Genomic DNA, 144,179 nt, shown 5'->3' with positions numbered 1-144,179 from the left:
AGTTCCCATTAGACGGACCGATTGCTCTTTGTCTCCTTGTGAAAAAAACACATTTCATGTAAAATGGAGTATTGCCTCATTTTCCTTCACCCTTCCCAGAGATTGGATTGAGTTGGTTCAGTTTTCATTAGCTCCGTTCACACCACAAATGAATGTGACAGATCTGATTTTGAATCTCTGAAAAGCAAAAATGGCTGATTAAACTGAGATTCACAACCCAACATTTCATAATGGCAAAATTATAACCCAATATATAATTTCTGGATTTATATATTATAATTCCCCTAATTTATATAAATTAAATATAATATAAATTATTATTTATAATAGTACATTACGTACATTACCCCCCTCCCCTCCCCTCCCCTCCCCTCCCCTCCGTTATGAAAATGAGTCTTTTCATTTGTTTTTGAGGATGTTGTAAATCCATTCGGGCAGTCGCTCACTGACACTGTGCGTAAGTAAGCCTTTTAGGTGTGATTATGTAAATTGCGTCTCCGATTGTAGATTACACACTGATATGTTATTGCTCTCAAAGCATCTAACGAGAAAGAAATCCTATCTGGAATTTCTCTGAATCTCATTAATGCTTAAGCAAACTTTTATCGGGTCCTTCATCAAGACTCAGATACTTGCTAATGCGTTACATTAATTAGAGATACATTTCATTAGTTTATATGGATTGCTTGCAGAGAGCAGATAATGCAGAAGGACACGGGGTGTGTGCTGGATCAACAAGGGAAGCTTGCTCAAACTAAGGAGGTCTGAAATACCTGGAGAAAGCAATCCGTTGGCATTTCCATCAATCTCGACTGGCTCATGTCTGCCATCTTCATGTCAAGTCCATTTCACTATATGTCAAAAAAAGTTTTGTCAATGGTCAAAAATCTACAGTTACATAATAAGATATTTGTAATTTACATTTTGCTTGCAATAATAATAAGTATAATTTTTTAGTGCTTTCAAATTGATTAATCGTGTCTAACATAAAAGTTTGTTTATACACACACACACACACACAAACAAACACTTTTGTTAGATGCGATTAATCGTGATTAATCGATTTGACAGCACTAATTGTTACTGTTATTATTAATGCCATCATCATCATCAACAACAACAACAACAACATGTTTGTTTGTCTGTATGTGTTAATATTTATTATGTATGTATATTAATAATATTAATATTAAGTATTATTCAGCAAGTTAGCTTTGAGGTCATCACTATGACCTCACTCCGAAATTTTAGGTTTTAAGTAAATCAATAATTTACAAATAACATTTATTTCTATATGCTTTATACAATACAGATAGTTTCAAAGCAGCTTCACGGACATAAACAGGAACATTGGTGTTGCAAAATTAATCAATTATGAAATTATGTATTATTGTAGTCATGCTACAAAAAGGGGAAAATAAACTTTGATGACTTTATTGATGACATGGGGGATATTTTAGTCCAATCAAATGCCACCGAGTAGCAAATAATATTTCATGACTGCAAGCCCTTTGATATGTTCAATAGAAAATGCATCTGGAAACACACAAAACTGCACTATTCATTTCAAGGGGCCGTAAATGCCTGTGTGGACCTCTAGTCACCAGCAGACTTAATTTACTCTTAAGATTTCTTTGGTCAACCATCTTCACCAAAAACACTGTGCTGGTTTATCAGCATTCATTTGTTTGAACTTGCCTGGATCAGTAGAAATTCAAGGTGCTCTTTTCATCAGAGTACCAGATTTATATAAAGGGTAACTCTAAAAAAATACACACAAGCCACACAGGAGCCTTATCCCACCGTTCTTAACATATGCTCCTTCCTTTTCAATGCAAACCAATTATCTCTTTCACAATTGACTTGCATTTGACACGTGCTTTGACAACAGGTTTGTAGTGGCAAGGTTATTTTCAAAGCAAATTTCAAAGCACTAACACACGGCATCCAAAAGACAGATGGCCGTACGGTTGCCCGTGTGCTCACATTAACAGGGGAAAAGGCTTTGGCTCTTCACAGTTCTTCAAAGAGTCCCATGTCACATTTTGTCAAACAGACATTAGTTGGGCTTTGTAAACAGAGAGCACAAGGGCGACTCGCTCCCTCCTGGAATAGCAAAGCGCGGGCAGAGCCGGAAACGGGGCAAGTGCTCTTGTGCTTAGCCATCACAGATATAACAGTTAACCCTCAGTGCAAATACTGTACCTGTGTCTGACTCAATGTCCTCTTCCTGTCTCATTTATCTTTCCTCATATCAAGCTTTCCTCATCTGCTTTTCAAAGAGCCTCAAGAGGAACCCATAACCCCTCTGGGACCCGCTATTCATTGCTGTCCTCTGTAGAGGACTGTTTTGTTGTTCTGGACAGAAATACCAAATGTTTTTAAAAATATAAGTTCATAGAAAGAGGAACAGTACTATAGGCGTTAGGGATGAGGTACAAATGCATTTGATATTCTAAAGTATTCTAGCACCTGGAATCAATATTTGTAGTTTGTTTGTACCGTTTTTTAACCATTGATATTTGGGCCAAAAGAATAAAGTAAAACATTGCAATATATATATATATTGCAGTATAGTATAAATATATAATAAAAATATATATTTGTAGTATAAATATATATACTATATATATTTAGAATAACTATACATTAAACAAATAACAATAATTGAAAAAATCAGAGATTTAAAAGCTTAAAACCAAATTTCTTTGTGGGGACATTTGGGCTCCACAAAGTAGGGTTTACAAACAAACATACACACACACACACACACACACACACACACACACACACACACACACACACACACACACACACACACACACACACTAATTTTAAGATAATTCTGCCTATCAAAAACAGTCACTGAAACGCCTCGGTTACGACTGTAACCTCGGTTCCCTGAAGAGGGAACGAGCGTTGCGTCGAGAATGACGCTATGGGGAACGCTTTGCGTGATGACGTCTTGAAGCACATGTAAAATCAGTCCAATGGTGTAGCGGGACGTCAGAGGCGGGTGACGTCACGTACCAGGAAGCTATAAAAGCCGGCCCGAAACAGAAAACGAAAGCTTCGTAAAAGTCTGAAGTCGAGCTGACAGGCATGAAGGAGATATGGCAAGGCGACGCAACGCTCGTTCCCTCTTCAGGGAACCGAGGTTACAGTCGTAACCGAGGCGTTCCCTTTCAAGGGAACTCCCGTTGCGTCGAGAATGACGCTATGGGGAACGTCTATACCAACGCCTCCATAGCTACGAATGTCTGTCCTGTGTGTAATCTAATAGAGCAGCACTAGGATGACAAAACATGAGACCCTGGAGCAGAGTCTAGATCCAAAGAGTAAAACCTGACGAAAGTGTGCGGTGAGGACCAGCCTGCCGCATCACAGACATCCTGTAGTGAAACTCCTGAAATAAGGGCCTTAGAGGCCGCCATACTCCTTGTAGAGTGCGACCGGACAGCCAAAGGAGAAGGCTGCCCAGCCGCCTCATAAGCAAGTGAGATAGCCTCGACCACCCACTTGCTCATTCTTTGCTTAGACACCGGCCCTCCCTTGTTAGGGGAGCCAAAGCAAACAAACAACTGATCACTTCTGCGCCACAGGGCAGCTCTGTGGACGTAGGCGTCTAACGCCCGAACTGGGCAAAGCAAATTATTAGCCTCCTGGTCCGCATTCTGGAAGGGAGGAAGACAGAAGGCCTGCAGAATAATAGGTCTGGCCACATTAGTGGGGACCTTGGGGACATAACCCGGTCTGGGATGGAGAAAAGCTTTCACCATACCCGGAGCAAACTCTAAGCAGGACGGAGCAACCGACAATGCTTGAATATCCCCAATTCTCTTAAGAGAAGAAATGGCAAGAAGGAAAATAGCTTTCAAAGTCAGAAACTTTTCCGAAACCTCCTCAATGGGCTCAAAGGGGGCCAGGGACAGGCCTTGTAGAGCAATGGACAAGTCCCATGGCGGCACCCTAGAGCGGACTGCAGGCCTCAGCCTCCAAGTGCCACGAAGGAAACGAGATACCAGAGGGTCCTTCCCCACAGACATTCCACCCAAAGGAATGTGGTAAGCACCTATGGCCGCCACATAGACCTTTAAAGTGGACGGGGTCAGACCTGCAGTGAACCGGTCCTGCAGGAACTCCAGCACTGTACCAATTGGGCAGTGGACTGGGTCCAACCGACGGTCACTACACCAAGAAGTGAATACTCTCCACTTCAGGGCATAAAGTTTCCTCGTGGAGGGAGCTCTGGACTGTAGAATGGTCTCAACAACCTCAGTTGAGAGACCTGACTCTATGAGCTGGGCCCCCTCAGAGGCCAAGCCCACAGGTTCCACAGTTCTGGGCGGGGGTGAAATATTGAGCCCCCTGCCTGGGACAGAAGGTCTCTCCTGACGGGTAACTCCAGAGGATGCCCGTCGAGGAGGGAGACCAGATCGGGAAACCATACTCTGCCCGGCCAACGCGGGGCTATTAGAAGCAGGCAAACCCGGTCCCTGCGAACTCTCTCCAGAACTCCCGGGAGCAGAGCAACTGGGGGAAAGGCGTACAGACGTAGCCTCGGCCACGTCTGAACCATAGCATCCAGTCCCAGAGGAGCTGGATGCGTGAGGGAGAACCAAAGTGGACAGTGAGACGTCTCTCGAGACGCAAACAAATCCACTTGTGCTTGGCCGTACTCCCTCCATATCAGCTCCACCACCTCGGGGTGGAGCCTCCATTCCCCGGGCCTCGGCCCCTGCCTCGACAGAGTGTCTGCTCCTATATTCTGAACCCCGGGGATGTAGGCTGCTCTGAGTGACAGCAACTTCCCCTGGGACCACAAGAGGATATGGCGTGCCAGATTTGATAATGGGCGCGAGCGCAAACCCCCTTGGTGGTTGATGTAGGCGACTACCGACGTGTTGTCCGTATGCACTAACACATGGTGTCCCCTGAGATCTGTGATAAAGCTCCTCAGAGCCCGGAAGACGGCTAACATCTCTAGGCGATTGATATGCCAGGAACGATGATGGTCTTCCCACAGACCTTGAGATGAGCGACCCTCCAGGATCGCTCCCCAACCCGTGAGGGAAGCATCCGTCGTTAGCAGTCCAAAAGGTATCACGTTGGAAGCTGCTGCCATGAGACCCAACAGTCTCTGGAACTGTTTGACAGTGAGTAGCTGGCCTAGCTTTACACTTTTCACAGCTGCAAGGATGGACTCTATACGTGGCGGTGACAGGCGCGCCTGCATCGACACTGAGTCCCAAACCACGCCTAGGAAAGTGGTTCTCTGGAGTGGAGAAAGCACACTCTTCTTGGCGTTCAGCCGTAACCCCAGCTCTTTCATGTGGGCGAGAACAACATCTCGATGTTGAACCGCCAACTGATGCGACTGAGCTAAAATCAACCAATCGTCGATGTAGTTCATGATGCGAATCCCCTGAAGGCGCAGAGGCGCCAGAGCTGCATCCATACATTTCGTGAAAGTGCGGGGTGATAAAGCTAGGCCGAATGGAAGAACACGATATTGGTATGCTTTGCCCCCGAAAGCAAACCTCAGGAACTTCCAATGACACGGACGGATGGAAATATGGAAATATGCGTCCTTGAGATCTATCGTGACAAACCAGTCCTCGGACCTGATCTGTGGCACGATCTGTCTCAATGTCAACATTTTGAACTTGAGCTGCATGACTGACTCGTTCAGAACTCGAAGATCCAAAATGGGACGCAATCCCCCGTCCTTTTTTGGAACTATGAAGTACCGGCTGTAAAACCCGGTTTCCCTGTCGGAGGGAGGTACATATTCTATGGCCCCTTTCTCTAACAGAGTGTTTACTTCCTGTTCCATAACCAGAACCTGCTCGGGGCCCACCACTGTGGGTAGGACCCCCATAAACCGAGGTGGGCGTTTCTTGAATTGTATCTGATACCCTTTTTCTACGGTCTGCAGGACCCAACGAGAAACATTTGACAGTAGCTTCCACGCTGTCAAAGATTCTACTAGAGGTACCAGCCTCTCGAGACTGGTTTCTGGATTTTGTTGTTGTTGAGCAGTCAATTCGACGCCCTGTAACGGCGCACCGGCAGGGAGCGACCGAACAGACTGCTCTAACACCCTCCTCGGAGGGGGCGGGCATCCCGAGGCCACTACGTTTCCGGGTGGTCCTTGAGATATGTGCTCGCCGGAGACCGCTGCGCCCTGTAACACCGATGGCGGCAGGGTTGGCAGAACGGTCCCCTGAGGGTACCGAAGAGAGACGGGCACCGTAAAAAGAGGTGTTAACCGCTCTGCTTCGGGGGGGACTACCCTCATTAATCCTGAGCCCTCGGACGTCAGGATTTCTTCCCAGCAGCCTTCTTGGCGGTAATAACGGTCCGCAGATCCGTTCTACCCCTCGAAGACTGCTGGGTTTGAGCGCGCCCTCCGTGTCCCCGAGATTTTTGTGGGGGAGCACGGGAGGACACGCTCTGCTTCTGAGTGGCACGATGCTCAGCACCCTTTTTAGAGGAGTGAGGCTGCTCCCGCTCAGCAGCCTCATAGAAAGAACGGCGGGGAAGAAGCTTTTGAAGAACAGATGCTTGTTTAGCGGCTTCTTGTGATTTTGCAACCGCAATATTTACTGCATCCCCAAATAACCCGGCAGTGGAAACCGGAGCGTCTAACAGAACATGCTTTTCTTTGTCCTTAATATCGCTCAGGTTGAGCCACAGATGCCTCTCAGTAGCCACCAGGGCTGCCATAGACCGCCCGATAGATTTAGCGGTCTCCTTGGTGGCTCTGAGAGAAACATCCGTGGCTCTGCGCAGTTCAGCCACAGTGTCGGGACCGATTCCCCCGCCCTCCTCTAAATCCCCCAATAATTCTGCCTGATAGGCTTGTAAAATAGACATCGTATGCAGACACGCTGCAGCTTGACCAGCGGCTGCATACGATTTATTAATCAGGGAAGATGTCAACTTTACTGGCTTTGAGGGAAGTGTAGGAGCCTTCAGGGAAGATGCCGTTGCTGGAGAGAGATAGCCCGCGAGCGTCTCTTCCACCTTCGGCATCTCCCCATAACCATGCTCTTTATATTGTGAAATAGTGGAATATAGAGAGGTGTGTGGTGTGTAAACTCTGTAAGAGACTGGTCTCCCCCACGATCTCGACACCTCGGTGTGGAGATCGGGGAAAAACGGCAGGCTCCTACGCTGGGGCTGAGCACGAGATGGCAGGAAGCGTTCGTCGAGTTTGCTTTTTGAACGAACGTCCTGCCTATCCTCTGGCCACTCAATAGACAATCTGTCAACTGCTCTCGTGATCACATCGAGCAGTTCTTCAAAAGCATGAGACTGAGGTGGCGAATCCTCAGACTCAGCATCAATACTTACAACATCCAACTCCTCAGAGCTGGATAGTTGCAGTATTGGTGCCTCTATCGGGGGGGAAGAAACCGCAGCGCGTGCTTCCACACCCTGATGAGAGGCACTGGATCTGTCAGTAAGAGGCTGAGATAAGGCAGAGCCCGTCTCAACATCCACTGACAGATCCATTTGCGAACCCCAGGTCTGAGATCGCCGCCGAGCCTCAGCCGCGGCGGGACCCGAGCCCTGGGGAACGTGGTCGGGATTGAACCGAGCCAACCGGGATCGGAGCGTCCGCAATGGAAGCGCACAGCAATGCACACAGTCACCACCCTCGAGTGCTGACTGGGCATGCTCCTCTCCCAAACAAACAACACAAAGAGTGTGTGTGTCACCTCCCGTTAAATAACGCGGGCAGGGATGGACACACACTCGATACTGCTGCTTGCTCGCCATATCTGAATAAATATATATATATATAGACAGACAACACCAAATAACAAGGACAGATTTCAACACAGAGCGCGACTGAAGACTCAGAAAGCTTTCGTTTTCTGTTTCGGGCCGGCTTTTATAGCTTCCTGGTACGTGACGTCACCCGCCTCTGACGTCCCGCTACACCATTGGACTGATTTTACATGTGCTTCAAGACGTCATCACGCAAAGCGTTCCCCATAGCGTCATTCTCGACGCAACGGGAGTTCCCTTGAAAGGGAATCACATGTACACTCTCAAACATAAAGGTCTTTTATTATCATTGATGGTTCCATGAAGAACCTTTAACATTCATTGAACCTTTCCATTCCACAAAAGGTTCTTTTGAATTTTTAAATGTTCTTTACAATAAAAAAACAAAAATAGTTCTTCTATTGCATCACAGTTTTTTTTCTGAATTGCTAAAATACTAAATCCCATTCTCTGAACCAAATTCTCAATAGCCTGAACCAATTTGTTGAATAAATCACTCTTTCTGTAAAGCATTATACAAGTCTAGGTTGTTAAGACTATATTTGCAAATCTCAAACACTCTTTTTGCAAAACTCTAAACACATTCTCACTCACCAAAACACATTTTGCAGTGTGATGCACTTATGTTTCAAAACCGCTAAACACAGGCTAAAATTAAACACATCTACAGCACAGTTGTCATCATTACACTCAAAATTGTTCACACTTATCTCTAATGATGTGACCAAACCAACTGTACATTCACGAGTCCATTTGCCCATATAATCTTTAAGCTAATAAGGTTAAGCGTACAGTATTTGGCTTGCTGTCCGCAGTGTGGAAGCAGCTTCAGTTCGAGCTTATACACCCCCCAGTGGGACTACTAATGCTTGGATGATGAGTAAGGTGCCTAAATGAAGTTGGTGGAGTTGAGGAGGTGGAGGGATGCCAAAACAGCTGATGCCGGAGCAAGGCTCTGGTGGGTAACTGAAAGATTAGATGGGTTCACTCCTCCCGAAATTACGTTTGTGAACTTCACTAACACAAGTCAGTTCAGAGAGCCAAAATTGACTCAAAATGTTGCACTGAATGTTGATACCAACAATGGATGGAAACAATATAGTAAGAGGGAGAGGAGGAAGAGTATGTGTAAGAGGTGGTGAACAAGGAGGATGAGAAAGAGTAAAAGTGTGGAGAATGTTGTCAAGGATCCGGCACACCAGAGGGGTTTTCCCTTTGCCAAAGTCCTCAGACTGGACCCAAGAAGAAGACATGATGCTGAGGCAGAATGAATCTCTTGTTGAGATTTTGCAGTTGCACAACTCTTTTGAGTGACTGTAACATGCTTTACATGCTTTCTTTTTGGCTTTTGCAGTTGGGTTACTGTATTTTCATATTACAGTTTTTTTCAACTGCTTACACACATTTTCAAAACGTTGCCTCTTTTTTTCAAAACTTTACACACAAATCCAAGAACTGCACACACAAAATGCAAAACGCCTCACATCTCTTGCAAAATGAAGCACTGCATTCAAAATATCACAAACACATCTCAAAAGCAAACATTTGTCTTACATTGCAAACACCTTTGCCATGATATTATATTTTGGATATATCAGTTATTCAAAACCTAAAGCTCTTTTTTCATGAGCTTAATGTACATTTTTGAACAAGATTGAAAGTAATTGGCAGAGAGATGTTGAAAAATTGACGGTAAACACGAAAGCAAGATTGAAACCAAACTATTACTTTTTTTTACGGTAAGCATTTGTGGTTGTGAATTACAATATTACACAGTCCGAAAAACCTATAACTCGACCTTTGGCCTATTTACAGGTTAATATTATAGGCTACCTGACATGTTTAATAAAACTAGCCTGAAAGCAAAAATAGATTTTTGAAGGAAAAACACATTTACCTGCAGTGTCCTGAACAAATGAAAGTAGATGTGCATCAGGGAGAGCTGTGGTCACGATTCACTGTTTGGGTTTGGAAGTGAATGAGAGCGAATAAATAATGACAGATTTTTTTATTTATTTTGGGGTGAAAAAATTCCTTTAAACAAGCTTAAAACGGGTGAAATTGCTGATCCTTGATATGGAGGCTCTGAAGGCCTCCTCATACCTTTTTCAGCCAGGAAAATATTAAAATGTCACAGCTTTATTTCATTTTCGTGACTCTTGGCATGCTTAACAGAGGAGCCATGACACAGCTCTCTCCAGTCGATGGGGTTAGTGAGTGTTTTTATTTTATTTTATGCTATACTCTGCAATCTGATTTAGGACTCAGGGAAGGTCACAGAGCATCAGTGGATATCTCCAGATAAGAGCCACAATGGAGGAAAGTTAGCATAATAAAGTGAGTGACTGCTGCCCGCATTGCCAAGGACACCTCGTATCTGCACCTGCGAGACGCGCTCCACGTAGACCTTCATTAAGATTAATGCAATGCAAGGTTCTCAAATGAATGCGACAGACGAGAGAGATAAAGAGACAGATTCTCCGTCAAGTATCCAGAATACACTTCTTTAAAATAGATTTGACCCCTTTCTCTAAGAGCACCGCTTTGACCATGAAGTGTGTGTAATAAGATATAATCCTCAATATTATGAAGGTACTCGGCTATTAAACTGGAGCATTATTTCATTGTGCATGACACATCCTTGACCTGAAGGGCTGCTTGTCTTTGTGGAGGAATAAGAATGAAACATTTTTTATTTGTAGGTTAATCTCTCTTGAGCTTCAGTTTAATGCACAGCGCAGCAGTAAAATCACATCCATAATCTTCATAACAAACTAATATACACAAACTATTCCAGAAAGAAGATCATGAAGCTATTTTATAACAATAATGGTAATATACGATGTGAAATATGTTTAAGCCTTAGAAGAATTACTTTCTTAATGAACATTTCTGGTTTTATTGGCTAGCAATGTGTACATTACACAAACAGTAACATTTGCTCAAATGCACAAAAAAAATAATAAAAAAAATAATAATAATTGGTTTCACAAATAATTACTACGGAATATAAGATGGGAGGGGAAAAAATATTACTTGCAAAAACTAGCAAAAATCAAAACGTTTCTCAGGGGAATGCAAAACATTTGCAAGACAACGCAAAAGCATTGAAATATTTTTTTTTTTTCCTTAAATCTCATATCCCCCCCCCCCCCCCCCCCCACTGCCATGTCCCTCTAGAGGCACCGTAAGTAACACATTGAATTAAACATGACATTTTAAAGTAGAAAGTAATATGTACTAGAATAATCATTGCTTTATTTACAACTTTTTCAACTTTTTTACAGCGTATAGCGCAATTTGGAGCAGAATCTGTTTTTCTGACTAACTGTTGACGAGGAAACCTGTTTGAAAATAATGATTTGTTTTGCAATTCTCTTAGTAGCTCTGAAAGTTCTTCTTTTTTTATTATTCCTCTTCATGCCATTTACTGAAATCCTTTCTTGTTCCTCAGCCCTGGTATAAAGAACTTTCTTTGCTTTCGTCTGTCACTACATTTCTTTTATAGCGCTCATGCAATTACATTTCAAAGATGCTTTGTGTGTGAATGAGAAGATGACTTTGAGCGGGCAACTAAACAGACGCATTTGCATTTGTTAAAACGAATGCTATAGACTCTGCCATTTGTTCCGTGAAAAGCTGTTTTTGAAACCTTTCTCCATTAGGCCCATCTTCTTTTTAATACTTGCCTTTTTTGATGGGAGAAAGAAAATCAATCCATCTTGAAGAACGTGAAGTAGTTTGTTTACTAGAGCAAATCTACTGACGCATGAAGCATTTTTCTTGCTTTAAAGGATGAGTAATTTTGTGTGTCGTACAATATCACACCGGTTACAAGGTCTTGATGGAACAAAACTCAACTTCAGAAAAAAACTTGAGCATGAAAAAAAATCAAAACCTCTTACAGTTTTTTCTAATTGCTAACACACTAAAATTACATGCACAGCACAATTATTTAAACTGACACACAGAGAGCAAAACCTCTTCTCAAGTGTCCAAAAGTCTAAACACATTTTCTGCTTTACACACATTTTGCAATTCAAAATGGCACTTTTTAAACGCACTGAACACGGTTCTCTGCATAAGACACAGCAATCTGACATAAAGTCACGTTTGCCATTTCAAAACACTGCCATTCAAAATGACACTACATGAGCTGATTGGCCGATACATGTGTGACCTGACCAAACACCTTTTACTGCACTGTAAAAAAAAATCCGTAGTTTTTACGGAAAAAAACTGGCAGCTGGGGTTACCAGAACAATTCCGTAAAATATACAACAAAACAGTAATTGCTTTTACCGAATAACATGTACATTTTACAGTTTAAACCAGCATATAACACACTGGAGTTCTGTTATATTTACTGGTTTAAACTGTAAAATGTACGTGCTATTCTGAACAACATGTCAATTTTACAGTATAATCCAGTAAATATAACAGTAAATTTCAGTAATATGATATAAAGTTAATTTACCATCCTATTGAAGTATTAATATCTGTTTTGTACACTGATAACCACCAATCACAGCAGTGATGAGAGTCACATGATCAATCAAAGCTCATCACAAGCAGTTCTTCCACAAGAAAGTTAATACTAATATATATAGAAGCTGCACAGTGTCATTCACACAAACATTAAACACCATCATGGTAACACATGAAATTTTAAAAATGCAATAAACATTAATTTAACAACATTAAATGTAACATAAACCCCTAATGTACATAACTGATTAGAAAAAACGAAGAAAACTATGAAGAAACAAACATAGTTATTTCAACAAAAATAGATCAAATGTGAAGTGTCACAGGGAATTGTGGGAATGTCAATTTACGGTATTTCACTGTAAATTATACAATGAGTTGTTTTTTCACTTTCAAAAACTGTAAATTTAACGGTATGTTACAGTAAAATTACATTAAATGTACCGTTAGATCTATCACAGTTATTTACCGTATATAGTACAGAAACTTTCTGTTAACCAATTAACAGTTTTTCACTGTAGCATTTTTACAGTCTTTTACCGTTAAAATTACGATCATTTTTTACAGTGTGTTTACTTAGTTTACTGTTTTTTTGTGAGTATATTTTTGTTCAGTCCAATGTAAATACATGTTGCACTGACTTGTTTGGTAAAAAAAAAAAAAAAAAAAAAAAATTTGTTTCAACAGCATGTGTGTGTGTGTATCTGCAAATATTTCTGTACATGTGAACAATCTGAAGAATTTTCTACAAATTTAACTATTTTAGTATTATGGCAAAGCATACTAAAGATGGGAGTGCTTTTCATTATGCCCAACAGTAGTTGGTTAGACAGAAATCTGGTAATATGAATGAAGTGTGCGCCATTTCGTGCAAAAAAAAAAAAGAAGAAAGTTTGGTTGCAGTGCTTCATTTTGCAGGATATATTAGGTATTTTGCAGTTTGGGTGTGTGGTTTTCTGAATTGTGTGAAGTTTTTTGATAAAACCAGCCTAGTTTGCAAAATTGTGTGTTAGCAATTGGAAAAACCTGTAATCATATCTTATTTTCCATTTCTATCCATTTTGATACATTGTCCTCTTTCCGCCTACACTGAACTTTTATTTTCCGCCTCAACACTGAGACTTCTTCTACTTCAGTTTGTATTTATGCATATGTATTTATTAAAAGCGATTCCTACTGTACATTGAATTCAACTACAATTTGTTTTTCAATTCATGCATGGCTCCCCTGAATCGAATTGTTGACTACATATAATTAATTTATGTATATATATATCATTAATTTGTGGAAAGACATACAAAATCAAAAAGGATGTTAATTGGTAACACTTTACTTAAAGCCCTTATGTATAATGCATTATAAAGGGATTCATAATGTACATTATAATGCATTATAATGTTTGCATATTTTACATCTGAAATTGGTTGTAATGTGTTTTAATCAATTACTTTCCAAAGGTGTAACAATGTATAGAATAGAAGAGAAAAGAATTATAATGTATTATAAATGTTGTTACGATAATCATGAGATCTTAAAATGGAAGGTGCATCAAAAGGCATAATTAATATATATATATATATTATATTATAATATATTATATATATATATATGATGTCTGGCCTACAATTGATATCTTCAGCCTTTATTCAAAAATGATTAAGAATTTGTTCAAGATTTTGTATGCATATAGCATAGTTACTCTGAGTCAATTGTTTTATTTGTGATTATAACACAATCAAACAAGCCATGTGTGGACATAATTTTTGGCATAATTTTCTTGCTGTCATACAAAGAAATTATGCAAAATGGCAAAAACAAGAGAGAACCAATGACATATTAATAACTGATTATGTTGTAGTCAATGTATGCTTTTTCCTGTGCATCATATTATTTATATATATATATATATATATATATATATATATATATATATATATATATATATATATATATATATATATTAAAAGTTGCTTCATTTAATTTTCTTTTTTTATTCTTTACCAGTTGAGACTCTTCCACTAACTAACCCTGGCTCTGAAAAGTGTCCTGACATTGACTCGGACAGAACGAGGAGCCTTTGAAAGAGGACAAGGGCCTGTTCAGGCGAGTTTAAAAATAAACCTGATGTCAGTAGGACTGGTGCCATTCTGTAGGTCCACACCCTGTCTGTCTGTTGCCCTGCAGAGTGATCAGAGAGGTGGCACAGCATTCTCACTCAGTCTTTTTTCCCTTCAGCATCCCTGGGGAAATCAGTGCCTTTCAGAGCCGCCCTGCCTGGAGTCCCGTCCCTGCGACTGGCTGTGACAGGACCTCGTATACCGAACCATGAGGCAGCAGAGAAAGTGGGGAAGAGGCAGCTGCCTTCCACTGCGGTACACCACCTAAAAAACAGTGCACCACCCAGCGCTGATCCAAGCCATCAGTCAATCTGTAGATGCGCACTGGGCTCTGAACCCATCAGACTCCGGCTGCTGCATCCTAAATCACTCCGAACAGCGCCGTGAGATAAAGTGGTTCAACCAAGAATGAAAAATCAGTCATTGTTTACTCATGTCATTTAAAAACACATATGATGTTCTAAATTTTGTGAAACCATTCAATAATTTTGTGGAACCATTAATTTTTTTAAAATAAATTAATACTATTCAACAATGATGCATTAAATTGATCAAAAGCGACATTAAAGACATTTATAATATCACAAAATATTTATATTTCAATTAAAAGCTGTTCTTTTGAATTTTATATTTATCTAATAATAAAGTATTAAGCAAAAATATTACGCAGCACGACTGTTTTCAACATTGATAGTTATACTGTAAGGAAAGTTGAGAAGCGAATCATCATATTAGAATGATTTCTGAAGGATCATGTGACACTGAAGACTGGAGTAATGATGCTGAAAATTCAGCTTTGATCACAGGAATAAAATACAATATAAATGATATTCAAATTCAAAAATTGTAACAATATTTCACAATGTTACTGCTTTTATACTGTATTTTTGATTAAATAAATGCAGGCTTGGTGAGCAGAAGAGACTTCTGTCTGAACCCCAAACTCTCCACACCTGTCAAGTTCCAAAAAGGCCAAAAAGCACCATAAATGTAATTCACTTGATAAGATTCATGCACTGTATTCCAATCATATCTTTTAGGTGATAAACAGAACAAAATTGAAGTCATGCATCTTCTCACGGTTTTCATCCTTTCAGATGTATACATCCTTCCATGACTGGAAGACTGGAAATATTGTGCACAAGTCACATGACCTAAATATATGAAAAGTGTTTTTGTCACATTGAGCTTTTCACTTTCATTATATGGAAAAGATATCGAAAATCTGTTGTGTTCCGCTGAAGAAAGAACGCCATACAGGTTTGGAACAACATGAAGGTGAGTAAATGACTAAATCAATAGTTACCAAGTTACATTTTGCAAATTAACCTGGAAATGTTTTTTTTTTTTTTGTGTGTGTGGAATATGTACATACAAACTTACGTCACACACACCTGTATTCCAAAACATCTCTGTTTTCGCTGCCAAAGCAGCACTTGCCCCATCTGCCTGGCACATATGTGGTACTGACGCAAACCCACAGCCAGGAGGAACCAGTTAAAGAAATATCCAGCAGCCGTTCAGCCATCTTACATCCAGTGTCCTTGATTTATTCTTAGAAATTGTCCTTGTGACTTTGACATGTTCATGATAACATTACACATTCGCCACACATCCCCAGAGTAAACGTGTCACAAGTGCAATCTGATTAGATGAATAGCATCAATACGGCCTAATTGTTCGAATTGCAATTCGAGAATCAGACGATATCTGACACCATATAGAAGACTGTGTGTGCAAGAGAGAATCAACTTCACACAGCATCTAATTCATCTCACTGCAACAGAGCTCGGAAACAAGTTAGCCTGCAAATTAGATCTGCTGCATTCATATCTCGTAATATCTTGTAATATGCATAATATAGACTCAAATAGCTTTCGCCTCACAATTACATGATAGGAAGTGTCTGCCACAAGTGCATAGTGGAAAGTCTCTCATCTTCATTTATATCATTTGGGCTTTCCAATTTAATTTTTTTTATATAATTACCTTGACTGATTGTTCAAAAAAGGGAGAATGTTTCAAAGCACTGAATGAAACTACTTTTTATTGCATTTATGGCAGATGTAGTCAATGAAGCTGAAAAGCCAGTAAAGCATCTTGTGAAAAAAGCTGGTCTCCATTAAATCTCAGAACTCAGAGGAAAACAGCTGAGGCTTAATTTGGATGTGATGAGAACAACAGAATTTATGCAGGAAAAATGACGTTTTGATCATACATTAACAAGTTAAAGGAATAGTTCACCCATAAAATGAATATTTGGTCATTTTTTTACTTACTCTCATGCTGTTCCTGTCACATTTAGGTTGTTTCTTCTTCTTCTTCTTCTTCTTCTTAAATTCTTCTTGAATTTTATTGGCGGTTGACAAACAACATAATGGTGTATTTCCGCCACCAACTGGTATGGAGTGTGGATCAAGACGACTAAACCCCCCCCCCCCCCCCCCCCCTTTTTTTTTTTTCTTTTTCTTTATATTCTCTCCCACAAATTAGATTCCTCAAGAAACTGAAGAATAAAAATATAACACTCATTTCTCGAGTTATTTTGCAGAATATACTTTGGTATAAATTGCATTTTTATTTTTTTTAAATTGTGAATTAACAACCTTCTTTCATTCTCATATTTCCGACAATGCATTAAAACATGTTCTACTGTTTCCTCTTGCCCACAATAATCACATCTTCCCGTATCATGTTTACCCATTTTATAAAGTGTACTATTTAATCTTGTGTGTCCAAATCTCACCCTTGATATTACTATTTCTTCTCTCCTGTTTTTCCCTGTAATTCTCATCTCTCCCACTTTCCTTTGAATTCTATAGAACCACCGACCTTTTTTCTCCTTATCCCACTGTTTTTGCCACCTGTCCTTTAGCCTCTTCTTGATAATACTCTTAATTTCATTCTTACTTAAATTAACAATTAAATTAATGTCATTGTTTTTAACTGCTTCTTTTGCTTCTTTATCGGCAATTTCATTTCCTTGGACACCAACATGTGCAGGCACCCACAAAAATACTACTGTAATCCCCATCATTTGAATTCTGTATATTGTTTGCATTATCTCCATTAAAATATCTGGTCTACTTTCTGAATGACTGTATTGTAAACTAGCCAACGATGAACAGGAGTCTGAACAAATAACTGATTTCATAGGTCTTATTTCTTCTATCCACTGTATTGCTAATAATAATGCAACCATTTCCCCTGTATAAACAGATAGCTCATCACTGATCCTTTTCCTTATTGATAAATGAAACTCTGGAACAGTAAATGCTACTCCTATCTTGTTGTCTGAACTCTTTGATGCATCTGTGTATACCTGAACATAACTGTAGTACTCATTAATATATGTCTGTACATTATATGAATTACATTCCTTACCCTTGTTTCTCTGTTCTAACAATGTAAAATCAACTATAGCATCTGGAAGTACCCAAGGTTTTATTACTGGTAATGGAACAGTAGGACTAACATTTAATTGATTAAGTTTTTGGGTAAGTTCTGTTGCTTTCTGTATCACAGTCCATCCAAAACTTTTAGTTTTCCTCCTCTCTTTTTCCCAACATGGCTTTAACGTGTCTAGTGTTGGATGCTCTTGACTATGTTCTTCTTCTTCTTCTTCTTCTTTTGTGGATTTAATGGCGGGTTGCAAACCAACTGGAAAGCTGCATACTGCCACCTACTGTGCTGGAGTGTGACGAAGATGTAACGCAAGGAAGATTTTCTTTTTTTCAGGTCACTATTTCTCCAGAACGTCATTTAAGCTGAAATTGTTGTACTATATTCTAATCCTGTCTTTAAAATATTGTATAAGGTGAATTCTGTAACACCCAAGACTTGCATCTCTCTTATAAGATCAATTCTTTCCTGTTCATATATATATATAGTTGTGTTTGACCATGACATGAAGTGTTGCATTAAGATTAGTGTGACTTATTCTTAATCTTGTAAATACAATACATTCCATCCTATTCACATTATGACTATAGTTTTACCTCGTTTTATGTTACTTTGTATTCTATAGAAAGGTCTTCCTTTCTTACATGCTGTCACAGTTATGTTCAGTTTGTCTTAGTTATCATGGATTTTTAGTTTGTTTTCATTCCCATCATGTGTTTCTTTGTTTGATTTTCCCGCCACTCCTTTGTTTCCATGGTCACTGTTATTAGTTCATTCTGTTCAGGTATCTTGTTTGAGTCACTATAAGTTCTTCTCTCACAGTCCTTCATTGTTTGGTCTACGTTACATTTAGTGTGTGTTGCCCTGCCTGTCTGAGTATTATTTGTCGTACCATAATTTAACTTCGTATTGGAACTTTATTCCTCATCTTCGTCTGTCTTCCTGCAACCCACACATGCGTCCCAGTTTTTCTGCCATTTACTCCCACAAGCTTGTTGAAATAAAGACTTTCCTTCTGCCCTGCTTAAAGGGATTCTTCACCGATTAGCATTAAGCTTTGTATCAGTAGAAACCCGTAGTGTGTAGACCGTGCTTCCCTCCCTCATGTCCCCCTGAGACGAGAGATTTCTGTATTGTGTGTCTGGAAAAAAACCTCAGATGACGCAAAAATCGTCATTTAGTGTCATCAGAGGCTTTTTTGTCCAGAGGCGAGAGACTCCAGCCAGTAGGAGGAGCTCGTCCCGCATGTGTTCAACCCGCCCATAGGGGGATCTCACGATAAAACGCCGTCTTTTCAGTTTCGAGTCACTAGTAGCCTAGCTGTATCATTTTTTCCGACACTGCTTTCTGTAACCGGTAGGCGTGGCTTGGGAGTGTCCTCGTAGGGCAGCGAAGCAAGTGCATTCTGGGAGTTGTTGTCTTTCATCCACGTGAGATGGCTTTTCTGGCTTTTCTCAGTCTAGAAGGCACCAACTTCTAAAATATTTTCACATTTAAATACACATTCATCTTTCCAGCGGTGAAATATCCCTTTAAGGTGACTGCTATGTTAATATGATCCATTTCGAGTAGTTTTCTTTTGTCTTTTATTTAGAAATTTTGTTTCTAGTTTCTTGTCATTTGACTTCCTTGCCCTCATGTGATCATGTCTTGTGCTTCCCTAGGCTGCGTTCAGCCCCGACAAAAAGTTGCAAAAGCGTTGAACACCCTGTTCTGATGATGCAAGAGTTGCAACTATGGCAGCGGAGTTGGCCATTCTTTGTGTTCTTTTTTGAAGAATTTTCGGAGTCTGATTAAATTCAGTATAAAATTTAATACTGCAAAATACGCTCGATGTTACAGTCACTGCCCTTGCCGTCCAGAATAAAAGAGAACATCCCAACTGAGTGAAGGGATTTGTGGAAACTGTTGTTCCTAATTATTGTGATCCAACATCCTCACATTTCAGGATGAAAAGACAAACATTTCAGATGAAGGATAATCCACTTCTCACCTCCAAGACTGTGTTATGATCTATATCACCTTATTATTTTTATTGTGAGTATTAGGCTTATCATTATTGCTGATCACTGTTGACATGCGATATTTTTACAATAAAACTCTTACGACAAACATGTCTTCTAATATCTTCAGTTGTTGCGTATACCACGCTGCAGCGGACACATTTGTAAACGACTTTACTTGGACCCATTGTGCAAGCTGTCTCTTTAATACCGCATGGTTTATATACATGTTGCTGCTGATTGGCTGACATTTTTGACACACCCACCAAGAGAAAACGTATCTCAAACCCCGTTTCACACGTTTCCAGGAAACATGTAGTTCAACCTAGAAACCGTATAAACGTTGCACACCGGTTTGAGCTTGAATGTGCCCCTAGTCTCATGTGTCATGTTCTGATTGGTTCCCTTGTTTCATGTGTCAAGTTCTCATTGGTTCTTGGTTCATCCATTCTGTTTCATCATTGGTTCATTGTGTTCAGGTGTTTCTTGTTGGTCATTAGTCCTTGTGTGTTCATTGTCTTTTGTCTAGCTTTGTTGGTGTAAGCTGCCTTTTGTCGAGTCAAGGTTTTGTTTTTTGTTTACTTTGGATTATCTTCAATAAAACTGCTTTCAGTTGAATTGTTACAGATCCAAACCATATGCTTGCATTTTTTCTGTGAAACATAAAAGAATAAATTCTGAATTCTGAGTTCCAAAAACAACACTAAAATGCAAAAAGAGCATAAAATGAATTTAAATGACCCCTTTTAAGTATAAGTTTGTGCAAGGAACATCCCAAATTAAGTTTATTAATTCAAAATCCACAAAACCTTTGAAATCTCTTTAACAATTTACAATAAGGCATAATTTGTTGACATTAGTTAATGCATAGCAACATATTTTTAAAGCATTTATTAATTGTTGTTAATGTAAGTTAATAAAATATCTAATTGTTCAGTGTTTTTCTTTTTTCTTTTTCATGTTCATAGTGCATTAAGAAATGTTAACCAATACGTCTTTGGATTTAAAAAATAAAAATAAATTAGTAAATGACTACCATTGACTAATATTAATAAATGCTTTATTGCTCATTGCTAATGATATCTAATAGGCAGATAACTAATGCTAACAAATGAAACCTTATTGTAAACTACAACCATAAACTTTCTCTTTATGTTCCATGGAAAAACAGTATACAGTTTTGGAACATCATGAGTAAACGGTGGCAATTTGTATTCTCGCTGGAACTGTGTTCTAGAATGTATAGTTCAAAGGGCTCAAATATCCCTGAATGTTCTTTCTGTCAAACTCTTGCATGTAGCATCGCTTTTAAACACAGTTATGAGGCAAATTTACAAACAAACTGACTTCTGAACGGGCGCACTGTGCCGTAATGAAAGAAAGGCCTCATTTTGTAAAACTGTGATGTGGTTTCGGAGCCATCGGGGGCAAAACCTAAGCCGTGTTAAAAGCCTTGACTACTGTATCAGCTCCATTTGGCTTGTGATCATCTCTGCCGATACCGGAGCATAACAGACAGTGTGGAACTCAGATGAAAGTGTCAGGATTTCAAACGGTAGCTTTCATAGAGAATAATCAATCTTAATGTTTTGCATGGTGCTGTGGGTATAAACCAAGTAATGATAAACATCGCACCAATTATTTAAGGTGATATCTATGACATCAGTCGGCATTTTATGGGAAGATGTAAGCAACATAAGATAAGAATGTTCCATTACAATCAGTAAAAAATTGTATGAGTTGTGCGAGAGAAATTCAAACGGCATGCATAATGCAAGTAGGAAGATGAGGGGGAAATCATATACTGAATAAATTCAGAAACAACAAAGCTTTGATTTTTCCCTGTTCTGTGTCACATAAAGTGCCAAAAGAACAATGAAAACCAAACAAAACAAGAAGTGTTTTCTTGTATGCATGCCACTCTGGTCATGTCATTTTTCATTGCAAAATAAATATATACCTGATTATTGCTTTTTTTTTTTTTCATTGTATGAATTTTTTGAGAAAAAAATACGATCTTTTAAAAATGTATTTGATAGAAGTCTCTTATGTTCTGCAAGGCTGCATTTATAAAAAATACATTAAAAACGATAATATTGTGAAATATCAAAACAACTGTTTTCTATTTGAAAATATTTTAAAGCGTAATTTATTCCTGTGATCAAAGCTGAATTTTCAGCATCATTACTCCAGTCTTCAGTGTCAAATTATATAGATACATTATTAAATATATTAAGATATAAATTATATATGTATATTTTCACTGTAAAACAAAGTCTGTAAAAATAGGGTAAAATGTACTGTGTAAATATGAAGGAATTTTTCGTATCGTTTTTATTTATTTATTATTATTATTTTTTACAGGTGTTTTACCTGTAGTTTGAATTATGCATGTCATTAAGGGTTAACGGAAATGTCCGTACAATTACTGGATAATGTTATTTTTTACAGTGAGTCTCAGTTAATAACTTGCTACATTTAGCACTGAACTATATTATCTTTTTTTCTTCTTTTTTTTTTTTAGCTTGGCTGTTGCTTAAAGTCTTATATCCGTCACTAGTTTGACGAATATGAGTTTCAAAGCAGCTTCCCCATCACTTCTGTACATGAGTTTCATCAGTCGGGCTTCTAGTCAAAGTTTTATCTGAGTTTCAAGGTCTTAAGCTGAACATTTCTCCTCATACATCACTCTCACATTAAAAAGGATTCACTGTGGCACGGCGGTCATGTTTTCGCAGAGATACAGGCTCTTGAATTAGTCTCTGTCTTCTCATGAGATGGAGGAGGATAACCAGGACATTCTAGAAATACTGTGACAAACACCCCTTGAATTTTGTGATCTCAAACTGTCCCCACCACAAAGTGTTGGTACACTCTTAAAAATACAGGTTTCAAATGATGCCAGAAGAACCATGTTTGGATCTTTCAGTGAATAGCTCTCAAAAGAACGTTTTTTTTTTCTTAGTGCGAAGAACATTTAATAAAATCTGAAGAACCTCTTTTCCATGAATGAAAAGGTTCCATTGATGTTAAAGGTTTTTCATGGATCCATCAAATGCCCTTTATTTTTGAGAGTGTAGAGGAAAGAAACTCTTTGTTCGATTCTAACAATGTACTTGTTTGTCCAAACGGCTGAGAAACATGATGAAGCAATTTCTGCTGCGCCAGGACCTTCTGTCCGCTCTTCCTCAAAACTAGGTCCTGTGAATAAAGCAGAGGTAAATTGAAATCTAATAGTCAACAGGGACAGGGCTGTTACTCCCTATATAGTACATAAGATATTTGTTAGCATGCTGCTGTAAAGGGCTTGAACATCTTTACTAGACGGGCTCTTTTCTCTCCGGTCCTCTCGGCTCACGGCTGCTTTGCACCATTGACGACTCTTTCCCAGAGGAATAAAACTTAATGGGCGAAGAATTCGAGAATTCTCAGAAGTCTCAGGGCGAGAGCCTAAATGTCAAATTGAGCGAGTACAAGCGTCTATGATTGAAGGTGATCAAACTGACAGCACAAAGCCAGAGGTTTTGATGGATGCACACGCTATAATGAAGTGTAAAAGATGAAACGCCGTATTGAATGTGGAGGAATACATAACCATTCATCACCGACATGCCGTTTGTGCTTTTAACTTTACCGGAGCGTACTTCTGCTTCCTTAATGTTCAGGATTGGTGCATTTTAAACTGGCTGCATTCATTTGCTATGGGTATTTTTCCTCTGTTTCTTAATGGAATGACTGAATGCATGAAAATGAATATTTAAAATGGATGGAGGAGGATAACCAGGTCATTCTGGAAATACAGGTTTCAAATAGGGGTTTTCACAGTGATGCCATCTAGCATCTTGATGCCAAGGATGCGATCCAGTGTTACAAACAGCTAGATGTTGCGCAACACACCACTTTAACTTCTTTTCTATCATTGCTAACATTCAACTGGCGTGATTCATCATCAGATTCATTGTTTTAAAACGGAAAAACTATTTTTATGACCCTATAATCTACACAAATGAACGCACATGCTCATAGCTATGCAAGCTCAATTTAAATGAGTCAGAACTCATTCACACAATTTGTAATGCAACAATTACACGTTGCAGTAATGTAGCATGAATTTCTGTCTTCTTCTACCATCCATTTTCTCTTTCAGGTCAAATATTGTCATGCCGGAGAGATAGTTTGAAGAGAATCTTGCAGAGGAATTTTAGAGCTGCTTGAAACAGACTACAATTGCACAAATATTTGAAGAAAATAGTATTGTGCACTGCCACAGTAACAAAATAATGGGCTTTCAAAGGGATATTTGCATAATAACATCTGGTTGAACTTTCTATGGCTTCTTAAAAACATGGAGTTGGACGGCGAAAAAAACAACAAGATGTTCAACAGTGCAAAAACACATAAACAGCCACCATATCTTACGTTTATAAGAGCATGTTATGCATAGTACTAGATCAAAATCCTCAAAATAGAGAAAATAAGAGACGGACAGGCATATTAAAAAAAACAAATTTACGCTTTATAACTGTTGAATAGACAAAATGAAATATATTGACCTCATTGCTAAGATACAGGAAAACACAGTCAAATGCTTAAAATAATCATCACAATCTTGGCATCAGAACTGAAACGGGTCATTCCGCTCTACAGACACAAGTATTGCATTGAAGGGGTCGGGATAATGTAAAATGTAAAAGTATATACTAGTTATCTTCTTTTTTTTCTCACATAAATACTGGTATAAAAACATTTGGTTGGAAAATCACTGTAATCATTATTAGAGGACAGGTGTTTGACGCACCGTGCCACTTGACAGATGCTTCGAACATATGTTGCAATTATGTAAAATCGCAAAGGAAAGTAAAATTTTTTGAAACCAATGTTCTTTTCAAACAACAGGCTAATATTCAAACACAGCCATCTTCTCTTTCTTTTTCCGTTCGCACTTTCAGTTCATGCACTCGCACTAACACACACACGCACACGCACACACACACACGCACACACACACACACACACACACACACACACACACACACACACACACACACACACACACACACACACACACACACACACAGAATGCATGTTCACTTCCTCCTGGATTAAAGATAAGGCTCCTCTTCCTGGTAACAAGATTGTGTTTCTGTAGAAGCAAAGACATCCTTGTTTTAATTTACATATGTACAAGACAAGTAGTCCAGTCTGGGAAGAGCTTCCTCCCACTTTACAGCGTCTCTAGGTCACTCCAATGGTCTTTATTTGTACAGTTTCAGCTGGAATGTGAGTTGTGGCAAAACAGAAAGAAAAGGAATCCATTTCCATGTCATTTAATGGATCGTCCAGACAATGTCCAAAGGCGGTGTTACATGGAACAAAGGGGCAAGATGATGATGGTTAACAGTTTATGGTACTAACGTAGTACACTGTAGCATACATCCACTTTCTTAATGGGTACGTAAAGGATGCGACCAATAGGCTTCAACAACAAAAACAAGTTGTTTTAATTGTTAATTTCCACGTGTCCTCGATTTCCATTCCGTTAATCTGTAAAATGCTTTTTACAAAAGAAAAAAAAAAGTTATTTCATGACATCACCCTCCAGGAAGTGACATCGTTTTGTAGGGAAACAACATCCTGCCTGATAAACTTTTAAAAGACAATTTCAAAAAGTATCATCGTCATGTAAACTTTCTTGCCATGGTAAAAATAATAATCATTTTACATTTACTGTAAGTTTTCATGTCCCCTAAACCGCGTTGTTTTACTTGTTAATTGTCCCGTGTCCACGACTTTCCATTCTGTTAGTTATTGGTAAAATGCTTTTTACAAATGAAAAAAAAAGTTGCTTAATGAAATATTTAAAAAATATCATTCTCATGTACAATGTCTTGGTATTGTTATATCAATTATGTTTTAAGTGCCTGATCTTGACTTGATAGTCTTCAAGACCATTTTATTGAAATAAATTAAACTACCACAAAGCCTGGTGTTAACATCCTATAAGTGAAAGGAAACTCAATGTGAACACCTCACAGATTGTGTCAGACATTTTCCACAGTCGGTGTAAAACAGCACTGATAAATGATGTCACAGCTGTCAGTGATTTTCAGAGTGAAATCAGCATGGCATGATGGAGTCTTTCATCATAATACCAAACCATCAAGACTCGTTTGAAAGATTTACAATAGAGAAGCCGTCAGTGAGGGTCATATTATCATTTACAATTCAAATTCGCCAGCTCACCTTGAGGAATTCAATTTGGGGAAATTTTATATAAAGCAATTATCGCTGACTTCATGGGGCAGGAGTCCTTCTGAAAGGCCTTATTAGAAAGAGATAAAAGAGATTTTTTTTTTTTTTTTTTAGCTCAGAAATTCCTTTGCTTGCTGCTGCTCGGGTTTCTTGAATCCATGACGGCGTTTTACTTTTAATTACTTCGGGTAACATTTAGTTACCAATGTTTGCTTTTTCAAAGTATGCATGCTCTTGAGTCAGTAAAGGCCTTGATGTTTAATTCTCGCTAGAGACGTTTCGCATGATGCTTTTGAAACATTTAGAGGGCCGAGCTCACAAAAAGCCTAAAGCATCCGGATAAAATGCTCCCCCACCCCCCTAAAAAAACATCCTGTTAGATTATTCCAAACACATCGATCGTACAGTACAATGATGATCCTTGCGAATGACAAACCAGAGTGCGTTTTAACCCACTTCACGACACAGACAGAGTCGATCCTGTCCTCTCCTGTGAGTCTGTAGTCCATCACACTGGCCCATATATCTCTACATCAGTCTCGTGGTGGGTTCATGTTAAGGGTAGAGCGTAGGCCCTCCGGGGACATCCAGGCGACAGGGACGAGTCCATCTCCGACTCACTGCGGGAGGGTGCGGATATCTGACAGAGGGGCTGCAGGCACGGAAGGAAGGAGGCCAGCGGACGGGACGGCGCAGCGTTCTCGTGCCCCCAGCCCCTCCAGGGCCTGGGACGGGGGCTCAAAGCCCCTGTTCATGTGCAGGGGCTGGTGAGCCTGGCAGTAGTCCACGATGGGCTGCTCATACCTGTAGAACGCCAATGTGCCCATCTGTTGAGGGGCCTGAGAGACAGAACAGACAAAGAGGAACATGGTTAGAATTAATGCTGTGTTTCATATATGAGAGAGAGAACAGCTCTAGGATCAATGATGCCGGCTGTATCTCGTATATGGTGTTGCAAAAATTACTATTAATTTAATCAGGCATTCAATTTCAGTCATTATAGATTTCATGAATAATTTATTTGTAAAAAAAAATAAAAAAAAAAAATAAATTATATATATATATATATAAATAATAATAATTTTATATATATATATATATATATATATATATATATATATATATATATATATATATATATATATACATATATACAACAATATATTTATACATAAATACAATTAGAAAAAACTATTTTTACCCAATAATAATAATAACAACGTAATAATTCAATCATTGTAATTTTCATGAGTAATTAATTTGTTTTATAAATCTAAAAAAATAACATTAATAAAAGTAATAAATATATATGTAATATATATGAATATTATATTTATTATTTATGTGTACAGTACAGTGTACAGTATAGTACACATACATAATAAATATAAAATTAAATTTGGATCCTGGCCGTTTTGTGACGTATTCATGTAAAAACACTTTTATATCTTGAAAGAATGTAAATAGACAGGGGAAAAATAGGATATGGATCTGTGCCTTAGTGTAAATGCAGCCTTAAATTGTGGCAGTGTCCAACCGAGTGCAGCGTGCACGGATAAAACCCATCTAAAGTGTGTGAAATGTATTTTCAGTGGACTGCAAATGAGTTCCCCTCTCTCGTAAGAGGCCCATGAGCTCTGCAATCAACCCCATAAATACATTCTCCATTTGCAGCAACAGGCCAATCAAAAGTTTAACACACAGCAAATGCAATGAGATTGGCAAGCCGGCCACCCGCTCACTCACTACAACGGAGCCAATACAACGAGCATTCGCAAATAACAAGAAATGCATCTGACAGGTGGGGAATGCTAATATTGTTAGATATGGCATAAAGATCAGAAGATCACACTGAAAGTGAAAAGAGTGTGCGGCCGTTTCAGTAATTAACAACACATTCAGATTCAGATTTTTCCCTCCAACAACCTTCACAAAAGAAAGCCTAATTACTCCTTTGAGTCTAATTTGGTTGTAATTTGTACCTTTGGAATGCAAAATGTGCTAACATCGTTTAGAGTTCATCATTAGGGTAACCAGGGCTCATAAATGAACCTTTTTATCACTTGTGCAAGAGGTATTGTAACATGTCAAACATGCTTTTTATCAGATGACAGTGATTCTGCAATAGAAACACTGAATGGAAATGATATGCCTACTACAGTGCAGAAGTAAAAATGTACACTCATTACCTTAAAGGGACAGTGCACCCATAATGAACATTTGTGGAAAACAAAATAATTGTTTTGCAAAACGCACCTTAACCTGCCCATATGACTTGTGTGGTATATTCAAAATAATACACAGTATGATAGCTAGACAGATGGATGGATGGACGGACAGACAGACAGACAGATAGATGTCCCTTCCCTGAGTATGTGTGTGTGTGTTGTTGCTGGGAAATCGAGGATAGCTGGCCGTACTGACATTTAAAGCATGGAAAACATGGCACAGACAGGGTTTAGCACACACAGATGCACAGATCTTCATAAGCGGCATCTGAACATGCCATCGGTTGGCCGGCTGCTCTGTAGACCTGATTTATATGCAGTCCCGGGCTCTAGAGAGAAAGCACTTACATACCACTGCTTTTATTCTCTTAAATGGAGGGCTTGACTCCATTAAGTGGAGATCACTTATTACATTACAGCCATTTTGCTGATACGGCGCGTTTGGCTTCCGCCATCCCAACCTCTGCCTCACTGCTGCTTTGAATTGTATATAATTATGTGCTAATTAAGTAATATTAGCTCCTGACTGTTTTAAAGGAAGCAGACCCCAGCAATAATGTGTGAGATAAGCAGGTAAGTTTGCGTACAACGAACTGCACAGGTTAATGCTTAGCTTCTTAGCTTATTAAAGGAACATAAATGCAACCTGCAACGTAATGATTGGTGAGAAATGTTCTAATGGCGACGCCACTAATGTGGACAGGGAGCGATATAATGGTATTGTCAATTACACTTTTTAATTGCATCACAAGAACAAGTTCCTCTGAGCGATGAAGAAAGATAAAGGAGCATCGTTTGATCGCTAAGAGAACTTAAACGCAATCTGCGATTGATTAGCGGCGCATTCACCATCTGTGAACTCTCTAAACCGATTGCGTTAAACTCGTGGACGCTAACGCCATGCAAACTGAGAGAAGAGACGAATTGTCCAGAGATTATGGTGCATGTTCCATCAGCCCACAATTGGATTGTGCTGCATTACCCAACAGAAGACAGATCGATTTACAACGAATGCTTGTCAGATTAAATACGGCCCCTCCCTCTCAGCCGCAATGACGGCGACTGAGATATGTTTATGAAATTCACTTTAGGAAGTGGCCAAAGGACTGTGTGTGTCCGTAATGGCAGTCCATTTGTGTGTTTGTTTCCATTTGCCATCCTGCTTCATACAGCACATTACGGCATTTGTAGGTACACTGGCACCAAAAAGTGTTCAGACACTTAAAAGAAATGTCAGTGCATTAGTGTGAGGGAAGACAGACATTGTGGATGCGTTGTCAGTTCTTTTTTAAATAAATCATATTTGCATAAAATATTAAAATGGGGGCATAAAGTGCCTATGGAATATGGTGCTCCAGTGGAAGGGCATGTGGTATCCATGTGGTTCAGCTTCCCTCGAGCATGAGCACACTTATCGAGAAAACATTTCACATGAAGATATTTAAGTTTTAAAAGATTAGTTTTAAAGCCACACTTTGAAACCGTTTTGATCAAGGATTCAGTCTCTCTAAACCCTCCTTTCCGAGAGCCTACTCTGCTCTGATTGGTCACATGGCCCAGTCTGTTGTGATTGGTCTACTCTGTTCTGATTGGTCACATGGCCCAGTCTGTTGTGATTGGTCTACTCTGCTCTGATTGGTCACATGGCCCAGTCTGTTGTGATTGGTCTACTCTGCTCTGATTGGTCACATGGCCCAGTCTGTTGTGATTGGTCGACCGCTTACAGCACATGCCAGAAAGGAAACGGGCATTACCAAAACTGAATTTCAACTACGGAGGTTTCCTCAGCACTTGAGTAACGATGGCATCAGTTTTACCGTATCAATTTGAGCACGAGTCCTCATGCTTTGGAAGTGCATGCAAAATGGATTTGCTTTGGCAGCGAAGAAAACAGCATCTTCTCGACATTTTGACAACACGAACCAAACTCTCAACTACAGTGTTTGAGGGCAGGTCAAAGTAGACATTGTTTGTAATGAAGACCATAGGCTGGCATTCTGCTAATTAAATATACAAATCTAAAGGTTTGTGCAGGAAGTAAGACTGGAAATAGTTCAGAATCGATTCTTTCTTTTGGGAGACAATAACTTAATTTATCTGCACTTTGATCTTTGAAACTTTGTAGACCTTTTAGATTTACAAATAGCTATATTGAACACACAAAAAAGGTAATATCTGAATAAGGGCACTTTAAATCAGCTTGTGGTTTGGTGATTTTTAGTGGATGTATGAAGACAGTTCCTCAAGAGGAACCACAGGTAGAAAAATCACATTGACTATCAAAATGTTTCACTAACCTCAAACAAATACAAGTAACACAATACTTTTCTTACTTTATTTTTTATTTATTTTTTTAAACCCTGAAAACACCTCAATAGTTGTGGGTAGGTGTGTAAGGCCACAGTGAATTCAATGAAACATTCAAATTCAACCACACATTATTAAAATTAAAGCAGAATTACTTATATATACTTTTTTTTTTTTTTGTCATTTATATATAAGTTTATATTTAAATATAAACTATAAACTATAAATGTATATATTGTTTGATGTTTTGTCTATTTTTTGCATATAATGCAATAACATTCATTCGTTTTTACAGTGGGACTTGCGTGTTCAAATACCTTTCGGGGTCACTGTAAACCCTAAATGAAGAAAACAATTATGCAAATTTGCTGAGTTGGGGGTCCACATAAAAGGCCTTCAGAACCACTTCAAGGCTCAGTTTGCCTAATTATATAGCTGGAAATAAAGAAGTGAAAATGTTGTCTTAGAAGCATTTAAATGAGAGCGTATGGCTCTTTTGTGTTGAACAAATTCAACACGTTTACAATCGCATTGAGAGATTACAGGTCTACTTCAAGCGGGATTTCAAGTGCATATAATCTCTTGTTAATTTCCTTGTTTTGCATGTCTTTTTACACGCTTCAACTGCGTCTGCATTCTAGCTATTTAACAAAAGTGTTTTTTAGTATTGTCCCTAGCTTGCTTTGGCATGCATTTTGAAGGCTGCCCTGTTCATAGGCATCTAAATCACATCGCATTGTTTACATAGGTGCGGATTTGTAAGATCCACAAGGTTGGATTAATCTTCATGCAGAGGAGTCTTCATCGCACAGCTGCGTTTCACCGCATTCATCTGGGAACAAGGACTTAGAGTTAGTGATCGACCTTTGCCGGATATAAACCCCATTAGTACAGCCTTGTCAATCTATTTCTCTGTTTAATGGACTGCTAGAGCGATCATTCAGTTTGCAACTATGTAATCAATTATACATAAATGCAAATGGGATTAATATTTAACCGTTCCCTTTCCTTTTTATACCAACGTACAACAAGTGTAAAGGCAACATAGGGGACAACTGCTAAAGAAAAAAGATGGATATGCATAAAACAGCATTTCTGATCACATTCCCAATGAAGTGTTTGACTATGGTGTTGTTTCCTTCACAAACACCCTTCCACCCCTGTTTCTTTTGAGAACAGGATTAAAGATGCTTGGGAGTGATGAATATTTTAAAAATAAAAGGCTTTTTGGCTTCGCACGCCTGTTGTCCATCCCGGTTTAATCACAAATATTGGGAGCTTTTGCTTTTGGCTGCTGCGGTCAGAGCTTTTAAAGACGTGACTCATAGCGGGTTGCGTCTGGGCTCTTGCCAGCGTTCTGTGTTAAGAGCTAAGTGCAGTTGATGCACAGGATTGAGTCTTAGAAACTCCTCTTCTACACAATACAAAGCTTTGGAGTGCATCCACTACGCATCCACTACGCTTGAGAGGTGAACACACAACAAATATTGGCTATGTTTGGATGAATCCTTTTGCTTACTACTAGAAGTGGGCGATATGACCATAATCTTATATCATTTATATTTGACTGGCAGATCATCAACATGCTGCTACATTTCTCTCCGATACAGAGACACGTTTATGACATACAACTTTGTATACAATATACAAAATGTATTTACAATATGTTCAATGTCATAAGAATACTAAAAAGAACAATGAGCTGAAGACTAAAATAAATAAATTAAAAAAAGATAGAGAAAAAGAACATGAGGGAAAGACATTAAGCTATACATCAGTTACATTGTACACATTTTGTCATGTTATGTTAAAATAAGTTTCAGAAGAAATGTTAGAATGCAGCTAGGGTCCAAATATGAGACGGCAAGTTTTAAAGTTGAGACACTCACACACAGATATAACGCATATTTTAAAAACTTTGTTGTATAAAATGTATATTTGCAACAGTTATGTTAACAGCAATAATACTATATTTCTGGTAAGAACAGCTATTCAGCTGATGGACACGCGCTGCGTTGTCACGGGAACATCCCAGGTGAAAATAATGAGGAAATTACGTTGTCTTTCGTTGCTCCCTTCATCAACATGCCACGGTAGCCAAGGGAATATTTCTAATTTTTGTTACGTTTAAGTAGTAAAATATCTAAAACTAAACAAAATAAAACTAAAAACTAAAACTTTGTAAAAACTATATAGACATATTTCACCATAAATGAGGTAAATGTTTGTACAATCTGAATCAGGGTAATTATCATTAACTAAAACTATTTAAAAAAAAAAAAACTGTTTAGGTTGAAATAAAATAAATGTAAAAAAAAGTTAAAAACTTAAACTGGCAATAAACGGAAATAAGTTTAAGTTGAAGCACTTAAATAATTAACTGGAAATTAAGAAAAACTAAAATTTACTAAAACTACAACTGAAATAAAATAGCGATACTGAAGAAACACACACACACACACACACACACACACACACACACACACACACACACACACACACACACACACACACACACACACACACACAAGTGAAATTCAAAATATTTATAAAACTAAAATAAAACTAATCTGAATAGCTTTTTGAGTGTCAGATTAAATCAATAGAATGTATTACTTTTTTTTTTTAAAATATATTCAATAGCATGGTTTCTTTTCCAGATAATCTGCATATATGGATGTGGAATTAAGCCGTCGAAAAAACAAAATTAATCGAATATATGTGAGTCTTTTTGAGCTACTGTAAAAAAACAAAACAAAACAAAAACACGGTGGAATGGCATCAATTTCTCATTCACATCTACTAGAATACTGTATGTAAGTCACACCTGTTATAATAAAATAACTGTGTGAATGTAGCCATAGTCATTTTTTCCATTTACAAAAAGTTTTACAAATACAGAAATGAATAGTATGTGCCACACCAATTGAAATTCAAATCCACTCCGCTTAATCTGCATGAGGTGATTCCCACCTCCATGTTGAAATCACATGACCAGCTGGAAATTGCTCATATTATGCTGGAAATATCAAGCACTTTTAAGAAAGAATAAACTCATAGTGGGTGACTATTATGCCTGTGAATCTGGTATTTCCATTTTCAAATACCAATAACTGAATGTTTTTGCTTTTGTGTAATGCCACACACACAGAAGAAGTCAAAAAGGCACATTCATGATTGTTAAGCAGATTTTGAATGGTTTAATTGCGTCTCATAAAAATGAACTGATTTATTCAAAGATTTTCAGTAATTACCTTCTCTCTCTGACCCTGCCCTTATTATGCTGCCATGTTTAACTTTTCAGCATTGCAAATGATAAATGTTGAAGCTCTGTGCCTACAGTGTGCTAAAATATCATGCCAACTCTCTAATTATCTTACTTTGACTGATCACTCAGTAAAATAACAAACATTCCCATTAGCAAACACCACTTAAATTAGCAGGCAGTATAGTTTTTGCAAAGAAAAACTTGTAGTAGAAAGAAAGAGTATTTATTATGGAAATAATATACTGTAAAGGTGCACTATGTAATTTTTTTGCTGTTCAAAATTATCTAAATTTAAATAATGGGTCAATACATCATCAATCCTTCTTCCAAAACGTGGTTTTGTCTTACCCTGATTCACTATGGTAAGCCTATTATAAGTGTTTATATTTTAGACCTGATGGATGGTTTTCGCGGGAAATTCCACACATGCATCCCTCGCCTGTGCCTTGTCATATCCGTGAATAGAGAATACATTGACATGTTAGCTGTCACAATGAGTGAGAAAGGTTGACAGCTGCTAAATCTCCAACCTCCAGAGAATCATCCGTTTAAACAAACGGCGAACAGAGGAGAGTCTGATGGAGAAAGAGAACGAGACAGAGCTCGTAATAAAACAAGAAGCAACATTGGCTTGGCTTTTCTGTGAGGGTGAGAACTGAGTGATTTGAAATGTAAATGTGACGTGGAGATGTTTTTATTACTCAACAGGAGAATAATGAATTTTATTGAACACATAAAATGCCATATGTAGCTCTCTAACAGAGTTTGAGACATTGTAAAGCGTTATTGCGTCATTTATGGTTGTTGTAGCACTGTGCTGGAATTTATTTTCAAGGAAGTATAGGGTCTACTAATGGGTAAAGTTACAGTAACGTCTTCAGCTAATAATAAACTGATTTATATCTGTAGGATAATCTCTCTCTCTTTATATTTGTTATGATAAGGAACCATATTCATCCGCACAGTCACGCAGAGCCGAAGCACCACCAAAACAATGTTCTTCCACAAAATGCATGCAGTTTTGTTTTTTAACCGCTAGAGGGATACATGTTATAGTGTAACTTTAATATTATATTATTTGCAAGTATAGTTTTTTTTTTTTTTTTTAAATACATACTTTTAAGATTTGAAGTACACTACAAGTGCACATTCAGTATACTTCTTTTCCTCAAGGGGAACAGTATGCAATTTTGTCATTCTCAACCCAGCCTGTTCTCGTTTAATTTCCACCGTGGAATATTTGATATTTCTAAGCAGATGTCCATGTTTCTGCTGACGTTCCCTTTCAGATAACGCCAGCTTCACCCTGAAAGCACCTTCATTCATTCAGCGTGCTCGTCTCCACAGCGTCAGAAGGCAGTGTCTGAGATTAGTATGCCACGCTGCATGCTGGGACACATGATGGCCAGTGATTCTAATAGCAGGCTGTCCAAGTTTCTTCGCTGCGGCAGCGGACAGGCCCTACACAGAGCGACCGCACACTGAATGATCCCACAGACTAAAGGACAGGCCAGGAACGCCACAGCACTCCGTTAATATGCAGCGTAGTGGCCGTGGTTGTCACAGGAGAGCCCGGCACACGCAAGCTGTCTCGGATTACTTTCTGCCTTTTTAGCCCGTCCTTTATACCGACGTCTTTTTCCTTTAGCGTCTCTCTTAATCACTTAGGCTTATGTTCGCTGTCTCTCTTTCTATCTTCACCTGGGAAAAGCGTTTCGCTGTGACCCCTGATGCAGCGCAGAGGGACACGATCTGAATGAGCAGTTTGATAAGCAATCTAAACCTAATAGCTTAGAAACTGGAATTAATTGTGTTGCACAATGACATTAAAGTGTTGATCGCCTGTGGTCTCTCGGGTCCACATGCAAATTTTTCTTTCCCAGTACTGACACATGGGCAAATCTTATTTTATTATTCTTATTAGTAGTAATAATTAATAATAATTTGTTACATTTATATAGCGCTTTTCTGGGTACTCAAAGTGCTTTACATATGGAAGAGGGAAATCTCCTCAACCACCACCAATGCAGTAGTAGTATTATATTTAGTATTCTTGTTTCCACTAAAAATATGCAATCCCATAAAAAGATATATATATATATATTTTTCAGAATACAACTTATTTTTAGAGAATATACCAGTCATGAGTTTGGTATCCTTACAATTTTTATTTTTTTGATGTCTTCAGTGTCACATGATGCTTCAGAAATCATTCTAGTATGTTGTGCTGTTTATATTTTTGTGGAAACCATGATACAGATTATTAGAATGAATTCTGAAGTATCATGTGACACTGAAGACTGGAGTAATGATGCTGAAAATTCAGCTTTGCATCACAAGAATAGATTATATTTTCAAATATTTTCAAATAGAAAACAGTTATTTTTTAATTCTGATCATATTTGACAATAATACTGTTTTTACTGTATTTTTGATCAAATAAATGCAGCCACGGTGAACACGAGAAACATTATAAACATTAAAAAAATCGTAATATTTCTGTAAACTTTTGAGCAAAAGTGTATCTTAAACCAGAATGATACTGAATTTACATTTATTCTCCCTCATGTTCCAAACCCGTATGATTATTTCTTCCATGGAATACACAAGGAGGATGTACTGGAATCTCTTTTGCATACGATTACAGTAAATGAGGGCAAAAAAGACTCAAAAGCATCATAATAGTATCACAAAAATAGTCCATTTGACCATGTGCACTATATTCTAAGTCTTCTGAATCCAAACGATAGCTTTGTGTGGGGTATTTTTGTCGGGATATACTTTCATGGTGCTTTTGCACCCTCTTTCAAGCATGAAAGCCTTTTTCAAAACAATTCAATTTTACGAACAATGGGGCTAGAAAAACATTAAAAAAAATTGATCTGAAAACAAGACTTATTATATTACACGTTTTTTCTTCGCACGCTTTACAGTGAGGTCCCATTAGTTAATGTGGGTTAATGCGTTAACCAACAATGAGCAATATTTATTACAGTAATTATTAACATTTACAGATAACATTGTTAGTTTATGTTAGCTTGGGTTCATAATGCTAACAAATACAACTTTTGATTTGAATAATGTAGTAAATGTTGAAATTAACATGGAACCTTATTGTAAAGTGTTACCAATTTATCTTGTTATAAGGACGTTTAGATATCTTTTAGTGGAAAATCTTTTTTTTTTTTTCCCCAGCTTAACTCTTGACCTACACTTGTCCTGTCTCAAACAGAGCGTTCTGTTCTTGTCTTGAGCAAGATAGCATGTGATATCGCTATCGCCCATGTGCGTTTGTTACAGATGAGCAAAAATGAGTGTACAGATACATGAACCCTCCACTGGCCTCATAGTGGGACTGTATATATGATAGGTGATATATCCATATACCAACATTAATGTAAGGTTTTTGTATATGTTAATATTAAAATATTTTATAAAATGCACACTCTTAGAAGAAAAGGTTCTATATAGAATCTTAAAGGGTTCTGTATAATCCTTTTAGTTCTATATAGACCCCACTGAAGTGTAACCATTTATAATCAGTGTTGGGGAAAGTTACTTTTAAAAGTAATGCGTTACAAAATTGTGTTACTCCCTAACTAACTTTTAGTTAGTAGTTAGTAACTAACTTTTTATGTAAAGTTATACATTATGTTACTATTTGGGTTACTTTCTCTCTCACCTGGGCTGGGCTTGCTTGTTTTTATTTTGGTTTAAAAAAAAAATAAATAAATAAATAAATAAATAAATAAATAAATAAATAAATAAATAAATAAATAAATAAATAAAAAGTTCTATTTCTGGCAAATGTATGGCCCTTTCACCAAAAAGTGAAATAAAAAAGCCTAAGGCTGAAGGAAATGCAAATTCACGCCTGTACAGTAGAGGGCGCCACTCAAACAAACCTTTCAGCTGCGCTGCTGTTCTGGGGTGCGTTTCCTGAACAATGACGTAACTCGCTGCTTAACTACCATAGTACGTTGCAACGTTGAAGAAATCAACTAGCTAGTCACGACTGTTTCCCGAAACCATATTGTCGCAAAGTGGTCGTTCAACCACGTTGGTTAATGATGTCACACAGGTGTTGGAGTAATAACTACTTTTAACGAATCTGTTTGAGATCGAATTAATGCTATAGATGTTTAGCTATAAATTACAGACATGGCATCTGAGGACTCTTTCTAATTTTTCTCAGTTATTTTGCTCTATTTCCAGATTCAATCATAGACTCGTTCATGTTCGCACATGCGCACTCTTCAAAAACGGTGCTTTAAATCTCTTGACAAACTAAAAGACGTAAATGACATTTGTATGTATTCTAAATAAAAGATAAAGATTGCACTGAATGTCAGCTTGCTTATTTTGCTCAAGACAAGGATTTCTTGAGTCCACATGTCATGCAAACTAGAAACTCTGCTTCTAACCACAGGTCGAGAGCTGTCGTTCCAACTACACAACTCTGCGATGCTGTTTGCGAATGTTCCTTAGAACTATGTTTTCGGGTTGAACTGTGATGACAACGACGGAACTTGCGACCAAAGTTGGCTAACGATGCTTTTGGGAAACACACCCCTGGATCGCAGAAGAATTGGACCCAGGAGAAGAAAGTTCAACCCTTTTACTTCAGCAATAAAAAAGAATCACAAATGTGATTAGTATGGTTAAATTGGATCATCAAAGGTCAGCAGCAAATACATTGGTTAATAAAGTGAGATTAAATACATAAAGTTGTGTAAAATGTTACGCACAATGTCTACCTTGCTATTTTTCTTACAAAAAAAGGCATTGAGTGACCATGGCTGTCAAGTTCAAACAAAAAAGCAAAATAGTGAAGAATAGACCCATTGAAAGTCTTGACCTCCACTTAAATTCTCCAGTCGTACGCAAGCAGTGTGAACATGCATTAAAATATCTCATTTTGTGTTCAACAGAACACAGCAAGTCACAGGTTTGGGACGGCTCAAGATGAAAAGATGATGACAGAAAACCATCGCTTTGAAACGACTCTGCAGTCGCTGCATCAGCGTTCCCACCATGTTTAAATATTCAAGCAGTGAATGAGCAAGTCTGTGAAACTAAACAAAGAAGTGCCCACATTTGCCAAAGCCCCGGAGAGAGCATGTCATGTATACGCAAGGCATGCCAGCAGAATGAAAATGCAGGTCTGAAAGCTGTTTGTTGCTTTATTTTTTTCTGACATTCTCCTTATTTTGCTCCTTATATTAATCAGGCAGATGGTTCAATTTCTCTAAGTGGCTTCTTGTTATTTCCTAAGTAGATAGAGAGAAATATATTCCAATATATCAGAAATCCCAGAAGAATACACAAGAGATTGCAAGCACTTCTGAAAAACATTTTTATTTGTTCTTGCGACATGCATCACTGTACCTGCAGATTGTTATGAAGTTTAATAGCCAAGATGCAGGAGGCAGTGAGTGGACATTTTGATATTTTTTGTTGTTTCTTTTTCCCCTCTTCATTTTCTGTTTCTTTTTTGTTGTTCTCCAATAATAATAATAATATTAATAATTCATTACATTTATATAGCGCTTTTCTCAGCACTCAAAGTGCTTTACATGGAAGGGGGAATCTCCTCAAACACCACCAATGTGCAGCATCCACCTGGATGATGCGACGGCAGCCATATTGCGCCAGAACGCCCACCACACCCCAGCTTACTGGTGGAGAGGAGACAGTGATGAAGCCAATCAGTATAGGCAGTATAGCCACTAGGCAAATTTGGGGTTACACCCCTACTCTTTTGAAAGACATCCTGGGATTTTTAATGGCCACAGAGAGTCAGGACCTCGGTTTAACGTCTCATCCGTAGGACGGTGCACTTTGACATTACAGTGTCCCCATCACTTTACTGGGGCGTTAGGACCCACACAGACCACAGGGTGAGCGCCCCCTGCTGGCCTCACTAACGCCTCTTCCAGCAGAAACCTAGTTTTCCCAGGAGTCTCCATCCAGGTACTGACAGACTCAACCCTGCTTAGTCCTGATAGGAAAATTCATGTCCTGCAGTAAACTGATATTTCTTATGTTCTGTGCTGTCTGCTTTGGATTTATCAATATCCATCACCTCATGTTGTGCAAAGGCTATTGAAAAGTTCTTAGTAATTCAGATAATTTGAGTCTTTTGTGTTGCTTGTGGCACTATATGCATATTACATTTTGATTACAATAACCCGGTTTTACAGTACATCTAAAAATATGCTGTTTATTTAGTTGCATTTGCTAAGCGTCACTCTTACTGGTCATATTAAACAGATTTCTAAAGGTAAGTAAACTTTGTATGTAGTACATGATGTAACTAGTCCCACACATTTTGTGCTACAAGAATGCCTCAAAATATACAGTTTGTTAAAAAGAGTTGTGCTGTTATTTTATATAACATAAGATTTTATTTTCACCTGATGTATGATAAAACTGTGAAAAAATCATATCCATTTCAAGACTTACAGAGATATGGAAGCTTGTTTTTGCCACAGAATAAAATATTTTAAAAGATAATTGCGGCTTTTTATCTCACAATTCCGAGTTTACATATCGCAATTCTGACTTTATTTCTCAGAATTGTAAGTTAAACTCGCAATTGCTAAGTTGTAAAGTCAGATTCTCACAAAAGTTTATATCTCACAATTTTATATTTTAAAACTCGCAATTGCAAGTTTATATCACACAATTCTGACTTTTTCTCGCAATTGCGAGTCAGAAAAGTCAGAATTGTGAGATATAAACTCACAACAGAGAGAAAAAAACTTGCAAATGAAAAAGTTGCAATTACCTTATTTATTTTTTATTCTGTGGCAGAAACAAGCTTTCATACAGAGACTTTAAATTCATCATAGACAATGTAATGAAGAAACGCGCACACACACACACACACACACACACACACACACACACACACACACACACACACACACACACACACACACACACACACACACACACACACACACACACACACACACACACACACACACACACACACACACACGTCTGGATTATGTATTGTGGATTATATAATCAGATTCCAAAAATTAAGTAGGCATACTTAATGCACTTCATGTTGTTGATCACTAACAATGGAATATATTTTCTTTCTCTTTGTATCTTTATATCAATATGGTATAAGATTAATCAATGTGATAAACAAGTTTGGTAAAATGTAATCTAAAAGTAATCAAAAAGTAGTCTAATTATATAACCTTAAATATGTAATGTAATGGATTACATTAATAACTATTTTTTGTCAAGTACGGAATCAGTAACCAACTATATAATTTGTAAGTAATAGCACTGGCACGCCAGACAGTGCACAGGATTTACTATACGAGCGCAGTGCTGACCATTAAACAGAAGCAGCGACGGCTCCCTTGTTACTAGGCAATAACATGAGATAATGAGAAGATAAATAACCTATACCTAAAATGCAAACCAGGCTGCTACTGTGTGGCCTCATTTATATGATGAATATAAACACCATGCCCTTAGGGTCACTGATTATTAGAGGAACAGCAATCGATCGTAAAGCATTGAATGATGAAACTTAATATCTGTCAAGATCTGAACATGAATGCAAAAGAAAGGACTAGTTATCATTATAGAAAATGCATATGCATGTAGCCTGTACTAATCACATAATATTAATATATAGGTATTTTACAATAGTAAGTGATTCAATATTAATATTAATTCAATGAATTGATCAAAATATTTAATTGTGATTCTTCCCATTTTTTTTGTATTGATTTTTTTTTCTACCCACAAATTGAGTACCATTTTTAATGGAAGAAACCAAACTTATTTTGGTCTGATTCATGCAAAAGTGCTCTTTACTCGTCTCGCATGCAAAAAAACAAAAACAAACAAACAAACAAACATATTCTTTACATCTAAAACAACATAAAAAAATACATTAAATGATTTAACTTTAGTTGAAAGTATATTCCTCAAAGTCACTGTTAAAATGAACTAACACTGCATTAATAACAGCTGTTAACCTTGTCCGCCTTCATTTAAAACAAGTTCCTGAACGTCCCAGCATGGTATCAGAGTATCACACATATAACAACCATTTGATGGCAGCTGACAGTTAACAACGTTCTGACAAGCCTTCAGCCTCTGGCAAAATCACATTTAAAAATCATTTAAATCTATTATTCAACACAGCTCGATACGGTCTCTTCCTATACTGAAAGCCCTTTAGTAAGCTTTTCTTCTTATTCGTCACAAGATTATAAGAAACATCTGATATGCGTTTCTTGTCTCTCTGGTCTTAGATTGCATCGGTTTGAATGTGATGAATGTCAGACTCTATAAACTCTAAAACATGTTCCAGATAACATCATCCATTGACTGTTAACCGCAATGAATACTGTCTTAAATTGCGCGGTTTATGAATCCTCTTCACCTTGCGGTGCAGAAAACTGGCCTTTAGGAAATGAATGGAGGTAAACAACTGCGTGGAAGGATGCAGTCCTGCATTATTGCTGCTTTTTTAATTCACAATTTGATTTGGAAATGTCAAAGTAGCTTTAATCCATCAGATGGGCAGGTCTAACTCACTTTAATGCCGTTCATCCCATTTACAGCTCACCAATGTCCCCAAAGCTCAGCCCTGCTTGACCTGCTGTTTCCACTGGCACAGGCTGTCATCGTCATATACCTTCAAATCAAATAATCCATTTCAAATGGAGCCAAATGCTCATCTAGCCTAAATCTGTGCAGTCAATAAGGGAAATACTCCACATTAACCTGGATAAATATAGGCACCATAGTCACATTCAGTTTAGTTCATGGACTTTCAGTGTGTTTTCATCTGTCACATGTTTCTTGTTCAGTTTTCCGCCACTCTTTCGTCTCCTTGGTTACCATTCATGTCCGTCAGCTGTGTTTAGTAATTATCCTGGTTGTGTTCACTACTTAAGTTGTTCCTTCTCCTGCACTCCTTGTTCTGGTCACTGTAATATCTACATCGTGTTAAAGTGCGTTTCCCTGTCTGTTACCTGATTCTGAGTGTTGCTATTAAAGTGTTTGGATTTCATCTTCTGAGCCTGTTCCTGACTAACACCTCACTGTTACAACCAGGATTAAACTCATATATTAAACTGGATTTCCCTTTTTAATTAGAGAACAATATTATCTCCATCCATCCGCCTATCTACAGTATGTATCTATCTATGTATCTGTCTGTCTATCTATGTATCTCTATGTACAGTGTCTGTCTATGTATCTGTCTGTCTCTGTATGTATCTGTCTATCTATGTATCTCTATGTCTCTGTCTGTCTATCTATGTATCTCTATGTATCTGTCTGTCTCTCTATGTATCTTTCTGTCTGTCTATCTATCTATGTATTTGTCTGTCTATCGATGTATCTGTCTGTCTATGTATTTGTCTGTCTATCTATGTATCTGTCTGCCTATCTATAATATACTGAAGAAACATTTCTTATTATCAATGTTGAAAACAGTTTATGCTGTTTAATACTTTCGCAGAGACAATTTTTTTTAAAAAAGAAAGAAAATTAGAAGTATTAAATAAATTGAGGATTTATTGTTAAAATAAACTTTTGCTCAGTTAATTCATCCTTGTTGAATATATAACTGAGCAAAAGTGACAGTAATAACGACATTTATAATGTTAACAACAAAGCAAGTTTTTGTTGATCAAAGAATCCTGAAAATTATCAGATTTTCCTCAGAAATATTAAGAAGGACAACTATTTTCAACATTGATAATAATAATAACCATTGTTGATAACTGAGCAGCAAATTAAAATGATTTCGGAAGGATCATGTGACACTGAAGACTGAAAATTATAAAGAGGCCGAAGATGCTAAAAATCACATCACAGGAATAAATGACATTCTAAAATATATTTACATAGAAAACAGTTCATTTAAATTGTAACTATATTTTTGATCAAATGAATGCAGCCTTGGTGAGCATAATAGACTTCTTTCAAAAACATTAATTATTTTGTCCATGCAGCCTACATTCAAATTCACTTCTGCTTTCTACCTTAATTCAAATTCAGGAATTGGAATTTAAAAAGCCATTCTCAATTCAATTTTGAATGGTGCACAACCCTGACACGGACACACACTTCAGTGTTTACGGCATGCACAAGGACACACACACCGCCGCGCAGCCCAACACAAATGACACCGACAAACGCTGACTGGCAAGATGCAGCCATTTCATAAATCTACAGAGATGCCTCTTTAGCGAATGGTAATTAAAATAGCCTCAATCCACAAATCCCTGATAAATATTTCATTAAGCCGCTCTTGGTGACTGTTATTGTTATGGCGCAACTATATTTCAAAGGCTCTCTCGGTGAAATCATTCCGAATGTTGGGTGGGCTAGAGGGGAATTAACTTTTGGGCGAATCGAGGGTGGGCGGCTGTGATTTATTCTGCGCTGGACAGGGGGAAAAATTCAGTGCGACCTCTTACAAAATAATGAATGCGTACACAGACCCCGGCACTACATTACTGACGGCCTAAAACCAATGAACAGAGCACAGACCTTTATATTTAAAAAGCACTTGTGCATTATTTATTAAACATCTTGCCTTTAGCCTGAATCATGTGGAGGGCCTGACAGATGCAAGAACTTTTTAACTGCATAAAACATGACACAATATGATATAATCCAGATTGTCCAGAGCACAACAATTTCCTAAAAGAGGTTCTTGTGGATCTCAAACTCCTCATATTGCTCAGCACTAAGAATGTACTTTTGTAATCCATAAAAACTCTATTGCCCACTCACCACATTTTGCATATACATTAATGTTTTATGCATACTTAACAAAACAATGCGATGATTTGTGCTCTGGTCTTGACATTTAAAGCAATTCTGGTTAAATGAAAGCCTCCATGGCCTTTACAATATGCTTTATATTCTCATGCAACAGACCCTTTTCTGTTTAAATAAAAGATTTATGATTTCTAATTACTACATTTCTGTGATATTCTGGTCCCTAGATATGACTAACTGAAAGTATAAGTCTATGGGACTTTTTGGGGTCTGTTTTATTGTCTGCCAAGCGAAAACCAAGTTCAGTTGGGCCCTAGTGCACCTCTCTGCATGATTTGAGGTATTATTCAAGGTCAGAGCAAACATGGCGTGGGAAGTTCAACAGGGGTTAGTTGAAAACTGCATTAGCACCTCAGTTACATCTGCAGTTCTTGCAACATTATAGAACTGAAAAAATGAATTACCCAGTGAGAAAAGTGTTTATGTCATTGTTGGGCTTCTCAAGCACATATACCACAAAACAAACTCCCAATATAATGTTTAGTTCTTTGTTTCTTTTTCCATGTTCTTTGTTGCTTTTCACATTCAGTCGGATGCTTTGATGCTTTTTCTCCATGGAGACCAACATGTGAACGCTTTCTGGCATGTTTCGGCTGGAAACTGCATCTGTAGATAAACCGCTTCCTATCGCAGTCAAAAACTAATGCATAAATGAAGATTTCGCAAGCGTTGTATGTCAACACGCCACAACAGATTATGATGGATACAAATTTTCTGACAACTGCAAATTTCCGGTTTCTGATGTTAATCACAGACAGAGAATGAAAAAGTCTTTTCACTTTCCACTACAGTGGCTCAACCATAAGTTTATCAAGCGACGAGAATACTTTTTGTGCGTACAACCCAGAAGCGCTGCGCTGTTACACTACGTGAACTCACTCAGAGAAACACAGAAGAAAATGAATTGTTGAATAAAGTCGTTATTTTTGTTTGTTTTTGCACACAAAAAGTATTCTCGTCGCTTGATAAACTTAAGGTTGAGTCACTGTAGTCACTTGGACTATTTTAAACATTGTCTAACTTTCTGGACCGGCAAGTTTCAATTACATAGAAGCCTATGGAGGAGTGAGCCAGCTCTCAGATTTAATACTGTACAAAATATCTTAATTTGTGCTCTGAAGATGAACGAAAGTCTTATGGGGTTGGAACAACATGAGGGTGAGTAATTACTGACAGAATTCTCATTTTTGGGTGAACTAACCCTTTAAGCCAAAAGGAGGCCCTAAAGACCCAATGAAATTACTTTCTTAACAAATGTGTATGTGTGCAAGTATATATCCTTGTATACAGATGATCACACAGCCAAAAGCCACAAAACTTAAATTTTAATTTCAGGGGATCTTTAAGATATCAAGAATAATCTGACTAAAGTATAGACTATAATTTACTATCCATATTTACTGTCCAACAGACATGTTTCCTGCAAAAAGAGCATGTGTTTCCTCATCAGTTCTAATATAAGGTCGGATTACACCAGCTGGGAAATCTTCCATTGGCCCAACTTTCTATAATCTTTGCCCATTTCTATACTTTGGAAGGATAAAAAAACAATTTTTATACATGCGTGTGACAGTCAAACAAATGTAATTTAATGTCACATGGACTGTGTATATCAATAAATAGTTATTTATGTTCATAGAAATACATACGTATATAACCATACACATTTGCTTGTTATTGATCCAGTGATTTAAATAATGCAGAAGTGAAAAGTTCTTCATCTCATTTGATTATTTTAACCAACAGACACTTAACTCTTTCCCCGCCAGTGTTTTTAAAGAAATAATTTGCCAACCACCGCCAGCATTTTTGATCATTTTCACAAAACGTTCATGGCCGAGAGAATATTTTGTTGTATGCATATCTGAACATGCAAAATATTAAAAGAAATAACAGAGCATCTGCTTTTTAAAAAAAACATCCATATTTACTATAGTTTAATGCATTCTTTTTTTATGGGTAAGTTTCATAAAAAAAGCTAGATTTGAGCAAAAAATTTGAAAATAGTGTTTTTGTCAAAGACTACGCCTGGATCATATTCATCAAAACACAGATGGAGTAGATCGAGTCCATCGACACCCCCCAAAGCTTCACAGTCCTGTAGCTCGTCCTGGGTCGACATTTCATTCAGTAACATTTTAGGCAGTTTTGATTTAAAAGCTGTTTAATGTTGATGATCGCCTTTTTCTACATGCATGCATCTGCTTAGATATGACATCGCTTGTTTCTGCTTCTTCTTCACATGTCTTTTGTAACATTATTGTTTGTCTTTTTTGTACATTCTAAAATGTAACATTCAAAAATCAATAGTTGACTCGACGCTTGAAGCTGCAGTAAACTAGCTGATGCACATATTAATATGGCAAACAACTGAATTCTGCTTCACATTATGAATGACACCCTCATCTGAAGCTTCATTGTTTGAAGCCATTACTAGCAGCCTTGTGGAAGGCTTTTCTCTTCAACCTCTCGCCTCTTCAACTTAACATACTAGTTATGGTGATTCACTCAGGACGGTTATAAACACAGTGTTCAATCACACAGAAGGCTTATTTAAGGGTTTGAAATGCCATTGTTGACTGATTAGTCTCCTTGCGCTGACGTCGTACCATTTATTCTGATTTTTTTTATTCCGTTCTAAACCTCCAGCACTAAAGCTCGAAACCTTCTCTGCATTTCAATTAGACAGCACGAGGAAGAAAAACCTCGTCTCGTCGGACAAGGCCAATGAATAACACTCAGCATTCAGGGAACTGGAGTAGCTGTCCGTCATGTCTGCTTTATCTTTGAAGGGCCCTTGTGAAGCAAATCGATAAATCTCGAAACCAATTTTGCAGGGATAATAATGTTGTACTCGAGCGCGCCTCATTTTCCACAAACACACATTATCCTTTTCAGGTAACTCTTTCATGGCAGGCTCGAATTCCTTTGCATGTGAGTCCAAAAAAGTTGCCGTTTGAAGTTTCTGACATGATCAAAACAAAGTTCTTGGCACCAGTAAAGAACACAAACCCCAGGCGAGCAGAAAACACACGCAGAGCTCGCTGCGTTCACATTTCCGCCAGGAGTTCAGCACAGACGGGACGAGTGCAACTCAGTAACTCAGAACGAGGCGTCCTGGGTGAACTCGAGAGCTAACATCAAATTAATACAAACGGCTAAAAACAGCAACAGTGACAACCTTTGACTCTGCTTAAACGCTGTTAAAGTGCTGATGCATGTGAAGGCGGCTGATTGCGGGAAAAGACTAGCATAAGGAGACACAGCGGGAAGCATCGGATCTCCCCAGACTCAATAAGCCGCTCAAGGGTAATGGGGATATCTCTCTGACACCATTATTTGCACTCAGGCTGCAGATTTCAGTGTCTAGTCCAACTTCTCCAGGCCTCCAATGCTGTTAATAATGACAATAATAATAGCATGCATAACATGCAGACTGTCTGCTTAGACTGGATTACAGAACTTTAGTGAATATAAAGTGTGTGTGTGTGTGTGTGTGTGTGTACATATTAAAGAGAGATATGACAGAAAACTACATTTGTTGTTAGATTAGGAAAATAATGGATTACAAAAAACAAAAAAACAAAAAAAAGCTAAATGACATCATTGTGGGTATGCCCACTGATTAATCATGGAAACTAAATTAACTAGAAAGAAAGTTTGCTTTAAATGACTGTATTTTCTAGAAGTGCATAAGAGCCAAATGTGGTCATAGTGGAAGAAACAGGCAATTAAGTGAAGCATTTGTGTGAGTGGTCCCAGTGAGCTAATTGCAGGTTATGTTAAAATGCTCAACATTAGTATACTACATTTCGTCTGCACAAAGTTTAGAAAGCTAACGGAAATGACATTATCTTAATTTGATTCACTTACTGTAAATACTACGGTGCAAATTGTGTTGTGTTTGATGCTTTTAGCTTTCAGACTCTACGCTAAGCACACAATTATCATCTTGGATTTATAAATGGTTCATTCTTATGCAGTTCATTTGAATGTTGAAAGCCAATGCAAAGCAAAAACAGTCAAATAGAGGTAGTACACGTATAAGAAAAGGTTCTATATGGAACCTTGAATGGGTTCCGTCAGGCGTTTCATATGTAGAACCTTTTAGGTGCTCCCGTCATTTTATGGATTTAGTTTTAATTAATTAATTGTGTTTTAAGTTTGAATTTTATTAAAACTTTATGAATTAAGCAGCTTGTAAACATTATCACTAGAAAAAATTTAAATACCCGTTAAACATGAAAGTGTTATGCAATCATTTTAGACATTTCTCCTTACATTGAACCTTTTTGCCATAAAGCATTCTTTAAAATCGAGTCAAGAATCCTAGAGTTCTATGCAGAACCCAATTGAACCTTATTTTTCTAAGAGTGTCCTATTTCTCACCATTATTGTGCACATATTCTACACTTATTATATATTGCAATTTAGTTTTACAATTACAATTTGCGTCCTCTATTATGACGCCGTTTTTGCTAATGTACCTTTAAGACTACTGTATGCAAATGATTTTATGGTTTGCCACAGCGCCATCATTTCTCCCACTGTGAAATCCAAATACTTTAGGCAAACAGAGGCCGTTCCATTTCCAATGCATTAGCAATTAGCTTTAGCAATTCAAAATGCAACCCTAATGCCACATAATCATCTTCCTCGTGAGTCGCTCCGACCAGAAGGCACAGAAATCCAGCCAACAGAATCCCCATTCATGTCAAAGGAACATTGATAATGCAATAGGCCCAGTTCCATCTGAAAGAGCACTGCCTGTCACTATATCAGATTCATGCATAAAATGAAAAGGAAAAAGACATACCTCCAACATCAAAGCTTACAAAGGTGCAGCAGAGGAGTGCAAGGCATACATTTCTCCAATACCTTTCATCCCTGGATTTCTTTTTTATTACCCACCTTTTTTTAAATAGTATAAGGACAAATATATTTACTTGTTCTTCTGGTACGACACTTGGTTTTGAAGTGCTTTCAGCTGGGCAACACTTTAGAAATGAGGGGGGAAAAGTGTTTCCGCCTTTTCCTTGCTAAATGCTCGATCGCTGCTTTACTGATAAGACGTGGCTTCCTTTGAAAAGGGCATATTGAATCCTGTTAAACAGCCCTTTAGAGATATGGTGATTATAGTACTTTAAAATGATGGCCTGGGTTAAAATGCTGCTTTACATGTGTAACTCAGCACAGTGACGCTTTACAAACACGGTTTTCACAAAACCCATTTAATGTCTGTAGTGTCACTAGAGCAGACTTACCGCCATCATTGTGGACAGTCTGGTGTCTTTTCGTTACGTCCCAGACATCTGCTTTTCACAACACTTGGAGGGATCCATTCAGAAGAGCTCGCAATCTCTGATCTAGCTTAGATAATCGAGCCCATTGTCCACGAACACAATGAACAGAGATCGTCTGTATAGCTGTACTTCTTGAGAGCTTTGCAGGACATACAGTATTTTAAAGTGTCTTCTGTCCTTCACGCTTATACCTGTCTGCAAAATACCAGAGGTGACAGCTGACTGTTTTGACGTCAAACCGACTGACACGATAATTTCTTTGCATTTGTTGTGGGAAAGAAAAACATTAAGATTTTGTGTGTGTGAGTAGCCTACTGAAGTTTACAGAAACTTTCGCCCTCAAACTAACTTTAAAACCCATGAAATCAAATAGTTTTGAGTTTATTAGTCCATGTCTGCTAGCTCTAAGATCATCAGCATTTCTGCAAGCAACAAAATGCTAATATTTGATTAAAATGGTGTAAAAAAACAAAACAGTAATATTATTACAAATACAGTTTTATATATTTTGTAAATGTAATTTATTAGCTGGGTTTTCAGCATCATTACTCCAGTCTTCAGTGTCACATGATTTACTCAATTTACTCATCATATCCTTAATAATTTCACAGCAAATCTCCTCTGCCACCGCCACAGCTTTCTCCCACAGTGAATCATCAGTGGTGGAAAGAGTACTGAAAAAACATACTCAAGTAAAAGTACCATTACATTCCATAAAATGTAGTGTGAGTAGAGTAAAAAGTACTTGTCCATAAAAATTCTTGAGTAAGAGTAAAAAAGTGGCTAATTTAAAATGAGTAGTGAGTCGCTACTGAGCTGCGGATTCTACCCCCTCTATCCTGACGCTCAAACAGTAGAGCGTTGGCGCTTGCAACGCCAAGGTCATGGGTTCGATTCCCAGGGAAAGCAAGACCTGATAAGAATTTAAAATGTGTATCTTGAAAATGCAATGTAAGTCGCTTTGGATAAAAGGGAAACTTTTACAAAAGAAACAAACACACAAACAAATGCATGTCTCTTTGTAGTCTCGGCGAAGCTGTTTTATCAGCAGCATCCACACACACACAAAAAAAAACAAAAGTTGAACATGAAAAATGTTTTTGCGCAAGCGCACTTGCCAAATGAAGACGGATTGTATGAAATGGATCAATAAAAAAAGGTTGTTTATTAACGAGCTGTAGTCACGCACTGACAGAAATGCAGTTCAAGTTAACGCCATGGTTCATGAGGTGCACTGTATGAATCTGGCTGCATGTAGAGCCGAAGACGCGGCAGTGCACAGATCGCGACGCACGTCTCTCTGTATGTGATTGTGAAGTAAATGGGAGCGGGAATTCACCGCATTATGAACTCGTCACTTGAGGGAGTTAACGCTGTACGCAAGCCCTCCGACCTCACACCAAATGTCAGGCCCTGTAGATAGGCCAGCCTATATAAATATCATAGAAGAAATGTGAAATGTTAAACCTTAGCATATTAGAGGAAGATGCTGATATCTCGACTGAATTGATGCTTGAAGAATGCACTTCCACAGCAGTCACGACTAACAGCAGGTATAGGCGCTTAAAGGGGTGGTTGATTATGATTTCACTTTTTTAACTTTAGTTAGTGTGTAATGTTGCTGTTTGAGCATAAACAACATCTGCAAAGTTACAATGCTCAAAGTTCAAAGCAAAGGGAGATATTTTCTTTTAAAGAAATTGCTTTTTAAGGATTACAGCAAATGGCTGGTAGGGACTACACAACATTCCTCCCGGGTTAGTGACATCACTAACCCTAAAATGTACATAAACCCCGCCCCCGGGAACGCGATTTATAGATTATCATGACAGAATATGCTAATCAATGATTAGAAGATAGTTAACTACATAAATCAGCTACATAAATTTAAACATAAAGAAAAGGATTTTGAAATTTTCAGGACACAAGCTGTTGTAGCTCCGCCCCCCCCGTGCTGGGAGCAGCTGCTCATTTGCATTTAAAGGGACAGACAATAAAAATGGTGCATTTTTGCTCACCCTTAAAAAGTGACAATTTTAACATGCTATATAAAAATATCTGTGGGGTATTTTGAGCTAAAAATTCACATACACACTCTGGGGACATCAGAGAATATTTTACATCTTGTGAAAAGAGCATTATACCATCCTTATTTTCTATGCATAATTTGATTTGATGACAGTCACGAGACCTATTACTCGATCCAATCATGTTGATGGGTAAAAATAAAAGTAAAACAAGCATGTAATGAGTAACGACCACAAACGGAAGGAAAATAGTGGAGAAAAGTACCGTAATGAGTAACGACCACAAACGGAAGGAAAATAGTGGAGAAAAGTACCGATACATTACCGGTATCAGTACCGATACACACAAGTAAAAGTAAAATCAAAAAAGTACAATTTCTGAAAAAAATGACTTAATTACAGTAACGTGAGTATTTGTAATTCGTTACTTCACACCCCGTGTATCATATTAAAGTGCTGGAATATGGCATCACAGTTATACAGTGTGCTGAAATCAACCGGTTATGCTTCAAAACACAAACATTCTGCTTACATCTACAGAAGCACACGTAGGAGAAACACATGTAGGAGGCTTGGATGCGAGCGCTTTCTGAGCTGTGCTTTGAAGATACACACAGAATCACCTCATGCTCCTAGTTTAAGTGCTTCTGTGTTTTTGAGCTGTCAAAAAATGTGTTCACAGGACATTTGATGCCGACAGCCTCTGCATAAATGGTTTTACCAGAACACACCAACACATTTACATGCATAAATAGACTTAAAAAAGTTTATGAGCTCTATATTGTTAGTTTGATATGATTTGATTTTGATTATTTTTCAGTTAACTTCAATACTGTTTTAAGTCACACTGCATCAAAACTGACTCTATTTCTGTGACCCCAAAGAATGTAAAAACTCACTAGAGATGCTTTTTAAACAGTACTGAATGAAGATCATGCATGACTGCTTTTCACTTACTGTCCAAAACATAAACTCAGTCAAGTGTGTTCAAACCTTTGACTGTGCAGTGCAAATCTTTCAATACAGATCAGTCTCAAAGACAAGCCTTGTAGTCACTTTTAACTGTTGGTTAACAGCTGAAAGTAAACTTTTTTAAAGAAAAAACATACCGTTCAAAAGTTTCAAAAGTTTTTTTTTTAAAATGGGTTTCATGATTTGAAAGTTCAATGAACAGCATTTATCTGAAATATTATTATTTTGTCACATACATGTCTTTGCTGTCACTTTTGATATTTGAATCGATTTAATGTGATATTGTTTAACAAGAATTTAAAAAAATTCTTTTCTTAAATCTTACATACCTCAAATGTTAGATTCCACAAAAAAATATGAAGCAGCACAACTGTTTTCAACATTGATAATTATAATAAATGTTTCTTGAGCAGCAAATCAGCATATTGTAATGATTTCTGAAGGATCATGTGACATGAGGAATGATGCTGAAAATTCAGCTTTGCATCACAGAAATAAAATCAATTTTAATATATATTCAAACAGAAAACAGTTATTTGAAATTGAATTAACATCTCACAATATTACTGTACTATCGATCAAATAAATGCAGCCTTGGTTAGCCTTGGCATAAAAGACTTTAGAAATCTTAGACACCAAACTTGTCATCAATTAAAATATAAGTATATAATTAAAAATATAAAAAAAAGAATAATAAAAAAAGAATAAATAAATATATATATATAATTATGATAAAATGTACGATAATAGTGGGCTATACCAAGATAAGGTGAGTACTGAAGTATCGGGCCAGTCATGTGATCACAACCTGGCAGCCAGCAAGTATTTTGTAAAAAAACATTTTTTATTTATTTTTATCTGTGCTCGGTTAATCAAACAGAACATTCAAAACACCCACATGGGGAATTTGTATGATTTATATCGTGCAAGAGATCCGGCAGTCAATAACCTGGTCACACTTACATCTCTCAGTCATAGAGTCATGGAGGATCTAAACAAGCTTCAGGCTTTCTGCTGCGAACCTAAGCCTGAGTCAATATCAATACCTCTCTAATATTGAAGTGTTTTTATGAAATTCCTCTCACAGTTCACCAGCTGGAAATGAATTGTGCGGCGGGCTGCGATCGGCACAGGGCTCAAGGAGGAATTGCAGGTCTCTCATCCTGTCTAAGGCCTGTTTGGATGGGTTCCTCTCCTCTGAAATAGTGCTCCCTGAACCAGAACGCAGGTCCAAAATTGAACTCTGAACATTTCCAATAACCCCTGCCATATTTAATCAGTCTATAGCGACCTGACACCACCTGAGGAGTAATGGTCTTTCCCTCGCTTGAAATCCAGTGCTTATTCTCCTCTGGGAAGACGTGGTAAATGAGTAATCTAAATGTTGTTGACTTTGTTTGTGCTGGGAGCTTGTCAGACCGGTGGATGGAAGTGTAATAAAGATAACTGATAACAGGCCACATCGTCATCAACACCAAGCCAAATCAGTTGTACATACAGTTTTAGTCCCAGTCAAAATTTTGTACAAATCATTTAATCTTGACTTTCCCCCCACATTTCAGACTAATAGTAAAGACTTCAAAACTATAAATAAATGAATGAATGAATGAATGAATGAATGAATGAATGAATGAATGAATGAATGAATGAATGAATGAATGAATGAATGAATGAATGAATGAATGAATGAATTGAATGAATGAATGAATGAATGAATGAATGAATAAATGAATGAATGATGTAGTGACCCCAAAGAATGTAAAAACTGAATTGGGATGCTTTTTAAACAGTACTGAATGAAGATCATGCAAGACTGCTTTTCACTTACTGTCCAAAACATAAATTCAGTCAAGTGTGTTCAGTCCAGTGCAGATCAGTCTCAAAAGACAAGTCAGTCACCTTTAACTGTTGGTCAACAGCTGAAATTACACTTTTTAAAGTGTATTTAAAGTTTAATGTTTTTTATTTTATTTTTTAAGAAGTCTATTCTGCTCTCCAGGGCGGCATTTATTTGATAAAAAGTACAGTAAAACAATTTTAAATAAGTGTTTTCTATTTGAATATATTAAAAATTGTAATTTATTCCAGAATTACAAAGCTGAATTTTCAGCATCATTACTCCAGTCTTCAGTGTCACATGATCCTTCAGAAATTATTCTAATATGCTGATTTGCTGCTCAAGAACCATGTCTTATTATTAATGCTTAATATTTTTGTGGAAACTGTGATTTTTAAGGATTCTTTGATGAATAGAAAGTTCAACAGAACAGCATTTATTTGAAACATTACAAAGTCACTTTTTTACTGTCACTTTTGATCAATTTAATGCAGCCTTGCTGAATTAAAGTACCAATTTCTTAAAAAATAAAATAAAATAAAAAACGTACTGATTCCAAACCTTTAAAGGTTTTATGTATGTATGATGGATAAAAGTCAGTACAGTGACATTCTCTAAAAGAATGTGCAATATCATTATATAATAATGCATTTTAATATTCCCACAACCGCATTGGAAAATATTTTTTAGCAATAAATGTTCACATTTCTTCTTCTGATTTACAAACATCCAAGAAGTCTAAATTTAAACATCGGTAGCCAATCTTCATTATACAATCTTTCAAATCTTTCACATCACAGGGCCATTTAAATCAGAAAATGATGATCTATTTATAGTGAGTTGAGAACAATGCAGGTTTATTCATCTATGGATTGAGAGACAGAGAGAAATCAACCGAGATTTCAAGAGTGATTGGTGTGTAATTGAATGGTTGTTCTGGAAATTTCCTGTGCTGGCTCCATCATAGCTGAGATTTCATTGTAATGCATGGCTAACTCCTGCCATAGCGGGACCTAATCAGAATTAATTCAAACATGGTGGCCTGCAGAAATGAAAGCTGCTAGAAACCATCACCATTCCACTTTCAAACAGAAGAGACAGCTGTCGAGAAAAAAAACACAAAAAAAACACTGCGCTCTTTCACATTAATATAGATGCTTCCTTGGCAAAAACTGCGGCCCGTTTTGAAAAGAGTGCTAACATGTTCAGATTTCTGAACTTACATTATGGCAGACATTGTGTGGGTTGCATTAATGACAGATAAAGTGTCACACATGTCACATAACCATCTGTCCAATTCATTCCACGACTCAAAGTGCACCGATGACCAGCTAATCTTGAACTGCCATCTGTATATATTAACACGTTTATGTTCAGAGCGTACTATTACTAGCATACTGCAAACAATATGCATTACTTTTAGTGACAATAAAACAAATTTAACCCCAAATTCTCATACCATATAAAGGACCTTTTATTTTTTAGATCAATTGACTCTCAGTAGATTCTGGTTTCTGTTTTTCAACATAATACAAAGGACAGTCCAACACATGCTACCATGAAGTATAAATATGTCAAGATTTAACTACATTATTATTATTATTTGCATTATAGCAATGTGAAATTAACAGGTTTCATGAGATTCACCCACATTCTGTATACAGATAAATAACTAAATAAATAACTAAATAAATAACTAAATAAATAAATAAATAAATAAATAGATAGATAGATAGATAGATAAATAAATAAATAAATAAATAAATAAATAAATAAATAAAACAGAATGTAAAAGGACAATAGTATTCTCAAATTATTATCATTTACATTACAAAAATTACACAGATCAATAAAGAAATATATTACTATTGCAAAAATGCTACTGTACTGTAAACTAATATCTAAATAAAATATAAAAAATAAAATGAGTATTTAATATTAATAATAAAAAATGTAGTTTTAAGAACAACAGTAAAATTACAATACTAATAGTTATGGCTTTCTTCATTTCTTTGCTTTCAAATGTTAAATCAGAGCTTTTAGTTGTGGCATAAAAATGTTCTTTTACTAGTGATAAAACATGTGATTTCTTATCTTAAGGTGTATGTGAGACCTAAGTTTGAGCTCTGAGTATTAAAATGATTCCCTGCTGATGTATCATTTTACCATATTCCTATATTTTACTAAGGACGGTCCCAGACGCATCCACTGGGTAGAGTCCTGAAGGTCCAATGGCCTTAGAATCATACCTGAAGTTTACTACAACACAGTAACCTATAGAGGAAGCAATTAACACACACACACACACACACACACACACACACATGCACAAATATACAGTGTGTACTGTATCTTCCCTCCTTCCCAAACCCAAATCAATGGTTCTAATCCATCTCTGTGTGTGTGTGTGTGTGTGTGTGTGTGTGTGTGTGTGTGTGTGTGTGTGTGTGTGTGTGTGTGTGTGTGGATGCGTGGGTGGTTCGTCCAGTCGTGTCGTGTAGGAAATCATCCCAGCAGGCAAAGCCAACCCGCGTGCCAGTTCGGGAGTCGCTCCGTCTTGGCTCCTGCATGTCAATATCACCCCCCCCCCCCCACCTCCCACCCCCCACCCCCTCCTTACATGGCACAGTTTCCATGGTGATGACAGCAGAGTGAAGACCGTATATCTAAATCTATGGCAATAACTCTCATAGAAATTAGTGCTGGGCGAAGGTGAAGGATTGAAGAGGAAGAGGAAAGAGGAGGGGGTTCCTGAACCGCTGCCAGCCTCTCTTGCTTCCTGCTTGGCTGCATTAATGGAGTGCCTTGTGCGCTCTGAGGAGGCTTATGGAAGCTTATATCCTAATGTATTTATCCTTCATGCAAACCGCAATATTTACGCAGGATTTTCACGCCAGGATCCCACTCCAAGCCTGCTTTAGCCACTGTGCTCAGCTATTTTTAAGAGCTGATCCTCTGCATTCCCGCCTTCCTGTCCGATAACAACAGCAGGGCCACCAAACAAAGTTCAAAATTCTGTAGTCTTCAACGGGAAACAGCATTCACAACCCCAACCCATTCACTTCTGTGTGATGCACAGCAAGAGACATTAAGACAATATTCAAGAAATTCAAGAATGACCTCAGAACATGAAGAGAATGAAGTCATAATGTTGCGAGAATTTAAATTGCAATGTTGCAAGAATAGAGATAATTCGAATAAAGTCGGAACATTACAATATTATTGTAGTAATATTTTGAGAACAAAGTACAAATTATGAAGGAAAAGTGACATCAAGTAATAATGTTATTGGAATTAAACTGTGAGAAATAACATCAAATAAATATTGAAAAAAATATATATATAATAAAAATTATAATATTTATTTTATAAAGGCCAACTTCAATTGACTGATGATAACTTGATTATGATTTTAAACGTATCATATTCCAACTTTAATATAAAAAAACTGACTTTCATCATTTTGATTTTATTCTTAAAATGTTACAACTTTATTCTATGTATGGATTATTATGAGATTATTTTCACTTTATTGAAAATGTACACTTTATTTAACTTAAAAATATATATCATACAAGTGAAGCTAAATATTTAACTAGGGAAAAAACTGTAAAATGGAAAATAATCAGGAATTAATTGGATGATGATAGAAAATGATGTCTTTCAATGTCAGAACATTTTGATGAATGATTATAATGAATAATATTAAAAATAACAGGTAACACTTTATTTTAAGGTGACGTAGTACACATTACTACATGTATTTACCATAGTGATAACAGTAAATTATACATAATTACAACACAATAACAAAACCTAAACCAAACTCTAACCCTAACCGTAACTCTATAATAAGTACATGTAGTTAATTAGTATTCCCCAGTACCTATTTGAGAAAGTACAATACGTTACTTTAAAATAAAGTGTAACCGAATAATATAAAAATTATGAATAGACACACCGACTGCCATATTTCCTCCTGTTTGAAAGCTGAAGCCTGAATTCTTGGTCTTATAGTGAATGGCTCAATTGAGCCATTCACTATAAGACCAAGAATTCAGGCTTCAGCTTTCAAACAGGAGGAAATATGGCAGTCGGTGTGACGCACACATGGGCAAATGTTCTCAAAAGGGCACAAAAAGGTTGCGTGACAAAGCCGAGGCCATGTGAAATTTGCACCAAGCTGACGCAAATAAGAAGACAACTGAAGCGTCAATAAAATGCCTTATCTGCACCCTGAAGGAGGCCAGCTGCAAGTTAACCCAGCTGTTCATGCTTAATAATGAGCGGACGATATCGAGCTGCGACTATCTATCGGGTCTATTCTACTTCACAAGCTAGCGTATGGTGAAATCCATACTGAAGAGTTTCTACAGTGGAGCATCATGCAGCTGTTTCTGGTGGACGGACACCAGAACCCCCTTCATAATATTGATGTGGCCGAAAACAGGAGCAGACAGGAGATGAAGCAGCCAGATGTCCTTGTGTTATGATATTACCTCCGAAGAACGGGCCGCTGGAGTGGATTGCGATATGAGAGTAGGACGGGCCGTGTGATATGGATGGATGGATGGGCTGCTGTGGGATTACTGTGAACCAAAGGCCTGTGTGTGCACAACACTGGGAGAATGACAGACCAATTGAGTGCCTTCTCAAAACACTCATACAGACAAATGGCCGCATTACGTCACCGGCACATTAGATAATTATGACCTATGCGACATGGCAAATGAGTCATGCTACCATTACATCCACCTACAAACAACATGCATGGAAAGCAGCATCTGACAAGCTATCAAGAAAACAATTGCATTTTTTTTCTTTCTTGGCATCACTTAATGGATGCCTTTGAAAGAGCCATGGAGAACATCCATTTATACCTTCACATTTAAGACAACACAGTGAAGCATCTACAAACACAACCCGTTCACTGCATATAGTGCCCGCAAAAAGTATTATACTGTAAAATGCCTGAAATGCCGTTGCATATCATAATAACGCTTTTGAGTTCTAAAAGCAGCTGTTTTCGGACCAAAATACATTTTGCATGCATTTCTTTTTGCTTAAAAAGTGTATAACTGACTTGTTTTCAATAGACTGTCTGTTGCCTTTGATATAAACATCATGCTTTAAAATGAGGAGGAGGAAATAAGATAACTTACCAATAAGATAAACATAATCCAAGAGGTTTGCTTCCCAGGCAAATGTATGTACTGTAGTTCTAAGGATGTTTGGATTTATTTTTACTGTATACAATGTAATTGAAAATCTTATTCAGTTATTATTAAAATTCTAAATCAATTAGTTTTCAAACATGCTGTAAAAAACACCCTATTTGCTAGTACTGATGTGAGTGAACAAATGTTATCTGTGTGTGTGTGTGTGTGTGTGTGTGTGTGTGTGTGTGTGTGTGTAATGTGTGCCCTTGTTTATATTACATTGTGGGGACCAAATGTCCCCATAAGAATAGTAAAACCTGAGATCACCTACATTGTGGGGACCAGCCAGCGGTCCCCACTTTTCAAAAGGCTTATAAATCACACAGGATGAGTTATTTTGAGAAAGTAAAAATGCAGAATGTTTCCTGTGATGGGTAGGTTTAGGGGCAGGGTTAGTGTAAGGGGACAGAATATACAGTTTGTACGGTATAAAAACCATTACGTCTATGGAGAGTCCCCACAAAGATAGTGAACCAGACATGTGTGTGTGTGTGTGTGTGTGTGTAAAAATGGAAAGTTTTTATGAAGAAAAGGCAGGAACATTATGATAATTTGGAGTTTCTAAGAATACACAGCTGGAGATAAGAAATGGGTTCTTTTACTTGTGGTTGGAATGGTTATTTTATAATAACTGCTATTATTTAATGTTCTTTCAACCCTCAACGCTTCATGCAGAGCTGATCAAACTACAGCATTATTGATTTGACTTTATAGAGACCACCCATGTATGCAACAAAGTACTTAGTTTCAGCAACACTGTCTGCATAATTTCCTGCAGATAAGAGATTTTTCTTGTTCTTTTAAAATAAAAGAGTTTGAGGTGATATGTAGTCTAGAGATAGAGCATCAATTTAAACTATATATACAGTATATATACATATATATATATATATATATATATATATATGAACACCCTAGCAACCGCCTAGAAACGCCATAGCAACCACCCAAAATACCATAGCAACTGCCTAGCAACACCATAGCAACCACCCAGAACACCCTAGCAACTGCCTAGCAATGCCCTGGCAAACTATAGAAACAATATATATATATATATATATTTGCTTAATTTACAAGTATTTTCAAGGTGAGGTGAGACTGAAAACGCACTAAGCGCTTGGCCACGGTTCTGACATTTAAAGCAATCCGAGGGACGCAAGAAACTCCCAAAACGTTACACCATCTGCCAATACCTGCTATTGTGACCTATGCGTACTGTGTGCTTCAGTGTCAGACCTGGCCTGTGTGAGGCAGTGGTGTGTGTACGATGAGCTCACAGGTGTGTTTGGTCCGTGAGCATCCTTCAGGCTGTGCTTAGATCGCTGCAGAGCAACGCCGACAGGCAAAACACCAGCTGTGAGGATGACCAGATGTGTGTCATACGTGCACTCGTATCATGAGACCAGCGCACATGCTTCACATGATTAACACACAACCAACAGTCAAACCGTTCATCTGATGTTCAACAGTGATTCAATGCATATTTCTAAAAGACATTTTTATGGAAATCATCAGTTTTTTCAATGCTTGAAAATGGCCACATTTTGCTTTTTTATAGCATTTAACTTTTCCTTGAAGGTCACTTATACTGTTTTTGTTTGTTTTGTTCCAAGATCAGTCTTAATTTAGTTTAATGACCATTTTCCACATCTCTGTTTTTGTGTAAATGATCTCTGATCTTCTATCTTCTGCATACTGGTGTAGTTCTAAACAATGAATTGATGTTTATTTTCAAGAAATGTCTAGGACTATATATGACCTCAAACTCTTTTATTTCAAAACAACAACAAGAAAAATAAAATATCTGCCGGAAATTATGCAGACAGTGTTACATGCAGAAACCAGTTACAAAGTACTTTCTTGCAGACATGGGTGGTTTCTATAAAGTTCATCTCCTCTCAAGAGCTGTTTGTGTCGAGTCGAATCAATAATGCTGTAGTTTGATCAGCTCTGCATGAAGCGTTGAGGGTTGAAAGAACATTAAATAAAAAGCAGTTATTCAAAAATAACCATTCCAACCACAAGAAAGAAAATCAATAATGTATCTCAGCTGTGTTTTCTAAGAAATTCCATATTATCATAACACAAATGTTTCCGTGTTTTTCTTTTTATAAAAAACATTCAATTTCCACTTTTGCAAAAACATAATTTTTTTTTTTTTTTTGTAATAGCAAACAGGAATATTATTACAACATATTTTTGGGCCATTTAGAAAAATTATTGACTTTATTTTTAATTAAATTGAATGTATCATCATTATCATCAGGATATTTTTAATCATGGCACCTTCATACAATATAAAATTGTTAAATAAATAAATATCATACGCGTCCAGTTAAACAAGCTGACTACGATGCCATAATGGAACATTAAAATAATGTGCCATCTCTGACATATCATTTCGCCAACAGTGCAACTTTTGGTTAATTAACCTTTCCCTTTAATTAATTGATAATATTCATATCAGTGACACACATGCAAATCATTAACGTTGATAAATGTCTCAAGTGACATGGAAAAGCTTAACCAAGACATACACAATCCCGCACCCTTGATCAATGTTCAGCTCATTCGATGCATCTTCCTTCCTCTAATCTAAGACATGGCCTCAGTTCAGTCTAATTTAGATGAAGTAGCGGGACGGATATTCTGTCAGGCCTTCACTGCGGGACAATGATAGGTGTGGTGGTCATCAACGGGCTCATAAAAGAGTCATAAATGATCTCAGACGGCACGGCCCACTGTACAAAACACACCGTACTTGTTCGCTTTACTTGTCAATCATATTGACCCATCCCACAGTCACAGAGAGTTCGCTAACCACGGCCTTTCGTGAGCCCAATTTTTCTTTTGGCCACAGATGCCGTACAGTCTTCTGAGAGGTTCTCGACGCAGGGGGAAGAAGAGACCCGAATCAGATTCATTAACCTCAGCGGTTTGATGCCCGAATCTGTCACTCCCACTGTGACAGACACCTGGCTATCTTTCCACCCAGACTGACAGTCCCATCGTGCAGATATGATCCACGAAAGGTCAACACAAGTGTAGAAAACTCTGCCAGTGTGTATGACACATCCTTCTGGACAGACACACTGTATCTGTGTGTTTCTCTGTCTCTCTGCCTGCTGTCAACACGAATGCAGCAATGCGTCAGTCTGACTTATAGGCTTCTAAATAAACACACGCCAATACAGGTAAAATGGCTTTGGCAAGTACATGAAATGCTCCTTTGGGTAACACTTTATTTTTCAGCGTCCTTGTTACACGTTACATGTAATTACTATAGTAATTATTATAAATTGCGCATAATTAAGCCAGACGTGCATGGTGGGATTGCTGTCGTACGAGCGCGCAGGCGTTTCTCTTGGGAGAAATCGCGTGGAAATTGCTCGTGCTCATTTGGTCGCAGCTTGCATTGTGTGAGAGGAATTACGAGCAGAGCCGAGTATGTGACGAGCTCCTCCCGACCTCATGATCATTTTTAAACATGCTTAAAGAATTCTTGATTTTGACCATAGGCTGTCCCCTATTGACAAATCATGCGCGACCACGTCACATAGTCTAGATCTATGAATATTATTATAGCCCAGTGGCTGCAACCCTTGTGTACACACACACACACGCACGCACGCACACACGCACGCATGCACACACACACTCGTTCTTGTACATCTATCTTTATGAGGACATTCATTGACACAATGCAATCTCTAGCCGCTTACCCTAACCCATCACAACTAAGTGCCTAACCCGACCCCTGACCCTAAACCGACCCTTAACCTCATTATAACCTTATCCCTAAAACCAAGTCTTGACCCTCAAACAGGCCTTTAAAGGCTCTCAGAAAGTGAGGACCGGCCAAAATGTCCTCACTTTACTCTCTTTGTCCTCACTTCAATGGTCTAAAACTCAAACTGATCCTCACAAAGATAGTTGTACAAGTACACACACACACACACACACACACACAGACACAGACACAGACACAGACAGACGCACACGCACACGCACACGCACACGCACACGCACACGCACACGCACACACACACACACAGACACAGACAGACGCACACGCACACGCACACGCACACACACACACACACACACCATTCTAATATGCTGATTTTGCCTTTCTTATTATTATCAACGTTGAAAACAGTACTACTGATTCATATTTTTGTTTATTATTATTTTTTTGTTTTGTTTATTTTTGTTTTTTCAAGATTCTTTGATGAATAGAAAGTGCAAAAGAACAACATTTATTTGAAATAAAAAAGTTTTCGCAGCATAATAAATGTCTCTCCTGTCACTTTTGATCAATGTGTCATAAAAGTATTAATTTCTTTAAAAAATAATACAATGAAATCTTACTCTTTTTTTTTTCCAAATAATAAAAAGTACAGTTATCATGCCAGTAAGAAGTGTTGGTGGCCAGTAAATGTTCTGCGTTCACCCATCATCGGCAAGTGTGCCAAAACGTAAATTTTTGACCCTGATTATAAACCAATTCACTGCAAAACAACTTTCATGTACAGTTCAAATATCATGTCTAAAATTGTGAATAGAACATCAACTAAAACATAGAGCTAAAACAATCTTTTGATTAATTAATAACTCTAAATGTTTCCATGCTTCATCAATTATAAATCAATGTATTATTAGTTTTTGTCGAGCATGTACATAGTAGCTCAACCCATATTCATACATTTTTAAAGATTCTGTGTTACAGCCAAGTGCAAATGGCTTGGTTTGGGTTAGATCTTATTTTCTGCTGAACACAAAGTCAAATAGTTCTCTTTACGCTTCTCTTTGGCTTATTTCTCTTCAAAGACGATTTCACTTTGTGACGCCCTGCAACAATGATGTTCATATGGCTTCTCAATTTCTCATTTTCTGCTCCTGTCCATGGAGAATTACTCCAACTATTCAAACCAATTTATAGGAGCTCAACTTGCATTTATTCGCAAACTAGTTTCACAAAGATGAAATGAACACAAATGATCTCCTTTGACCTTATTTCCCCCCAAAAACCCTCTTTGGAATATTAATTAAAAACACTATAATAGACCATTCCATCTAGGAAAAAAGAAAAAAAAACACTGCTGATGTAGGTCATTAGAAAACGTCTTGATAAATATGAATTATGCGAAGATTAATGTTTTTTTCATCCTGCTTTCTCAGCGAGGGTTGTGTGGCGATAGAGCATTAATTGCAGTAGAAGCAGAAAAATTATACACTATTATTTTCATAATCACTGAAGGTTTTCTGCTAAAAAGAGCAGCTGATAAATGTAAAACAAAGCTGTTACAACAATAGAGTCTAAATAAGCTCTGACAAAATAAATTATTCCAAAGATGGAAGGCCAAAGATTAATTTAAATACGTGCACGTGTGTAGAAAGTCAATTAGATATCGAAAATAGTCTGGAGAATTAATACTCCACGTGATATTTAACTTGAGCAAATGTAAATGTCTTGGGTTGTGAATACGACTTTGGTTGCAGATAAAGAGTTGATATTAATGCATCCAACTCAGATAAACAGCATTTCATTATTCTAGCCAGTGACCTTAAAAGCACTAACTTCTCATCTTGTACATCAGAGCGTGATTACCGGCACTTCAAACACGAGCTGAAACTCCATTACGGGTGCCAGACAACATCGAGCGTCTACATCACAGTCCGACACATGAACAGAAGGGGAGTCGAGAGTGACAAGATGCCAGATCACTTTCAATTAATAATTTGCTTGGACAGCCGAGCGGTGCGTTCTCCGCGGAGTTCAAACCGCGGCTGACACTGCACAGATAGCAGGGGGGGACAAGGCCACATATCAAAATATATCAAGGGAGAACAGCAGGAGATAATTGGCAGGGGGCCGCGGTTAAATTGACAGCTTCTTTAAGACTCAGATTAGGCTTTGCCTCAGTCGTAGCGGCGTACCGGAGAGACAAGAGACAACTGTTTTATCGCACACGGAGGATGATCTGAGGGGTGTTTTGTCAAAGAGGAGCAAAATAACGGCACAACTTCTGGTTAAAATGCAGATAGAGGAAGGAGAGAAAAAGGCAGAAAGTCTGTTGTTGACCTGGAGTGGCAGTGCTGTGATATCAGCGGCACTCGCGGACCTTGTGGGGTCTGAGTTCCTGCGGTTCTGGGAGAGCGAGGGTTGACATTTTCAGCCGGGTTAATTTCTGAGAGTGCGCTGCGGGAGCCAGGGTCAATCAACACTTCTGTTATGGCCTGGAGAGTGATGAACATTTCACAAAACAGACTATTCTGGTTTTCAGCAAGATGGTCTCTTATTAGTAGTGTGTTACAAAACTATCGCTCATACTAAAAGTTAGTGATGTGAACTGCATAGCAACATGCTAACCTCTGGTAAGATGCAATAAAATGCGATGCAATGCAATAAAATGCAATAAAATAATAAAATAAAATAAAATAAAATAAACAGTCCTATCCATGTAGTAATAATATAATAAAAAATATAAAATTAAATAAAATGCAATGCAATGCAAGAAAATAATAAAAAAATGTAATAAAATGATAAAACATACAGTTTTATGCATGTCATATATAATAATAAATAAATAAAAAAAAAAAAAATAAAAAAAAAAAAAAACAAAAAAAAAAAAAAAACCTATCCATGTCATGGTTATCATATAGCAAATCTGAAACCAAAACTAAAATTATGCAATGCAATGCAATAAAGTGCAATACAATGCAACAAAAATAAAATAAAATAAATTAAATGAACAAACAAACGAAATAACTAAATAAAATACAAACTTATGCAATAACTGACTTAAAATAATCAGCACAAACAAATAATCATTTAAGTAGTCATCTAGCACTCTTCACATGGTGGTTTTGTCTGACCTGAGTCTGAGGGCCCGGGGCACATGCGCTCACTGTCCCGTTCATTGAAAATGGACCTTAGGACGCCCATGAGATGATTGTCACTTTCTTATGATCTGGCTGAAAACCTTTTTTAAATTATGCCACTTTATATGCCAATTTTCTCTCTGGGTCATAACCTTCATTAATAGAATACAATTGAGCAAACTGTCTGCAACAATGAATAGGATCATGCAATATATGAAAAAAAAAAAAAACTGTCAGCTGTGATTTCATTTCAATACAAACCTCATTGTACCCTTTCAATCTGTTGTACGCTTTTGTTTTCAAACTCAACCGGTTGACTGAATGCCAGGAAGACCTTTCTTTCTGACAGGAGCTCTACGGTATTAAGCCATGTTTTTTTAATTAAATGAGCCGGTCACACAGGACACAGTCTTGCATTTAAAAACAGCTAGACCGACTGCAAGAGAACAGAACGCTGTGGTCTCAAGACATGTTTTTAAAAGTTTAACTACTTTTAGCTCTTTAAAAAGCCCTGCTCATGGCACGATACACTATGTAGCAGCAAAATGTGGCATGCAACCAAACAAGTTGCACATATACACAGACTATTAAAATAGTGCATACTGAATGCAAGAACATGTCCTGTTTGAACAGCTGCTAATTTGTATATTTTATACACGACAGATCAAAAGTTTGGGGTTGGTAAGATTTTTTTAATGTTTCCCATTCGCAGTAAAACAGTAATGTGAAATATTATTGCAGTTTGTGTATCAGTGATATGATCCTTCAGAAATCATTCTTATATGATTTGCTGCTCAAGAAACATTTCTTAATATTATTGGTTAGTTCATGTTAGTTTTTGCATTAACTAATGAACAATATATTCTTACAGCATTTTTTACCCTTCGTTTATGTTAAATGTTCATGTTCATGTTAGTTCACGGTGCATTGACTAATGTTAACCGATACAACTTTTGATCTTAATTATTAGTAAAGGTCATAAATTAACATTAACTAAGACCAATAAAGGCTTTAGAAGTATCGTTCACTGTTAGTTAATGCTAATGTTAACAAATTAAACCTTATTGTAAAGAGTTGCTGAAAACAGCTAATTTATTTTTGTTGAAACCATGATACATTTGGAATCATGATACATGATAATGGAAATCTTTTGTAACATTATAAATGTCATTACGGTCACTTTTAATGAATTTAATGCAACCTTGCTGAATAAAAGTATTAATTTCTTACTGACCCCAAACTTTTAATTGGTAGTGTGCACCGTTTTTTTGCATTTGATTTGACCTCTGGTGACCCCCAAGAAGCGCATATACAGTTTTATTTCAATATTTCAAATATGACTGCAGAAAAAAAGAAAAAAAAAAGTCTTGACTGTTGAGCTTATATTGCGCTTTGGAAATGTTTGGCATTAATGCTGCAGCAAGATTTGCTCTCTACCTCATATTTTCATATGCCATGCTGTTGTTTCCCTGTACCCCGGGCTAAAGCTGCAGACCTCTGCCGTACCTGATGTGAATTTCTTATTCCACCAAAAGCCTTATAAACATTGAATGTTTTCAACCACTAGTGGAAAAAAAAGAAAAGATGTTTACTGAAATGGACTGCACTGAGAAGCGTAACACAGCACAGACCTACGGTGCTTTTTCCAGCACTGAGGCCGTAGCACACTGAGAGGTGAAGCATCCATTTTACTGATGGGGGATTTTATAATACACACTGACCTTCATATCATCGGAGGGCCGCATGGCTGGAGTAATGGATTAGAGTGGGATATGTCACTCTGCCCTTCAGTTCAGTTGTGTCACACTATCACTCATACTTTGCTTTCTTGCACTGATGCAATCGCTTAAAACATGCAGTTGAATTGTGCATTTAAACATATGATTTACAATGCTAACAGTTGCTTATGCTAATACATTTTCGTTGCAACCTAAACTACATTTTCATCAGACTTATAATGTTCAAACGTATCCCTTGACTGCTTCAAAGGAGTATATCGCACACAAATTAAAGTTTTGTCATCATTTACATACTCTCATGTTCTTCTAACACTGTTTTCTTTTGTTTAACATAAAATTAATAGTTTCTGAGCTCTCATGTAGATTATAAATGAAAAAAATAAATAAAATACTTCAATGTGGGACTTCTCATTGGGCTAAACATGCAATTGAGTTGTGCATTTAAAAGTATTATGTACAATGCCAACAGTTCCTTATAAATGATTTCAGTCGCTTTGATGATATCTTCAAATATTCAGTAGCTACTTTTGTCCTAAAAAAGAAAGATTTTAATGAAAAGCTGTCGTCGGAAAATCCTGAATATGAAAGCAGATCCGACTTTTTAGCCATTATATAGTTTAGCCTTTATATTAGTAACTCATTAGACATTAAAATGCATGTTTAAGATGGCACAAAAAGATTATTTTAATTGTAGCAATGACATCTAAGACAATCTGAAAAAGTATTTTATGTTCCTTCCTCATTTTCCCAACTGTTTGTAAGTCCATTTTCATGATAAGAAATGTAAAAATATAAAAAGGGCCCATTTGAACAGTAGAATCACTGTAAAACCCAATGATGCACACCAAGCTGCTGTTCCGAGGCTACGTCTGCACAATTTGCAACTCTAATTAAAATAATTTCAAAATGTATTTCACTGTTGGGAGTTGGGAGAATGGACAATGCTAGTTACTGGAACATTACCTCTCAGGATACATTTTCCTCCTACGGACACCATCTTGGAGTTGTATTCTGAGACGTTCGAATACAAAACATGCATGGTTACATCATGAAACGCTCAAAATCCACCTACTCAAGAACACACACCCATCCACCTCCTCACTTCAGCAGGGATTCGCCCAGGGCCAAGCGTCTACAAAGAGGCGTAATCAGTTAAGTTAGTGCACCGTTGTGAACGCTGCAGCACATCTGACTTGACAGCGCTCGCGACCGGTCATAAATCAAACCGTTCTTTAGCCCAAAGCTCAAGTGGCTCTGGTGAAGATTCTGCATGTGTACATCAACCTGCATTAGAGGTGAAGCATTCAGAGTGCGATACCCCAGAGAACCTCTGCTGGAACTTCTCATTGTGTTTTGGGAGTTAAAAGCTGCTGCTTCTCGTTGCCTTGAGCCTGGTGCCACATCCAGACATACAACCCTCGAGCACTGCAATGATATACAGGGATTGAGACTGACAAATCCAACAGTTCACGAGATGTTTTACAGCCGTGAATGTTTTACAGCCACTATTAATATTCTACATAACTTAAAGGGATAGTTCACCCCAAAATTTTAATTCTGTCATTAATTACTCACCCTAATGCCGTTACAAACCCGTAGGTCTTTTGTTTATCTTCAGAACACAAATGAAGATATTTCTGATGAAATCTGAGCACTTTCTGTCCCTCCATAGACAGCTATGCAACTACCAATTTGACGCTTTAAAAAGTTCATAAAGAGATCGTAAAACTAATCCATATGAATTGAACTGTTTAGTCTAAATTTTCTGAAGAGACTTGCTTTATATGATGAACAGATTGAATTTAGGCTTTTAATTCACATATAAACATTGATCCACGAACATAAACAGAAGCTCAACCGAACCTGCTTGACGTATGAGAACAAACTTCGTGCAGAAGATCAAACGTGTTGCGAAACACGAGAATGAAGCTCATTGGTTCTTGCTGAAGCTCAAACGTGCTGCGTAACACGAGAATGAACCTCATTGGTCCTTGCTGAAGCTCAAACGTGCTGCGAAACACGAGAATGAACCTCATTGGTTCTTGCAGAAGATCAAACGTGCTGAGTAACACGAGAATGAACCTCATTGGTTCTTGCTGAAGCTCAAACGTGATGCGTAACATGAGAATAAACCTCACTGGTCCTTGCAGAAGCTCAAACGTGATGCGTAACACGAGAATGAACCTCATTGGTTCTTGCAGAAGCTCAAACGTGCTGCGTAACACGAGAATGAACCTCATTGGTTCCTGCGGAAGCTCAAACGTGCTGCGTAACACGAGAATGAACCTCACTGGTTCCTGCGGAAGCTCAAACGTGCTGCGTAACACGAGAATGAACCTCATTGGTTCTAGCAGAAGCTCAAACGTGCTACGTAACACGAGAATGAACCTCATTGGTTCTAGCAGAAGCTCAAACGTGCTGCGTAACATGAGAATGAACCTCATTGGTTCTTGCAGAAGCTCAAAGGTGCTGCGTAACACGAGAATGAACCTCATTGGTCCTTGCAGAAGCTCAAACGTGCTGCGTAACACGAGAATGAACCTCATTGGTTCTTGCAGAAGCTCAAACGTGCTGCGTAACACGAGAATGAACCTCATTGGTCCTTGCAGAAGCTCAAACGTGCTGCGTAACACGAGAATGAACCTCATTGGTTCTTGCAGAAGCTCAAACGTGCTGCGTAACACGAGAATGAACCTCATTGGTTCTAGCAGAAGCTCAAACGTGCTACGTAACACGAGAATGAACCTCATTGGTTCTAGCAGAAGCTCAAACGTGCTGCGTAACACGAGAATGAACCTCATTGGTTCTTGCAGAAGCTCAAACGTGCTGCGTAACACAAGAATGAACCTCATTGGTCCTTGCAGAAGCTCAAACGTGCTGCATAACACGAGAATGAACCTCATTGGTTCTTGCAGAAGCTCAAACGTGCTGCGTAACACGAGAATGAACCTCATTGGTTCTAGCAGAAGCTCAAACGTGCTACGTAACACGAGAATGAACCTCATTGGTTCCTGCGGAAGCTCAAACGTGCTGCGTAACACGAGAATGAACCTCATTGGTTCCTGCGGAAGCTCAAACGTGCTGCGTAACACGAGAATGAACCTCATTGGTTCCTGCTGAAGCTCAAACGTGATGCGTAACACGAGAATGAACCTCATTGGTTCTAGCAGAAGCTCAAACGTGCTGCGTAACATGAGAATGAACCTCATTGGTTCCTGCAGAAGCTCAAACGTGCTGCGTAACACGAGAATGAACCTCATTGGTTCTAGCAGAAGCTCAAACGTGCTGCGTAACACGAGAATGAACCTCATTGGTTCTTGCTGTAGCTCAAACGTGCTGCGAAACACGAGAATGAACCTCATTGGTTCTTGCAGAAGCTCAAACGTGCTGCGTAACACGAGAATGAACCTCATTGGTTCTAGCAGAAGCTCAAACGTGCTACGTAACACGAGAATGAACCTCATTGGTTCCTGCGGAAGCTCAAACGTGCTGCGTAACACGAGAATGAACCTCATTGGTTCTAGCAGAAGCTCAAACGTGCTGCGTAACACAATAATGAACCTCATTGGTTCTAGCAGAAGCTCAAACGTGCTGCGTAACACGAGAATGAACCTCATTGGTTCCTGCGGAAGCTCAAACGTGCTGCGTAACACGAGAATGAACCTCATTGGTTCCTGCTGAAGCTCAAACGTGATGCGTAACACGAGAATGAACCTCATTGGTTCTAGCAGAAGCTCAAACGTGCTGCGTAACATGAGAATGAACCTCATTGGTTCCTGCAGAAGCTCAAACGTGCTGCGTAAGACGAGAATGAACCTCATTGGTTCTAGCAGAAGCTCAAACGTGCTGCGTAACACGAGAATGAACCTCAAGAATGAACCTCATTGGTTCTAGCAGAAGCTCAAACGTGCTGCGTAACACGAGAATGAACCTCATTGGTTCCTGCGGAAGCTCAAACGTGCTGTGTAACACGAGAATGAACCTCATTGGTTCCTGCTGAAGCTCAAACGTGATGCGTAACACGAGAATGAACCTCATTGGTTCTAGCAGAAGCTCAAACGTGCTGCGTAACACGAGAATGAACCTCATTGGTTCTTGCTGAAGCTCAAACGTGCTGCGAAACACAAGAATGAACCTCATTGGTTCTTTCTGAAGCTCAAACGTGCTGCGAAACACAAGAATGAACCTCATTGGTTCTTGCACGTCAAACGAACATGCTTGAGCTTCAGTTTACCACAACTGTTGTGTGAGTCGATGAATGTGAATAAAAGCCTAAAATGAATCTGTTCATCGTATAAAGTGATCAAGTCCCGTCAGACAATTTGGACTAAGCCACTCAATTCATATGGATTAATTTTACAATCTCTTTATGAACTTTTTGAAGTGTCAACGTGATAGTTGCGTAGTTCAGATTTCATCAAAAAGATCTTCATTTGTGTTCTGAAGATGAATGAAAGTCTTACGTGTTTGGAACGACATGAGAGTGAGTAATTAATGACAGAATTTGAATTTTTGGGTGTTAAGACAGCATTGGTATTAGTTTAGTATTTTTGCAATGCATATCTCTAGTTTATTAGTGCTGTTTGCATAACACCATATAGCCATTGCTCATACAGCAACGTTATTTCTTTGGTGCAACCTTTGATGAATGTACAGTGTTTGTGCTATTACTGTACATATTTATCAGACTCCTGACGCCTGCTTTAAAGGAATATTTCACCCAGAAATGAAAGTCCTATCATTATTTACTCTCATGTTGTTCTTTCTTCCGTGTTCAGCTCTTTCTTCCGTCATTTCAGAGCTCTGATGTAGGTCATAAGTAAAAAATGACTTAAATTTGCGTATTTTCTTTACATAAAGCTTTCGTATGACTTGAAATTCAGAGCACACATCATATGAACTATTGTTATGTTGCTTTTTTGTCCTTTTTGGAGCTTGGCAAAAAAACACCTCGCTCTTTCATTGAGATGTTTTACAGCCTTAGCCACTATTATTATTCTACATAACTTACAACGGCATTACAATTGGTTCAGTGTTTTTGCAATGCATATCACTGGTTTATTAGTGCTGTTTGCATAATGCAATACGGATATAGCTCATACAGCAACAAAAAAAAATTCCTCTTGATGCAAGCTAAACTGGTGCTCATCCTACTTTACATATTCATCAGACTTATAATATTCAAATGTATATTTTGACTCTTTTAAAGGAATATTTCACCCCAAAAATGAAAGTTTTGTCTTCATTTACATACTCTCGTGTATACGTTTCTAAGCTCTGATGTAGATTAAATTAGATTTCTAATTTGGCTCACACAAAGCTTGAAATTCAGTGCACAAGTCATATAAACTACTGTTAAAATGCTTTTTTTGTACCTTTTGGAGCTTGGCAAAAAACACCTTCCACTTTCATTATATGGAAAAGAGCTGTTCGGATATTCTTCGTAACATCATCTTTTGCGTTCCACAGAATAAAGACAGACTTTCAGGTTTGGAACAACATGAGGGTGAGTAAAAGAGGCAGAATTTTTATTTTTGGGTGAACTACCTCTTTAACTAGGAGTCAGTCATGTGAGTCATGTCAACTTTTTGACAAATGACCACTAAACATCTGGAATTCCAAATTCCCCCTATGTACCTGAACTGAAATACTACCTGCAGTCATGCATATCAGTGTCAGATGTGTCCGCTGGCGTACAACGATGGGAAAGGAAGGGCAGGTGTTTGGAGAAAGAGAGACAGACACACACACACACACACACACACACACACACACACACACACAGAGAGAGATAGAGAGAGAGGTGGTAGCAGTGGGGATTTGGTTTGGGGAAATCAAATTTTTCCCTGATGAATTCATAATTTTCTGGAGAATAAATTATTCATACATTGTGATTGAAACAATTACATCCAAATCGGAGGCAGCAGGAGCAGAATTACACTGTCAGAAATGGGATTGAGGGACGGGGGAGAGGCGGAGGATTTGTTATGTAAGAAATTACATAAGATGACATCAGAAGAGGACATGGCTGAAAGCAGAAAAATGTCTGAGAGAAGGTGTAGGTGAGTACAGAAACAGAAAGTCTCGGTTATGAAGTCTTCACTGCAACAGAACGCAGCAGCGGCCTTTCCTCCAGAAGTATTCGCTTTCTCTGAAGAGTTGTCAAAAAATTCTTCAGTAAAGGGCGCTAAACCTTAAACCAAACCAAAACCAGCTCCTACACGAGTCACGATATTCAGGGGGAAAAGTATTCAATCCAAATTGTGATAAAGCCATATGATAAACTCTCAAACTTTCAAGAAACGCCAGATCAAAGAATCCTTCAAACAATATCCTTTTTTTTCAATGACAATGATGGCTAAAGTCAGCACAGTTTCTACAGTAATTATAGAATATTGGTGGAAGCTGTTGTTAGATACCATAGTACATATTTTAGGGTAGTAAAAACGTACACGTTTAGGGTGGGTCGCCGACAGCTTTGTATTCTCAGACTGTTCTAGTGCTTCCGTATGACTTTGTTCAAACTGATATCCTCACAGGCTGGTGAAATGTGAGAGTTCTCCACAGAGAACGACTTTGCTGTTGCTTTCCGCTAGTTATCTTCTGAGCTCCGCGGTGGCCGAGACGGGAGACTTGGCTTTGATTCCTTGTTTGTCTACAGCGTACCTGGCTGCTGGCTTACTCACTGTTCCTATGAGCTCTACGGCTTCCTATGCCAATATCCATGCGGACAGGAGGCTCTGGTTTTTCCTCGATTGTCTAAAGGGTGTATTAGCTGTCGGTTCACCATCTGTTACAACACAAGACACTCAGAATCCTCTGCTGATCTGTATGGGAAAAGGTGACTCAGCCTAGCAAAGAAACCAGTGGTTTGCTGAATCTCTGTGATCAGTGCTATAGCAGCAACCAAAACCTTCTGAAGAAACAAAAATAGATTCAAATGATAAAATTGACATACATTGTAAAAGTGATACAGTGTATGTAAAAATAAAAAAAATATTTTAGGAGTGTGTTCTACTTCAGCCTTTCTACTTCATGAAATTTACTAGTAATTTTTAAGTAAATACTGCACCAAAACCGTCAACTGTCATGATCAGAAACTGAAAGCTAGTATCTACCACAACATCCTTGTGTGGCTTACAACTGTAGATAATCTCTGTTTACCAATCAAACCTGCTTTGAGTTTTGGATTTATGACTTTGCCAGATTAATATGCATGAGCTGAGAATTACAATTCAGGTATGTCCTGAACCTTCTTTTCTTCTTTTGCACCTCGCTTTTAAATCGCTATATCAGCAGCAGAAGTCAGATTTCATTCATCACGGGAGTGAGGAGCTGACTGACAAGCCAATGGCAGAAGATTTGGTTTCAAGGCGAAATGTAAAAGCACCTTTTTGGTAATATTTTGGATTGAAACCCAATGCTACTAGGGAACCTGCAAAGGATTAGTGGTGTTTCTAATTCGAAGTTCCACGCCAGTGGACATGCACCGCTATGAATTGCTTTAATATATAAAGCAATATATATTAATGAGCTTTATGAAGGAGCTATATGAAGCTGAATGTCACATTTCTTCATCATTTTTGAAGTCTCAATGCCTTTAAATCAACTGTTGATTGTTAGGAGTAGTTTGCCAAGTCTCTCTCTCTCTCTCTCTCTCTCTCTCTCTCTCTCTCTCTCTCTCTCACACACACACACACGCATGCACACACACGTTGTGTTTTCATGTTTTATTGGGACATTCCATAGACATAATGAGTTTTATACTGCACACTGTATAACTGTATAGTATATCCCCTTACACTGAATTTACAGAAAACATTTAGCATTTTATAAAAAAAAGAAAAAGAAAAAAGAAAACATCACATAGTATGATTTATAAGCTGAATTCCTTGTGGGGATATTTTTTGGTCCCCATGAGGAAAACAGTTTATAAATCATACAAAGTGATTTTTTTGGAAAATGTAAAAATGCAAAAAGTTTTCTTTCACAAAAGGATTTTGGAAATATTGCCACCTTTGGGTTTAATATTGGATATTGCCATCTTTGGGTTTAAAGATATTGCCATCGTTGGGTTTAATGTTGGGTTTACCAGGACACACACACATTGTATGTGTGACTTGAAAAACTACTCCTGACAATCACCAGTTGATTCAAAAACATTGTGACTTCAAAAAATGCTAAAAAAAATGTGACCTCCAAGTTCACTACACACAGATTATCCAATGAAACTGTAATTTTCAGGTTCTTGCCTCATTTAAATACTGTACATATGCAGGTGCATTTATATAACCATGTGTTTTTGCCTTGGGAGATTTAAATAATTGCATTGGCCAACAGTTCTCCTCTTCATATTAGATTACTGCAGTATTCTCATTTTCCCCAGACCCCCCCCCCCCCCCCCCCCCCCCGCTTTTCAAGCTCTCACTGTTTACATCTCACTCTTAAATATTTCAATCCAAATGCCACAAAATCCTGAATCATACATGAAGCTTTGGAGCGGACCACTATGAAATATTACACGTCCCTGAATCACTCAGGCACAGCACCAACAGCAAGCTCACATCTGACCATCTCTCCATCTCTCCATCTCTAATTGTCCAACAGATATTAACCACGGAGACAAATCACATGTAATTATTTTTTTCAGTGTCAAAACATGCTGAATATGCAACTTTGCTCCAGTTTCCACCACCACCGCTGCTGTGTGTGTTTTATGCTTTGGAGATTTATACTAAGCGGAAAACTTGAAATGGGTTTTTGGAGCGGGATTATGGGTCCATTATAAAGGGTTAATCGTGGCGTAAAGTATGACGACAGTTTGATTACATGGAATCTGGCTTTGATCGAGCGCCTGCATTGCTGGGAAGTAAACACACACACGCTCATTTATCAGACGAAGGAGGAAAACACCGGTGGTATTGTAGGTCGCACATATCATCGCTATCGTCCATTGCACGCTTTGATTAGCACTTAATGACACTCCGCGAAACTGAGCAAAGATTACACAGACCGTTTAGCCCATAGCAGATATCTAATGGATGATTTCTGAATGACTGTGGAGTGTCTTTAATAAGACTGCGGGATATATTAGCGATACGCAGACGCGCGTGCACATAAAATATAACCATGCCCTTAACAAGCTCAAGACTTGATGGGAAAAGAGCGTCAGAATAATCGATGACTCTTTTCCTCTGTGAAAACAAATTACCCTGCGCTGTTTCTTTGGCTGATTAAACACTATCCCGAATGTCATCTTTCTTCTTTCGTTCCCTCTCCAGTGGCCATAAATAGCGTTTATAGGAGATCTCTCTCGTCCGTCGCAGGAAACGAGAGGCCGGAGTGTGTTTCCAGGTGCTCTATCCCCCATAAAAGCCACGACAAACACTCAAATCTCGACCGGTAACCTGCGGGCAGCACTCAATGTCATTAAGACCTGACCTTTGAGGGTGAACAACAAACATAAAACACGAGTTAGAGAGCATGTCACATCTTTAATCATATCTTAAATGAATTTCAGCTTGGGATTTATGTGGCAGAGGCTTTATAGGGTTTTAAATTCATTTTAAGAGGACACATCTGAATTTGTAAAAACAGGATTTGTCAAGGGCTTTACAAACTCGTAAAGAAAGCTTAAAAATGCTGTAAGTGGTAAAGATTTGGACGTTAACCAACCCAGCGCTTTAAAAGACCGCTTCAGAATTTAAATGAAATTTAATGTCTCAACCAGTTCATTAAGGTTTAGTGGGATTCTTGAGATTAGTTAAAAAGACAACAGAATTAAGATGTTATATTTGTGCATGTGTCAGATGGGAAAAAGTAAGTCCAAACTGTAGCACGGCGCACAGTTGTAGTTATCATTCATGCTTAACAGCATAAATGTTGTTGGATGAATTACAGGTATATAACCAAAGTTTATTCAAATCACTAACCCAAATAGGAGCAATCATAATAACGATACTACATGGGGTTATTATCGTTAACTAAAACTACTGAAAACATGTTAATTGAAATAAAGCTGAAAAACAACAAAAATTTAAAATGGTGTCTTGGCAACTAACAGAAATGTGTTTAATTTGAAACACTAAAATGACTAATTGGATGTAAATAAAAGCTGAAATTGACAAATAAAACTGAAATAAAAATGAATTAAAGCTAAAGAATAATATATAAATAAATAAATAAGTATGTATGTATGTATATGTCCAATAACTCATAAAATCAAAGAAATAAAATTCTTGATTCAATTTTAAAGAACGCTTTATGCCAATAGGTTCTATATAAGGAGAAATTTCTTGATCTTACTTCTTTTTCTACTGATAAAGTATGTTTACTAGTTTTTTTAATTCATAACATTTATTAATTTTTTTTTAATGATTTTAAACAAGATTAATTAATTAAAACTAAATCTGTTAAAATGGTCGCATGACGGAACCCTTTAAGGTCCTAGATAGAAACTTTTCTTCTAAGAGTGATGTAAAAATAATACTTAAACAACAATGTACTATGTAATAAAAGAAAATCATCGAGCCTGGCTGATATCCCAAAAATATAATCCAAAGAAACTTTCATCAAAGTGATTTTTGAACTGAATTAATCTTACTGGACTCAGATGCAAGTACCATGATATTAATAAATTCTTATAAAAAGGAAAAATAATGAATAAGTACTGTATGCAAGTCATTACTGGAACAAGGACCATAAGAGCCACCCACATCTCCACGGTACTGTAGCTTTTGATTCATATTTACATGATATTTACTGATGGATTACATTAATTCTCTGATTATAAAAAGTCATAGAGTGGTCCACGTTTCATTTCCATACGCATTAACTGCTGAGTCACATCTGACTAAATTACGGAATTTAAAAAGCGCTTCAACACTTCCCAGGTCTATAACCAGTCTAATAACGCTCTTAAACAGCTAATGCATTAACCCACTCATGCCCCAGCAAGGCAAAGAGGCAGAAAAATCATCACATCTGGACCCAGCCACAGAAAAGAAAGGGTGAAGATGTTATTTGCGTAATATGAGCCGCCTGTTTGCCCTTGCCACGGGTCTGCATCATGGGACACGGGAAATAATCTAGCGGTCCGAAATCACACACAAAGCCATCCGAATGAAGGAAGAGGTGAAATTGATTGTGTGCTCGGGGCATCTCCCTCTGGATGCCTGAGAAACACAGCTCAGGAACACACTGATTTCATGATAATAACAGTGGTGTGTCAAGTTTCGCATGGAAATTCAATTAATTCTGGGTTATTTCCCATTCAAAAACACTGCGTATTACATATACAATGGCAAAGACAAGGTAATACTATGGTATGATTGAAATGCATTATAGTGCCGTGAATAGCAGTAATCTATGAGTGCCATAAAGGTTCACTGGGAGGTAAAGGTTTACAGGGAAATATCCTGCATCGTCACCAAAAGGGTTCCCAAAGGAATTCAAACGGTATACTGCAAATGAATGGCCAGAGTTTAAGTACCTTAGTCATATTGTAAATTTGATATAATTTGGATATTACTTATTATAGATAATTCTAAAGTTATGTGCTATGCAAATTAGTAAGGCATCATATGTTTTTTTACATTACAGAACATCCGCTCAGATCCACATTTCATTGGAATGCATGAATTGGAGACTTAAAATATTGACAAAATATGTCATGAATAAATCATCATTCACATCTATATACAGTGAGGAAAATAAGTATTTGAACACCCTGCTATTTTGCAAGTTCTCCCACTTAGAAATCATGGAGGGGTCTGAAATTGTCATCATAGGTGCATGTCCACTGTGAGAGACATAATCTAAAAAGTATGATTTTTTAACTATTTATTTGTATGATACAGCTGCAAATAAGTATTTGAACACCTGAGAAAATCAATGTTAATATTTGGTACAGTAGCCTTTGTTTGCAATTACAGAGGTCAAACATTTCCTGTAGTTTTTCACCAGGTTTGCACACACTGCAGGAGGGATTTTGGCCCACTCCTCCACACAGATCTTCTCTAGATCAGTCAGGTTTCTGGGCTGTCGCTGAGAAACACGGAGTTTGAGCTCCCTCCAAAGATTCTCTATTGGGTTTAGGTCTGGAGACTGGCTAGGCCACGCCAGAACCTTGATATGCTTCTTACAGAGCCACTCCTTGGTTATCCTGGCTGTGTGCTTCGGGTCATTGTCATGTTGGAAGACCCAGCCTCGACCCATCTTCAATGCTCTAACTGAGGGAAGGAGGTTGTTCCCCAAAATCTCGTAATACATGGCCCCGGTCATCCTCTCCTTAATACAGTGCAGTCGCCCTGTCCCATGTGCAGAAAAACACCCCCAAAGCATGATGCTACCACCCCCATGCTTCACAGTAGGGATGGTGTTCTTGGGATGGTACTCATCATTCTTCTTCCTCCAAACACGTTTAGTGGAATTATGACCAAAAAGTTCTATTTAGGTCTCATCTGACCACATGACTTTCTCCCATGACTCCTCTGGATCATCCAAATGGTCATTGGAAAACTTAAGACGGGCCTTGACATGTGCTGGTTTAAGCAGGGGAACCTTCCGTGCCATGCATGATTTCAAACCATGACGTCTTAGTGTATTACCAACAGTAACCTTGGAAACGGTGGTCCCAGCTCTTTTCAGGTCATTGACCAGCTCCTCCCGTGTAGTTCTGGGCTGATTTCTCACCTTTCTTAGGATCATTGAGACCCCACGAGGTGAGATCTTGCATGGAGCCCCAGTCCGAGGGAGATTGACAGTCATGTTTAGCTTCTTCCATTTTCTAATGATTGCTCCAACAGTGGACCTTTTTTCACCAAGCTGCTTGGCAATTTCCCCGTAGCCCTTTCCAGCCTTGTGGAGGTGTACAATTTTGTCTCTAGTGTCTTTGGACAGCTCTTTGGTCTTGGCCATGTTAGTAGTTGGATTCTTACTGATTGTATGGGGTGGACAGGTGTCTTTATGCAACTAACGACCTCAAACAGGTGCATCTAATTTAGGATAATAAATGGAGTGGAGGTGGACATTTTAAAGGCAGACTAACAGGTCTTTGAGGGTCAGAATTCTAGCTGATAGACAGGTGTTCAAATACTTATTTGCAGCTGTATCATACAAATAAATAGTTAAAAAATCATATATTGTGATTTCTGGATTTTCTTTTTTAGATTATGTCTCTCACAGTGGACATGCACCTATGATGACAATTTCAGACCCCTCCATGATTTCCAAGTGGGAGAACTTGCAAAATAGCAGGGTGTTCAAATACTTATTTTCCTCACTGTATTTAGCAGACACCTTTTGTCTGTGCTTTTATGTCTGTAAGAACATTAGCCCACCAAGCAATGCCCACCATAAAAATGATGAAGTATAAGTTAAAGACTGTTTTACCTTTTGTATAGTCATCCATGATCAGAACAGACTAAATGATGTCATTCCTAGGCAAAAATTCACAAAAATTAAAAAACGTAACATCTCTCTGTAGCATCAGGTTCAAAAACACTTATTATTATTTTTTTTATGGTTCATGAGTTTCAAGTTTCTTTGGAGATGTAAGTTTTGGATCAGTATATTGGTTTCTAGGCTTCAGTAAATAGAAGATTTTCTGAAGAACTAGAGAATAAAAAGCTATTTGTTCTAATTGGAAACTTTATTTTTAACCCTAAAATAGGACATGCATCAAATTATATACACTGTACTTGACAAAATGCTCTGTATTTTAGACTGTATTTTATTTTCTGTGAACAGTTTTGGCAACTTTGTATTTTATCATCTCTGCCTCGTTAGGATGAACTGTTTGTTGTATTTATTTGTAAATCACCTCGGATTAAAGAGTCTGCTACATTGTATATATGTTGTATATATATTAAAGGACAACTCCAGTGAAAAATGAACCTAGGGGTAATTAACACATGGTTACCGAGTCGATCGTTCCCTGCGATGCGTTTTCATGAAAATCGAATGTATAGAGTTTTATCTTTAAAAACAGATTAGCTCATAACACTAGTATATGGGGCACAGAGTAAGTAAAAGTAAATCGCTAGTTAATACCACTAACAAGGCTCAAAATAGCCTCACACTAGCACGGTAGCATAATGAGGGTCCCTATATGCAAACCGAAGCATTGAGAACTTTGTAAGTGTACAGACAGTTTAATAAGAAGATAGTTTATAAAGACAGTACATTACGCGTTTACATGCAGGATCCATCTTGGAAAACAGTCTCGACTAATCGAGTCACGAACGCCGTGCTACGTTAGATTTCACAAACGTAATTCCTATCAACAAGCTCACTTAGCACGGCATATACTAGCGTTATAAGCCAAACTGTTTTTAGAGATAAAACTCTTTACATTCGATTTTCATGAAAACGCATCCCAGGGAACGATCGACTCGGTAACCATGTGTTAATCACCCCTAGGTTCATTTTTCACCGGAGTTGTCCTTTAATACGCCGTTTCCCAGATATGTTGGTCAAAAATGCTTTACCATCTGTTGTCCATATCCAATTACATATAAGCGTTGTTAAATATGTTCATCCTCAGATTTATTAAAAAAGAAAATCGCAAGCTGTCATTTAACATTTATAGTAAACATACCAGTTACAGTCCCATTGGAGTGACCAGAGGTTAGTCTCTCTCTCTCAAACACACACACACACACACACACACACACACACACACACACACACACACACACACACACACACACACACACACACACGATCTACTCCATCTGTGTTTTGATAATCATTCTGAATACCATCCAGTATTTTCTCATCTTTTAGCTCAAAATGTTGCTTTTTAAAAAAAAAATGAAACTTACCCACATTCAAGTGTTGATAAAAAGATAATTTCTGGTTAGTTTTTATTGTTTCATGTTTACAATTTAATTTAAAAGTTTTATAAATTTTGTATTTATAAGTTCAAAAAGCATTTATTTTATTTTCAAACATTCTAAATGCATTTACTGTCACTTTGATCAATTAAAAGCTTCCTTGCTCAATAAAAGTATCACTTTATATATATCTATCTTTTGAAGGGTAGTGTACATGCAATGCAATATACAATGAAGAATATGCATCTAATAATATCCACCATATGCTTTCAAATAAGGGTAAAATAGATTCGCTTGTAGCATCACGTATACGAACACATGTTCCTACGTAGATGCATTGAGAGTAAAAGTGAGAAAAATCAAACTAATTAGCAGACAATTCAATAGCAAAAAGTATGATTTTATGCCATGAAAACATACCCAATGTGCTCAGATTAACAGCATTTCAATAATTCTCACCCAGACACGGACGAGGATGAGCTACAAAACGATCAATGTCTAGAACAAACCGCAAATACACAGCACAGAAAAAACAATCAACAACAGCACTTAACCTGGGGGAGTTGTTAATAAATGACAGTCGATGGCGAGATAGAAAAAAGGCTGAAAAATTCATCAAAACCAGCAGTGGCAGGAGAATCCCACAGGCGCTGGTTCTACACCATGTTAAAGCCGTTTCTATCAGAGGTGAGGGATGGGACGTCTTCAGTGAGGATCAGCTTTGCCAGAAGCTCTCTTAGGACCATCTACAGTAGTTCGCTCTATCACCAGACGTACGCAGTTTTCCCTCGGAGCCAAAATTGATTACGGGGCCTTAGCTACAGACAGCTTATTGTGCATTGTTCTCCATCACTCTCAACACGATAGTTCTGGGTAACGTCGCTGGATTAGACGCTTGTGTCACTGATGTTTTTCTTCTTGGTTGTTGGTTATTTTGAGGGATGGATGTTTACTTCATGTGTTTTTTACTGATCGGATAACCATGGGAATGACTTCCGAGATACTGTTCAAAAGTTATTTTGGAAGCTGTTATTTTTAAAGAAGTCTCTCATGCTCACCAAGGCTTCATTTATTTGATCACAAAATACAGTAGAAACAGTAACATTATTACAATTTCAAATAACTGCTTTCTTTTTTAATATATTGTAAAATGTAATTTATTCCTGTGATCAAAGCTGAATTTTCACATGATCCTTCAGAAATCATTCAAATATGCTGATTTGCGGCTCAAGAAAAAGTTTTGCTGCTTCAGATTTATTTTTATTTTTTTGTAGAAACCAGGATTTTTTTTTTTTTTTTTTTTCAGGATACTTTGATGAATGGAAAGTTCAACAGAACCGCATTTATTTGAAATAGAAATATTTTATACCATTATAAATGTTGGTTACACTTTTATTTAAGGTGTCATTGTTACAGTGTAATTGCACATTTAATGACTGAGTAATAACAAATGACTACATGCACTTACTGTAGGGTTAGGTTTTGGTTAGGGCTGCACGCTATTGAAGAAAAATGCGATATGCGATAACTCATTAAATAATGCGATATTCGATATGCGATACGATAATGTTTAAAGTATGTAAAATAAACTTAAAGGAACACTCCACCGTTTTTTGAAATAGGGCTTATTCACATTCTTTCATACATTTAGATAGGTGGGTAAATGCATTTTTGTCTCAGTGCATGCATTGTTTTAGTTTGACAGGGTCGGCGCTAACTTAGCTTAGCACAATGAATGGAATCCTTTGTTGCCAGCTAGCATGTCCTGAGTAAAAGTGATTAAAAAAACACACAAAAAACACGTAATTACTTCTTGTGGCCTGCGTATTCACAACGAGTACAAATAGCGATGCAGATTAACACTAGGTGATTTCCTAGGCAGATATTTACTTGGGACTGTATTATGGGGAAGCACAGGCGAAGCACGGCTGCTTAGGCGAAGCACTGCTAGTACTTGGGCGCAGAGATATCACGCAACACATGAAATCCCACGACTTCCGTCAACATACCGGCGTGAATAGTAGCTGCCTGGCTATTTTCCCAACAGTACATGAATGGCGATGAACATGGCTGATTTTGTGTGAGCCAGAACCATACCTATATGTACAAGAGTTTACAGAAAATTTGTGGAAATAGAACGACAGGAGGAGGTTGCGATCGCTCAACAGCCCGAGGACGTGAGGATGAGAGCCAACACGAACTGGTGGTGTGAATGTGGGGAAATATGCCAATCTATCCCGACTGAAATAGTGTCTGTGCTGTGGCGAGTGGGACAAGTTTTTGCCATCGATGACCAGGCTCAACGCGTCAGATCAAGATGAGCGTGCCCGCAGTTGTGTCACAGCTACCGAGGATTTCACGGCGCTGATCCATCCGGCAGTAGCTACTCGATTTTTTTTTCCGGTGTGATAAAGTGAACTGGAAAAAACGCCCCACGCCGAATAGACCAAATGGACAGCTGTCCACAGAGTAAGTGATTATTTTAAACATGACACATGTATAGTAAACTGCTTGTAGCCTTCTCCTCATAGTAGTTATACTAAAACTCCTGAGCCTAACTCGGTGAGAGAAATATAGCTAACTTAGCCCTCAGTCATTTCATTTTACAGGTAACGATTTTATTTTAGTTTGGTTGTTCATGCTAAACAGGTTGAATTCAACATGAGGTTACACTAGAGGAGGCTAACGTTATTTGAACCGTAGTCTATATACGGCTTCTCAGCATCTATCTTACAACCGAATAAAGACACAGATTAACATAAGGAAGAGTAATAAAAGACAACTTACATGTGCACTTTGTTCTGCCTGTGCTTTGAAAATAGATGGGATGGGGCAGCCGTATGTTTCAGACGTAGTACCGTCTTTCTGGGCCCATATTCCATTTTTTCAAAGTAACTTAGTCCTCCGGTGCAAAACGCTCTTCGCAAACACGATACTGTTTGATTTTGTAAAGAGGCGTTGAAGTACAGATCTCCAGAGTAGCTAGCCATTTATTTCTCAGTTCCACATTCGATGGAATTCTGTGAAACATTACATTCGTGTATGTCCTTTGCTTGTTCTCACAACCTTTTGCTACGCAGGTAATTACCATGTTTGCTGTAACTGTAGCTGTAACTTCTCAAAAAAAAAAAAAAACAATCCAAAAGCGAAGACACTCGGTGCAGGTCACGTGTGTTGTTCTTCTTCTTCTGTGTTTTGACTCGTTGCACGCCGGTATGTTGACGGAAGTCGTGGGATTTCATGTGTTGCGTGATATCTCTGCGCCCAAGTAGCAGTGCTTCGCCTAAGTAGCCGTGCTTCGCCTGTGCTTCCCCCTAATATAGTCCCAAGTCAGTATCTGCCTAGGAAATCGCCTAGTGTTAATCTGCATCGCTATTTGTACTCGTTGTGAATACGCAGGCCACAAGAAGTAATTACGTGGGTTTTTTTGTTTTTTTTTAATCACTTTTACTCAGGACATGCTAGCTGGCAACAAAGGATTCCATTCATTGTGCTAAGCTAAGCTAGCGCCGACCCTGTCAAACTAAAACAATGCATGCACTGAGACAAAAATGCATTTACCCACCAATCTAAATGTGGGAAAGAAGGTGAATAAGCCCTATTTCAAAAAACGGTGGAGTGTTCCTTTAAATTATCTTTCAAATATATTTAAAATTATATAACCTACATGCGTGTTTCACATTATTTTTTTGACAAGAAAACATCCCTACAACTTCTGAAAGTGAACATTAGTGTTTTACTGTAGCATAAGAAGTGTTATTTTAACATGTAAACCACTGGGTTTAGGGGTTCAGGTTATCCTACATTAGGGTTATTTAACAACAGAAACGTAATAATCAAATGTAAAAATAAACACTTTTTAGTTATCACTGTATGAATTAAATATATACTGATTCTTATTAAAGCTACAAAAGTTATTCAGCCAAGAGCAGTGAGGGATTTTCTCTTTGTTTTTTGTTCATGACCCAAATTATTGCAAGCGGTTGCGATATGCATATCGCGATGTATACATTTGCAATATTTTGATAATTTTTATATATTGTGCAGCCCTAGTTTTGGTTTAGGGTTAGTTGCATGCAATTATGCATAATTTATAGTTATTACTACAGTAATTACATGTAACGTGTGTAACAAGGAGACTGTAAAATAAAGCGTTACCTAAATGTCTTTACTGTCACTTTTTGGATGAATGCATCATTGCTGAATAAAATCATCAATGTTTAAAAAAATATATATATTTTGAACGGTATAGTGTAAAATTGAGACAGATAACAATCTAATCCCTCAGAATGCAAGTGACCAAGAGTAAATAGCCTACATTTTTATTTTTTTTGCCTTTGTAAATGGATTTCCATGTAAATGTTGTATTCCTTGGCCCACGTCCACCTATAGCATTTACAGCTATGGTAAGCAGATTGATGGCCGGGTGTGGGGTTTATTTATCATTGTGCAGGGGTCCTACAGTGCATTTGATTAATGTGTCCTCCATACTATCAGTCTCAGGGATTGATCCCTCAAACAGAAGCACCACGGGCACTGGTTTCCAATCACTCGTGATTTTCAAGACGCTGTTTATGAATCTGTGAAGGTAGAATAACAGCATTGCAGAACACTGACAGTGTAATTATAAAGGCACGAGTTCCTGCAGAACTGGAAATCAGCCTTAAAATCTCGTTACGGACAGAGAAAAATGGTTTGATTAGATGCCTCTTGTCATAATTAGCGCTGACAGCTCTTGAGCAGATACGGAAGACAAATGTCAAGACGTCATCCTATGTTATTTGATGGAAAGAATGTCATTTACTTACACTTCCAACTGTTCCAAATTTAAATGAGCTCTTACAGAATTAAAGCTGCTGGATGGTTCTAAATAAATAATAGTGCTATTTGCTGAGGTGAAACATGTTTCCATGATGCCAGAGGGTTGCTATGCAGTTGCTAAGGTGACCTGGGTTGCTAGCAGGGGCATCATGCTACTAACTATTGTGAGAGGGAACCAGTGTCACTCGGTAGCTTATGCAAGGTGCCAGCTGTAAAAACATAACCTCTTGACTTCGGGCATTAAATAACCACCTAGCAACCAAAAAGCCATGGCTATTCAAGCAAGCATGTGACCCCTCATATACAGTACACAGAATACATAATGTAACAGGAGTATTAATGAGGGCAATATCACATGAGTGCTATTTTTGTGCAAGTGCAAATGTGATAGTGATTTTATAAAACTGTTCAATAAATAAGAAGGTAATATTTGTTATATTTTAGACACAATATTGTCTGCTTTTGCTCAATTTTGCCAACGAAAATATTACCTATAAAGCCACAGCAGAACTGTTGTGCGTCTCTGCCAACGATTCAACGGCCTATAAATATAAAGAGAGCTATTTACTCCATTCCTGAATGAATCAGCCGTTTGAACGGATTGGATGAATGAATGATTCAATTACTTACTCATTAAGACACATACTGTCACCTACTGGCAGTTTTAGTTTCTTATTTAGAGTGTCATTTCATTCAAAAACAAAATTATATTTCCATATTAATAAAAACCCATTAAAGGTATAGGTCATCCAAAAATTTTAATTCTATCATCATTAACTCACCCTCATGGCCCTTGAAGCCTAAAAGTTTATGTGTAATAAATTCTATGTTGAATCAAATAAACTGATATTTAAATAAAATAATATATATATATATTTTTTTTCTAAAGCTACTTTTTGTAATGTCTGTTTGATGCTTTTCTCATTTAACACATTAATGACTTTAAATTATATTTTGGGGGTAATTCTGCAATTAATGTGTGGTTAATTAAATTAAATTTGAATCGCTAATTGTTAATCCCCTTTATATACTCTTAAAGATTAGAAAAAAGCAGCATAATTTAAGGAATAACTCATGCACAAACAGTTCACAGCCAGTATGAGCAAAAATAATAGTGATGTTGAGCAAGTGACACTAATAAGCATGAGAAGCTGTGCATTACAGCAATTACTATATGCTTAAAGCATGTTTTTAGGTAAATCAACACAACACAGCAAAAGCATGATGTTTAGAAGAAAACCGTAAAGTGATTATTCCCCTTTTACATAACTAGGCTATTTATGAGGTCTTTGACCTGCAGGTAATGTTCCAGCATTCACTTAGGTAAAACATTGATTCATTGATGCGACTATGACTTAAGGGGCGCAGAAGCGGCTGTCTGGTGACAGTCAATCAATGATATGCCTCGGCTCTCATAAAGAATCGCGCTGCCAGGATATGCACGCCAGCACTTCCTCAGGAAACTCATTATAAAACGTGAAACGTGAAAAGAAAGAAAGCTCTGTGGTGATCTATGCCGAACAGAGAATACATTTTGTTGTCTGCTGTGAAAACAAATGATGGGATCCTAAATGGAAGTTTTGCTTAAGATTGCTAACACGTTTCGAGAAAAGTGACTTTTTAACGCTTCAGTCCAGTCATAAAGCTATCATCGGGAAGGACTTTGTTTACTTTATCCTTTTTGATTAACATTTATTTTGCCCGCTTAAGTTCACTTAATATGTTAGTCAAGGCTTTGTGCACCACATGCACTTTAAAAAATAAAGGCTCTTTATATGCATCGATGGGTCCATGAAGAACCTTTATAGTGGAAAAAGTTCATTTACACTAAGAATAACATGGTTCTTTTAATAGGTTCTTTAAGGAAGTTCTTTTAAGTTCTTTTAAGGAATTTTCTAAGGAAGAAAACCCTCATTTGGAACCTTTATTTTTTAGTGTAAATTTAGTTTATTGGGACAATCTTCAACCTTCTCAGCCTTAGAATTAAACAGGCTTTCAGATACTGTATCTTTAAGACAATATATAGGGTAACACTTTACAATAAGGTTCCATTTGTGGTTCCAAATTAACAAGGAAAAGTAATTCTAAAGCACAATGTCACAATGTAAAAAACTAAATTTTTAATGACGAATGATGTAAGGTCACATATGTCCAGTTTCTAGCTATGACTTCAAGGTTATTTTGTCTTTTGTTTTCTTCAGCTGAAGTGCTGAGTTTTTCACTGTGGAGGTAATGGGGCATTTGCTTGGGAAATGCGAAGACAGTGAAATGGAAAAGCCGGTGAAAAGGCACAAAAATAAATAAGAGCAAAAATAGACAATGAATGACAAGTATTGTGTTTTCTCGTGCTATTATGCCCTTATTTACAATCCAGTGAGCATTTCTTTAGTTGAGAGATTTTTGAGATTAACTGGAACAAATATGCTTACTAGGTCTAACTAACTAACGCACATGTATAAACAGATTCACATTCACAAAATACTATTCAATTTGCATCCGGCCAATCATTTAAGTTCAACTCTATAACTCAAATAGTCTCATATTATGTTTACTGTTCTATCAATATGTAATATAAAACACCTGATCACATATGTGCATGTTGAATTGTTTTATATAGTCCATTCCTACATGCTGTTAATTGTATGAATTTTGAGATAAGAAGTCAATGAGAAGGATATTGATAACACTTGTGCCACAAACTCAGTCATACGTCAGTATAATCTAAAGTGATTCGTTTAATGCTTCAGCGCTGAATAACACCGATAAAGTTTGGGCTTGACTGCTGAAATGTCTCTTTTGTCTATCAGTGTAGGTTTCAGTGATATTCTCTCTCTGTCTATCTCCCTCCTCCACCATCTTTAGACACAGTCTGACATTAGTATTCCAGTGTGCGCCCCTCGCAGCAGTAGCCGGTGCCAGCCACTTAATTTGTCATTTATTGCTCTACGACAACTGAAGTAATTGAACCTTTTGCCCACGGAACGTCACTGGGAACCTGGTGGCCATCTCTCCCGGCCAGCCTCACGGTGGCCACATTTCAGGGACCTTGGGTGGAAAATGGAGGGCAGGGATCTCATTTATAGAAAAGCCGAGATGGTTAGCAGGAATCCTCACCTCTCACCCTCCACTGGACTTACCCGAGCACCTCGGACGCTAGCGGCGCTCATAGAAACAGACAGGGATGGAGGAAGGTTGTGACACTTCAGCTTGCTTAAAGACAAGGTGATATGTTCCTAATGAAATTCTGAAGCGCTGCATACTGCATTTTATATGGGTTAATCTCACAATAACCTGCCAGGTCATAGTTTAATGCAAAATCAAAAGAATAAGTAGGAAATTAAATAATAAAAAAGCAATTTTCTTGACATTTAGCAATAATAATTATAATTTTACTTATGTTAGAATTAAACATGATTACAATTATGCAAGAAAAAAACCCCAATAAATTTATTCTGATTAAATTTAAATAAATAAATATTAATAATAATTTAAATGTAATGATTTTTAATCGTAATAGTCCAATGCATTAATGAATAAATTATAAATGTAAAAAAAATAATAATACACACACAAATATATATATATATATATATATGTGTGTGTGTGTGTGTGTGTGTGTGTATTCTTTTTTTAATATTTTAATATATTTTTAATATTTTTATATTTATAATTTATTATATATATATGATTTTTACATTTAATTATTTAATTTATAATTTATTCATTTATTTATTTTTAAATAAATAAATACATTATATATGTATGTGTACATATATATAATTTAACATAACATAATATTATTTATTTATTTATTTATTTATTATTTAGCCGTAAAACATATATAATATGTAATGTGTAAAAATGTCTGACTGACTAGAAGGGGATGTTAACAATCACAGTGGATATTGTTGAAAGTTCATTCAGCACATTGCTAATTCAATTTTAAGTTGAGCACATTGCATTTTGGGACAGTTTTCCACACAAAGTGCTTTGGTTGTAGACTGTGCATTCTGGCAAATATAGCAGGTTATACAAATATTGTGAACTGAAAAGAAAATGCAAACTGTATTTTGCATTACATTTGCATAATGTGCACATGCTGCAAAAATAGCTCAAGTACTGTAGTTATATGCTATTCTACACCTAGCCGGGGGTTCTATAGAGCATGCTTCATTCAGTTATGCTTCAGCACTAGTGGTAAAACCATCTTTCAAAGCCGTGAAGGTAATTTACGTAAGCTGATGTAATGGACTGAAAACCTATATGTACGTAGGTGACTGTGACTTCAGAAGATGATCCCTCTAAAGGGATATGTTTTGTTACTGCAAATTCACAAAGCTTCAGAAGGAATTCGCCATGCAGGTTTGAAATCAATCAGCCATCAGACCTCGATACGATACGAGAACACAGATCAAACCACAAAGAATAGCCTTTCCTTTGAAATGTCTTAAAAGAAACCACGATTTATAAATAAAACAATTCACCTGAAGCTTTCTTACTCAGAACCTGTACACAATTCTATAGTGTGTTCAGTTCGACTTATCTGATGATGAAAAATGCTTGCACATCTACATATGATGAATGCGCTTCATCCTCCAGAGGAAAATCAATGCACAGCAAAGGAATATCAATGCAAACGCTCTTTATGCTGCATTTCATCTTAAACTTTGACTGCAAAAATCAATTCCTGCTAATTATTGCATTGCATTTATGAAGCATTTACTGCATTCACTGAAATTGCACAAATTGTTGGATTGTGTTGAGAGGAGTCCTTTGTAAATCCAAATGCGTTTACACAAAAAAATCCTCTCAAATTAAAGATGTTACACATTGCATTTGTTCCTTTTGTCACATAAATGTTCACACGGGTTTTGTTTTCATGTCACGTCAAGGTGTCACATGCATGCTATGACCAGGACTGAGAACCATTAAGCACATAATGCATACTTGAAAGGTGTAGTAAATACTTAATATAAGATGTCAGTGGTCTCTAGCGCTCCTCAGTCGATTTTTATGCAAAGCTTGGCATGAGCATGAGCATGATCCAAAACTATGTTCAAATAAATTGTAGGAGACACGTCATAACTTTGCAAATAACTCCCTGTGGCAAACAATAAGAAATCGCATGATACATCAAGAATATCAATAACAAACCCATATATCGTCTCATGCAGGTCGAGAGACGGTCTGTCGCCACCAGGATGGAGAGAAAATCTTATTCTTTTTCTTTTTACCTGGAAAGATGGCAGCCGTCCTCATGTCTAATTCAGGAGGTGCATCTATGGCACGTCTCTTTCTCTCTTTTTCATCAGCATGCGCCATGCACTCTCTACGCTGCACGCTGCTTTTTGCCCACACAGCACTTATTTGATTTGATTCGTTCCCAAGAAATTGATGGATGCAGCATCATTGTAAAAATAACTCATAGAAAGAGCCTATCACCTCTCCACCCCTGAAAATGTCAGAGGGCCTGCTATGCCGGCTCTTTATCAAAGAGGACGAAGGTTTTTGGATGGATCTCGTCACTGGTTTTTGCAGGGGAACTCTGTGCGAAAGATCAACACGCAGTTTTCGCTATTGTCCATTGTTTCTCATAATGTGTTTAACGGTAACATCAAAAAGTGATGAAGAACTTCAGGCTTAAATTTACACACATGTACAAATACAGCTAGACAGACAGATAGACAGATAGATGATAGATAGATAGATAGATAGATAGATAGATAGATAGATAGATAGATAGATAGATAGATAGATAGATAGATAGATAGATACAGCTAGACAGACAGACAGACAGACAGACAGACAGACAGATAGATAGATAGATAGATAGATAGATAGATAAATACAGCTAGACAGACAGACAGACAGATAGATAGACAGACAGACAGACAGACAGACAGACAGACAGACAGACAGACAGACAGACAGACAGACAGACAGACAGACAGATAGATAGATAGATAGATAGACAGACAGACAGACAGACAGACAGACAGACAGACAGACAGACATATAGACAGACAGACAGATAGATAGATGGATTGATGAAAGATTTGAGAACCAGGAGAATTAAGCAGAATTCCCCATCTGCCCTTGATTCAGTTTTATTGTGGTTTAGGAAATATAACTGACATATTAAAGAGATCTCATTTGTGATTTTCCTTTTCTAGCGGTTGGGTTTCAGCGTGACAGACATCAGACTGCGGCTGCATATCTGCCATCCTGCCTTTCTAAAGAAGACTGCCGTAGATCAAGTCTTGGCTGACAGCACAGCATGAACACAGAGGTCCATTTTATGTGCTGATGCTCAGGATCTTCCAGCTGGGAGGAGCAGGAACAGGATGTAGATTATATTTATGCCATTTAAACCTCTAAACTTCTACAGCTTTTCTAAATTATTTAAACTTCTTCATTAGTTTGGCGGTCAATGACATGGCACTTTTTTCATTTTTTTGAGGGGCTCTATGAATACTCATATCATATTAAAAATGAAATTCACACAGGCAATGATTTCAAAGAGGAACATTCTGTTAGTTTCTAAATTAAAATTAATCTTGATATTTTTTCTGAGACATAAAGCAAAAAGATATCAGGATGCAATAACCGCTCCAAAATCATAATGCATTATTGTGCATGATATTTCATTAATTAAGTACAGAAGCGTTTTTTTTTTTTACTCTATTTGAATAACGTCATATCAAAGTCTGTATGAAGCCAACATGAATACTAATATCACATTTCTAAGAACCTGACACATATGTTTTAAACTAGATCATTTTTCATGCTTTACATTTCACTGTGTGAGCTGTAGTTGTCAGTATAGATTTATTATGCTATAGAGAATGTGTCTACTGCAAAGCAGGGTTGTCTCCAGGGTTAAAAATGGCGGCTTTGCGTATTTGTGGAGCTCATGTAAATCCTCCGCTACCTTGACAGATATAAAGCAGCTGTGACCGAGGAACGTCGGAAACCTTCTCCAATTCTGTGTGGAAAACAAAGCTTGTTGATCGCTTCCTTCCGGTCTAAACTGACTTTGAAACAGAACGAACAGGTAGATAATGCCTTGAGGGGAAAAAATGAAGTATACAGAAATAAAGACTGAGCATATTTGCTGTGGCTGAGGCGCTGAATGCTGGTAAACCGATCTATCGTGGGACGGGGCCAACTTTGCATTTCAGAGAGGCTGTCCATTTGCACTTCTAAGCTCAAATATGTTTACAGCATTTCTCTCCGCCGGTCCCCAAACTAATTGCTATTGCTTATGCTCGGCTGCGGAGCACTTGGAAGAAAAATATGAGGAATCAGAAAATGTCAGTCCACTTCTAAATCTCAGCTCCCAGTCGTGCTCTAAAATACCATGGAAACACATAAAGCCCTTCCACTCGGGGAAACTCACTCCGGGTTTGCTTAAGCGTCCAAGGTTATGCTGCGTAAGAGCACACAGGTTTATCCCTAAACAAAGACTCGGCGCACACTAAAACGGATCTTAGCGCTCTGTGATAAACAACAGGCAGAGATGCACTCAATATGCAGAATGTTTGCCTGAAAACACACAGGATATTGGCAGTTATCCCGCGAAAAGTGTGAAGTTGAGAACCACAGTCGAATAACATCCAAGGAGAGCATCTGATCTTCATATGTAGCCAAACACAGCAATTAAATGATTTTCTTACTCTTTGTTGTCCAGTACAAATATCTAAACATTCTTAAATCAAGATACGGGCATTTAATGCCTACATTCAGTCAACTTCAAGAACTGAACACCAAGTTTTGCAGAGGCAAGCATCTCTCACTTTCTCAGAAAATGCGCAAATCCATTTTGTGCACAGCAGATCTGAAAAGTTTGGAATTATGACATCACCGTGAAAGACCACCTTTGCAGAAGAAGAGCAACGCCTACATCTACGTCACTGAGTCTTTGGTGCCACCAACTGGTGCGTTAGTGAATAGTGACATGAGAACGAGAAAAGATTGACACGGGGTCAATAACATTAGCCTACCTTCCAAAGCATCCTAAAGCCAGGAAAGTGTTTTTTATTTCCAACTATGTGAAAGTATCAGCAGTGCATTATTTGTTTGTAGTCGGCACATTTCATGGTGGATTATTTGGTAATTCATTCGAAATTTCGGTGCAAATTTAGCGAACAGAATTTAAGATATGGATCCGTCAGCACTGCCACAAGCATGTAAGTATGTAACTGTATGTTCATTCTAATGCCTGATCTGTGATCAGTGATTTCTGATGTGTAATTATTCAAGTTGAGACAGATTTTCTTTGTCTCAAAATCTTTCAATACTGTTTATGCATCAGTAATCAAGCCAGAGACTAAAAGCTCAACTTCATGTTGTTTCTCTTAGTAGCATGAAAATAATCTGTTATTTAAATTGTGATTAAATTATATACAGAAAGCGATCAAAGAACGCTCCCTTTACAATCGCTGAAGCTGTCAATCACACGGCGCAAGTTTAGCTGGACACTTGCCAAAAGTCCCGTTATGTAAGTGCAGAAGTGCAGAAATCGTGCAGAAATCGTGCAGAAATCGTGTGCAGAAATCGTGTTGCAATGATGAGATCACTGCATTCACGTGATCAACAGACTGTCTGTCATCTGCTCAATGCTCATCACTGCAACCTTTCATGTGATGGGCATAAATCTAAATATAATGCTATAGTCAACACTTTTCACGATTCGTTAATCTTGACAGTTGTAATAGTAAAAACTTAGTAAAAGTATTTGAGAGGGTTCCACATGTAATACTATATATTTCATATGCAAACATGTCAGCCAATCACAGCAGGGGGGCGTTTACACTGAAGTCTCACAGCAGACACACCCCTTCAAACAGAGCATTCTAAAATCAAGATAGAAAATAGCCAATTATTTCTAAATTGTGACAATTTTTTTATCTAAAAATCATATTAACATTATGGGCCCTATCTTGCACCCAGCGCAATTGACTTTGTACACCGACGCATGTATCATTCCTATTTTGCACCCGCGCAAAGCGCGCTTTTCCCTCCACAGAAGCACGTCGCTAAACTAGGGAATGAACTTGTGCTCCCTGGGCGGTTCAGCGCAAAAAAGGAGCCGTGTTCCGGCGCAAACTTTCCTTCATGCTATTTTGCAGGTTTAGAAAACATTTGCGCCACTAACCAGGAAAAAATAGTTTAAAGTCAGTGGCGCGTTGCGCATGTTATTCGTATGCTATTTTAAGGGCGCATGATTGGCCATAATCAATGTAGCGTGTGCACAACGCGCATACACTTTGTTCTCTCATCTACACAGAAGCAGCAGTTTTCATTTTTGCAAATCATACATTATTACGATAGATAGATAAATAGATAGATAAATAGATAGATAGATAGATAGATAGATAGATAGATAGATAGATAGATAGATAGATAGATAGTTAATTTGGGTGGGTTTCTCCATTTCAATGTAACTTCTCTCTTTTACGGCCGTGACGAGAGCGTTGCTCTCCTTGGCTGTGAACTGCTCCTGGCGCGCGCCTGGCAAATCCGCCGTTATAATAGCAATCCGCCATGGAAAAAGCGCTTCTGCTCTTAAAGGGAATGTAAGATGAGGCTCTGATTGGTATATTTCACGTTACGCCAAAACCACACCTATGAATAATGAAGCTACTTCAGACCAACCCATTTTAGATTTGCGCCTGGCGCAAGAGTCATTTATCCCGCCGGGAAAATAGCAACACCGCCCAAGACCCGCCCACAAAGTTACTTGCGCTTTGCACTTGACACTTGCGTTTCAGATCGTTAAAATAGGGCCCTGTAAGTGCACATCAAAAAACATTATAAAATAATTTTAAAAATCCAGTTCATGACCCCGTTAAGTCATTTTGCTTCTCAGGTAAATGTATTATGATTTAAGAATGAGTAGATATTTTTTATGGAAAGCAAGATATATATACTAAGCAAGAAAAACATTTTTGCTGTGCACAAATATGGCGTTCTGTTCCTGAAGTTGACAGAATGTAGGCATTAAATGCACTTTAAGTAGCTTTGGATAAATGTGTCTGTCAAATGAATAAATGCAAATGTACAAGAGTACTGATAAAAAGCATTTCACCTCAACCTCGAGTCAACATTATCACATCCCATCAGAATAACACGCAGAGGCCTGACCCTTACACCACCACAACAATCATTCAATGCACAATTTGAGAAGACAAATGGAAATCCTCTGCAGACATGATCAGGGTTATGTGGATTAAAGGATTTTGACATGCTCTCATGTCTGTGGTGATGTGGGCCTTTCCTCTGTCCTTTAGAAGAAAGAAAGAAAGAAAAGAATAAATCAAACAAATATTTGAATCTGTATGACGTAATATGTTCTGTATGGCTTTTAAGCATTATTTGATTTTATTAATACAAATACTTTCTGATATCTGACTCTTAAGTCATGTCTGATTTTAGTCGCCTTAATTGTAGTAAAATCACTTTAACATGGCCTCGAGCAACTGAATGCTTTAATAATTACATAACGAAAGATATTTGAATGGTGGTGTATGTGTACATATAGATTATTCCAGATTTTATGAATGCTATTTTATAGCTGACACATTAATGAAAGTTAATATAAAGTGCTAACGTAAAGAAACAAGAAAGAAAGAAATAAGGACCAGACAGCAGCACAAAGCTGAGCTCTATTTCACATCTGTGCTCTCCGGGCCAATCCAATAACCCGGCAGGACACGAGGGCTCGGTCCAGTGTGTGACATGTTTACGGCGGGCCGGTGTGTGATGGGCGCTGGTCCGGCATGCTGCTGTTACAGTGCAGAGCTGCTCTACACTGTCGCCAGCAACGCTCTGCAAACTTCAAGTGCTGATTCACTGGGCCTGACCTTCACAGTGACTGGGCCAAAGCCAGTGTCTGTGTCCCATGATTAATGAGAGAGGCCGAGTCCAGACAGAATGAAGGCGGAGGACGAGGAAGAGTTTACGTGTGTGGCGAAGAGAGAGAGAGAGAGAGAGAGACAGACAAAGCAAAACAGAGAGTTATAACTCAACTGCTCTCTCCTGGTGAGGTTTCTAAATTACTAGTACACACAGACAGGTAGTCAATTCTCAAATCAGACCATGGATCTCAGTAACAGCGCACTGCCTTCATTAGGGTCCAATATCAGCGCCCTTAAATCTTGTCTTCATATTTTTTTCACCCATATTTGCACTCTCTCATTTAATGCTGAACTCCCTATACTGAAACACTCAGAACATCACAAACAGCCTGATATGAAATAAAATTCTATGGAGCCTTTTCGTTCTTTTGCAAATGTTTGTTCCCCCAAGATATTTGCGTTTGGTTTGCAAGCAAACTTAAAGTTTCACGGGGGAACACAAAGCATTATTATTATTTTATTTTTTTTCCATCACCATGTGGAAAATCTTTCCTATTAAAGAGTCATGACATGCTAAACGGGCATTATTTTAGTATCATCGAGATGCTGTTATAGTTTTTTAAAATATATATTTTGAATCATGCTTTTATTTTTGTATTTTCTGTTTTCATTTTAATTTAAGTTAAAGTTTTAGTAATGTTGTTGTGTTTTGTCATTTAGTTAATTATTAAGTGTTTTATATTTTATTTTATTTCAGTCATGATTTTTTTTGTGTGATTTGTGTCATTTTGTTTGCCATCTATAATGCATTTGCAGGAACATTTGATGCTTGTAATGCAAAACAGAGGGTTTCATTACCCTTCAAAGTCATAAAGTTACAAACTTCCTAAAAATAGTCTGATTTATGGAAAGTGTTGCAGGCAAATATATGAACAGGCAATCATCTGAGAAAAACATCCATTTTGATGCCACAAAGACTCATGTTTCCAACACACAGTACAGTACCTGTTAAGCGTGCCACAAGGGAATTATCGGATTGCTTGGATTTAGCGTAGGTACTCCGGGCTATTCAATTAAGTTCAGTTAGTTAGATTAATTTCACACATTTTTTCATAGCTTTTGAGCCTCAGCGGACCCTATCCCTTCATAGTTTATTAAACAAACACTGGAACATTTGTTCTTCCATTTCTAATGAGGAATATGAGCCAATTAATTTTTTCTCTCCTGGCAAAATACTTCATAAGTTCCTGTTGCTTTTCTCGTTTATGCCTTCATTCGGCCACTCACAGGGAAAACCGGTGCGCGACAGATGTGCAGCGCTCCAAATCACAGCCTGGATTGCAGTTTTCCCCTAGATAACGAGACATAATACTGTGAGATCTACAGTGGTAAAGGGTAAAAAAAGGGACAAAAGAGCCGCACATCTAGCAAGTTTTCTTGTATTAGCCTACAACTTTACACATTTAATTCTATTTTTATTTTATGAGCTTTTTTAAAACACTGCTATTTACAGTAACATGTTTATGTGGTTATTGCCATGAAGCAGATCCAACTCAGCTGTTAAAACTTTCAACTTACAGTATTAAAGGGGGACTTCACAGTTGGCATAATGGGCTTGTAATAAAACTTATATACAGTATACAGTAGAAATGCATTAAAAAAATAAAAGTAAAAATCGGTGCTACCTGACTAGAAAACAAATTAAATAAGGCTGTTGTCTTCCCTTTTGCCAAATTGGTAGGAAATCTTCAACACTCATAATGCACTGGGCATGTTGCCATTCAAGGGTTCTCCCACCAGTCTGCTGTGAATACGCTTACCAGAGTAAAATACCGCCTTGCTTTAGTAGCAAACTTTTAGTCATAATGGAGTGAGTTATTTTCGGTTTGGATCCAGTGCGTCGTATGGCAGTGGCTAAAGACTACAAAGAACCGTAAATATGGAGAGAACACTGTGACGGAAAATCCGAAAAACCTTTGTGTCTGTAGTCAACATTTCACACTGGATGACCACAGTGTTTCAAGCCAAACGGAGGGGAAAAACTGAAATAAACTGCCGTTTTCATGAAATTCCTGGAGCTGTCAAACTTTTGCTGACAAATAAACATGAATTTGTCAGTCCAGGTAACATGGAGAAACGAGTAAACATTGTTCATTTACATACAATACTGACATACAATACAAAGACAACAAGACAACAATACAAAGCAGGTTGAAAATCAGCAAGGTTACACTTTAATGCAGCCTTCATGTCCTACTGGGAATGTGTTAGTTTTAGATGTTTGGCAATCTCATACTTATTTTCAGCACTAGTGTAATCTTCGTTGGAAAAGCTTTGTGTCCATCAGCATAAAATCTGGTCAATGGTGCAACTTATTCTTTCCTCTTAGACAGAAAAGTTAAGCGACTGACCACAATTCATTTTGTTTTTCTGTCTGTTCGCTGCCACTTTTTTCCTCCATTGCAGCCTGCGACTGCTGGGTTGACATGGATAATAAAGATGAGTTTTCCAATAATTCAGAGGGGGACTTGAATGACAGCTGCTACAGGACACAATGCCAGGAAATATGGGGTGGCAACTGCAGCTCAAGGTCCCCCCTTGTTTTTTGGAGGGAAAGTCAATGGCGAAGCAACTTAACCGAGCAGACTTGAGCCCCACCTGAGGGTTTTCTGATTAAAGCGGCCACCTGTCTCCCAATGATGAAATCAATCCAGCCCGTCGAGAGCCCCCGTGCCTAAATCGAAAGTTCTCTCGTTGCCATCAATCAGCAATGGGGTATCTGACAGCCCTTTGAGTGGCATCTGGTGTCTGTGCACATTTTTATGAGCATCAAGGCCATTATTTGCCTGTTCTCGGGTCCTTGCCTGCACTCGGCTCACCTTGGGCTCTGCTAATTTGGCATTGCAGAGCAACGTTGACATCAATCACTTGAGAACAACCAATTAGCCTCTTAGCCTTGGTTCTCCCTTGCTCCCATTACGTCTTGGTGGAGAAGCGCCGTGCCAATCAGCAACAACAGATTTCAATCAAATGTGCTCAAGAGTTACCCGAACAAGCTTTGGGAATACACTGACTCAAAAATCTGCCCCCTACCTGCACGAGTGAATTTGACTACAGCCATACAGTTTTTCAAAATTGGGTTCACCTCCATCACATGATTTCATAAGAATCTACACGTTTATCATCAGGGTCGTGCACCAGTTTTTGGGGGTCACAGTCCTGGCTCACCTATTTCCAAGTATTTAGTAATTTGATCTTTTTGAGTAAGATAAGTATCATTTGTTCAAATCTGCTCAAATGTCTTCCGCCCTCCTTTTGAAACACAAAATTAGTTTTCAAAATGGTTTAAAAAAAAAAAAAAAAAAAAATAAGTAAAAAAAAAACAAAAAAAAACAAAAAAAAAACCAATAAAACAAAATAATACATAAAATAGTAAAATAAAAAAAAAAAAATAAAAAAATGGGTTTTTGGAAAGTTTCAGCATAATTCCTTAATTCTGATGACTTAAAAGCAACAAACTAAGAAACTTTTTTTTTTCTTTTTACATATTTATATACATTCTTAGCATTAAAGTAATGAAGGGACCATTAATGACTTATAAAGCATTTTTGCTATGTGTAAAAAGAAAATGGAAATTACGTTTTGATAACTCATTTTGTGTTGCAAAGCGTTTCAAATAAAATGAGGATGGAAAATGATGTCGATTTTCAGATAACATGATCAGTGGAAGGTCATTGTCAGTATTATGTTGAGTCTTGTGTTCATTTCATTTCTGTGTGTTGGTTTCATGTGCTTCAGTTCAGTCTTGATCACCTGCTAGTTAGTCTCCTTGGTTACTGATTACGTTCAGCTGTCCTGAAGTTCCCTGTGTATTTATACCCCGTTTCTTTCAGTTTCTGTCGGTTCTTCTATACTGTGTGAGTAGTTTGTGCGATCATTCTCGCTGCCTTCCTATGTATTATCTTTGTGTTTATTAAAGAAAGTTAGCATTTAATCTTCCTCGTCTTCATTCTAAGAACTACCACATCAGTAGTGACATATGATTGGACTGACATATTTTTTCTTGAGCAAAGAATTCAAAATTCTGACTGTGGGCTTTTGTCGATCCCTGTTGATTTACTCAAGACAATTAAATTACCCGTTTATCGCCCCGTAATTTATGCTGTCACTTTAATGTTTACACAGTTGGATGACTGTCTATCATTGTCTTACAAATCTTTATCTCGGGAGCTCTCGCGGGTATTCTGAGGTTCCTACCAAACATCAACAAAACACCACTGAAGCTCACTGCTAAAATTATTATTTGATCAAATGCATGTAAACGGTGTGAACTCAGTATAGACACGTCAAACCATGTGTATCGAGCTGTTTTCGGCAGGACATAGCAGCTCAGATCATAACACTGTTTGATGTCTTGATCAGAAGCAGTTCTCTTTAAGACATCCCCAGTCACACAAACATTTCTTTGAATTTCTAGTATCAGATTGATACTGACATGATCATAAATGTCTGAAAGGGATAGTTTCACCCCCAAAAAATAAATTCTGTCATCATACTCACCTTCATGTTGCTCCAGACATATGCATTTTTTTATGGAACACAAAAGATGATATTTTGTGGTCCAAACAACATTACCCTTCATTGTTCATCTTTCAAAAGTTATTTATTCAGTTCCACAGAAGAAATTGAGTCATACAGGGTGAATAAATGATGACAGAATTTTCATTTCTGGGTGAACTTTTACAATATGATTACAGTTCACTTCTCATTTCAAATGCAAAGACGATAGCCAATCATAACAGAGCTAATTTACATATACAAGTCTGTTCCTAAAGGGATAGTTCAGCCCAAAAAGAAACATTACATTTGTTTTTCCCCCATTGTTTTTTGTTTTAGGCATAGTTTTTCTATTGATGAAAATATAACTTTTTCATTACATTTCATCTTGTCAGTATTACTCTGACAAAAATGTAATCTATAATATTAGTCTATAAAAATAACATTTTAGTTGAGAGAAAAGTAAAAACAAACTAAAAACTGTTCAAATATTATTTATTTATACATGTTTCAACATTTTATATATAAAAAAACAGATTATTATTGTGAACTAAAACTAAAACTATTAAAAACATATATGTTAATTGAAATAAAGCTGAAATAAAATAAAATATAAATATTAGTTGAAAAACTTAAACTACATGGAAATTAGAAATGTTGCCTTGGCAATAAACTGAAATAAATTTAAGTTAAAAAACTAAAATTATTAACTGTAAATAAATAAAAACTAATGATAGCTAAAAATAAAACTGAAAAAAAGCAATATTAAAAAAAAGAATTAAATGAAAAAAAAAGCTAAAATTAAAAAAATAAATAAGCTAAAATAAAAATAAATAAATAAAAGCTAATTCAAAACATTAATAAAACATAAATAACTAAAATAACACTGATAAAAACAATGAAAATGTCCTTATTGTGAATGCCCAAAATAACATATGAGTACATGACTGAAATTTAATGCTGTGTATTCTTCATGCTTTAATTATTCTTTATCTGTATTTTAGACATCTTTCAGTGCATTGTTATGGAGCCACCACTATACATTATAAGTAGACATCTGTAAGTTCCTTAGACAAATTCTTGAATGCATAAATGCTTAAAGGAACACTCCACTTTTTTTCGGAAATAGGCTCATTTTCCAACTCCCCTAGAGTTTTACCGTTTTCGAATCCATTCAGCCGATCTCCGGGTCTGGCGGTAGCACTTTTAGCATAGCTTAGCATAGATCATTGAATCTGATTAGACCGTTAGCATCTCTCTCAAAAAAATGACCAAAGAGTTTAGATATTTTTCCTATTTAAACCTTGACTGTGCTGCCGTACCAGCAGGCGCAATGATATTACAAACTTAGTGCCGGTCACGTTGGAAGTTACCTAGCTGGGGACTATTTTCAGGCGCTGCGTAATATCATTGCGCCTGCTGGTACGGCAGCACAGTTCCTTGATTATTATGCAGGAATGAGAGTATAGTTCCTATCCATATTGGCCTAGAAAATGGCAACTTTTCATTTTCCGTCGGTCTTAGTACACAAGAGTCAAGGTTTAAATAGGAAAAATATCGAAACACTTTGGTCATTTTTTTGAGAGAGATGCTAACGGTCTAATCAGATTCAATGATCTATGCTAAGCTATGCTAAAAGTGCTACCGCCAGACCCGGAGATCGACTGAATGGTTTCGAAACCGGTAAAACTCTAGGGGAGTTGGAAAATGAGCCTATTTCCAAAAAAAAGTGGAGTGTTCCTTTAAATAAATAAAAGTATAGAAGTAGGCACCTTCGAGAAATTTGGGACTTAACATTGCCCTTTTCATCACCAATATCCACAGAGATCACAGGGATGAGTCAGGCACGTCTCAGTGGACTAAAGGCACACCGGTGGCCGTCGGCTGCATGCGAACACACCTGCCAATGGACAGGCACTTACCGCACACTCTCACTATGATCAGACTAAATGTTGGTGAAAATGCAGTCCACAAACCCTTTATTGACTAGAGACCATGAGGCTCTTGACAATGATTAGGACAGTAGAAGAGTGGAGACTGAGCTTCGAAATATCAAAAATGCACGCCTCTCGAGAGTCCAGGAATAAAAGATGTGGACTCACAGCCCGGGGTGCCACCTCAGGAACTGTGATTTCCAGCTGGCCAGCTAATGACCTTCCACAAAGAGAAACCCTCCTGTGCTGTTCTTTGGGATGATGATGGCTTTCAATCTTCCATCACAGAAAAGCACCGCGAAGACAACCGCCGTGCCTCAACAGGTCCCGATAAGACAACCATTGGAGAGGAGTGGGGAAAAAAGATGGATGGACGAGGTGGAACAAGTATACGACTCAAATCAGCTACCTCTGCTGATGGCCTTGGATCATAATAGACTTTTGGGAGGTTTGACGCGGCACCTAATGCGACTGCCGGTTATTTATAGCTTTCAGAGCTGTGCCTCTGCAAGAAATATTAGAGTTCGCCACGATTTATCAGGGGCCTCATTAGACATCGGACCAGCAGAGGCAAACAGCACAGATGACATTAGCTGAGGCTTTGAGTTCAAAGTAACTACGTTTACACGCACCCAAAAAATCCATTAATAATAGGATTGATGGCTCAATCAGATTTACACGGCATCATGTAAACACCTCAATCGATCCGATTTAGCGCAATCTGAATGAAATGATTTGATCAGATTGAAAGGGATGGTTACAATCAGGAAAAAATAAGCATGCAAAACATTCTCAATTGAATCCAAAAATACATAAATGTCAACTTTCTTTTTAGATGTGTCATCAAGGCAAACACAACAAATAATTAAATACTCACAGTGCAACAAAACTGTTCATGTCTGGTTTCTATAAAACTGCTGATATTTCACAAAATGCAAATAGTTTTAAATTTAAAAATGACAAAAATGAGTGCCTGTAAACATACCTAATGGGTATTTTTTTCATAGAAAGAGAGATTTCAGAGGCTTATTTTCTGCAAAGGTTGAATTAGGCAGATCTACAAAGAGCCGGTTCCTTGAAAGACTGTCATTGTTTGCCAACTACTTGAAAGCAACACTCCAAGTTTGCAGTTATGCAGATGTTTGCTCCACTGGCTGGTTAAAACGGCAGCAGAGTTACTATCTTTTCACAAGCAAAGAGAATATTGAGCCCTCAGGTCCCCTTTTCCGTAAATTGGAATATCTAGCAGGAAGGAATATCTTGAAAATGGTTCTCTAGGCAAACAATGAAAAGCACAGCGCCTCGTGAGACACCCCGGAACATGGCGGATCTGGGACTCGATTCCATAAAGTAAGCCTCTGTGCGCCAACGATAAGCAAAAGTGAGGGGAAATGGTGTATTTTAAAACAATCATAAAACACCAGAGGTTTCATGGGTCTCTTCGCGAGGCTCCGCGGCTGTTATTGGGCGTGTGTGTGTCTGTATATATGCCAAGGGAAGGGCAGGCGGTGTATAAGCGAGTTTGAAAATGAAACAGTCACTGCTGCAGAACTGGAATTTGAAACACCACATTAAAAGATGTCAGACACATATGTTTCCATTATTCTGGCCTTATAGAAGGACTTGTGTTCAATATTCAATTTAGACTATGGCGGTAGCTTCCCTTACTCTCACATTCACTCTCTTCTCTTATCCGGTAATTATGCTGCAGCGGTCTAAGAATCATATAGAAAACAACCCACAGTTAAGTAGACTCTAAAAAACATAAATACTAGAAAGGAGGTCTATAATAGAAGACGGTTCCAATTCATCCTAATGGCAGCAGACAATCTGAACTTTGCAATCTTAGCCGATGGGCACTCAGTTCAGTTATGGATTCTGTTTCTGTCACCTAACCCGTAAATGCCATGTGACTAATTGCTCCGTAGCTGCAGGAAAATGATGTCATGACAACACTGATTGGCTGATAGTATCACAACACACACAGGCCCAAACTATTTACTAATGACTATCCAAAGCTGTGATGTCAAAGACAGCAGACGTGGGAAAAATATCAAAAGCTCAAATCACGCTTTTAAGAACGTAACAAAAAAAAAATATGACTGGTAAAATGGTCCACTTTAGACATTCTACTAACTATAAGTAACTTTGCAACTACATGTCAACTAGCAGTCATTAGAGTATTAGTAGACTGTCCGCTTAATATCTGCTAACACTTTATTCTGAATAAGTCAACTTATTCTAGCAACCCAAACCTTCAGTATACTAACAGTCTACTGAAGGCTACTAATACTCTAAAGGCCAGGACAAAGTCGACGGTCAGCCGTCGGGCAATGTTGGGCCATTTTTGAGCGTCGGTCGGCTTAGTTATTTCTGTTTTCTGCACCGTTGGCTCTTTGGCTGGATGCTGTCAGGAGTTTTTGGGCCGATTTAGCATGTTTAATCGGCGTCGAGCCATCGGTGAGAGAGAGAACTTTGATTGGCTTTCAGCTTAGAATGGCTGTGCACGAGAATAAAGCGAAAATGATGAAAGCGAGCAAAGAAGTCAAGACGGTACAGACAGAAGGCTGCTATAATTTTACATCATCTTACCTGAGCATTCGAATGCACAAATATTTTCATGATAACATGAGCTGCCTGGAATGAAGGAAGTGATCAGCGTGATTGATATTAAAAATGGTAAGCAAGCGCTGCTTTGTTTACGGTTTGTATCTGGAGTCGTGGTTTAAAGGACAACTCCAGTGAAAAATGAACCTAGGGGTAATTAACACATGGTTACCGAGTCGATCGTTCCCTGCGATGCGTTTTCATGAAAATCGAATGTATAGAGTTTAATCTTTAAAAACATATTAGCTCATAACACTAGTATATGGGGCATAGAGTAAGTAAAAATAAATCGCTAGTTAATACCACTAACAATGCTCAAAATAGCCTCACACTAACATGGTAGCATAATGAGGGTCCTTACATACAAACCGAAGCATTGAGAACTTTGTAAGTGTACAGACAGTTTAATAAGAAGATAGTTTATAAAGACAGTACATTACGCGTTTACAGACAGGATCCATCTTGGAAAACAGTCTCGACTAATCGAGCCACAAACGCCGTGCTAAGTGAGCTCTGGTCAATAGGAATTACGTTTGTGAAATCTAACGAAATCTTCGTGTGTTCAAGCGCAGCTTTTTGGCCGACACGCATCCGGCAAGAGGCGACAACACAGTCCGCTTTCGTCACATCTAGTTCTTTGACGTCGGCTTGGTGTGTCCCAGGCTTAATGAGAGTTAGTTGACATGTAGTTTCTAAGTTATATATAGTTAGTAAAATGTCTAAAGTGGACCATCAAAATAAAGTGTAATCAATATTTGTTTAATATAATGAACAATAAAAAAAAAAATTTTTTTAGCTTCATCACATCACAAAAATGTAAATTATAATATAGTGAATATACGATTTATATAGTATATTGCTTGCAAAAATATTCACTTTATCACAATAAACAGCTACTTTTGAATAGCCATCAATGGAAAAATATGTGTTATGGGAGAACGGTGTAGTTATAGCATCTACCAGCAGGTTGCCATTGTCACAATGCTTTTGACTGTGACGACAAATATAAAAATATTTCACAAAATGTCAATAGTTTTAAATTGCCACTAAAGTAAATCAGTGCATTTTGCGGCAGAATATGGTATAATATTGTAAATCATAAAAATGTTATGCATTGCTCCAACATATAAAAAGCTGCAGTGCTTGCGGGGACCAGGCTGGAGTCCTGTGTCACTTCTATCCTGTTAAATAAAGGTAAAAAGTCAATTAATTAATAAAATATAGATTTTGAGTTTTCGTTTTAAAATGTAAACTATATTATAAAATATAAAAATGTCTGAAAATAAATAAATACATAAATAAAATATACTGCACTCCGATATGCTTAATGGAAACGCAAACCAAATGGAAGGTGTAAACATTTATGCTTCAATCAAAGTTGCATTGAAAAGGGGCTGTTATTCCTTCATCACTCCTGATGTGCCTAATAGTGACAGGATGTTGCGCATTGGCTCGGTCTTGACCCTGACTACACTGTCACTACTCTGACTAGTGGACAAATCTGACATGACAGGCGTGCAATGTGATCTGAGTGTCAAGTAAACTGCTTCGGACAGAGATGTCCACCTATGTCGTAATTAGGACTGGCAGTTTGAACTGTCACGGTTTCCGGCATAAATATACCCTCAGCCGAGCGGTATATACAATGCAGGTTTGAAAGCATTGATCATTTAATCAAACTGAACGACAATTGGCCCTTTCTCCGCTCAGCGTGAAAGCTCATTGTTAAATCTTTGATGTGATAGACGCATGCGGCGTTGCTTTAATAAGGACATTTAGTCTCTTGCATCTGCTTAAACAATCCTTAATCAAAACCTGATTGGCAAAAGGCTTAGCGGCTTCAAAATGCCATTGGCAGAAAATAACTAAATCAGCCGGCTCTCCTTCAATCTTTTATTTAACGCATTTTCAATCAGCTGAGCGGGATGCAGGGAACGCTAAATGAATTGCACGAGGCAGAGAGATGCAGCCAGTGTCAAACATGCGGCACAGCCGTGGAGATCAATACCAGCTCCTGATCTGCAATTGATGAAAAGCTTCTGCTCTCTGCTCTTGGTATAATCTCAGATCCTGATTTATCTGTGTAGGGAATGTTTTACCGAACATGCGATATCGATTGGCCGTCCCATCAGCCCGTGTCTCTCATCCCTCGTTTTTTTTCTCGCATATCTATTACTCTTCTTTGGTCTTCTTGTCTTTGTCGGTCCATCTCTCAGTTTCATTCTCTTTTCTATTCCTTCCTTTTGCATTTGCATTTTCCATTATACTGTAGGGTCTATAACGACAAGAAAGAGCCGTTAGCTTTCACATTCTTCTCAATGGAGGCCGTTTGGCTGACAATGCCAAAGTTAAGAAGTATATGAAATTGACAAACTCACACTATCAACTCTCAAGTTCCAATTACAAGCAACAAGGGCTTTACAGCCTTTCTTAAACTTTAAAGAGACAAAAATAGGTGAATCAAAGAACAGCTGAAGAATCTTTATTAGCAGAGTAAAAATGCTGCCACTTTTTAAATATGTAGCATCTTTTTTTATATGTTTTTTAAGCAGGTTTCTCCACAAAGTGCTCTTACTGTTCCTCTCTAGAATAGATAGGCAAGAAGGAAGAAAAGGGTCAAAATTCAAAGGCTTGTATAAGACTCTCTATTTACACAGCAGCTGCTGGCAGATGGGCTGTAAGTATGTCCTATCCCTTACTAAATTGCTTTTACCGTGATATAGCACTTCTGGGTATTTTCACAAGTCTTTGAAGTCTTTTTACTTTTTCACTTGGCAGCAACCTGTTCCACTTCTTCTTGCACCCTGGCCTCAAATCAGGTGTTATCAGAAGAGAATATTTTCTGTTAAATTCAGCACTTTCAATCTAGCCAAAAGCTTATTTTATATGCTACTATTTATTTATATAGCAGAATGCCTTGCAGGGGCATTCAAAGCCTTAATGTACCATATTACAAAACCTTTGAATTCAGTTTTCTGTAATATTTTAAAGGATTTATTTGGTTGTTCCACAAATCTTCCAAAGTAGAACAAACAATATATAGCCAAAAAGAAGTATGCAGCTAAACAACAAACAATATCCAGCTAATGATATTATATGACGGTATATTTATTTTCCAAAATAAATATTTGAAGTACTGCAGCTTTTATTTTATTATTTGAGAAAGAAGTTCAAATTACTTATAAAATCACTTATAAAAAAGTTTGTGTTGCATAAGCTAATTTAAGATCCAAAACAACAGCCTTAACGAGAACTCAACTTGTTAATAATTACTACAACTACACGTTTTCTAGATGAAAACAACAATGCAATTATTTAGGTTGTAAAATCAGGTACAGCTGGATAACCTAAGGAAATGGGTACAAAAATAACCAAGTGTTTGGTTGTCAGGGTACGGAGCCCCTAAAGGGACATGGCGGTGGGAAAAATAATAAGTCAATGCTTTGGGTTCTCTAGCATTTGTTTTGCGTTCACTCGCAAAACCTTCTGAGCTATCCTTTCTATCACTGAGAGGGAACACAAAGTTTCTTGAGGGGCGCAAAACATTTTCGAGAGAACGCAAAAGCATTGGCAAATCATTTTTCTTTTCCTTCACTCATTTTTCTTTCCCACCACCATGTCCCTTTAGGGGCTCCATAGTCAGGGAGTGTATGCTACATCAAAACAAACTGTATTCTTGTTCCTCAAAACTCACAGAGCAAATAAAAAGCACTTGTGAGAGAAGCTTCAGAGAGGCCAAGGGTGGCTCTGAAGGAGCTACAGAGTCCAGTAACTGTGAACTGATGGCAGTCAACCATATACAGTACAGAGTCCGGTATAATACTGCTCTATATGAGGGACACAAAATAAGCTATTACTCAAAAGGAATGGTATGAAATCACCTCTAGAGTTTACCCATAAGAATAACAGTGACCCTGCTGCAGTGTGGGGAAAGATTCTGTGGTCAGATGAGACCAAGACAGAGCTTATTTTAGCCACAAATTCAAAGCTATATGTGCAGTGCAACAGCAGTTCTGCCCACACCTCAGAAAAACAGCATACGTACAGTGAAGTATGGAGCTGTTAGCATCCTGCTGTGGGGCGGCTTTTCATCAACAGGGAATGGACATCTTGTTAAAGTGGAAGGAAGAATGGATGGTGCAAACTTTATGGAACTATTGCACGAGAATCAATGTCAGTCTGCTAAGAAAAATAAAGCAAATCTTTCAGTGGGATACACGAGGCTAAATTAACATAGGAGTTGCAATAGCATATACTGTAGTCTTCTCAGTGCACTTGAGAATGTATAGAATGTATATATAATGTATAAGAAAATGTAATGCCCATAACTGAAAAAAAGGTGTAGGATTTACTTTGAAACAATTTACACTAGTAGATGCTAGTAGATTTCACACACATATTTACAAAGAAACGGCAAGTAACATTGCATTAAATAGCAAAATTTAAATTTAAACAACTAAAATAGTTTTTATTTGTAAAACATTCTCCAGTAATCTTTGGGTAACACTTTATATTACGACCCGCAAACAACTGCGTAAGTAAACCGAAATTACGGTGTACTTTATGTAATTATAGTGTACTTCCGCGTAGGTATAAGGGAACAATATGTTAAGTTTTGGGTAATTAAGGGGTAACAAGCAGATATACAACCTGCAAAGAACTTAGTAAGTAAACCGAAATTACGGTGTACGTTTCTGTAATTATAGTATACTTCCGCGTAGGTATAAGGGAACAATATGTTAAGTTTTGGGTACTAAAGGGGTACAACCAGATATACAAGCAAATTATTTATAATGTAATTATTTTGAAACTAACAGGTACCTATTCTGTTAATATATTCCAGGCAAAAATTGTACGTCTGTTGTATATAAAAGTTTTTATCACATTTCTGGCAAAATATGTTCTCGTGCAATGTAGTTACAGGGTAATTTTGACATCTGTGGGTTGTAAATTAAACTTTATATATATATATAAGCCAAAAAAATTAGTTTCTGCTATGATTTTAATTTAGAACGTACCATGTAGTACTTAGTACTTACCTTATCACATTGTATTGCAATGACACTTAAATGTCAGGGCAAATATACTGTGTAATTAAAAGTTTTTTTTTTAATAAGAGTACCTTTCTCTGTAATTACTGTGCAAATAGTGTTGTTTCGTATTGTTACATAGTAAGTAGTGTTTGTTACCCGTTTCAACTGTGTATTTACAGGGTAAGTGTAACTCCTGCGGGCTGTAAATAAAAGTGTCGCTTGTTACCCCCTTGTTCTGTGTAGTTACAGGGTAAGTGCAGTAAATATACAATAAAGGATCCCATTTAATTTCTGACTTTTATTTTACAAGAAAATTTCAAAACAGTTTTTCATCTTAATAAAACATTGTCTTTTCTACAGTATCAAACAACAAAGTAACACATTATATCCCCCCATTATATATATATTTTTTCAAAATCAGGTGTTTATAAAATTGTTTCAGATTACATTTTTATCATACTGTGCTTACATACAGCCATATATATATATATATATATATATATATATATATATATATATATAAAAGTTTAATTTACAACCCACCAATGTTAAAATTACCATGTAACTACATTGCACAAGAACATAATTTTGCCAGAAATGTGATAAAACCTTTTATATACACAGACGTACAATTTTTGCCTGGAATATATTAAAAGAATATAGGTACCTGTTATTTTTAAAATAATTACATTATAAATAATTTGCTTGTATATCTGGTTGTACCCCTTTAGTACCCAAAACTTAACATATTGTTCCTTTATACCTACACGGAAGTATACTATAATTACAGAAACGTACACCGTAATTTCGGTTTACTTACGAAGTTCTTTGCAGGTTGTATATCTGCTTGTTACCACTTTATTACCCAAAACTTAACATATTGTTCCCTTATACCTACGCGGAAGTACACTATAATTACAGAAACGTACACCGTAATTTCGGTTTACTTACGCAGTTGTTTGCGGGTCGTAAAATAAAGTGTTACCAATCTTTGTTTTATTTACAGCTTCTAAAATATTTTGTTATACTCTATAGAAAGTGTTTAACAGATAATGTGCCCTAAGTAGACAATTTGTGATACCATTAGCATTTCAACTTTTGACTGTATATTATATAGCCATATCACATCAAAAAAATAAAAAAATAAAAAAATAAAATAATAATCAATCAATCAATCAATCAATCAGTCAAATATGACTTATTTTGATGTGATATTATTATAGAGGTTGGTAATGTTTAGACACATAAAACACATCTCTGTGAATATCTGTGTATTATAAACAAAATATGAAGCCAATTGTCACTTCATTGGACTTCATTTTCAATAAATACAGCCAAAACATACTTTTAAAGACAGTTATTTCAATAAAAAGAGGTTTGTTGGATTATATATGATAACAGTACAGATATATTGTTTAAAGTGAAAACATTTTGACACTTTGACCATCAACATAATGACTAAGTTTGGAGAGAAAAGTTTTGGCATCATTTGTTTGCAGACGCCACTTATTTAGTTTGTTTTGAATGCAATGACATGCATATATTTTTAAGCATAACTTGAGGGCACAAATACTTTTTAGGGGCTTCTCTGTATATAATATAGGTTTTTGAATTTATATAGGCTTATAAATTCGAATATATAGTATATGAGCCTGAAGATATGTAAAATACCAACCTGTTTTATATTCTATTCATTGCCTTGGTTTTGAGTTTTTCTTCAGCAAATTCATATTTATCATGCAGGCTGTCAGGCAATCTCACAAATGATATGCCGCATGTAGGAATTCTCTCTGCTGACATGTCCCTCTCATGAACCGACAGACTCATTCTTAAATACACCCTCTGGTTGAGGGAATCTGGTAACCACAGTAACTGATCGAGCTCCCGTATCTCCACGGCATTGTCTGCGCTGGCACTGATGTTCTCCCAGCTGCCAAGAGGAATCAGTTTACTGAGGAGCCAGCCAGACAGCGTCCCTTAAAGCCGGCCTGTCATGAAAACTTTCAATCCTCCCCAAATGGAGGAACAAAAGCTTTAAAAAAATCTTCTGAAAAGATGCCTGTGGTGTGAATCCTACAATTTAAGTAATACCCTGCACGGCTTCCTCGTTGGTGTGCGTACGTGATTTAAACAATGCTAAACTGAGTAAAAGGATGGGAAATAATGGACTTCATCTTCCTAGTGCGTGTTTGGAAACAAGCGAGCAAATAAGTCCTGCCTAAGTGTTTTCACTTGCTGATGTTTTTTGGGGTCAGCTTAGTTTTTTTTTAGTTTTTTTAAATAGAATGTAAAATGAAAACACCATGATGCTAAATATTTCAAACAATGCTACATTGCTGTCACGTGACCTCACACATTATGAGTCAAAAATAGTGAGTCAAATAAGAGGTTTCTGGTTCATTCTTGACACTTAAAATGGCTCTTTTGTTTACAACACATTTCTGGAAGTGTAGTAAATGGTCCATGCCTACAGAAAATGTGCATACTATGAAAACTATTATATGTACTGAAAAAAAAAAAAAAAGTTAGAGTGTTATAGAAGTATGCCATTTCGAGCACAGAAGTGATGCTTTAATTCTTGTTTGGGTAATAAATTAAAAAAGTAATATTTTAATGATAAATTAAAATGGCTGCAATTGACAGGACTTTTCAAATGTCTAAAATATAAAAAGATAATATATGTGTATGCATAGTACACTGTTGCTACCTTAAATGTTTTAATGTTGTTTAAGTCATGTCAACTTAAATTACATTAAACTGACTTAAAAAATGAGTTGAATCTTGTATAACTTAAAACTTAAAAAGTTGAAAATTGCTTAACTTATTTTGATGACTTAATGCAATGTAAAGACATTTTGTCATACCTTATTAATCCTGTAATGTTTTACAGTGTAGTAAAAACATTATGCCACACATTATAATTTATTACTCAATATTTAAGTGGATGGATGGATGGATGGATGGATGGATGGATGGATGGATGGATGGATGGATGGATGGATGGATGGATGGATGGATGGATGGATGGATGGATGGATGGAAAATAGAGATAACACTTTATTTTGAAGGTCGACTTCAGACATTCTACTAAATACAACTTATACTAACCAAAGTTACAGATAGATAGACAGACAGACAGACAGACAGACAGACAGACATAGATAGACAGATAGATAGATAGATAGATAGATAGACAGACAGACAGACAGACAGACGTTTTTCACTTATATGAAATGCATTTCAGTCAAGCATAATGGCCGTCACATTAGGGACACTGAGCAGTTTTACAATGAAAGCCAAGAGTTTCAGGTGTGGTACGTGGCGGTTTTGCTTTGTTTGTTTTCACAGAGCACAGAAGGCTCTCAATTATGCCGTGCGGTTTAAATGTTGATGGCCAAAACTCACTGTAATGAAGAGGTTTGCCTCTTGTCTCCACTTTCAGGTACTTGTGATAACCAGTGCGTTGCTGTTCCACGCCAAGAAGCGGCACAATGAGAGCATGTGAAGTATCCACGCAGGCTCCCTCACCTCTGGAGAGGCACAAAGATGAAGTGGAGCAGACGTTGAATTGTTTTGTCAGAATGCTTGGCAGCGCTTAAAAATAAGTGAAGCGTTTACAGCATGCAAAATGCTCACAGAGCGCTGAGAAGGAACATAGGTTTGAGCAAAGTAGGCCAGGTAATTACTCTTTTGCGCTTCAGGCTTAAAGCGAACGTCAGGCACTTCATCAGATTTTTGCTTTGTGTCTCAGACAGATCTAATTAAAGCAAAAGGAATGGGAGAATATTTTTGTCTGTGAGAAACAAAACACCTTAATTGGGGCCGTTCATCCACATTCCGTTTGCTTTCTTTGAAAAATGAGTTGACGGCATTGGAGACAACTTTAGTTGTGTTTTTTTTAAAGATAAGTTTATTGGGGGATATCATGATAAACATTAAGTGTATAAGTGTGCACCTGAATGCAAGATTGCACTTGCTTCTTTATAAAAATCTATCCTTATTTACTATTACTGCCATAACCTTTATACAATTAACAGCATTGAATTATTGTGTTAAACAATGGATTACCTACAATAGCAGCCTAAAACAAATAACAGAATAGGCCGTTCATTATTGGTTAACACATTAATAAATAATCCACATGGCTGAGGTAATGTCAGCCAAAAAGAAAAATTGTTACAATAGGATGAAATTTGCATAGAATAGGACCAAGAATTGTATTAAGTAAATATGTCTGTTTTGATAATATACTGACTTTAAACATGATTTCCAAGATATTACAAAAAATATAAAATAAAGTAAAAATAAATAAATAAATAAAATAAAAATGTTCTGTTCTGTATTCTTATGGGAGATAACTTTTAAGGTCACCCATATTCAGCAGAAACAGTGGTACTATTCCATTTGTGCCCAGATCTGATTAAAATACATAAATTCCTAAAGAAAAGTGGATAAAAACTTAAAAAGCTGAACTAGTTAAATAATTTAGAGACAAATCTACAGTTACGAATCACTCACTGACTGAGAAGAAAGACGGACAGAAATGGAAGAAAGGGAACAGGAGACTGACCTAAAAAACAGAAGCAGAGAAAGAAAGAAAAGGCAGAAGGGACTCTTGCAGCGAGTCTGGCTGCCCCGCTTCGGGTCGCATCATTAAATGTGCTGGGGTGCAAAGTGACTCATCACTCGTTGACATTCCACTGCGGTTCCAAGACATAGTGTTGTTTTTTACAGTTGGAAGACGTGGGAGCAAGAGCGGGTAGGCCGAAGAAAGTGGAAAGGTGGGACGCAGACAAGATGTCACTCCACCTGACAATCTCGAATGCATAAAGTGCTGTTAAAACTTTAATCGTCTCAATTCAGGGCCGAAAAAATAGCAAATGCCTCCATGTTAGTGCCAAACCAATGAGAATTGCTTCTAGCACACAGGACAAAAAATGCCTTATTAGGCTTTAACGGCCCCTTAAGGAGCTGCAATGCCTTTGGGTCACAGAAAAGGAAAAAGATGTGGAGATTAGTTATTTTAGCCGAAGGAAACACGATTAGGGTCTCACGTTCATTGGTCCCATGCTGCATTTCCAAATAAAAGCCCAGATTGATAGACAGGCCACTTTCTCACTGAAACATGTTTCTCACCAAAACATCTCACTCTTCCGCAACATGTTGCATCTGTTTGATGGTTGCAGTGCTGCTTAGATGTTAAATAACTTAGGATATTGCTGAGAAACATCTTTATCACATTTGTGCTGGTTTCTGCATTGACATGAAAGTGCACTTGATGGTTCATGATATAATAATGCGGCTGTGAAGTCATTAAGGCCACATTTACACCGCAGGTCTTGATGCCCATTTCCGATTTGTTGACTAGATCAGAATTTTTTTGATGACCAGCTTACATTTTTTAAAAGTGACCCATATCCCATATCTGCATTTCCAGGTAAACGTACTGACCTGGAAAAGTCAGGAAGTAAAAAGAGAGCGATTTGCAATGGACGCAGACGAAATGATAATACAAGCTTCTGCTTTCCGCACCATCTTTACAGGTCAGCAAAACTTTAAGTTGAGCCTTCGTCCTCCATTGCGCCATTGAAAAGAGTCACGTGATCGCGGTTGGTGTCCATTCGCCACCGTCGATTTTTCAATGATGTATGACTTTCATTGACGGGAAAAATGAAATATCAGATTGATTATCAGATTTATTTCCACATACAGTATGAATAAGGCATGAAACTGATCTGAGAATATCAGAATCCATGTGCTTTTTTCCTGCTTACACGTTCTTGGGTCATATCCGATCTGTGCCACATGTGAAGAAAAAAATCTGAATTGGGTCACTTGAACCATGTAATGTAAACGCGACCTAAGAGAGTTTCTTTAAGAGAGCGAAATGAAATGTTACTGCATGAATAAATAATATTGTCATCAAGTTGTCTCTTTATCACACACATTCTCTTTTAAAACTATCTGATGGATTCAATCTAACAGACACAGCATGGCCAGAGAAAATACATGTCAAGACTTGCGAGGGGCGGTTAACGGTTGACTGGCTTTGGTCAGAACTGGATCAACTGGGGGTTTGGGCCCTAAATTAAAATGAAATCACCTTCCTGTCAATCAACCCAGTGAACCTCGGCAGAGAACCGAATGCAGTGCTGATAGAAGAGGGGAAATGACATGTGAGAGCATTTGAGTCCAAGAAAGATGTCTTGTGTGAAGAGATTCAGGACTTCATTTGAACCAGAACAAGCCAGATCCAGCACCCCATATATCTTTGAAAGAAATGTTTGCTATAATCTGTACATTATGAAAAATAGAGTATAATAATAGTTCAGGTTGACAAATAACATGTTCTCCATGTTATTGTGTACATGTTCTCCATGTGTCTTGTAACCTAACATCAGGACGTCAAAACCAATACTAGACCATATTTGATTTGAGAGCTGCAGCAAAGGTGAATCTGTCTGTGATTAATGACTTAAATATCAATCTATTAAGAAAGGTTTAATTTGACCATTTGTAGCTCTGGTTATATGATGTAACATTAATTGAAATATGTTTCAGTTTGTCACAGTACGGTTCTATACATTACATTTAGAAAATGAAACAGCTAACAAGAACTCTTTATCTCATTTAATGTTACTTTCTACATACACAACCATTCACAAGTTTGGGGTTGGGAAGATTTTGTAATGTTTGTAAAAAACAAACAAAAAAACTTATGTTCACCAAGGCTATGTATTTATTTGATCAAAAATAGAGTAAAAACAGCAATATTGTGAAATATTATTACAGTTCAAAATAGCTAATAAAAATGTAATAGGTAATTTATTCCTGTGATCAAAGCTGAATTTTCAGCATCATTACTCCAGTCTTCAGTGTCACATGATCCTTCAGAAATCATTCTAATATGCTGATTTGATTTAATGTTGAACATCATTAATGTTGAAAACAGTTGTGCTGCCTCATAACTTTGTGGAAAGTGTGATATTTTTTTCAGGATTCTTTGATGAATAGAAAGTAAAAAAACACAACAACATTTATTTGAATTAGAATAAATACTAATTAAATACTAACACTATAAATGTCTTTACTGTCACTTTTGCTGAATAAAAGTATTAATCTTACTGACCCTAAACTTTAGAATGTATAAAATAACATTAGTTTATTACGACATGAAATATCAATGAGCAATAGCATATTTTTAAAGTAACATAAACCTACATTTAAAAAATGTATAATAAATTGTGCATAGTTAGGTCATGACATCAAATACAACTAATGTTAAGAAATTGTGCCAATTGTGACTGAATCTTGCACAACACTGGATTTCTCGTCCAGGAATTGGGTAATTTACAAATGAAGCACTAAAGAGAACAGATCTTTGGGCCTTGACCTTCCCAAATGCAAAAGCGTGGTTCAATTGACATTTTCTATGTTGCACTTGAAGCGTAGTTAGGAGATTAGTGCTGAATAGTTGTTCTCTAATCAGAATATACCTGACTAGTTTCCATCAAACTGTGCTAAAACCCTAATCAGTTCCAGAAGAGGTGCTATTGAGTTTCCTTAACGCATGCAGCTGTGGGTCTGGACTCAATCCCACACTCAATACAGGCACCTGAGCCGTGTGGCCAGCCAAAACAAAGCTTTTACACTCAGCTGTAACAATGAAGGCGATGGCCTTCTCACAGCTGCGTGCCTCTCTGCCAGGCAGTGGAAGCACAGACAGACAAGGGTGCATCTCCACCACACTGTCTGCCACGGTGTGTTTGTGTGTCTCGCACTGTTTATCACACTCCAAAAACACTGCCAATAACAGGGAGGCCGCGGGAGAGAAGAGACGGAGATGGGAGGGGGGTGTATTTACTTTCTTTTCACATCCCTTGTGCGTTAACAGGGGTCTTTAAAGGGGGTCATTTAATGGAAAGCAAGTATTCTCTTGCTATTTTGAAATAAACTAGTTTATCTACTAGATGTGTAGGCCTACTAAATTAAATAGTCACATTCACAGCTCTCTCTTTTAGGCCATTTAATGATACTGTACTGCAGAAGCAATTCAGAAATCATCTATTTATGACATCACAACCATGTAGTCAACAAAAAAACTAAATGGTCTTCATTTACTTTCCTAATACCAATTTCTTGTCTTATTGTGAACAGTTCATCAGTGCATGTTATTCCAATGAAATGTGTTTTTGTTTTCATCATAATTTAATGCCTTATTCCACCTCTGAAAGGATTTTTTCCACCACATTATATTGAGCCTTTTTACAATCCAATCAATTCCCGATGAATTATTAAATCCTGCCAATTTTTTCCCCCCCGAATATTCTCTTCCACTCAGAAATGGAAGTAAAATGAGTTAACATCATTTAATGTTGAACTTGAGGAGAACTGATTTCATCCTACTAAAAATCACCACAAAAAACAAACAAACATGTAATTGAGCAAAAGGTTTGAAGAAAAGTGAAGAAAAATTATCCTGTGAGTTTGTTGTCTAATGCAAAGTTTTTCGAGTGACAAAAGTGTCCAAAGAACACTGTATTTTCTAGATTGTATTTGAATAATTTTCGGATTATGAGATTCAGAGGAGATAATTATGTTTTATATCACTTATGTAGTAAAAAGGAAAACAAATGAAAAGAGAACAGAAGGGTTTCATTTCATTAGGCACATCTGCAGAGTTTTATGAAGTATGACCTATCTACCAGAATCAAATGAATGATGAAATCTCTTATGGTCTCGCCTAGAATCAATATCACAAGTGCTTTCATCCTAGTTCAACCATCTTTCTGACAGTATCAGCAGCGTTGCAGTCATCTAGGGTCAAGACTTGCGACAACCATCTGAAAGATACCTTTTGTCTTGAATGCTTGCCTGAATGGAACTGTATAATTGAATTTCATTATCAATTCATTAATTCACAAGAGGTCTGACTTTGCCTGAGAGTCACCGCTAAAGCTTAGGCTTTAAACACCCATCAGTGACTTTTATTTTATCTGACCTGACAAGTCAGTGCTATAAAATGCTCTGTTTCCTTAATTTATAAAACTAAGGAAAGAGAAAAGAAGAAAAGTAGGCTAAGTGAAACACTAAAGCTGTTCCATAGTCAAGAGTTGTTAAAGACCAAACTTTAATTTAATAATAAATGTTCCTGGTCTTATCGTACACAATTCATCAGTATCCACCTTATTCCTGACGACCTTACTGCGTTTTGAATTATGGGTGGCACTTCCGGTTTGGGGAACTTCCATTCAAAAACGCTGAAACGAATCATTTCTAATCATAAGGTTGCCCTATAAATAAAGCTGATCTGTCAATTTTCCTTCATGATTTATTTTCAGACATCATGAGAATAACGTTATGGGGCGTAGGAATAAGGTGGATATGCTATTCTAAAAATAATAAAGTGTGGGAAAGCTGAATGGGAAAGCTCCCTCCAGTTGTATTAGAATTCCTCGATGTAACCAAGGCTACACGGGAAGAGAATAACATGAAGATGTAATATCACAACCTACTTTTCACAATCACAATCTAATCAATTCCCAGCAGATAAAATGAAGTCCCTCCCTACATTACAACGACTTGACTAGCAGTAACACCAGTGAAGACACATTCAGCCTGAGAACATTATGACTTGTACCTTGCATTGTTGTTACAGTTAATGTCATTCCTAAATGATTCTGCTTTCCATGACAATGTTTTTCCAATCCACGGGAAAGCCTTTAGCATCCTTCCCTGGCAAGTTGACGCTAACAACCCAAGCTGCATTGCCTCCAGGTTTTATTTTGTTACCTTGCGGCCTAGTTTTGTACATTTTAAGTTTGTGAAATTTTAGACATCTGTTTAGATGCTTCCTTCTAACTTTTCTACTGCAGCAGTATCACTCTCACTTCTTGTTCATAAAGGACTGTTCGTAGCTGACATATGTTCATTTAGCACAGCATTCCAGATGCCAAATGAGCGAACATAATCTTTATGCATTCAAATGCCATCTCTTTCCTGAGAGTTTCACTTTTATTATAAATACACACCAGCTCTGCTCCAAAACCTCGTGAGCTGTCCTGCTGTCTGCTGCCGCCTCGGGCAGATGTCGAACTAAACTGGAACCTGATAAATGTCTGATTTGAAACATTGTACTACAATGAAATTGTTCACATGAAATGCACAGGATAGTCAACTCATTATTCATTCCAATAGAGTTTAGAATTAATATGTTGCTAATCAAACACACTAGTAAAATAGATTTTTAGATGGCATTACTCAATTATTAATAATGGTTCCTATTATTACCAAACAGTATTTTGTGCTTAACATTTTAGTGGGAACATCGATACTTTTGTTTTCAAGATTTATATCTCAAATTCTTTCTCAACAAGTTCTGAAAACAAAAGTATTACTGTTTTCACGAAAATATTAAGCAGAAAAAAAAATATTTTAAGCAATGATGATAATAAGATTAAAAAAGAAAAGAATATAGATGTCCTTCTCATCAGGAACATGCCTATGATGCCCGAAAAGTAGAAAGCTCAGTAAGTAGGTCTTGGAACAATATGTTGCCTGAATCACTCTAGAGTCACATTCAGACTGAATATTCATAGCAAAAGTCCTTGAAAAGGATATGCACAACCTCACCGATACAAACACGCCCACGAATCTTTAATTCCCAGCACTGTGTTTGTATAAACTAACCAACTCAGCCCATCAAGTAAGGTCGGGTTGCCCGGGACAGTTGCCGTGGAAAAGGTGAAGCATTGCTGCTTGGGCCAGAAAACACCGGGAAGCCGTCCAGAACTCAAGGACGAAGGCTTCGCCATTTGGAGCAAAAGGAGCTGACCCAACAGAGAGCTCTGGGAGGGCCCTGTTCTGCTAAAGAGGACATTTGTAGTTTCAGGGAAGCTGTTGTTCATTTTAATACGCTGAAACAATGCTGCCAAAGCCCACTGGCTTTTTACAGTATCTCTGCTTCTGGAGAAACGCCAAAACGTGGTCACAATGATTAGGCAGGGATTTCACAGTGCCGTTACAAATAACGAATTGCTCATTAATACATCTGCAATGACAGATAGGAAGTTGTAAGATCAAACTATTTTTTTTTTTTTCATCCTCACATTTTTGATCTGGCCAAAAAAATATCATAGTGGACTTGAAGTGAGCTGCTCCTAGTTAGTTACATTTGAAACTTACATCATTACCAGAAGTGTCAAAGGGATTCACAGCAATTCTGCAAAGAAACCGCACCAGTAAAAATTATGGTGAATGAGTAAAAAAAAATCATTTACTCGCTCTCATGTTGTATTAATTCTGTTAGACTTTTTTTCTGTCTTCCATGGAACATAGAAGGAGATGTCAGGCAGAATGTAGATTACTTTTTCTGCATATAGTGACATGGGGCTTTCAAGCTCCTCATTTGTGCTAAACTACAACTGAAATATACACCATCAATTTATAAAAGACATGAAAAATCATATTTCCAAATATTGATTGTGCAAAGCCTTCATTTCCAAATGGAACAAGACCCTGCGTCCTTCATCTGTTATTCTCTACCCATTCAAACAGATCTATCGCTGTGAGTGTAGAAGAGAGTCCAGTCGTCAATCACACAGTAATGTCAGCACAAAGTTCACATTCAGTCTTTTTCTATACCTCTTCTCTTCTGTGTATCTGTGTGTGTGAGCGATGCCTCTGACCATGGTCACAGTAGGTCACAGGTTATCACCGTTCGATAAAAATTGCTTTCTGACATCCATAGCTTTATGTCTCTGATATCGCTCTTTGACACTTCCAATTTTCCAAGATAGAATCACCGTCCTTCTTGCTGTAAATATGGGCAGCCTGACTGCTCACAACAAGGGGCTTCAGTAATGGCCAACTGCCTGGACTTCCTGTGGTTCTGCCTTGTCAACAAAAAGCTGCCAGGGACTCATCTAACTCAAGAAGGAGAGCAACTGCACGATTAAAGAGAGAGATATAGGGCCCTATCATACACCCGGTGCAATGCAGTGCCAGGCGCAATGCAAGTGTTTTTTTTACTAGTTTCAGCCTGACACAGTTATCATTTTCACGTCCTGCACCACGTTGCTTAAATAGCAAATGCATTTGCGCCCATCTGTTCTTCCATGGGTGTGCTGGTCTGAAAACAAGGTGTGTTTGTGCGCCTATAGGCGGGTCCACAACGCGCGTACACTCTGCTTATTACAAACACGGCAAATATTAAAAATGAAAGGATTAAAATGTAAAAGATTATTATTGTGTACATAAAGATATTGTGGAATCCAGCTTGTCTCGTAGATGGTCCGCTTGCGCGCTTTAACCTCGCGCACGAGCAGATCCGCTCCCTTTCTGGAGAAGCGTTCAGTCTTTCCACTATCAAATTTCGTCATGTAGAATAGAGGCAACCCTTTTAGACCATGTTCCGGGCGCTTACCATTTTTCCCACCGTTAAACTAGCAGAAGTGGATTCGGACTCGCCCTAAGTGCACTTGCGCCGTGCGCTTTAGACCATACACTTAGATTGGAAAAATATGGCCCATAGAGTTAGACAGACTATAAACATTGATATTGATTATATATTCCCATTGCACAAGGATGTGACCAAAAATTCCAGAATAAGGAATTTACATCCCAATATTAATGAATCTCAAACTGTAGCTAAAATCATCAGGATTCAGTCAGATTTACTCAAAAGGAAATGTTTGTGTGTCTGTCACTGTGTATAGGACATCTTATTTCAAACAATGGTGATTCACTTTGGAGCTTCATAAAAGCCTATATTGCAAAAGATAAAAATAAATTAATAGTGCATTTCACGTGTTTTCTGCTGTGTCTACAACTCTACTTGCATCTATGGACCTGGTATGTTCTTCCAGGGCTGTACATCTCTGAAAACCATAATTATCTGTATCCTAGCGTTAAGTAGAATACATAATACTGTACATTAAATTATATGCTTTCCCTTTTGGGTTCTTAGCAATAGGGAAAACACATGCTTCACAAAAGGTCATTCACACAAATCACCGAATATCACTGTTACACATAGTGGTATGGGTGACTTTTTAAAATGCAGGGTTTAGTTCTGCAGTTTTCGTTTACGGACAAAAAAATTCAATCACAATTGTCAAAAGGCTGAAAAACACATCAACAGGAGCAACAAAGGGGGCAAAGGACATGATGAAAACTAACAACAAAAAGACCATAAAGCAAATGAATCAACACAGCAACAATACACAAGTGGAAAAGCACAGCACCTTACAACAATTTACATTTCAGATTAAACCACTAAAATTAAATATGAAATGTTATTGGTGCAAAAGCAAAGACAATCACCATAGCACTACCAAACAAATCGCTTAGCCTCTTAGTCAAACACTTGTAAATTCCATCCATTTGTGAATTTCATTAATTCACGTCAACAATTATTTCATCTGACCTTGTTTCACAGGACAAACTCCTTGTTATTGCTTCCTTTGCAAAACTAAAAGGAAACCGAATATCACATTTTAGAGCTGTTGAAATACATCCCTTGGGCTTGTTCATTACTTACAATGGGAATTTAACTGCCATACGAATTTACCTACAATCTGCTGAATCAACAATCCAAGACAAAATGATGTCTGTCCCACAAGTTAGGCACCCAATGGATCTCAACCTTGTTCTAACATTTCTGGAAATGTGATGGAGATGATACTCAAGATGACCTTTGCTGAAAGCCATGCACAATTAGACCTACCATGAAGATTGCCTTTGCTTTTGCTGTTCTATGGCTAGAATAGAAATGTAATATGTATTGTTTCTGTACCTTGACTCCCCTGATTAGCTATTTCATGGCAAAAGGCTTTACGTTTATTTTCCCCATGTCTGGACCTGTGCCTTATATTTCTTGGGGAGAATGTATGAGACTGCATAAATTATGGGATGCAATTGCAAGACAAATGTCTAGCAGCCACGAGTAGCCATGTGGCAGATTACGTAAGGATTAGCGATGTGTACATTTAATTATGTCCTGAACTGCTGATTTGTCTGACAAAGTGCATGATTAAGGAAAATCTCTCCAACCCTTCAATAATCTGATCACTGCTACCAAAACCACTGAATCCAAAATGAGGCAAAAATGTATCTAGGAACCAGACAAATATATTAGCTATCACATTTCATCAATGTCTTTTTTCGGTCTCTTTTCTTTAAAAAAGCAGGCCACCACAATTCATTTGACTCAGCAGCCATTTGCCTGGGGTGTTGTATGTTGATAATAATGTAAAAACACACAGAGGATAGGAAAGGAGCAATGCACAGAGACTTGAAACTTTGAAACTACATGATTTTTTGTAGCCAATCAGTGGTGTATTTTAAAAACAGCACTCAATGTTTTGCTTTAAGCCAGTAGAGAGTAAAAATTTCCCAAACCAGTGCTGCTGTTTGATATATAACAAGGTGTTTTTGGCTTGAGGATGTTTTATCTTAGTATACCTGAGGTAAAAAGAGGTAAATAAATCTTTGATTACAGCCTGAGAACACAGGACTCAAGTTGCCATGCACTGACCCATGTTTCCTACCCATTAGAGGGGAACAGCTAGCAGCGGAAAAAGGGGGGAGACAACACATTTTTTTGCCTCACATCGACTGGACATTTACCTCTTCTTCCCCGTAGTGGTAATGGGTTTTAGGAGGGCGACGGATCATACCTCACATTCTCGGGAGCCGGAGATGGTGTAGGTACAGGGTCCTGTCCCATTGACCAGTACGTCCATGGTCTCAGAGTTTGTGGGTTTGTAGTCCACATAATATTCCTGAAGTGGGGAGCTGAGGGTGCGCTCTGTCTCCCGTGCCTTTTTCCGGCGTTTTCTCACCATGGAATGCTGCTGCAGTTGCTTCATGCTGCTGGGATAACGCTTCCAGGAGACATAGATCACTAGCAAGATCATGGCCACGGATAAGAAGAGGGCAACGCTGCCGGCTATTATCTTGTGGAAGGAAACATGCTCAAAGTCCTGCTCAGGGATGGGTGGGGAAGCAGCTGTCGGGGAAGGCGCAACAGGGTTTTTGCGAGTTATTTTCTCATTCACCCTGAACATAGTGGGCAGGGGGAAACGTCCAGGTTTGGATGGGGAGCTTACAGTGGAGGAGATCGGTAGGTAAGTGGTGGGGGTTGTCTTACAGATACCATGTGTGTCAACAGCCTCGATGACTTTCTCACCCTGAACCTCCTTTGGTCCAGCACAAATCATTGTGGTCTCCTTGTTCCCCTTGAAGTTTCTTAGCCAGGCTACAAGGGGGCATAAGCTGGGGCTGCATTCCCAAATGTTTCCTGCAAGACTGATGGTAGTAAGAGAGATCCAAGCTGATATGGCCTCTTGAGACACATTGCTTAGCTTATTGGAGTCCAGATTAAGAGTCTGCAAGTTAGGGAGACACTGGAAGATGCTTGAATCCAACACTTGCAGGTCATTCCCAGAGAGGTCCAGCTTTTGCAAAGAGGTCCATGTCCATGTAATTCCCTGGGTTATTGACTTTATCCGATTCCACTGCAGATACAAAGCACGGAGGTTGTTCAGCCTTGGGAAATGAGAAAAGTTGATCTTTGAGAATTGGTTGTGCTCCAAGTGTAACTCAGTCAGCTTGAGAAGTCCTGCAAATGCATTACGGGTGAGACTTCGCAATCGATTGTAACCCAAATCAAGGAACTCTAGGTTTCGACAATCCTGAAACACTCGCATGGGAACCGTCTTTAGGGAATTCGATCTGACGTGGAGACTCAAAAGTTTGCGCAAGCCTTGGAACTGATTCGGCTGCAGGACTTGGAGTTTATTGTAAGAGAGGTCCAGATTGCGTAAATTGGGGATCGAATGGAACGTGTTGTTTTCCAAATGTGTGATCTTGTTGGAGCTGAGAATCAACTCCTTTAGTCTTCGAACACCTTGAAAGGCTTGTTTGTCCACTGCATTGATGTAGTTGTGGTCTAGGTACAGCCAGACCAACTGGCTGAGGCTGGCAAACTGACCAGCCCTGAGGTTCACCAAGCTGTTGTACCGCAGAGAGAGGCCCTGGCATCCCACAGAAACATTCTTTGGCACATCACGGAAGGCATTTGACTCGCAATACACTATTTTGCCATCGCAGCGGCAGCTTCGGGGACATGGTTTCTCTCGGACTCTGCCTTGGGAAGCCAATAGCCAGGCCTGCACGAGCAGGGGGATCATCAGCCAGCGGGATCTCACCAGGGATCCTGCATTAAATACAGAGAGAAAGAAGGGATAAGCCATGATTCAGTCAATTCTGATCCTAGTCTGTCATTTTGCGTTTAGTCAAAAACTGATAACTTGCTTACAAGGATTAGTAAATACTTAATTAGTCCCGCTACACAGTTTGCAAAAAGTAGGTTATCAAATTACATTGCCAATGTCTACTGAATCAAATTTTGTACGGAGGAGGAAAGTATGAACTTACTTGTCTTGCTTCAAGTCAGAATTTTTATTTAACTTCTTTTCATTTTACATTAAATGTGATTATTATGCAAATTGTTCTTCTGGCATTCTTAAAAGATGCCAGTGTCAATTGATTTTCCATGCTTAGTTTATGTACTTTAATTAAAAATGAAAGCAAATATACACCTTTACCTTGAAGCAACTGAAAAAAAGCTTAATAGGCAAGAGTAACTTTAGTACAGTAAAACATTCCCCTTAAGCTTTCTTCAAAAACCATAATTACACATTGGCTTCAATAAACACTCTCTGTGGTAGAGAAACCGGACTGTTGAGTTAAAAGAATACTGTTCTCTATGTTCATTGTTCACAGTATGAAATCAACACTTACATGCAAAAGACATGGAACATTTTCTGATAAGAAGACTACTGTGTCAATTAAGGTAAGCTACAGATAAAAATAAAGACTTGAGTATCCCAATAGTACAGAAGAGAGAGAGAGAGAGAGAGAGAGAGAGAGAGAGAGAGAGAGAGAGAGAGAGAGAGAGAGAGAGAGAGAGAGAGAGAGAGAGAGAGAGCTGAGTGATGCCTGTATGTCCTTGTGATTGTCTTGTTCTCTAATTGAAACAAGGATACAATCAAAAATCCGTTGCTGGAAAATACTAACTGATCAATTGTGCTTTATCATGCTGTACCAAAATCTTCTTTCTTAAAAAAAAGTACTTCAGTTGCCATTACATTACAGTACTTCCAAAACCATTTCATATTAAATTTATTTAGAGAAGTAGAGATTGAGTGAATCATTATTTTGAGTCAAATGAATCGGTTAATCCAGTTTCAAAATGAATGGTCTGAATAGTTTGTGATTCAAACGATTTGTTCACAAATTGGACCGATGTGGTTCTCAAACTCAAATAACTGACTCAATGAGCCGGTCGCAGAGGTTAACAGCTCACTGGAGAAAAAGATAATTAGTGAATAATGATGTAAATCTAGGTCCTTTCATCACACAAAGCTATCATATGAATATAGTTCATAAGTCAGACTACTTTTGTGATGCGTTTATAGTGCTTTTGGTTCTTTTTGAAGCTTGAAAGCTTCAGTCCCTATTCAATGTAATTGCATGGAAAACAGTGACCAGCAAAGTAATTCTTCTTTTGTATTCCCAAGAAGAAATATGGGTTTCATATTGCAAATAATAAGAGAGACAAAATTGCTATTTTAAGAAAAAAATACAGGATGTAAAATATTTAAAATAAATGAAAACATCTTTGTTGATCAATAAAGGACAGTGAAAATTTCCATTCCCTCCTTGACTGGCTCAGTGTCTCTTTATGCTTTATCAGATTCTCAATTTAGGCAGAAATGAAGCTTTTTTCAAGCTAAGGGTGTGCCAAAGGTGATAACAGCATCTTCTCTGCTGTTCTTGGAGCAAAAACAGGAAATTATTGGTTTATCTTGAGTGGCCAGCACAAAGCTGTACCATCTGAATCTTTAATCATATTACAACTATTGAGTAAATATAAAAGTAATTGTATAAATGTACAATGGTGAGCAGCAATGCATTTGAATCATCCAGCCTGACCACTGTTTACCAGCCTCCAGATCCAGATCTAATCGAAACATTTTGTGTAGGTCAATTGAATGAAAAAGGCTAATCTAATAGTCTTGAAGACTGAGCGTAGGCCGACTGAACAACCTGTTATCTACAGAACAATCAGTTCTGTGTGGCATTGCAAATTGCCATTGAATTCATTTGAAATAATCAGAGAAAAACACAGTCCCTAATCTTCTTGTGACTAGTCTGAAGTAAATGTGTAATAGTGCAAAGTAGCCGAGGTTTATGGTTACATAACTTAAGGCCTATTTCCCAGTGAATTTACTCGTGTGGACTTTGGTTGTGTGAGTATAAAAATAACAAATATGGGAAATGGGATGTCTAAACTTGAAAAAGAGGGCTTGTCTATGAAGAACCAATAAAATCGTGGGGAAATTAAGAAATGTTTCATGTAATTTTTGCCATTCTCCTATTCAATAAACCTGTTGTATTTGTGATCGCTGGTGGGATTCTCAATGGAATTTGTCTGAGATCCTCCGGCCTTGCTTCTTCTTGGGAGATCCTCTGGAGAACTGCTCTGAGATCCCCCGGCCGTGATTGAAGCATTTAAAGGACATTTGCTGAAGTCAGTTTGTTTGTTGATTATTGCTGCAGCAAGTTAGTTAGGGAAGCAAGCTAAATATAGCAAAACACTAGAGACCTTACTACCAAGTGATAGTGTGGATCACGTTAAGAACACTAGAGACCTTATTCCCAAGTGATAGTGTTTGATAGGGGGCGAGACGTCATTCGACTCTTTGTGAGACTCTTAGGCGGGGTTAGATTGCAGCCTTAGGCGTCAACTCGCACGTTCAGAGGTAACTCAACTGAGTATAATATTTTCAGGTGTCAAGGTCACCAGGTTCAACCTAAGTCAGGTGCATAGGGGAAAAATCTACCACAATTTGGCGAGCCAATTCCAGGAGTCCCTGGAATCTCCCTCTGGCGGGTGGACGGGGACGAGGAACCATGTTGTCTTCATTCTGTCAGACTGCAGAACCCTGTTTGACAGAGGGACCATTCCACACATTTAAAAGATTTAAGGATTTAAAAAATATGTTTATACCTTGGCTATTAAGGGCAATGATTATGGTTAAATTCAACCAAATTGGTATTTTTTTTGTTGTGTTTGAGAGTGCGCCCAGAAAGCTGTCAATAAAACTTCCATAACTGTCAATGTCCTGCAAATAGCAACCAGATTTGGGAGGGAAAATACCCAGAGATGCTTTAGTAAAGAAACTTGCTTTTTGTTTGAATAAAACTTTAATTTTGATTGAATATAAAGAAAGATTTAGAGAGAAATGAGAAAGAGTTGAAACAAGATCAATAGATCAATATTGTTATCCTGAGATTTATACATTTTGAAATCAATTTTTAAAAATGCAGAAATTGTTTAAATTATAAATCATAATAATAGGAAAATGCATCTGTGAAGCACTCTGTGATAATTAGGAAATTTTGAGTCATGAAGAAACTTTTATGAGTCAGACTTTGATTTATTTATGTATATGAGATATATAAAACGGAGCAATAGGTGCTCTTAAAGTGATGAATAACTTACGTAACAGTACAATATTAACTGCACGTGTTTAAATATTATACTTTCTATCTGAAGGCGTCTAGAATTTGTATCCCATTATCCCTTGTGGGAGACAGTGTGAAAAAACTGATCCATTGCAGAGATTCTAAGGTTTTGGTTTATGTTTAACTAAGATAATTGTATGAGAATGAGATTGTGTGACCAATTTAAATATAAATTGTGATTTGCATAGGCACATAACAGACATCTTACAGTCATTTTATTTTGCTTTCTTGTAAAAGAAAAAAGACAAAGATTTATTTTTGTTTACATTATACACTGTATTCTAATTAGAGTTTTCTTGCTTTTTCCTGTATTTTGCAATGAAGAATGCTTGCTTTTTCCCTGCAATGAAGGACTAAGCTTTTTAATAAAACGAAGAACTGCTGTGTTGATAACCAAATGAGACTTTTAGTTATTAAGCTATTTAATTTGTGTTGCGGTTCTCTGAGTGTTCAAGATTTCAGACAGCTGCCTTGACAAGTGGGATGACTGCAGAAAAATAAAAGAGGAAGTGGGGCCTGCAGCCACCCTCCTGAAAGAGGAAGTTGACACTTCTAAGAGGGATCAGCATGGGACGACTGAGACAGTGCAAAGGTGACAATTTTCACTTGAGACTTTTCCTAAGGACAATTTTGACTTGCATTTATGCAATTTTGTGGCAGGATGGATCAAATGCCAGACCGAGGAGAGTGGCATCACAGACTGACAATCAAACGTATCAGCCCAACAAGTCAACTGAATGACAATCCACACAGAAAGACTTTCATCCCCTTCCTTGTGGGCCAAGTGCTGCATTTTCAATAATCACTACAGAGACTGTTTCAAATTTAGTTATTATTTAACTTGATTATTGTTTTTGATTATTCACTGGTTTCAGCAATTCTTCATATTTCTTCAACTAACACTTTGAATCTGCTTTCAAAAGGTATCAGTCCAGCCCTTCTGCACAGCCCTACTGCAGAAAAATTCAATGGCAGAAGTGCGAGCATGCCTCACAAACTCAGTTAAAACTGTTGCTGGATTCTCTGGAAAAGACATTATGACATAAACCAACTAGTGATTAAAGCATTTGAAGGACATTTGCTGAAGTCTGTCTGTCGATTTTTGCCGCGCAGCAAGCTAGCTAGAGTATAGGATTAGCACCCAGCCGACGTCGATGTGTAGACGTGCTAGGGTATAGGGTTAGACTCGGCCGACGTCGACTGTAGATGCGCTAGAGTATAAATATAGTATAAAGACGTAGTTAGCTTTAGGGAAAAATCTACCACAGTTCATAGAGTATTTTTGCCATGTTGCTATGTGGTTGCTAGGATGTTCGATGTTCGTAGGCGGGTTTTAACATGTGAAAAATCCAATAGACAACCCGGAACACACTTTTTGTAAAGCATTCTAGCCCTTAAAATTCCACGTGTCACTTGGGAGGGCAAGAACAGCCTAATTAGAAAAAGAGGGACAGGTAAATCAATTTAGTCTCTGCAATATTACCAGTTACACAGAACACCTTGGGCAAGATCAAATGAAGTTATGCAAAGGTACGCAAGGACACAAGGAGCAACTGTACAAGCCAATAGGGTTTGCATGCAAATTGTAAAAGTTTTAATTAACTCTCACAGCGTAACGGCTGGAGTCACCCTCATGAGTCATACTTTACGTACAAAAAGACCAAACCTGAAAACCTCCACTTAATTTGTCTTTCGCTGCATATATGCATGATAGCATAAGTGCATCTTGGCCTCCCCCAACTTCCTGCATCCAATTCATCACGATAAAGGAACGGCAGCCAAAATGCAGTCAAACAGTGCGTGTAAACCAGCCCTTGATCTTAAAACTCATTCATCACGCCACCAACATTAAAACGCGTCCACAAATCCAGGTCTCAAAACCGCAGTTTCTGCAAAGCCTTTTCTGTGCTGAAAGCAATCTCACAGGCTGGATGCTAGATACCCATGGGAAAGAAAAATCTAAATGAGATCCCTTTAATATCTCAATTGTTTTTCCTATGCGGCAAGGAAAAAAACCTCAGTAATCTCACATTCCTTTTCTAATTCAGTGTATATGTAAATAAAATACGTCTGCAATCAAATGTCAAATCTCCCAAGGTCAAATGATCTGAACTACTATCCACATTCATTTGATAACTCATTTGTGTCTAAACAAATTTAAGAGAAACCACTGAAAAAAAAGAAAAGAAAAAAGCTTGCTATAAAATGTGTCACAGCTCAGACAGTTTGGTTCTGATGGTAGACTTTCATTGAGATCTCGTTTGAAACTCTACAGGAAACAGATGATAGGTCTTCATCTCAGGAGAAACTTCATAAGACTTCATCAAAAATCTTCATTTGCTTTCCAATTCATGTCATTGCTGCCTAAGAGAAATAAGTGAGATACAACAGTGATCTTATTTTCTCGTATCGCATTATCCTAAGCTATGGGTTTGATCTGTTATGTCAAGATTATGTACTCTCTCATGCAATTACTTTCACTGCATACAATAAACTACAACCATAACTTAAAGTACATACAGCATCAACAGAGCCCTGCAGAAAATACCACTGTAACGGTGGCCAACTTTTCAGCTCTAATCCCATCTGTGATTTGTTTCTGTGCGAGCAGGAAAAAAACAGCCAATCCCAAAACAGCAGTGCTAATCTCACACAAAGATAATCTGACACAAAATTGAACAGCTCTGAAGTAATCCCATCACATTCAAATAGGAGCCCACGTGCAACAGTCACAAAAGAGATTTCACATCTAAAGATTGTTTTTGCTATTATTCCTCCTTTCAAACTTAATGATATTTCCATTACCCACATTTTAATTTCCCCTGACAGCACAGGTCATAACCGAGAAACTGTCTTCAAATTTTTTGGCAATCAAGACCAAGACACAGATACGGCTACTTCCTGCATCCATTTCTCATTCGCTGACATGTTTCTGTCTCTCTCTCCCCAGTTATCTATTCTGACACCCTCTCCACTCTATTACCTGGGAAAGCTCTTAGGCATTTAATAAGGGACACTTGATGTGTCCAGATGTCTTTCAGTGTGCTGTGGACGGTAACGCGAGACAGGTAGAGAGAACGAGAGGAGGGGGATTGAGGAATTAGCTTTGGGTCTTATCCTTTATGTAGCGCTGTAATATTGCACTGAGGTACTTAACAGGAATGTGACAGTAAGTAGTTGTTCTTCATGCTGTGCTATTATAATATTTCTTTACAGCTTGTTTAAGTGTGCCAGCGTGGGACAATGGTATCATAACAGAGTGACAGATACTGCAACATAACATGTTACTGACATGACAGTTAAATTCTGCTAAATATTATGGCATTCATTTGCCTTCAACACTGCAGTCACAGTGCAGATACTGCTTTAAACACATTTACAAACATTAAATCTCACACTATCAAAAATCTAAAGAAAATGAAAATCTAGAATATAATTTAAAAACATTTGGAATTAAATTATGGATACAAAAATATTAGATTAATTATTGAATTATTTAATAATTATTTATTAAATGATAATTATTCTTTATTAATATATATATATATATATATATATATATATATATATATATATATATATATATATATATATATATATATATAATATTTGAACACCCTGCTATTTTGCAAGTTCTCCCACTTGGAAATCATGGAGGGGTCTGAAATTGTCATCGTAGGTGCATGTCCACTGTGAGAGACACTGTGAGAGAAAAAAATCCAGAAATCACAATGTATGATTTTTTATCTATTTATTTGTATGATACAGCTGCAAATAAGTATTTGAACACCTGTCTATCAGCTAGAATTCTGACCCTCAAAGACCTGTTAGTCTGCCTTTAAAATGTCCACCTCCACTCCATTTATTATCCTAAATTAGATGCACCTGTTTGAGGTCGTTAGCTGCATAAAGACACCTGTCCACCCCATACAATCAGTAAGAATCCAACTACTAACATGGCCAAGACCAAAGAGCTGTCCAAAGACACTAGAGACAAAATTGTACACCTCCACAAGGCTGGAAAGGGCTACGGGGAAATTGCCAAGCAGCTTGGTGAAAAAAGGTCCACTGTTGGAGCAATCATTAGAAAATGGAAGAAGCTAAACATGACTGTCAATCTCCCTCTGACTGGGGCTCCATGCAAGATCTCACCTCGTGGGGTCTCAATGATCCTAAGAAAGGTGAGAAATCAGCCCAGAACTACACGGGAGGAGCTGGTCAATGACCTGAAAAGAGCTGGGACCACCGTTTCCAAGGTTACTGTTGGTAATACACTAAGACGTCATGGTTTGAAATCATGCATGGCACGGAAGGTTCCCCTGCTTAAACCAGCACATGTCAAGGCCCGTCTTAAGTTTGCCAATGACCATTTGGATGATCCAGAGGAGTCATGGGAGAAAGTCATGTGGTCAGATGAGACCAAAATAGAACTTTTTGGTCATAATTCCACTAAACGTGTTTGCAGGAAGAAGAATGATGAGTACCATCCCAAGAACACCATCCCTACTGTGAAGCATGAGGGTGGTAGCATCATGCTTTGGGGGTGTTTTTCTGCACATGGGACAGGGCGACTGCACTGTATTAAGGAGAGGATGACCGGGGCCATGTATTGCGAGATTTTGGGGAACAACCTCCTTCCCTCAGTTAGAGCATTGAAGATGGGTCGAGGCTGGGTCTTCCAACATGACAATGACCCGAAGCACACAGCCAGGATAACCAAGGAGTGGCTCTGTAAGAAGCATATCAAGGTTCTGGTGTGGCCTAGCCAGTCTCCAGACCTAAACCCAATAGAGAATATTTGGAGGGAGCTCAAACTCCGTGTTTCTCAGCGACAGCCCAGAAACCTGACTGATCTAGAGAAGATCTGTGTGGAGGAGTGGGCCAAAATCCCTCCTGCAGTGTGTGCAAACCTGGTGAAAAACTACAGGAAACGTTTGACCTCTGTAATTGCAAACAAAGGCTACTGTACCAAATATTAACATTGATTTTCTCAGGTGTTCAAATACTTATTTGCAGCTGTATCATACAAATAAATAGTTAAAAAATCATACATTGTGATTTCTGGATTTTTTTTTTAGATTATGTCTCTCACAGTGGACATGCACCTACGATGACAATTTCAGACCCCTCCATGATTTCTAAGTGGGAGAACTTGCAAAATAGCAGGGTGTTCAAATACTTATTTTCCTCACTGTATATATATATATATATATATATATATATATATATATATATATATATATATATATATATATATATATATATATAATGAAATAATGAAATAATGTTGTCATTAAATACTTTTTTCATTTACACTTTTATCAATATTATGAGAACTGAACTGAGCTGGATAATGACATCACTGTATTCTGCAGAACTGCTTTATGGATTAAATTAACTAATTTAATAATTGATTATCTTTACAATGGAACTGAATCAACACTGAACTGACTTTCTATTAGATCTGCTGTACAGCCGAAATGAACTCGGTTTGCATCATTGAATCGTTTTCCTGTTATCACTGTAAAGCTGCTTTGAAACAATTATATTGTATAAAGCGCCAAATAAATAAAGGTGACTTAATTTGACTTGACTTTTATGACCATTAAGCACAGTCAGTAGCTTACTGTATTAAAAAAAAAATCGCATTACTGTAACAAAAAGTATATCTTATTTAGACATATACATTTGCAACAATTATAGTTGTTGGATTAAACTAAAATTATGCTGATGGTAAAAAAAAAAAAAGATGATTTTCAATACTGTATTACAGCAATGAGAATATATTTTACTTATTTATTTTTTACGCATTATAATGAGAATTGGGTTGGGGTGCTAAATTGTTATGATGCAATAAATTTTAATAGCCTTAAAAATATGCTTGATTTTCTTTACGCAACATTTCTCTCTTCTTATCGTTTGTCTTTTTCAGGGTGACATATTATAATAATCTGGGAGTATATTGCTTTAAGACCCATGTTTGGAGTGTCCCGAGCCCTGAATTCAGGGAGAGAGTGGAAGAGGTGAACACATGCTGCGCCACTCGCAAAACGAAATATGTATTCATCCCTTAACAGAAAACAGTGTCATGTTAATATGATGCACTGTATAGGTTACAATAAGAACTAGTCTTTTCATTGTGAGGCTCATCCAAACATTTCTGCTAAATGTGTTTTATTTATTTTTTATCAAGCTTTACTCTTAGCAGTCAGTGTAATAAATGTCAGCAGAATAAGGCTGAGCTGACCGAGTTGAGCGAACAGCACACCTGTGAGGCGCAGAAGTGAACATCCACCTACATCATCTGCACAGTAAACAGCCATAAAGACACCACGACATCAAGCCATTATGATGACAATACTCATATTCTGAATACGAGCATCACATTTGTTCAGCCTATTCACTCTTACACACTTCCTTTTTTGCTTTTAGCATCGTTTCATTTCATCAAGCCATACTTGAATGAATGACTCTTCCATGCAGGGCGATGACTGGATAAGGAAGGGGGCGGGGTATTATTTATGATCTGATTATGATTGTTTATGATGGGGACAACCATCTGTGCTCTCAATAATTACAGAATGATTTTAAAGGCATCTAATGGATATTCTTTCTTTCCTGAAATTTCAAAAGAAAGAAGGGGCCAGCAAAACAAGCAACAGTTAAGAGACTACAATAAGGCATATTCACTCCAAGGTACATGAATGACTGCATAAAATCAAACAGTAAATCACAGCTTTCCACTATGACAGCATCTTTTGCTCTGAAGCATCAATCAAAGTCTAGAGTTTTTTTTCTTCTTCTCTCTTTCTCCTGAAGGATGCAATATCTGACAGCATTCTTTATGCATAACTGCAGATTTGACTAAATAAATGTAGTTATTTGTAGCCCATATAGTGAATTATTAAGTGCTATATTCCTAAAATGAGATCTGCATTTACTCAGTCTGATGCACAAGGACACATATGAGGCAGCACCGATTCTCTCCAACAGATGCGAGTTATCCATGAGAATATATCTATGAGCTTCAGAGAATCCAGTCAGGGCAACAAAACATCTGATAGAGAAAAGCCTGTTGATCATATACAAGCACAACACCCGCGCAAAATGTAATATGCTGCAATAAATGCTGGTCAATATGATGTATTCACAGGTTTGCATGATGAAAGTTGCGTGCTATCAAGGACACACTCAAATATGCTTCATTCATTTGCCTTAAACACATGCACACTCTTTTAAACCCACAGCAAAGCTATTTTAAGAAACGATCTTATGGTGTGAACCGCAGGGTTTTTTTTATATACACCTCATATCGTCACAGTACTACCAACTGTATCCAAAAAGCCAACAGATCACAGAAAACCAACCTTTCTAAATGTATGGATTTATTTAGAGCCATGCAAATCAACGGAAACATACCCATCTCTGCGTAAATGTCGCGTTTTTTGCAGGTTTTACAGCCCTTCGATGTGCGATCCCAGACTCCGCATGGCACCGTCTTCAAACACACTCAGAAAGAAGCACCTGCCCAAAGCTGCGGTGCCCGAGATGTTGGCGAGGTTCGGAAAACTCCAGCAACAGCAGCGTTATTTCAATCCCGCAGTTGCGCCGCTGCGCAACATGTCCAAGTGAACAACGGAGAAATCCTAAGAGCTCTTCCTAGCGTAAGGGACAAACATTGAGGTTTACTTATATGACAACGTCCAAAAAGAACATTTCCAGAGCGTATGTATGCGTATCAGCTATATCCTTCACATTACAATATCCTCCACTTGATTAGAAAGTTTGGAGAGATTTGCGCAAAAGCGCACCATCGGATGTTCTGTAGGTGCGCAGCTAGGATGAAAACCTAGCGAGGAATGCAAACATCTTTCTTATGTCCTGTAAAAAAAAGAAAAAAGAAAAAGCTGTGCGCAGGATGAGTGATGTATTCCTGATATCTGCTGATATTACGGGAGCTCAGAGATGGTGCTGTAAGCCACATTCAGTTCGCCATGCTTTCTCCGAACATCTGTCAAAAACAGAAGCAGGTTTTTAAGAGGAGTGTGTGAGTGTGATTGCACTCAGCACTGGTGCAGTCATCTTCTTTTGCAAGTGCTATGCATCGGATTGCCCTCTTCTGGTGGCAAAAGGAGATATGCGTCGCCCATTCAGAGCATTTCCCGTAAAAAAATAAAATAAATAAGGCTAAGTATTCTTGAGCGAGTCTTTGAAATGACGACATAACATATAAACATGCAGTAATTGCATTTGTAGGGCTACACATGATTCAGTTATGTCTTAGAAGCATAAATATAAGGTCTAATATATAGCATTTATAGCATTTATTCCGTAATGCTTCTTTTAAATATAGTAATTAATATTAGATTACATAACCCAATTAGTAGGCTACACTTGGAAAATAATATATATATATATATATATATATATATATATATATATATATATATATATATATAGACTAGCTTGGTTACAGTGTGGCTTACACATTCCATTGCATACTTAAGATTTATTGTTGTATATAATGTAGGCTATAACTGATTTACCCCCTCATAAAACAATTCTGAAATAATATTTGAACACTATATTTTGGCTAGAATAAAAATAAATAAAAATTCATTAGATAACAAAAAAAAGTTAAAAAGTTCCCCAAAACAAGTTTGTTAGATTTCAAATGAGATATAACGTTCAGAATAAAGACAAGTATGGATCATGTCCATAGTTAAAGGTGATTAATGTCAACATGAAATCAAATTATTATGCAGATGCAACTTGCTTTGATATTTCATTACCCACTGCAAATTACAGTCATACATTTTTAAGCGTGATTTACGTGTCCATTTTTATTTTTATTTTTTTGTGGTCACTGTAGAGCATGAACAAGGGTGCATCCATCTGGAAGGACAAAAACTATTGCCAAGCAACACTGAGACCTTTATCCATTGTGACATCAGCTTGCAAAAGAGGGCAAGAGGTCTGTTTCCAAAACCACTGCCCGTCTGTAACATATCTGAAAATCATTTGATATAAAACACTAGAAGCAAATAATCTAAGTGCAAGCAAGCTAAACATTGGAAAAATCATCATTAAAGGGTTCAGTGGTTTACATAAACAGTTCATTTCTGTTTGTAAGCCATTTTAACAAACATCCCACTCACCTTATCAAGCAGTTCAAGAGAATATGACCTCCTAATGTCATTCTGCTTTAGGGTCAACACCATAATTTCCAAAGTGGCTGTTTGTATCTCCGCCGTACGGTCCATCTAATTAGAGATAATGGACACTTGAGCTCATATCTGTAATATGCTGCATTTGGCTCCAGAAAATACAGCTGGGAAGCACCAATCTTGCCAAAGCCACTACTCAGCAACAGGCTGGATTGTGAGGGACTCTGTCCATCGCTGTTGAAGATACAGATGGTTAAGGACAATAAGGCAACAGCCGGTTCAGGCCTCTGTGGAATAGACTGTTTGTGTTGTAAGTGTGTTGTTTGTGCGTTCAGACTCACAGAAGGCTGATCTCTGTTGTGATGATGAGCTCTGGACACACTGCGGTGATGCACGGAAAACAAATTTTCAATCTTCATGGGTGGTGAGCACAATAAGAAGTATTTGAGCAAACAAGAAGGGAATTTACAGCATTCAGATATAAATTAGACTAAATAACCTCAATAAATAACCTTATACTGTAAAAATCTGTAGAAATTACAGTATTACTGGCAGCTTCTTCCCAGTAATTTACTGTAGATTTAAATTGATGTTCAAAGTTAAATGAACATTAAACATTAACAAGTCTTTATCTTTACAGAATAAAACTAAAATAACAGCCTTATGCAAAGCATTCTGGGAACCAAAATCTGAAGGAAAAAAAACAGAAAAAGGTTGATGAAGATTTCTGGTTCCCAGAATGCTTTGCATTAGATTGTTATTTTATAGTTTTATTCTGTAACGACAAAGACTTGTTAATGTTTAATGTTCATTTAACTTTGAACAAACTGTTGCCAGTAAATAACATCAATTTAAATCTACAGTAAGTTACTGGCAAGCAGCTGCAAAACTACAGCAACTTTTTTACAGTGTACTTTCATACTAAAAATAAGAAATACTGGGATAAAACATTTATAGTTTGGAATATAAACACTGATGTCTACGGTAGCAATCAAACTGTCTATTCAGAATCAATCAAGGATCGTGATGTCTATTGAAAGAAAAGGGGAAAAAAGAAAAAGAATGTGATTCACAATTAATCCAGAATTGAAAAAGTAACTATTCCAACTTGAAAAAGTAATCAATTTATTTTTATTAAAAAGTGAACAATTCCTTAAACATTTCGTTACACATTTTTTACACATCTTTCTTAATAGCAATGCCACGGTCATGCATGGGTCAGATTCATAAATTGCACAAAGGGAATGCATAAATTGTATGGAAAAAAAAGTGTATCTTGAATGCAAAGTACCTTTGGATAAAAATGTCTGCCAAATGCACAAATGTAAACTTCTGATAAAACTAAATTGAATGAATGAATGAATGAATGAATACAATAAAATAAATGTTGTTCTGTGGCGTAACACTGACCCCATTTGGGTTTAGTTCTTATATATTTGGATGAGATGAGTGTTTTGAGTTGACTCAACTAAAAATATATTGTTAGCTGTAACACTTTGTAGTCAAACTGTTAAATCCAAACATAAAGAATATATTGTATGACTTTTTAAACATTTTTTTTGAAGTTACAAGACAGAATATGAACATGATAAAGGTGTAGATTATTTACTACAGACCTGCCTGAACTATAATGAAGCTGCCATATTCATACTAATCTGTCTGTTTCCCAGAGTGATATCTGTATTTGAATAGATATACCAACACCTCAGTTGCATTTATGCTTCTTCAAGCATTACACAGCCTGATAATTGGATCTGCCTTTATTCATCCGGATAAAAGAATCTACATTGCGAAAAATGTCTTAGTGCCAACCAATGTCTTAGTTTTTTATCGTGCAGACTGTTTATCTGGAAATGATGAAAAAATAGTGTGTCCAAATTGCATGTAAAAAAGTATTTTTTCAAGCCAGTCTGCAGAACTAAAATGGAAAATTTAAAAGACGACCACTAATGATCACACTATTTTCCTGACAGACAGATTTTTTTTATTACGAATTCGAATCAGATTTATGATTATACATTTGCACCGACTAATTCAGCTGCGGTATTCAGCCATCAGCGTGACACGTCCATTTTGTGAGCT

The 144,179-nt window shown here is 37.6% G+C and overlaps 1 protein-coding gene across 2 annotated transcripts; it reads right to left on the bottom strand.

The window, feature by feature from the left end:
* Positions 1-26,174: 26,174 nt before the first annotated feature.
* On the bottom strand, positions 26,175-140,971 carry LOC311065713 (leucine-rich repeat transmembrane neuronal protein 4). 2 transcript variants are annotated; one of them, XM_084086407.1, is made up of 3 exons: positions 140,350-140,971; positions 127,963-129,553; positions 26,175-26,901 (listed from the first exon to the last, which is right to left on the bottom strand). In XM_084086407.1, exons 1-2 carry the CDS (start codon positions 140,351-140,353, stop codon positions 128,007-128,009), a joined length of 1,551 nt encoding a protein of 516 aa, XP_083942533.1. In that variant the 5' UTR covers positions 140,354-140,971; the 3' UTR covers positions 26,175-26,901; positions 127,963-128,006. The 2 variants fall into 2 exon arrangements, with proteins under 2 accessions (XP_083942533.1, XP_083942532.1); XM_084086406.1 differs by having other exon boundaries at positions 128,013-129,553; positions 140,350-140,939.
* Positions 140,972-144,179: the final 3,208 nt, after the last annotated feature.

Source organism: Abramis brama (assembly GCF_963993115.1).
Source record: "Abramis brama genome assembly, chromosome: 16".
NCBI classification, from domain to species: Eukaryota; Metazoa; Chordata; class Actinopteri; order Cypriniformes; family Leuciscidae; genus Abramis; species Abramis brama.
Note: the sequence above shows the minus strand (reverse complement) of the source record. Positions and strands in the feature narration are given on the sequence as shown.

Bases quoted from the DNA above. Each gene is read 5' to 3' on its own strand.
- LOC311065713 (XM_084086406.1), bottom strand. The intron at 26,902-128,012 runs GTATGATCCGTC...TCTGTCTCTCAG, and splicing joins CCGGCTCCCGAGAATGTGAG to GCCCCTCAACAGATGGGCAC.